The following is a 144,179-nucleotide window of genomic DNA, read 5'->3' as shown; positions in this document are numbered from 1 at the left end:
CTGTCTGTTCTATGATCTCTCAATTATTTTGGGGCTGGGCTCCCTCTGACAATATACCCAAGCAGCTTGAGTTTTCCTGCTTCCAGATTCTCCAGCAGAATATTCTCAAACTTCAAAATCTAACCTCATTTTTGAGGGGGAAAAAAATCATATGCTTTCCTTTAATGTTATTGGAAATTTCAAAACAAATAACATGATTAAAAAAGATCCAGCCAATACAAATGGTAATAGTAGAAGAAAGTGATGCTTTTGTCTCCAAAGACACATTTTAAAAATTGTCAGCTCATATGAACACTGCAGTTTTGATCTCTCCTACAGGAGACACAGACCGGAGCTCATCATGACCCTTAGACACCAGGTGCTGTTTTGTTTTCAAAGTCTGTAGTAAGGAAAAAAATAATGAAATACGTGTGGGTGAGAAATGAGGTCACAATAGGAATGTTTTCATGCTTTTTAAAGGAGAGAGATTTTACCTCCAAATGTTCAAAGTCATCATGTCAGTGAAGACTCTGTCATGATTAACAGGGATTATTGGCTCTCATTCCTCTGGGTCCACCTTCTGTATTTCTTGTTTTTGTTTTTCCTTTTAGAACCTTACAAGAGGCTATGAAAATTGGCCAACACATTTCAGAACATTCCCTACTAAGTTCCCAGATACTATCTCAGTGGACACATGACCAGTTTCCCAAGATGTAATTAAAGACAGTTTGACCATTTTGCAAACATGTAGCAAGAACTGTCTGTTAAAAAACTGGGCTAAAGACCACTGGCGCCCTTCTCTCCAGGCAGTTTGGTGTCTTACAGTTTCTGAATTTGCCACACTCGCCTCCAGGCATGAAATTCAGATTTAGCAGATTCGTTAGGTGGCAAGTAATTAGAAATCCAACTGAGAGGACAAAGGGGATTCTGTGGCTTCCATAATGGAAGTCCAGAGGTGCGCAGATTTTCCTGAGGGTTGATGTGGGAACTCCAGCTGTCTTCCTCTTGGAGAGACCATTTTGTCCTGAGTTCTGTTCCCCTTGTGGACTTGTAGAAGTCAAAGCCATCTTCTTCCTCCTTCACAGCCAGTAGGAGGCAGGGCGGGTCTGTCTGCAAATCCCTAAGAAGGTGGAGGGTCACGTGATTGGACAGTTTCCATCACAGTCTTGTCGCTGGACCCACGGTGTGACCAGGATGCTGTGCTGGTTAGCCGAAGCCCAGCCCCTGGGACTAGAGATGGTATCCCCAGCCCACCCCAACACTGGGCTTCCCCAGGACAGAGAGCGTGCACCCCAGTGAAATCTGTTGCCCCTAGAAAGAAGGAAAGGTCATCCACTGCCAGGACCTCCATCGTGGTTTTTGGAAGTTACCTTTGGCAGAAGCCTGAACTTCAGCATTTCTCCTTGGAGATGTTTTCTGGCAGATATGGACTATTAGGGGAAAAGGGAATTTCTTGGTAAACTCTGAAATGAGATTGTTCAACCATGTCACCTGGAAAATAGTTCCTGAATTCAGCCTAGATACACACTAGAAAGAAAGAAAGAAAGAAAGAAAGAAAGTGAGGTTGCTCAGTCGTGTTTGACCCTTTGCGACCCCATGGACTGTAGCCCACCAGGCTCCTCCGTCCACGGGATTTTCCAGGCAAGAATAATGGCGTAGGTTGCCATTTCCTTCTCCAGGAGATCTTCCTGACCCAGGGATTGAACCCAGGTCTCCCACATTGTAGGCAGACGCTTTACCGTCTGAGCCACCAGGAAAGTCCGCTAGATGATAGATCTAGACACACTAGATTCATGATCATTTTTTCTGTGAAATACTTTTTAAAAATTTATTTATTTTTGGCTGTGCTGTGTCCTTGTTGCTGAGCGGGCTTTTCTCTATTTGCGGCGAGCGCAGGCTGCTCTCGTTGCAGGCTGCTCTCGTTGCAGAGCACACGTCTAGGCACTCAGGCTTCAGCACTTGTGGCTCATGGACTCAGCAGTTGCGGCTCCCAGGCTCTAGAGCACAGATTTAATAGTTGTGGTGCACTGGGTTAATTGCTCCACGGTATGCGGGATCTTCCCAGATCAGGGATTAAACCTGTGTCTCCTGCATTGGCAGGCAGATTCTTTACCACTGAGCCACCAGGGAAGCCCTCTAAAAAATACTTTTCAAGAAATTTGTCTTTGAAATTTTTAGGTTGAAAAAATGTAAAAAGACAGTTTTAGCCATGATTTCTCAACATCCATGGCTTGGTTGGGGTGCTAAGTGTTTTAAAAAGGAGAAATTTATATTCAAACTTGCAGGCGTAGTTGTCAGATAGGACAAGATTTGCTGGAAGATATCATTTTAAGAAGTTCACAGTCATATGTTTTTACCCTTGTATTCCACACATAAGTCACCCGCCTCTCCATCAGGTAAAAATGTCTATTTCCCTTTGCCAATCATCAAACCTCAGTGGAGAACTTTGTGACTGGTATTCAGATCCTCATATAGAGCAAAGCAAATCATCAGGGGCAACCCTCAGATGCATAGCCTTTCATGTAATTGATTACCGTTAGTCGAGTTTTGCTTATCAATTCCAGGGCAGAATTTTGAAATGTAACCCTGGTAATATGTGATACAGAGCGTTCCAGAAATGAGTGATTTCCTTTGATTTTTGCTCTGTATCTGCAAAGCCCAGTATTTTGGGAGCACCACCAGGGCAGAACCTCACTGATGCTTTTTTGCTGTTTGAATCATTTACTTTGGAGAATTTTTACACAGCTTCAAAACTGTCATCAGCTTTCTTGATGATCTCTAAAACTACATTTATTTTCCAACAGTATCTTGAACTGTTGTGCCTAATCGAATTATTAAGCTCTTTTCCAACAGTATCTCAAGACATTATGCCTAACCAAATTATTAAGCTCAATTTCCTCAATTGATTTAAGCAATAGGGAAAAGAGGGTCATTAAATCAACATTTTGCAAAACGTGAAGTTTGATGTCCTAAGCTCATTCGCTAATGATTATTTGGTTGAAAAATTGGACTGGTACGAACAGCAATCTGAATTTTTTTCTTAGATTCTTCTCCAAAGGAAACGTGGGCGGCAGTCAGAATGCAAATTTTCACATGAGTTTCTTCACCATGAAAGGTGGCTCTGGTTGTTATTGTTGTTTTAATCTTAGTGATGGAAAAAGCTGAATCATGCAAAACCTTCTGTGCTTTGTCGATTCCCGATATTATATTCTAGTTCTGTCCAATCTTATGTGCAGCTGAAAGTTCTCCTTTGCAGGAAAAATAAATGGATAAACATAAATATCCTCTGAAAATATTTTGATTAAAATATCATCTAAATCAAGAATTTCTGTCATAATTACACAGTATTTCTGGAACTCCAATGTACTGGGAAAAAAAATACTCCACCCCTTTGCGTGAATCCATAGATGACAATAAACATTGGCAAAAAGTTTTGATGCCATCGTCAGTCACCCAAAGTTAAAAAGGAGAGTAAGCAAAAATGAAAGGTGTTGATGGAAATACCTGGTTCCCCACTTGTAGAGTGACGAGGGGTGTGGTGGTGGGTCCAGACCCCCAGGGAGGTCTGAAGTTTAGAATGCTGAGATCACCTTCAATTTCCGAGCACTGTGCCCTTGGCCTAAGTCCACCACATTAGATGTCTGCATTGCTGTCGTTCACTCGCTAAGTTGTGTCCGACTCTTTTTGACCCCGTGGACTGTAGCACGCCAGGCTCCTCTGTCCTCCACTATCTCCCAGAGTTTGCTCAAATTCATGTCCATTGTGTCCTTGGCCTAAGTCCACCACATTGAATGTCACCATGGCAAGATTTAAATAATCTTTCTGGATAGTAGTCTAATGTTGCCCACTCAAGTTCAAGGACAAGCACAAACTTAAACAGAAGACAGTCCCAGAGTCTCCTTTTTTTCTTTTTTTTCCATTTATTTTTATTAGTTGGAGGCTAATTACTTTACAATATTGTAGTGGTTTTTGCCATACATTGACATGAATCAGCCATGGATCTACATGTGTTCCCCATCCCGATCCCCCTCCCGCCTCCCTCCCCATCCCATCCCTCTGGGTCTTCCCAGCTCACCAGCCCTGAGCACTTGTCTCATGCATCCAACCTGGGCTGGTGATCTGTTTCACCCTTGATAGTATACTTGTTTCAATGCTGTTCTCTCAGAACATCCCACCCTCGCCTTCTCCCACAGAGTCCAGAAGTCTGTTCTGTACATCTGTGTCTTTTTTTCTGTTTTGCATATAGGGTTGTTGTTACCATCTTTCTAAATTCCATATATATGTGTTAGTATGCTGTAATGTTCTTTATCTTTCTGGCTTACTTCACTCTGTATAAGGGGCTCCAGCTTCATCCATCTCATTAGGACTGGTTCAAATGAATTCTTTTTAACGGCTGAGTAATATTCCATGGTGTATATGTACCACAGCTTCCTTATCCATTCATCTGCTGATGGGCATCTAGGTTGCTTCCATGTCCTGGCTATTATAAACAGTGCTGCGATGAACATTGGGGTGCACATGTCTCTTTCAGATCTGGTTTCCTTGGTGTGTATGCCCAGGAGTGGGATTGCTGGGTCATATGGCAGTTCTAATTCCAGTTTTTTAAGGAATCTCCACACTGTTCTCCACAGCGGCTGTACTAGTTTGCATTCCCAACAACAGTGTAGGAGGGTTCCCTTTTCTCCACACCCTCTCCAGCACTTATTGCTTGTAGACTTTTGGATAGCAGCCATCCTGACTGGCGTGTAATGGTACCTCATTGAGGTTTTGATTTGCATTTCTCTGATAATGAGTGATGTTGAGCATCTTTTCATGTGTTTGTTAGCCATCTGTATGTTTCTTTGGAGAAATGTCTGTTTAGATCTTTGGCCCATTTTTTGATTGGGTCATTTATTTTTCTGGAATTGAGCTGCATGAGTTGCTTGTATATTTTTGAGATTAATCCTTTGTCTGTTTCTTCATTTGCTATTATTTTCTCCCATTCTGAGGGCTGTCTTTTCACCTTACTTATAGTTTCCTTTGTTGTGCAAAAGCTTTTAAGTTTAATTAGGTCCCATTTGTTTATTTTTGCTTTTATTTCCAATATTCTGGGAGGTGGGTCATCCTTTTTTTCTTTATTCTAGAATCTACTTTCACACTTTATTACAGTATCTATAAAATCCAATGTTATTATCATTATTATTTTTTTTGCCACACCATGTGGCTTACAGAATCTTAGTTCCCTGACCAGGGATCGAACTCATGTCCCCTGCAGTGGAAGCACAGGGTTCTAACCACTGGATTGCCAGGGAATTAGTCAAGGAAAAAAAAGAGGAGGGGGCGGTACTTCCCAGGTGACACTAGTGGTAAAGAATCCACCTGCTAACGCAAGAGACACAAGAGAAGCAGGTTCCCTCCCTGGATGGGGACGATCCCCTGGAGAAGGAAATGGCAACCCGCTCCAGTATTCTTGCCTGGGAAATCCCATGGATGGCGGAGCCTGGCAGGTTACAGTCCACAGGGCCACAAAGAGCTGGGCACGACTGAGCGAATGAGCACACACACATTTTAAAAAATATATGCACACTTATATTTAAACAGCAAACTCACATAGTGTGAAGTAGGAAGCAGCAGAACAAATTAGATTTTATAACCCAGGTGAACAGAATACATTGTGTTAACACATGAGTTTCCTCTAAAGCCTTTCTTGCTTTATTTTCTGCCTATATGCACCATTCGGGGACTTATTTGTTCTCTGTAATTTGTATTATGCAATAAATATGTTTTTAATTTCCCAAATATAATATTAGATTAGACTGCTTAATATGTTTCACCAAGTTTCTCATACCTGCCAGCCCTTATTCTGACATTCTCTCCAACTCCCACTAAATACTTCCGAAGAAAGAGTCCTTGGGAATTAATTCCCTGGTGATCCAGTGGCTAGGACGCCACACTTCCAGTGCAGGGGGCCAGGTTCAATCCCTTACTGGGGCACTGAGATTCCAGAAGCCATGCAGTGTAGGCAAAAAAAAAAAAAAAAAGTCCTTAACATGGAAAGACGCAGCCAGGAATCTCAGAGAACCAAGAGTTATCTGGTGAATCTTGACTACTCTGATTTTTTTTAAATGGACCTAAAACCAAATTTTAAAGTAGCCAACCCTCAGGTTAGGAAGAGAGATGCGTATCAAAACACAATTTGTCAGATTTTTTTTTTGGTGTGGAGAATCATGTTTCCATTAAACAATACGTTACAAAGGGTGCCTCTCCAGTGTCCTATATACATGGGAATTGAATTATAATAGTCAAGGACTCAGGTAGATTAAAAGCAGGCTGTCCACAAGTTTGGATGCTAAGGGCAGGGAGCTTTAATGGAATATAGGAAAACCCTGTCTACCAACAGCACAACCTTCCAGGTTGTCTGATTCGAGTCTCTCATAGTCTGGGAGCTGTTTTCTATCTCAGTAGGTTGTAGGTTCCCCTGTTAATTTCTCAGAACTACTGTAACAAAGTGCTGCCAACTAAGTAGCTTAGAACAGAAATGGATTGTTTCAGAGCTCTGGAGGCTGGAAGTCAGCAATCAAGGCGTCAGCAGGTCCACACTCACTCTGAAGGCCCTGGGAGATCTCTCTCTGACTCCTGCAGAGTCTCACTCCAGCCACGCTTGCTGCTCCTTGGTTCTTAGATGCATCACTACAGTCTCCACATGAAGTTCTTCCTGGGCATCTGTGTCCAAACTTCTTCTGAGGACAGAAGTCAAATTGGATTCAGGGCTCACCCCCATCCAGGAGGACCTCATCTTAACTCGATTACATTGAAAAGATCTTTTTTTCCAAATAAGGGCCCGTTCACAGGGGCAGGGTGGAGGTGAATTTTTGGTGTATGCTTTTCAGCCAGGTACAGTAACTGAGAGCAATGCAAACGGCTAGTGTTTACAGACACGCAAGTCTGTCCTGTTCAGAGAGGTTCAAATGCCTTCTCTCCCTGCACCTGGAACAACCAGTGTTTCCTTCATTTGCACATTCATTTCAATAATCTTGATCTATAAGAGGATCAGCTCTTCAGTACCTCTTTTAAACAGGCATGTGTGCCTGTTTCGGTCATTTGTTGGGTAATATCTTTAACAAGCATTTAACTTAATATGTATGCAAACTCATGGTGTTATATTTTTTTAAAATTATTTTCCCCCTATTATCTGAAATGATTATTCTAATACATTGAACAAATCAAAGACAGTGCTGAATGTAATGCAATATGAAGAAGGAAATGGCAACCCACTCCAGTATTCTCGCCGGGAGAATCCCGTGGACAGAGGAGCCGGGCTACAGTCCATGGGGTTGCAAAGAGTCAGACACGACTGAGCGACTAAGCATAGCACATATATAGGGTTAGAGTCAGAGAAGTGGATTTGGCGCCTGGAAGGTTTCAAGGATGTAAAACTGCCTTGAGCCCAGGGAATATCCGTGGGTGCACCTTGGGTGGCTTTTCCATCTTCAGGGTTGGCAAGCAGTCCCTCTGGCAGGAAAGACTAGGCCTACCCCAGGAAGGGATTGTCAGCGAGTGGAGAAAGGTGCTAGGAGACCCGGTTGCCCCACTGAAAGCTGAGAGTAGGAAGTCACCGGGGCTTCCAGGTTTAATGGCGGGAGGGAGCTGGCAACTCCAGATCTGGCTCATGGTTGCAAAAGTGTGGAAGGTTCTGGAAGCTTTTCCATGTATTTCTGTGCTCCCACTCTGGGCCACACGGAGAGAAGGCAGGCAGGTTTGAGGTAACCATGTCCCACTGCACAGCTGTGCCCAGGTACGGAAGGGCAAGGTTGTGTTAAAGAGGGACCTACTTAAGGAAGGTGACACCACTTGCCACAGGTGCTGGGAGGTGGCCATGAGCTCCCTCGAGGTATAGGAAGGAAACTTTCTATTCTGTTACACAGCTCAGTTCAGTCGCTCAGTCGTGTCCGCCTCTTTGTGACCCCATGGACTGCAGCACGCAGTGATGGTGATGGCCTCCCTGCCCATCACCAACTCCTGGAGCTTCCTCAAACTCATGTCCATCACTTTGGTGATGCCATCCAACCGTCTTATCCTCTAAGTTAATCACTAAAGGGATGTTGCCTATAAGCTTATATTGTACACAATATAAGCAGGCCCATCTCTGGGAGCCCTGCCTCCCTGCTAATGAGCATTAACCTAAAATATCTTTGTTTAGCTCACAGGAAACATTCTGACTAAGCCCACTTGTGAATAACTACAGGGAGGAGGAAATTAACACATTCCCTCTGGAGGCTGACCAGAACCAGGAATGTTTGAGTTTACTCCAACCCCCACCCCTTTTAGCATAAAACAAGCCTGAATTCTAACTCAGGCAAGGTGATTCTTTGGGACACTAGTCCAACAACTGCTTGGAAGCTCTCTTACTTGCCCTCAAAACTCATCTGTTGATTTATTGGCCTGTGCTGCAGTGAGCACTACGAGCTTGGACTTGGTAACAGAGATAACTCAGGACAGGTCCACCTCAATTTTGTGGCACCTGATGGCACTGGAGGTTTGGAGGGTATGATGATGACATGAGCGTGTGCTCAGTCATGTCTGACTCCTTGAGACCCCATGGACTGCATCCTGCCAGGCTCCTCTGTCCAAGGGATTTTCCAGGCAACAATTCTGGATGGGTTGACATTTTCTTTTCCAGGGGATCTTCCCAATGCAGGGATCAAACTTGAGTCTCCTGCATCTCCTGCATTGGCAGGTGGGTTCTTTACTGCTGAGTCATCGGGGAAGACCATGACGATGACATTCCTGCCTAAAGTCTTTACCATCCTCTGCCACTTCAGTTTTCAGTCTTCCCAGATTGTACCTGGGTTTCAGGTGGCTGGTACTCTTGGTGAGTTCCACTCCGAGTCTCCAGTCCCTTCCTCCAGAATCTAGTACCACTGGAGTCTATTTGGAGCAGAGGAAGCCCACAGCTCACCCTTTAGGATAGTTAAACTGGAGGAACCATGTGCTTCTGTTCTGAAGAACAAAAGTAATGCCAACACTAACACATATATTCTTATTATATGCCAGGTGCTGTTTTAAGCATTTTACATAAATTAGCTCATTTAATCCTCATTAAGAAAACTATAAAGAAGGCACTATTGCTATTCTCATCTTTACAGACAGAGAAACTGAAGCATAAAGAGGTTAAACAGTAGCTTGAAGACTATTCTACTTGCCAAGGGACGCTCATTGTTTCCTTAGGTGGGGGGGTTCATAATATCCCCCCAACAAGACAAACAGTGTTTATTTCCAGTGGACCTGTTGAGGATGGGGAGCTGCTGGGCACAGTCTTCATCGTCAATGTCATTCTTTGGGTTAAAATGTGTGGTAACAGGTCAGAGGTGACCTGGCCTTGGGGAATTTGGGGTAAACAACAATATGAGTAGAATGAGAAATGACTAAGCTTCCAAGCCAAAGAGAAATGCCTGAACCATGAGTAGTACTAGAAACAGTCCTGAATTCCAGATCCCCAGAAGACCTGGAGCTGTGAGGGCCGCACCTCACCCCACTGAGTGGGGTGGAGACAGGAATTCCATTCTCAGCGGGAGGTAAGAGGCGGGGTGGGCTGTACCCCCTAAGGTTCCCAGGAGGCCTTCTGGGGGGGGGGGGCACCGACTCCAGTTACAAGGATTAAAGGAATTTCTGGGGTGGGGAGAGAGCTGGGACTCTGAGTTTATCCTTCCTTTCATAATAAACCTTTACTGAGGGCTAATAATAAGAATAGCAGTAGTAATGTACAGATATGAGAGTTGGACCATAAGGAAGGCTGAGTGCCAAAGAATCAATGCTTTCGAATTGTGGTGCTGGAGAAGACTCTTGAGAGTCCCTTGGACAGCAAGGAGATCCAACCAGTCCATCCTAAAGGAAATCAACCCTGAATGTTCATTGGAAGGACTGATGCTGAAATTCCAATAACTTTGGCTGTCTGAAGTGAAGAGACCTTGATGTTGGGAAAGATTGAAGGCAAAAGAAGGCGGCAGTAAAGAATGAGATGGTTAGACAGCATCACTGACTCAATAAACACAACTTTGAACAAACTCCGGAAGATAGTGGAGGACAGAGGAGCTTGGCAGGCTGCAGTCCCTAAGGTCAGACACGAGTCAGCGAGTTAGCGGCTGAACAACCACCACACAACAATAAGTGTACCCATCTCCTGCTGGTGGACATTTGCATTCTTCTTTCTTTCTTGCTTCCCACCTCCTTCTCCTCCTTCCTCTCTTTCCCACGAAGGAGAAAGCTTCTCTGAAGAGCCCAGTCTGTGCCTTATTGGACATCTGCACACATTTGTGCAGGCTACATACCCAGGAGTCGAATTCTGAGTCACAGGGTTGATTCTAAGTAGCATTTTGAATGCTGATGTACCAACCCTAAACTTAATCATCGCCATGAGCCCCCCGTGCAGAATGAACAACACCATGCTGGGGATACAGAGGTAAGACCCCAAACAGGTGTCCTGATGTTGGGGCTGGGGAGGCAAAGAGGGAGGGGTGGGGAGCACAAGTAATGCTAGGGAAGGCTGAGGGTGAGGAGGAGGATTGGGTCTCTGACTTGGGTTTCTGGGCAGGCCATGGTGTCATTAACCATAAGAAGGGCAGAAGGGGGAGCCAGTTTTGGGGAGAGGGGTATGAGTTCAGGATGGCCCAGGAAAAGTCCTGAGATGCCGAGGGACCTCGGGAGGTACCACTCAGAGCACAGAAGTCTGTGTGTGTTCATAAAGCTTAACTCAGGAGCCCCGTGTGGGAGAAAGCCAGAGGGAAGATGTGATTACCTGGAGAGGATGGATACAGAGCAAAGAGCCTTGGGCATCCCTGACCCTGGAGGGTCAGGGTGCCTGCTGAGACCAGGTAGGGGTCAAGGGCGAGAAAGTGGTGAGTGTCTAGAATGGCAAGAACCCAGAATGGACAGAGGATTGTTGAAGGACTCTAAGATCCATACCCAACTCAGGGTGGAGGCCACACCCACATTGGAAAGACTCCCTGGTGGGTGGTATTCAACAGCTGTGATGATGGTCTGGGCGAGGAGCGGGAGGCATGACCTCAAGGGAAAGATTAAATGGTTGTGGATGGCGGAAGGTCAGGGGTAGGATTTGGAGGCAGAGTCTGGTTCGAGAAGAGTTTGGGTGAGACCTCATAAAAGTGACCTGAGACCAGGAGAGAAGAAAGAGCAGGAATGATAGTGCAGTGCTGGGTGATCCAAGAAGGGGTTGGAGGGTTCTGGGGTCTGGTAAGACCTAGGAACCAGATCAAGGGAGGCAGTAAGAGATGGGGTAGGAATGAGACCGCCTGAGTGTCCACAGCTAGGACAAAACAAAGGCAGCCTTAGATTTATAGCAAGTGAGTTCCACCCGATGTGTAGAACTCTACAATCTCAACGTCAAGTTTTCGCAGCATTTTAACTTTACTCTCTAGTGTCTGCTCCAGCTGAGTGGCAAGTGTTCACACATAACCCTGTGGCAGAAACAGGGGAAGTATTGCCACTAGAAGCATTTGCAAGGGGACGATCCTGCTTCATTCGAGAGCTCTGAGGCTCAGACACACGATGCCTGGGGGCAGGGGGACACATCCCGATTTTCTGTTGTGTGGGTACAGTCCTATTTTCCCACTGGCAAGAGTCATCCCAGGGGTATTTCTGGTGGCTCAGTCGTAAAGAATCTGCCTGCCAATGCGGGAGACATGGGTTCAACCCCTGATCTAGGAAGATCCCACATGCCATGGAGCAACAAAGCCTGTGTGCCATGATGATTGAGCCTGTGCTCTAGAGCCCGGGAGCAACAACTTCTGAGCCAACATACCGAAAATACTGAAACCCGTGCACCCTACAGCCTGTGCTTCTCCACAAGCGAAGCCACTTCAATGAGACGCCCTTGCAGTGCAAAAAAGAGTGGCCCTGGCTCACCACAACTAGAGAAAAATCCAAGAGCAGCAGTGAAGACTTGGTGCAACCAAAAATAGACCATAACATTATATATATATGATTAAATATATGTAACAAATAAAATTATATATATAATATATATACAGAAAAAGGTCCATATAGTCAAAGCTATGGCTTTTCCAGTAGTCATGTATGGATGTGAGAGCTGGACCATAAAGAAAGCTGAGAGCCGAAGAACTGATGCTTTTGAACTGTGGTGCTGGAGGAGACTCTTGAGAGTCCCTTGAACTGCAAGGAGATCCAACCAGTCCATCCGAAAGGAGGTCAGTCCTGAATATTTATTGGAAGGACTGATGCCGAAGCTAAAACTCCAATCCTTTGGCCACCTGATGTGAAGAACTGACTCATTGGAAAAGACCCTGATGCTAGGAAAGTTGAAGGCAGGAAAAGAAGGGGACAACAGAGGATGAGATGGTTGGAAGGCATCACCAACTCAATGGACATGAGTTTGAGCAAGCTCCAGGAGTTGGTGATGGACAGGGAAGCCTGGCGTGCTGCAGTCCATGGGGTCGCAAAGAGTTGGATACAGCTGAGTGACTGAACTGAACTGATACATATATATAAGAGAGAGATCCCAGTTCATGTGGTGGTATTCAGTGGATGCCTCTTCCACAGTGTCCCGCTGAATACACCTGAGGTCTGGGGAGTCAGAGCCATAAAGATAGGAGGTGGAGAGGGGTCCCTGAGAGGACACCCAAGGCAAAGGGCCCAAAGGGGGCGGGTGTGGGGCACAAAGAAACAAAGCTCGGTGTGAGGTATTTAGGGAAAACATTTTGAAATATAGCTGAGGACCTTCCTGGTGGTCCAGTGGTTAGGACTCGCACTTCGAGTGTAGGGGACACGTGTTCAATTACTGGTTGGGGAACTGATATCCCACAGGGTACGTGGCAATGGCCAAAGATGAAAATAAAGAATAGAGGGATATAGTTCAGATATCTTTAAAAGGAGAGACTGAGACTCTCCGGCTGGAGAGCGATTTGATTCCATTCCCCTGATGATCTCATGAAAGGCAACCTGGGTTCAAGGCCTGGGGCTCGGAGAGTGAGTGCAGACTGACATGGTGAAGGGCAGAGAATCGTGGTCAGAGCTGCTGGGCTCTCTGGCCGCATGCTGCGGGGGGTGGGGTGTTCAGGGGACTGAGACTCCCCTCCCCAGTTCAGCACCAAAGCTCTTCTGGTTGAGACTGGAGGGTTTGGGGCAAGGGAGGTGCGGACAGCCAGAGTCCATCAGCCTATAAGATGCCAAGGACCCAGGTCCTCCTTAGTGACTCAGCAGCAGACACACACAAGCTGAGGCTCCACCGAGGTTGAAGGGAGTTGAAATACCAACTCTCTTCTATTCTTCCGGATCTAATGCCCACCCATTCAGTCAACTGGCAAAGCAGCCACTGTCTGTACCCCTGCATCGGGTTTGGGTCATAAAGACTCTGTTTGGGCGGCTCCCCTACAAGACAATATTCGTTGGGCTCTAGTGTCTGAATCGGAGACAGATTCTGTGGGGGAGTTGCCATGGTTTCCTGCTTCCGTTGTGCTTGGAGCATCAGGCCCCCGTGCCCCACCCTAGCTGGTCCCTCAGAGCCAGACCTCCACTACCCCACTCCCGGGACCCTGCCGTCACCACCAGGACATCCACACGCCCCAGGTGCACCAGCAAAGACAACAAGATTCCAGATCAACCCGGAGTTCCCTGCCTCCATCTGGGCCTTGTCGACTTTGACCTGATGATGGAGCTTGGAAGAACTTTGCCAAGTACCTTCTTCACTGATCTCCCGTGAGGAGAATGAGAACCTGATGAAGCTACAGAGCCAACAAGATCGCCAGATCTCCCTCGAGGAGGTCAAAAAACTGGGCCGTGATGCCTGGGAGAACAGGCTGAATCCACTGGTGGATTAGTCGCTCAGTCGCGTCCGACTCCTGCAACCCCATGGATTGTAGCCTGCCGGGTTCCTCTGTCCGTGGAATTTTCCAGGCAAGAATACTGGAGTGGGTTGCCATTTCCTTCTCCAGGGGATTGAACCCAGGTCTCCTGTGCTGCAGGTATTCTCCTGCATTGCAGGCAGATTCTTTACCAACTGAGCCATCAGGGAAGCTAGAATCCACTGGAGCCTGCTTTTTACATTGGGAAAGAAAACTGTAAACCAGTCATTACCAGAACTGCACGAACTGGCCACTGACAAAATGACTCCTATTTGGGTAACTTCACTGAGACACATGACCTGAATGAGCAGGTGAAATCCATCAAAGAACCGGGTGACCACCTCAGCCACTTGTGCAAGCATCCTGGCTCTGGCACAGCAGAGGGTCACTTGGACAAGTGCATCCTGGGAGACAGTGATGACAAGAGCTAACTAAGCCTTACTCTGGTTTCCCATAGACACGGGGTGACCTGGTCACCAAGGCAGTGCATGTGTTGTGGGGGTTACCTTTACCTTTTCTAGAAGTAGGAAAAAAACATCTACTTAAGTTCCTTCATTTACCTCATAAATAATTTGCTCCCCTGCCCCCATAAATAAATTCGAGAACTTTCTTGAGGTCCTGCTCTCTTTGTGATATTGTTCAACCTTTCAAGTCTGGGTCATCTACAGCCCCAGGGGCTGGTAGCTCTGTGACATTCACTTCATATGTCGTGGGCATATCAACAGGTAGAGGCACCGTACTGTCAAAAGCAGTTGCAAGCTTTCCAAGGCTATTCTATTGCTCCCATTCCACTGACACTTACATTCTTAAGAAATTCTGCAGACATGGAGAACAGATGTGTGAACACAGGGAGGGGAGGAGAGGGTGGGACGATGGAGAGAGTAACATGGAAACATACAAGTAACCAGATGCAAAATTAGATAGCCAGTGGGAATTTGCTGTCTGATGCAGGGAGCTCAATCCAGTGCTCTGTGACAACCTAGGGGGTGGGATGGGGTGGGAGATGGAAGGGAGGTTCAAAAGGGATGGGACATATGTATACCTATGGCTGATTCATGCTAGTATATGGCAGAAACCAACACAATATTGTAAAGTGATTATCCTCCAATGACAAACAATTAAAAAAAAAAAAGAAATTCTGTCAATGGACTTGCCCGGAGGTCCAGTGGCTAAAACTCTGAGTTCCCAACACAAAGGGCTCGAGCTCCATCCCTGGTCGGGGAACGAGATCCCACATGCCCCAACAGCGACAGCGAAAGACCCGGCATGCCTCAATGACAATCAAAGATCCAGTATGCCACAACTAAGACACAGCGCAGCCAAGTAAGTACCTAAAAAGAAAAAAGAAAGGAAATTCTGTCAGGGAGGATGTTTGTGAGGGCTGGGAGGGGAGGAGAGAGATCTGTGCTAAGAGAGAAGAAACCAGAAACCAGGTCCTTGTAAGCATCCTTGCAGTCTGGTGAGGGGGCCTCGGAGCCGACTGGTGCCGCAGGGACGGTGGGCGTGAGTCGCCAGGGGGAGGGGCCCGCGGAGGAGTCTGATAAAACGTGCAGATGGAGATGCTGCTTCCTCAGCAAAACCAGGTGACTGAGTAACTGCCGATGAGAGAGGGAAGAACAGAGCTGTGGGATTTTTAGCATCGTAAACTAGGGGGTTACTTTTGGTCCAAGAATAAAATGCCAAAATGTTGTGGTGAATTCTTGAGACAACCTATAGCCTGACAGCCAAAGAGTTAAAATGAGCCGATAAAAAGTTGTAACTGCCCACTCCTCCTCGTGTTGTAAGAGGGGGCGTGTGGTTCCCAGAAACTTTGTACCCGGGGTGTTTGGTCTTCGGAATTGATGAGCTGATTGCTTCCGGGTTTGGGTTGGATAATCTAGGTCGGGCAGGGTGGGAGGGTTGTCTTAGGTTTAGGAGCTAGAGAAAGCTGGGATCCAGATTGCTCAGCCATCGCTTTTCTTTATTCATTCGGGAACAGGAGGCGTGAACGGATGGGGACCCCACGGCTGGCACAGCTCACATTCCCACTTCCTTTCTGTCTTAGTTCCGAAACTCCTTCCTCAGTGGGACCTTCTCTAGCTCTCTCAACTCGAACTGTAACCCCTGGATCCTTCTCATTTCCTCTCCCATTTTAGTTTTTTCTCGGCCCGTAATACTATTTCCCATGCTATGCATTTCGTATACTTATGTTGCTATTCTACGTCTCCCCAGCAGAATGGAGGAACTCCAAAGGCAGGAGTTATGGACTGAAATGCGTCCCCCTAATGTTGAAGTCTTAACTTCCCTGTTCTCAGAATGTGCCCTGGTTTGAAAACTGGGCATTGACACATGTAACTAGTTAAGAAGGAAGGGGTCATTAGGGTGGGCCCTGACCCAGTATGACTGGTGTCCTTTAAAAAGGGGGGAGATTTAGATCCCAAAACGCACACAGATGGAAGCAGAGATGGGGTGATGCTTCTAGAAGCCAAGAGAATCAGAGGGCCAGCAAATCCACGGAAACCTGGGGAGAGCGCGGACCAGATCCTGTCTCACAGCCTCAGAAGAAACTAACCTTCTGACACCTTGATCTCAGACCTCTAGCCTACCGGACTGGGAGAGAACACATTCCTAGTGTTTAAGCCACCCGCTTCCTGGTGTTTTGTTACAGCAGTACTGTTAATAAACTAATATAGCAGGGAATTAATTTTTGCTTCAGTTTAAAAATATTTGTCCATATGATTCTCCCATCATGCACTGCATGTTCAGCCTAAATTCTTTCTGCCCTTAGCTTTGACCTCCTGGGCATGTTTTGACAGGAAACCTAGCCAGAGTTAGGCCAAGTGATAGGTATAAGCCATACTGAATGATTGACAGTACTAATTTTAAAATTCTGATTTAGTCTTTGCTTTGATTACGGGATTTATGCTTAGTTTGGGACAGTGACGGGGCCTGCAGGCCCTGCCCTAAGGACTCGTGGGTCCAGGCTCAGAGCCGTGTGTATCACCCCCCATTCCTCCTGATTGACAAGATGCACCTGTAGAGGCAGGACCACCAGCACTGGGTGAGACCTGAGTCTCCTTGGTGTGTGGCCCCAGCATCTGAGTGTGGGGGTTACATACGGCAAGATATTAATCTGGCTTTATAGAGAACCACTGATAGTCAGAAGTTGATACAGAATCCAGACATATCCCCAGGGTCCTATTGAGACAGGAAGGGAGCAGAGCACAACCTTTGAAAAAAAAAAATGGCATAGCCATTGGATATGACATAAACTGGTCCAAGACGGTGGTCAGTTTGACTTCCAAGAGACCCTGGGCCTTAGCATGTTGTTGCTGTTGTTCAGTCACTAAGTCTTGTCTGACTCTTTTTCAAGCTCAAGGACTGAAGCCCACCAGGTTCCTCTGTCCATGGGATTTTCCAGGCAAGAACTGGAGTGGGTTACCATTTCCTTCTCCAAGGGATCTTCCCAACCCAGGGATCAGACCCTCATCTCCTGCATTGCTAGAGGGTTCTTTAGCTCTGAGCCAGAGGGAAAGTCCTTTGAGCCTTAACACAGACTCACTGTAACACATCAGCAAGGTAAATGATGCACCCACAGGTGCCATGACAGTTCTGGAGGTGACCATAAAAGGCCAGAAAGTGGGCAGTGGTCCAGCTCCTGGAAATCCCCACCACTTGCCCCAACTAACTGGAATAACACCCTCACTTTTAGCCTATGAAATTATCAGCTTATAAAAACTAACAACCCCACACCCTGGGGTTGCTCTCACTTTCTGTCGATGGAATGTGTATCTCTCTAAATAAACTTGCTTTCACTTTACTATGGCTTGCTCTTGAATTCTTTCCTATGTGAAGTCAAGGATGCTCACTTGGTAGCCTGCCGCAGGGACTCACCCAAGGTCTGGGGTGTGACCATCTTGTTATATCTCATTTTTCTTTCCTGAAACACTGTGTCTTCCTACCTTTGATGATATGTTAGTTTTTAATTCTTGAAGGTCTCAAGACTTAGAAGCAGCAAGTTCAGGTTGCTACTCTGTACTTGATCTTGTCTAAATTCAGAAAGTCCCAAGAGATGGCAGAGGCTGGTTTAGGAAGCCAAGTCTTCTCCTCCTGGCTCAGAACAGAAAGCTTGCAATACAGGAGACATGGGTTTAATCCCTGAGTCGGGAAGATCCCTTGGTGAAGGAAATGGCAACCCACTCCAGTATTCTCATCTGGAAAATCCCATGGACAGAGGAGCCTGGTGGGCTACAGTCCATGGGGTCACAAGGAGTAGGACACAACTGAGCAACTTCACTTTCACTTTCAATCAAGATGGTGAGACATCCTCTTAGATGCTGAAGATTAAAAAACTAGTAATAAATTAAGTTCCTATGGTATAGCACAGGGAACTATATTCAATATCCTGTGATAAACCATAATGGAAAAGAATATGAAAAAGAACGTCTATATAGCAGAATCACTTTGTTGTACAGGAGAAATTAATATAATACTGTAAATCAACTACACCTCAAAAAAAAAAAAAAAAATAGTAAGACCTGGTCCTTGAATTTTGTGAATTCTCAGGTTATAAGAAGGAAGACAGTTTTGCAAAAAATTGTTGGAAAACAGTAATAGAAACTATTATAGGTGCATGAACAAAGGGGTGGTGATGGGGAAAAAATGGGTGTTTGCCCTGTTCCTAGGGTAGAAAGCCTGGGTGGGTCATGTAGTCTTCTGCTGAGTAGTTCCTTGCATAGCTTTTTATATCACACATGACTCCCTAAATTAACCTTAAAAATCCAACAACTTTTATTCAGATGAGGAGCCAAGGACTTTTGTCCTTGAAGTAAACATGGCTTCTCTAGTTATACCCTTTTATCTCTAATTCCCATCAAGAGCAGAAACAAGGCAGAAGAGTTGGCAGTGAGGAGCACACATGCACATACTTCTTCCAAATATTTACCCACAAGGGCAGAAATCCTCCCTGAAAGAAAATGAAGTTCTTAAATGGCTACACCAATCCCGATTAGAACAGGAGGGATCTCATCACTGTCCACTGAATGGAGTTAGGGCCAGAGGGCAGTTAATCTCTTTAATGAGGAGAGCCAGAAATACACAAGAGACTGTTCCTTATATCTCTAAGTAGGTCAGATGGATAATCTGGCCCAGTCATTCTGTAGATGGACTCCAGGACATGCTAAGTTACTTCTATTTGATTGCTGAAACCATGCAAATCAGATGGGACTTGAACCAAGGGCTGGGACTGGAACCTGGCCCAAACCCAGATTGGGACTTGAAGGTGCAGTCTTTCTGTTTGTTGTTGTTAAAATATTTTGTTTGCCTGTTTTATTTATTTGTCTGCATCAGGTCTTGTTTTGGCACAGGGGATCTTCATTGCATCATGCAGGATCTTTCATTGTGGGCCTTGGACTCTCTAGTTGTGATGTGTGGGCTTAGTTACCCTTCACTTCCCCGAACAGGAATCAAACCTATGGCCCCAGTAGTGGAAACACAAAGTCCTAACCACAGGACCACCAATGCATTCCCCAAGCTCAGGTTCTTGACGTCTTGTAGCAGAAATAATTCAGTGAGACACAAAGTGATAGGTAGGAACTGGATTTATTTAGAGAGATACACATTTCATAGACAGAATGCAGTTTACCTCAAAAGGCAAGATGGGCCTTGAGAGAAACACATCCCACAGAATGTGGACCATCTCAGAAGGTGAGAGGCCTGGACATTTTGGGTGGTTATAGTTTTTATGGGCTGAATACTTTCATAGGCGAAGGAGTGGGAGAATTATTCTAATTATTTCAGTGAAGGGTTGGCAGTTTTCAAGAAGTGGGATACCCCCAATTTTGGTCTTTTATGGTTGGCCTCTGACGAACTGTCATGGTGCTGGGCTTCCCTGGTGGCTCAGAGGGCAAAGCATTTGCCAGGAATGCAGGAGATCCAGGTTTGATCCCTGGGTCGGGTAGATCCCCTGGAGAAGGAAATGGCAACTCTGGTAGGCTAGAGTCCATGGGCTCACAAAGAGTTGGACACGACTAAGCAACTTCACTTTCACTTTTCACTTGACCATGCTGGTAGAGGTGTCATTTAGATGCTAATGCCAGGAAAATTCCAAGAACAGAGGAGCCTGGCCATGAGCACATAATAAGCGCATAGTGAGCATAAGGAGTGCATATTATAATGAGCACGTAACGCGGCTCACGGTCCACCGGAAGTTGAATCTTCCACCATCTTGGACCTCCTTGGTTCTAACCCAGTGTTTGTCGTGTCCTCACGGCTGTGTCTTTCTTCCAAAGGTTGTGCCCACCCTCCTTCTCTCCTGTTTCAGGTGCTGAAATAAAAGCACAGAATGCAAAATCTGCGAGTTAAGTTTTATCGAGACCTTACTGAGGATATAGTCTGGGAAACAGCCTCTCAGATAACTCCGAGGAACTGCTCTGAAAGAGGTACGGAGCGGAACAGGAAAGTGAAAGTGTTGGTCACTCAGTCATGTCTGACTCTGTGACCTCATAGACTGTAGCCTGCCAGGCTCCTCTGTCCATGGAATTCTCCAGACAGTACTGGAGTAGGTAGTCACTCCCTTCTCCAGAGGCTCTTCCTGACCCGGGGATCAAACTTGAGTTTCCTGCCCTGAAGGCAGATTATTTACGGTCTGCTGCTGCTGCGGGACCTATATATATATAATTTTCTGGAAAAAAAAAAACATGGAACCAAACGTCAAAAGACCACTGTGAATCACAAAGAACAGACACCTCAAATTAGAGAGTTCAGTGCTTTTCTCTGTATGGAAAGATGCAAGAATCTAGGATCATGGAAATTTTTCTTTAGATGTATATCTTAACCATCTAGGGGCAGACATTCAAAGCACAAAATATTTCCCTTTTTTTTTCCTCTTTCCATTCTGAATTCCCCTGTCAGTCGGTGACTGCAATGCCTTATGACTTGATCCTTGTAGAGCTGGAATGGCCAGCAACATTTTTTTTTTTTTTTCTTTACAGATACAGTAGGAAAATTCGGGAATATCCTTAATATCAAGACTAGGAGTTGGTCAAATACTGGTGTAACTCAGTCAAGATCTAGAACTATTATGATTGCAACTCAACAGTGGAAGAGATGTCATCAGAAGTCAGTTTGTCAGATAGCACAGTCTGCACTTTATCCCAAGGTGCACTGCCTTCCAAAGGAAAAAATGAAAGCATTTCTCATTCACCTCATGTGGGTAGTTCCCTGGGCAAATAGGGCAACACATTTTGAGCAGTCGGTGCTGCAGAGTAGTTTATATCATACGGCGAATGGATACTCTAACCTTCATAATAATGAAAGTCTACAGTTACTGTGTGCTAAACTTCAGACATATGAAATGCTTAAAATCATTCTGCTATTCGTTCTATTCTAGAGGGTGGGACCTTGGTTATTTGATGAGCAATGAACCCACCTGCCAACGTAGGAGACATAAGAGATGTGGGTTTGATCCCTGGGTTGGGAAGATCCCCTGGAGGAGTGCATGGCAACCCACTCCAGTATTCTTGCCTGGAGAATCCCATGGACAGAGGAGCCTGGTGGGCTGCAGTCCGTGGGGTTGCAAGGAGTCTGAAGTGACTGAAACACTTAGCACGCACACATACACGGGGAGGGTTCAGGTTGGCTCCGCCGCTAGGTCATCTCACTTTGCTTTCTAAACAAATTTTGTGGGGAGTGTGCCATCACAGGTGCATTCAGTTTTCAGTCTATAAATACACTGCTTGTAATTTTTTAAGACCTTCCTGTTATAGCTATTACAGTTAGGTGGCCACTTTGAGAAATATAACTAAAATAGTGAATCTTTTTTTTTTTTTTTTAAATAGCCCAAGGACAAATTATTCAACTGAATCAACCAGCTGTTTAATTGCCATACATATATAAAACTTAACTATCACAACATTGTCAATCAGCTATACCCCAATACAAAATAAAAAGCTCAAGGGAAAAAATAGAATATTAATATTAAAAAACTTAAACATCATCAATCAAAAGAATTGAATTGAGCTATTCCATTGAAACTTAACTGTCTTGGATCAAATACAGTCCTGGAAAATGTTACCTATTTAAGAGTTCTCCTGAGTGTGTTGGCAGTTTTGATAAGCTGCTTTCTCCTTCTTGCGTAGATTTTGTACATATAATGTTGACTTAAAATCCCCAAAGCCTAATTGTGTGTTCTTTCACAACACTGAGCATCTCTTGTCTTTGTGGTAAAAGGGCAGCATTTCTAAAAGGGAAAGCCAGTTTGGTTTGGAGTTGGATCCCTCACAAAAGGCTAGTTTTTATTTGGAGCTGGCCATTTCAGAAGTTTACCTTTAAAGGTTAAACCATGTAGTGATATTTGCAACCAAATTTCCAAGGAAGGAAAGGAGGAAGTGGTGAACTCTGAAGATAGAGCTTTACTTGGGTGGTGAAATACCCAGGGATGAGGACTTAGGGGTTGCCTACTCCTGGGGGTCCACTTCCCCACTCCAGGACCACAGCCGGGCAAGGCCCCTGCCCCAGCCCCGGGGACCCCCATCCCAGCCCTCTGGATACTCGGATATCACGCAGCTGGCCTGGGCTGAGAGGACAGGAGGGTTAGCAAACTCACCTCTCTGCCTGGGCAGAGGGGGAGGGTCACTTCAACTTGTAAAAATCCCCTGACTTCATTTAGCCTCTGGAAACACCAAAAACAGTGGTCAGTCTTGAAAGGTGGAAATTTCCAGTGGGGATTTATGTAAATATGGCTACTTAAAAAGAAAAAGCAAACTATGACCCGGGGTATTTTTGGCTTCAGAGAGAAAGCCCCGGACTACAGGAGGCTGGTGCGCCCAGGTTCACTTTTTGGCTCAAGGCTCGCTTGGGCGTCCACCTCTCCCGCAGCCCCTGTCCTCCCGACCTCGGGGATGCCAGGTTCCCGGTCAGCCCGGCGGACCCTGGAGGCCGCGGGGATCAGCACGGGCGGGTCGCACTGGAAGGCCAGGGGCCCGAGATGCAGAGGCCTAGGCAGTTGGAACCTCACTCAGGCCCCGCCAACCATCCCGGTGGTGTCTTTGACCGCGTTCCCCACTGTGGCCCTCAGCCTGCCCTCCCGGGCCTGGAATCTTCTAGTTTGTCCCCAGCGCCCGCGGTCGCCTGGTTTTGGTCACCTTTGCGCCCCGAGGGCCTCTCAGGCACTGGCAGCTGGTAGGCACGCTGTCAAGAGCGGTGGAAATTAAAGAAGGAAAGGAGGGTGAGGAGACAGAGGCGCTGTTTCATCCATGGTCTCCGCACCCGCCCCTGGATCTGAAGTGCTTTCTGTCCGAGAGGCGACGCCCCCCGACGGCCCCAACCCTCACGCCACATCTCCCCCATCCTTTTTCCATGAGGATTTGCCCCACGGTCCCACGGTGCGTCCTCCTCTAGGAGGTCAGAGGCTCCCCGCGGCGGGTCCTCACCCCCTGCGCTGGGACCGACGGGGCGGGGTGGGGGTGGGTAGGCCAGGCTCCAGCCTGGGGGGACCGGGGTGGGGTGGGGTTCGGGGGTGGGACCCGGGCCGCCTCTGCGGGCCGGCTCTCTGTTTGGCAAGCAGCCGCGAAGTCTGAGCCGGGGTGGTGGCTTCCGCCCGTGAATCCGTCTCGACTCCGCAGATAAACGGACCCTGGCCAGGGTGAGGGAGGGGGGAACCCTTCGGGCCTGGAGCCGCTCCTTCCCACCCAAATGTCACCCCCCTCCCCCCCATCGACTCCAGGACAGCGGCTCCGGGGCGCTCTTTGAGAAGCCATCTGAAAGTGACTGCTGGCCCGGGTCCTCTGCCGGGTCCCCCGCCCTGTCTCGGCCTGGGACGTCCCCGGGGCAGCCCGGAGCTCCCGATTCAGAGGGGCAGGGTCCCCAGCTGGACACCATCTCCCACGCTTCCACCAGTCCTTGGTGCCCAGGGCGGTCTTAACGCGGGAGCGAAGTTGGCCCCGGAGCCCAGACTCCCGGAAAAAAATGCACAAACAGGCTGGGTGTTTCAGACACTGAGAAACTACCCCCAACCCCCTCCTCACCCCGCCACCCCAGCCCGCAGGCCTGACGCCCGGGGCGGCACAGGGCCCAGGGATTTGGTGTTCCCGACGGCTCAGCTCGCTGCGTCCTCCGACCCCCACCTTCACTCTCATCCCGAGAGCAGGGGCGGGGCCGCCAGCCACGAGGGCGTTCGGGTTCTTTAGTAGTCGCTTCTGGTTCTCCCGCGTGCGCATTTCTCAGCTCCCGGGCACAGCAGCCGGCTGCACCGAACCCGCGGGGCCGAGGCGCCCCCTGCTTGACTCTTAACTTTTGCCAGGATCGCGCCGGGTTGGGGGGCTGCGCGGGACCCCGGGGCGCGCGCCTCCTCGGGCTCGGCCACCCCCGCCCGCTTCCCGCGCGGTCCCCGCCCGCGCCCGCCCGCCGCGCTCGGAAAGCCCCCGCGGCTCCTCCTACCCTCGAGGGGCTTTCTCCAGCCTCCGGTGACTCGACTCTTGCAGCGCGGCCGCCCGGCGCGCGTTTCCGCCGAGCTGGAGCGCGCAGAGCCCTCCTGCTTTTCTGGGGCTGCCGGGGACAAGGGGCGGTGACCTCAGTGCGCGCCCGGCGTCCCCGGCTTCCGGCCCGCTCCCCGGCCCCCCGGCCCGCGCCCCGGCCGCCGGCATGGTGCTGCTGGCCGGGCCCGGGCCGGAGGGCGGCGGGGCGCGCCGCGTGTCCCCAGAGCCACCGTCCCCACCCCGGGACGCGCAGGCCGGGGAGGACCCAGCTGACTACGAGGAGTACGAGGACTTCTCAAGTCTGCCCGACACCCGCAGCATCGCCTCGGACGACTCCTTCTACCCTTACGGAGACGAGGAGGAGTACAGCTCGGTGAGCGCGGAGAGCGCTCCGGATGCCGTTCCGGAGGGCGTCCCGGAGGCGGCCACCCTCCTGCGCGCCGCCTGCGCCAACGACGTGGGGCTGCTGAGGGCGCTGGTGCGGCGGGGGCCCAGCGCCGAGGAGGTGCAGGAGACCGATCGCAACGGCCGGGTAAGAGCGCGCCCGTGCGGGGTTCGGGGCCCCTCCGCCCTCCTCGGTCCCCGCCCGGCGGTGACTTTGCCGCGGCCGAGAGCGCCGCTTCCCGGCCCCATGGGCGCGCGGTGTGCGCGGCGCCCTGGGCGGCCTGCCCATCTCGGGCCGTAGGGAGCCGCACGATTGCTCCGAGGTCACGGCGCCGCGGGGACCGTCGCCAGACCCGCGTGCTCACCGCAGCCCCTTCTAGTTTCCCGCCCGCGGAGTCTTCCGATGCTCCCCTGGGGCCCGCCCTGGGATCTGAGTTGGGGCGCCTCGCGGGTCCCTTCACTCCGGGTCCACTCTGACGGTCAACCCTCCTTGCCTGCAGGGGAAACCCCTTCTGCAAAATGCCCCAGTCGCCCCCAGCGTCCCCAGGGTTCGGCCCTCTCGCTGCCCCTGCGCTTTGCCTTCCACTCCCTAGCGCGGATCGGCTTCTGCTCGCCTCCCGGGTTAGGAGTTGGCTCTGGGACCCCCTCCTTCCTCGCATCCCTCCCCCTGCCCATGCGCGGCCGTGCCCGGTGACCCACGCGGTGGCCGGCCGACGCGATCTCCGATTGGGCCATCCGCACGGTCACCGCGGAGAGCCGGGGGCCATCCCGCGCCCCCCTCCACCGGGCAGGTCCCCGGCGGGGAGCGCAGCCGGGCGGCAGGAGCACACCCGCAGGGCAGGCGGGCGTGGGGGTGGGGAGAAGCACGAGGGATCCACGAGTCATGACAAGATTCAGGGACGATGAGAAACACCGAGAAAAAAAAGAAAGAAAAGTTGGCTCGAGAAGGACTGGCTCTCGGAACGCAGCCCACCAAAGTCGCGGGAGGAGACAGACCGCAGTGTGAGTGCGGCGGCCGGTGCCCCCCCGCGGTGGCCGCGGTCTCCCTGGCTGTCACGGTTCCTGGGTCCCGCGGGACGGGCAGCCTCCGCCTGGCGCGCAGCCGGAGCGCAGGTGCCTTTGCTGGGGGGGATCCCACACTGATGGGAAGGATGTGCGTCTCCTTGGAAACCGGGGGAGTCGGGTGCCTTTGGTTTATCCCCGGGCGGGTTCGGGCGCGCGCGGGTGTTCCTCCCCTGCCTGTGATCTGGGCCGGGCTCAGGCAGACTGGAGCCCCTGCAGGTATGGTTGAACTTGACACCGCAGTTGAACTTTGGGAAGGCTCTCCGCTTGGTGTAATGTGTCAGGTGGTGCTGGCCCCTAGATCCCAAAGGCTCCTAGAGCTGGAGAGGGGCCCGCGTGGGCAGCATCACCCCGGTGACCCTGGGACACCTCCGGGGTGCCTGCACCCCAGCCCTCCCTCTGGCCGTCAGGCGGCCCGGGCTGACTGTGCAGCTCTGCTTTCGCTTTTACCAAGGTGACTTTTCACAGATGTTCACGGCAGACCTCAGTTTCCTGAAGCAGGTAACTGGGGGTTGCCTTGAAGGAAGCCCCAGAAGGGTCAGGAAGGGTCAGGAGTGGGGTGGATCTCTCCCCTGTTGGGGGCAGCTTTGGGGTCTCCTGGGGCCTAGGTTGCCCAGCCCCCACTCTGGGCTCCATTAGGCTCAGCTTGGTTGTGTTTCCTTTGGGGGCAAAAGATAAAAGTTGGAAAGCAGCTGTGCTGGGGACCGCTGAGGATAGTGTGAACCATCCCCAAGGGGCCTGCGTGTGTCGCGCTGAGTTTTGGGGCCTCTTGTGACAGCCTGGAGGGCTTCCCTGATAGCTCAGTTGGTAAAGAATCCGCCTGCAATGCGGGAGACCTGGGTTCGATCCCGGGATTGGGAGGATCCCCTGGAGAAGGGAAAGGCTACCCACTCCAGTATTCTGGCCTGGAGAATTCCACGGACTGTACAGTCCATTGGGTGACAAAGAGTTGGACACGACTCAGCAACTTTCACTGTGAAGGCCTCTCCCTCAGTGCAGAGTCAGGGGTGGCCAGCTCTGGCCTCTCAGCGCCTCTCTGCCTCAGTTTCTCTGCAGTGATGCGAGGCGGTCCACAGCTTCAATCTGCTGGGCTACTGAGCACTGGATCCCTAGTGCACAGCGCTAGGCTGTGTTTATTGTCTTGTCCTGTTTTTTGCTCACCTACCTTCTCCATGCTCGGAAGAGACATCCTCCAGGTTTTTTTTTTTTTTTTTCTTGAGGCCAGGCAAAGCTATTTTTCGTTGTGCTTTTCCCCTTGATTACAGAGTCTCCCTTCATTTTTCTGCTCTGAGCCTCCTCTCTGCTCCACACCACATCAGGATGGAGAAATGGCCCACAGCCCATCAATGACAAAGGCCCACAGCCCATCAAGCCCTTTTATCTTCTGATCAGAAGGAGCGGGTCCTGTGTTCTGGGCTTTGAGGGGGTGAGGCGAGAGCTTCTGTTCTTCCCGGTGGCTTCTTGATCCTGTTATCAAACAGCCTCTGTCTTTCTGAAGCACTTTGAAAGAATGAAGTGTCACAAGGACCAACACACGACCCTGTAGCAGATGGGGTAGTGAGTCACTGATGAGTGTTCACTGCAGACCTACTGTGTGCAAGGCATGAGTGGACGCTGCCGAGTCTCCTGAATCAAATGGTCTCTGCCTTGAGAGTCTTCACCTTTTAGTTGAGGAAGAACTCAGAGCAATAGTACCCAGTGCTTAGAGAGCAATAGTACCCAGTGTTTAGACAGTAATAGTACCCAGTGCTTAGAGAGCAATAGTACCCAGTGCTTAGACAGCAATAGTACCCAGTGCTTAGACAGCAATAGTACCCAGTGCTTAGACAGGATAGTACCCAGTGCTTAGACAGTAATAGTACCCAGTGCTTAGAGAGCAATAGTACCCAGTGCTTAGAGAGCAATAGTACCCAGTGCTTAGACAGGATAGTACCCAGTGCTTAGACAGTAATAGTACCCAGTGTTTAGAGAGTAATAGCATTCAGTGCTTAGACAGTAATAGTGCCCAGTACTCAGAGAGTAATAGTACCCAGTGCTTAGACAGGATAGTACCCAGTGCTTAGAGAGTAACAGTACCCAGTGCTTAGAGAGCAATAGTACCCAGTGCTTAGAGAGTGATAGTACCCAGTGCTTAGTGATAGCACCCAGTGCTTAGAGAGTGATAGTACCCAGTGCTTAGAGGGTAGTAGTGCCCAGTGCTTACAGCCAGAGGCAGGGCGTGAGAGGAGCTCTATAGAAGTGCAGAGCAGATGTCTTGGAAGCCAGGAGCTGAGGACAATCAGGGAAGCCCAGTGAAGGATGACTTTTGGAGGTGGTGGTGGGAGGACCTTCTAGGCAGGCAGATGGCACCAAGGCGGTGGTTGGTCACGGTGTGGGACGATGTGGTCGCTGAAGCCGGAGGGGCTCCCTGGGGCTAGCTGCTGAGGGCCCAGCCCGAAGCAGCTGGCTAAGAAATGGGAAGCTGGGAAATCTGGTTTCAGCATGCCCGTGTCCGGCCTTGGGGCTGTGATGTCCCTCCACACACAGCCACACAACTCAGCCACTCTCTGCCTTCAGCTTCAGGGCATCTCCTCAGGGAAGTCTTTCCTCCCATCTCCAGCCAAGTCAGCAGCTCCTGGAGCCAGGGAGGACGGTCCGGGTGTTCAGAGATGGAGGGCTGCAGCAGTAGGTAGGGTGGTCATTCGAGAGAACAGGTGATGTTCTAGCAAAGACTTAGAGAAGAGGGCTTCCTTGGTGGCTCAGTGGTCAGGAATCCACCTGCTGATGCAGGGGACATGGGCGGATCCTGCCCGGGAAGATTTCGTATGTCCCGGGGCAGTGAAGCTGGTGTGCCACAACGCTGAAGCCCGAGCACCCTAGAGCCTTGCTATGTAACACGAGGAGCCGCCTCAGTGAGAAGCCTGCGCTGCAAGTAGAGAAAGCCTGATCGTAGCCACGAAGACCCAGCACAGCCAAAAAAAACCCGAGTCACAACATTTAAAACGAAAAGATGCAGAGAAGAAAACTTGGGAAGGGCACTTCAGGAAGAGGGCACGGCAGGTGCAAAGGCCCTGAGGCAGGAGCTCTTTAGGTGCTGGTCTGTGATGAGTAGCAGTAAAAAGCTTATGGAAAGCCTGAGCGTTTTTGCTGGAGGAGAAGGGTGATTGCCTTAACTAGTAGACCACTTGGGCCTTCTGGGTGAGTCAGTGGTAAAGAATCCACCTGCTGATGCAGGAGCTGCTGGTTCCATCCCTGGACTGGGAAGATCCCCTGGAGAAGGAAGTGACTACCCACTCCAGCATTCTTGCCTGGGAAATCCCCCAGACAGAGGAGCCTGGCAGGCTATAGTCCATGGGGTCGCAAAGAGTCCGGATACGACTGAGTGTCCAGACAACAACAACTGAACTGCTCACAGGCTGCAGATAGCAGCTTCCCGGAAGAAAAATGTCTCTAAAGGCTTTTTAGGGGTTGTGTTTATTGAGCTGTCAGCCTCTGGTCCGTCAAGAAGAGAGTTTGCCGAGCTGAGAGAGGTTTCATTTTGCTGGAGTTAACTAAGGATCAGACTTGTTTTGTTTAAGACGATGTGTTCTGGGGACTTCCCTGGTGGTCCAGTGGTTAAGAGTCCAGGTTTCCAATGCAAGGAGTGAGGCTTCGATCCCTGGTCAGAGAACTAGATCCCCCATGCTACGCTGCATGGCCAAGAAAAAGAAAAAGGTCTGTCGTTTCCTGGCTCCTGAGATCCGTAGAATTTTGGACATGGCTCAGCAGAGTCTCCTTCTAAAATATTTATTGTTCTAAAAGGATTGCATAATTGAATATGCAACATGTAAATATTTGTCAAACAATCCTTCAGAAATATTCAGAGTGTGCTCTGCTGTCTCGTAGATTTATGCTTGTTTTGTTCCCGCTGACTCGGGGACAATTCTCCTTCTTAATTCTTCACTTCTCTCCCGAGGTAAGCTCCTGACAGCTCTGCAGAGAGGACTGAAACCAAAGGAAGTGTTTGTGCTGTGTTCACTGTTACAGAAGGGCGGTTTGAATGTCAGACAACTCTTGAACCAAATTAGGCCCAATTTTGCAACCTTGAAAATATTGTACTCCTTTCTTTCTTTTTTTTTTTTTTAAATAAACTTATTCTGGTCATGCCACGTGGCTTATCAGAACTTAGTTCTGTGGCCAGAGATTAAACCCAGGTCCTCAGCAGTGAAAGCAGAAGCCCTAACCATTGGACCACCAGGGAAGTCCCCCTCCTCTCTCGATGGGATTCTTCTCTTACATGTTTAAGTTCCAGGGCCTCTTGCTGAAATGTTTCAAAGACCCCTCCACCCATTTGCTCGATTGGCTCAGGAATGGCTGCAGTCACCATCTACAGTGAATTTTGGAGCCCAAGAAAATAAAGTCTCTAACTGTTTCCGTTGTTTCCCCATTTATTTGCCATGAAGTGATGGGACCAGATGCCATGATCTTAGTTTTTTTTAATGTTGAGTTTTAAGCCAGCTTTTTCACTCTCCTCTCTCATCTTAATCAAGAGACTCTTTAGTTCCTCTTCACTTTCTGCCATAAGAGCGGTGTCTTCTGCATAACTGAGGTTATTGATATTTCTCCCAGCAATCTTGATTCCAGCTTGTGCTTCCTCCAGCCTGGCATTTTTCATGAGGTACTCTGCATATAAGTTAAATAAGCAGGGTGACAATATACAGCTTTGACGTATTCCTTTCCCAAGTTGGAACCAGTCTGTTGTTGTTCGGTTGTAACTGTTACTTCTTGACCTGCATATAGATTTCTCAGGAAGCAGGTTAGGTGGTCTGGTATTCCCATCTCTTGAAGAATTTTCCAGTTTGTTTTGATCCACACAGTCAAATATTGGCATATTGACTATTGGCATAGTCAATAAAGCAGAAGTAGATGTTTTTCTGGAACTCTCTTGCTTTTTTGATGATCCAATGGATGTTGACAATTTGATCTCTGGTTCCTTTTCCTTTTCTAAATCCAGCTTGAACATCTGGAAGTTCTCTGTTCATGTACGGTTGAAGCCTGGCTTGGAGAATTTTGAGCATTACTTTGCTAGCATGTGAGATGAGTGCAATTGTGTGGTAGTTTGAACATTCTTTGGCATTGCCTTTCTTTGGGATTGGAATGAAAATTGACCTTTTCCAGTCCTGTGGCCACTGCTGAGTTTTCCAAATTTGCTGGCATATTGAGTGCAGCACTTTCACAGCATCATCTTTCAGGATATGAAATAGCTCAACTGGAATTCCATCACCTCCACTAGCTTTGTTCATAGTGATACTTCCTAAGGCCCACTTGACTTCACATTCCAGGATGTCCGGCTCTAGGTAAGTGATCACCCATCATGATTATCTGGGTCATGAAGATCTTTTTTGTATAGTTCTTCTGTGTATTCTTGCCACCTCTTCTTAATCTCTTCTGCTTCTTTTAGGTCCATACCATTTCTGTCCTTTATTGTGCTCATCTTTGTATGAAATGTTCCCTCAGTATCTTTAATTTTCTTGAAGAGATCTCTAGTCTTTCCCCATTCTATTGTTTTCCTCTACTCCTTTGCATTGATCACTGAGGAAGTGATTTTTTTTTTTTTAATGTTTATTTATTTGGCTGGGCTAGGTTTTAGTTGCAGCAAGTAGAATCATGTAGAATCTAGTTCCCTGACCAGGAATCCAACCTGCACTCCTTGCAGTGGAAGCACAGAGTCTAAACCACTAGACTGCCAAGGAAGTCCCCCATTTCTTTCATTTTCTGGTTAAAAAAGGACAGGACTTCCCTGACAGTCCAGTGCTTAAGACTTCATGCTTCCACTGTAGGGGGCAAGGGTTTGATCCTTGGTTGGGGAACTAAGATTTCACATACTGTGAGGCGTGGCAAAAAAAAAAAAAACACACACACACAAAAAAGGACATGATTTTTTAAAGAGTAATTTTCAGTTCACAGAAAAATTGAGGGGAAGGAACAGAGATTTCCCACATATCCTCTACTCTCCCGAGGCGCATCCTCCTGTCCCTAATGTCAACATCCCCCACCAGAGTGGTACATTTGCTGTGACTGATGAAGTCACACTGATACATCATAATCACCCAAACTTCATAGTTTACCTTAGGGCTCACCCTTGGTGCTAGACATTGTGTTGTTTCATTTCTGTGTCATGTTCAACTCTTTTGGGACCCCAAGGACTGGATGTAGCCCGCCAGGCTTCTCTGTCCATGGGATTTCCCAGGCAAGAATACTGGAGTGGGTTGCCATTCTGTGGGTTTGGACAAATGTGTAATGACTTGTATTCACCACTGTAGTGTCATAAAGTGTCTCTTGTGTTCTTCGTGTAAGTATATCGGTTTTCTATGGCCACGGCAATGCTGCATAACAAATAACTGAAACCTCACGGGCGTACACACCAGTCACATGTTGCTGAGGGTGGCCCAGCCCAGCCCATCTCAGCCGGGTTTGCTTTTAGCTGGGGGTTGGCTGCAGCCGGCGGGACGGGGGACGGTCTTGGCTGGGGTGGCTGGACCTTGCGCTGTGTGGTCTCTCCTCCTGCTGCAGGCTGGCCTGGCCTGTTCTCCGAGGCAGGGCAGAGTTGCCAGGGAGCAAGCAGAGTGAGAAAGGTTCAGAGTCCGTCCTGCTGAAGCAGGTTACAAAGCCAAGCCTGGATTTACCCTCTAAGTGTGAATCTGCTTTTGCTTGTAGAGGATGCTGTTCACTAACCCTCAGCATTTCTGTTTATTTAAAATTTTTCTTTATTGAGGAACATTTCAGATAGGTGCCCAAGTAGAACGTATCAAGAACCTCCCATGTCCTAACCATCCAGCCTCAGTGAGTATCAGCTCCTGAAGGCCTGTTGTAATTTTGATGGACAGAGTTATATTTAATGCTACTTTTGTGTGTGTGTGTAGGTTTCAGAAACCTAGGAGAAACATTATCAGGGGGTTTTGAAGCCGGGATGGATTTTAGAGGTTGGTGGTCCCTATCATTTTTTAGTAGAAGAAAGTGGGGCTCAGGGAAGAGGGCTTCTAGATATGTCAGGAGAGCTGGGTTCTAGAGTGACCCAGAAATTGTCCGTGGTCTGCCTTTTGACTCCCGTGAGCCTCTCCAAGGGGTTTCTGAGCCTCCCACCTTTGCCTCCTGGCTGCATTTGAGGAAGGGGCTACCCAGAAATTCTGTGGGGTGATTTTATATTGTTGATTTCTTTTCTATCCTATGTTTGTAAAGGAAGACTAAGACAGAGGTGTTATAAAAATCTAAAGCAGTAAGAGAGTTTAGGAATTCTTTTGGAATCTCATTTATTTGCCCAACCTTCATGTCAATATGATAAGTGAGCTATTATTTGAAACTATTTTGAATGACAACTTCTAGTAGATATGGTTACAGTATCGGGAAAACTTTACAGTATGGGGAAAGCTTTAAGTGTGATTTAACTAACTGTAAGTTACTAAAATTCAATTCCTCTGACCAGACCTTTAGGTCAGTAACTGATGGTTATAGGATTATTCAGATTTTCTCTTTCTTCCTGAATCCATTATGGTAATCTCTGTTTTTCTAGGAAGCTGTTCCATTTTTTTCTCCTAAGTTTTAAAGGTTAGTAGTATGAGCTTTTTACAGAATTCTCTTTTTAATCTCTACTATAGCATATTATATCTTGTGTTTTTGCATTTTTGCATTTGAGCTGTTTCTCTTTTGTGGTGTTGTTGCTTAGTCCCTCAGTCGCGTCTGACTTTATCTCGTCAAAAATATTTTATTGTCTTTTCAGAGAATCAACTTTTGTTCTGGATCTGTTTCCTTTTTCGCGATTTCATTAATTTCTGCTTTCCTTTTTATTATTTCCTTCCTTCAGGTTTATTCTACATATAACTTTCAAAGTATCACTTTCATTTTTCCCCGTAAGTTTTGATGTGTAACATTTTATTATTGTTACATTCTCATTTACATTAATGATTTCCTCTTTTTTTTGACCTAGCAGTTATTCAGAATGTTATTTAATTTTTCAAAATATATATTGTTAGGCTTTATATAAAATAACTTTGAAGCCTGATTCAGAGACTATGATCTGTGTGATACTTTGAAAATATTTGAGACTGACTTTATAGCCTATTGGGCCAGTAATTCTAAATCATAATGAAAGTCACTCAGTCGTGCCCGACTCTTTGCTACCTCATGGATGATGCAGGCCATGGAATTCTCCAGGCCAGAACACTGAAGTAGGTACCCTTTCCCTTCTCTAGGGGATCTTCCCAACCCAGGGATCGAATCCAGGTCTCCCACATTGCTGGCAGATTCTTTACCAGCTGAGCCACAAGGGAAGCCCAAGAATACTGGAGTGGGTAGCCTATCCCTTCTCCAGCGGATCTTCTAGACCCAGGAATTGAACCGGGGTCTCCTGCATTGCAGGTGGATTCTTTACCAACTGAGCTATCAGGGAAGCCCCAATTATCTAAATCACAACTATGTGATATTTTATAATTTCTCCAAATTAAGTCAAAATAATTCCATATGTAAAACAATATGTAATTTCCTTTACTTAAAAGAAATAAGGATGTAGAGAAGTTGTTAAACTATGTGAACAAAGGAAATATGTTTCATTCTAGATGGTTGGAAAGTAATTCTTTTAGACAGTTGGTAGAATAATGGTGTATGTATGGTGTCTCTGTGTCTTTATGAGTTCAGATTTTATGATGAAGTAGGATATTAAAAATCCTTGATGTCACTCAGTGTGTGTACAAAAAGAATAGAGACAATTTTCGGTGGTATTTCTGAATTTTGAAGACAGTTGAAGGTGGCATTTACTTATTTCTACTAAGTCAGAGACACGGAAATGAAGAGAGACGCGAAATCCAAAGTGACAGTTGGGTAGGTGGCAAAATTGGATTGGAGGGGTGGGATTTGAGAGCAATTTCAAAGTATCAGAAAAGCAGTGTACGCTTCCAAAGGCATATCAATGTCAGCTCTAAATGAGTTCAGATCCAGGGCAGGCATGTGATGGGGCAGGGGGAGAGCAAGGAATCAAGCATTTCCCTCTGGCGTCTGTTTCTGAGATGTAGCTGGCTCGTGGGCGAGAGGTCACATCTGGTGAGGGACATCCCAGTGGAGAGAGGTGTGGAGGTGAGGGGCCAGGGGAGAGGCAGGACCTCTGCTCAGGGCCGGTGCCTGCCGGTAAAGGGTGTCACATTTAGAGCAGCACGTTTGCTGGGACAGGGAAAGACACGTGAAAAATAAAGGGCTTCCCTGGAGGCTCAGTGGTAAGGAATCTGCCTGCCAGTGCAGGAGACACGGGTTCCATCCCTGATCTGGGGAGCTCCCACGTGCCTCGGGGCACCTAAGCCCGTGTGCCCCAAGGGCTGATCCTGTGTCCTGGAGCCCATGCTCTGTAGGAAGAGGGCAGCGAGAAGCCTGTGCCCCACAACTAGAGAGGAACCCCTGCTTGCTGCAGCTAGGGAAAAGCCCACGCAGCAGTGAAGACCCAGCACAGCCAAAGAAATGAATAAATAAATGAAGGAAGGAAGGAAGATGGAGAAATTAGGCTAAGTGAGAAAAAAAAAATCTCTAAGGATTATATGCCATGTGGTTCTACTTACGTAATCTTCTCGAAGTAATGCAGTTGTAGAGATGGAGAACTTCTCTTGGGCTTCCCTTGCGGCTCAGCTGGTAAAGAATCCGCCTGCAATGTGGGAGACGTAGGTTTGATCCCTGGGTGGGGAAGATGCCCTGGGGAAGAGAAAGGTTACCACCTCCAGTATTGTGGCCTGGAGAATTCCATGGACGTATAGTCCATGGGGTCGCACAGAGTTGGACACTGAGCGACTTTCACTTTCACTTTCAGAGATGGAGAACAGACTGGGGGTTGCTGGGTTAGGGCTCTGCAGGGAGGAGTGGACGGTACTCTGGCTGGGATAGGCCTGCTTCTCGATCATGGTGGTGGTTACCCGGAGCTGCACGAGGGTTACAATGGCAGAGAACCACACACACAGACACACAGACACAGACACAGACAGACAGACAGACACACACACACACACACACTGGGGACACCTGAACAAGCTCTGTGGAATGGAGCAATGCCCCTTTCATGATGCTCTTGCACTGTAATTATGTAAGATGTTGACACTGGGGAGGAAGGCTGCAGGGGTGGCTTCGTGTCAGTTGACCACTATTTCAAAATCAAAAATTTAGTAAAAATGAGGGAAGGCATGCATTACCTTTTACCTGCAGCCCTCTCACATGAATAGACTGGATTTTGGAAACTGAAGCAAGATCAGATGTGGTTAATATGGGGAGACGGGACTAATGGGAATATTGGGTGTTTGAACATTGCTACTCAAGTATGGTTCAGTGAGGTGATCGTCTAGGGTTTGTTCCCAAATGCAGGATCCAAGGCCCTCCCTAGATGTACAGAACCAGAGTCTGCACTCTTGGTGATGGGCATGTTAACTTGTGGGAAGAGCTATGAAACTTTATTCTGAGAGGAGAAAGCAAGTGTGGTGGCCAAAGATGGTTAGGTTAGCCTTAGGTTGGTCACATGACCCTAGACAAATCACAGGGTCTTCCCAGCCTCAGTTTCCTCTGGATGCCCATCTAGAAAAGGGTGTGCTTTTTATGAGACTCACAATAACCTCATGGACGTTCTAGGCAGAATGAATCAGTGACTTAGGCATAACAGTGGGTGCTCAGTGAGGGTGACTGTTATTTCTGTGGGTGAATTAACCTCAAGATGGGTTTCTAGTCCTGCAGCTTCAATTTCAGCCAAGGGAAAAGGTGGGAGCAAATTAAACATTTAGCCAAAGAGGAGCAGTCAAGTCAATAGTGTGTCTGTCACTTGGTAAGGGCCCTTTTGTAAATGTAAACGTTGGTTAAGAGCGTAGATCTCGGGTTATGTGTTCGTACCTTGAGGACAGTGGTGGCTGGGGCCATGGGTGCAGGCGAAGCAAGGTGGGAGGGGAGGGCAGGGGGCTGGGACCCCATCTCGGGAGCACCTTTGGCTGTGGGCGGTGGCGGTGGCGGCTTGGAGGAGAATGGGCAGAGTCCAACCTCGTTTCCTGTGAGTTCATGGTCTTGCAGCGCCCTGGGAGGGAGCCCGGGTACATCCTGGGACTCTCAGGGCCTGACCCAGTCGTGACATTCTGCTGTGAGCAAGCAGCTGCAGTGGATTCCTGAAGTCCCTTTCACTTCTGTTTCACCTCCCAGGCGTCCCCAAGGACCTGGCCCTGCCTGCTGTGAGCAGGAGGGTCAGGCTGCATCGCTTCCTTCTAGAACTTCCAGCCTTTGTATTTGGAAACACAATGGTTATGTGCTAAAAATAGCAGCGGTGACATAGCTGCCTGGATGGTTTTGTGGATCTGTGAGTCAGGCCTTCTTTCCTTCGTCATGGGAAATGAGTGGGTTTCTAGGAAATGAATTCTGTGTACGGTAGCACCGGGATGGTCCGACAGCTGGACCGGGGTGAGGAGTCCTGATATCACCTGGAGATGCTCTTGCCTGCTGACCGTCCTGTTTCAGAGGACCCAGTGCTTAGGGGAGCCTGTGCTTCCACAGTGAAAAGGGACATAGAGGACACCGTGGAACAGGGGAGGGAGTGACTCTGATGCATCTTGTCACCCACAGGTCCACCTCTGTTGATGGGTGCAGGGACAGGCCACCTCTGAGGTCCCCAGGCTCACCCTCCATGTGGGCTGATGGGTGGGAAGCACCCACTGGTGCTGAAGGGGGATCGGGTGTCTCTAGTCTGCCCAGAATTTCCTTGTGTTGGCATCAAAGTCCCACATCCTGGGAAACCCCTGTGCCCCTGGCCAACTGGAATGGCCAGTCATCCTGCCTAGGATGTGTGTATGTGTTGGGGCCACACACAAAGTGTCACCTCACAGAAGCTGAAAGGCCCACTGACCACAGAATTCCTCCTTCAGCAGAACCTGGAAAAGCTACTTGGGAGGAAAGCTATTGCATTAAGTTCTAGTTGGACCGCAAAGAAGGCTGAGTGCCAAAGAATTGATGGTTTCAGAGTGTGGCACTGGAGAAGATTCTTGAGAGTCCTTTGGACGGCAAGATCAAACCAGTCAATCCTTAAAGAAGTTGACCCTGAATATTCATTGGAAGGACTGATGCGGAAGCTGAAGCTCCAATACTTTGGCCACCTGATGTGAAGCGCTGACACATTGGAAAAGATCCTGATGCCGGGAAAGACTGAGGGCAGGAGGAGAAGGGGACGACAGAGGATGAGATGGTTTGGATGATATTGTCGACTCAATGAACATGAGTTTGAGTAAACTCCAGGAGGTGGTGAAGGACAGGGAAGCCTGGTGCACTGCAGTCCATGGGATCACAAAGGGTCAGACACAACTGAGCGACTGAACAACAACAGCAGTGTCTGGGCCACGTCCGCTGAGAGGGAAGCATCTGCCTGAATGTAGTCGCTTAGACCGGGTCCTTTGATCGCACGAGAGAGCTGTCAGCCGCGGGGGACACGGCATAGATGCATCTCCCTGGGAGGATTTTGGGAGACCAGAGAGCCCTTGATCTGGGAGGACCCATGGCAGGAGGGCCTGGAGTGGGGTTCCTCTCCACTACTATACCTGAAAAGTAGAATAAATGCATTTCTCTAAAAAATTCAGCTACTTAATCGCATAGACATATATACACCACCATGTGTAAAGTAGACAGTCGGTGAGAAGTTGCTGTGTAACCCAGGCAGCCCAGCCTGGTGCCCTGTGATGACCTAGAAGGGTGGGGTGGGGAGAGAGGGAGGCACAGGAGGGAGGAGGTACATGGATTATTATGGCTGATTTGCGCTGTCCTATGGCAGAAACCAACACAGCATTGTAAAGCCCTTCTCCTCCAATTAGAAAATAAAATTTAAAAAATTCAGCTACTTGTCATAAAATGCGCCAGGAAATCTCTGGTGGGTTTGTTTCAAACAGAAACAATGATTTTTAAATGTCTGGCGTAAACAAATCTAAATCCTTTGATTTGCTTAGAATGAGGTACAAGTACATGGGGGCCTTCCCTGGTGGCTCAGATGATAAAGAATCCGCCTGCAATGCCGGAGACCCGGGTTCAATCCCTGGGTCGGGAAGATCCCCTGGGGAAAGGAATGGCTGCCCACTCCAGGATTCTTGCCTGGAGAATTTCTTGGACAGAGGAGCCTGGCGGGGTACAGTCCAAGGGGTCGCAAAGAGTCGGACACGACTGAGCGACTTTCACTCACTCACTCACAAGTGCAGTGAGTTAGCCTACTTCATTTGCAAAAGGCAGTGACTCACAGTGATTCTACTAATAATATCGTTGGGCTCCAAAAGTACTTAAGGTACTGTTACCTTATTTCTTAAAGTTACATAAGGTTAATTGGGTTGAGGGGCCTTTGAAAAGAGCTGAAAACTCATCAACATTTTGTTTGCATCTGGCAAGTTCTGTCTATCAACCTGCAGATGGCTTGATTTCAACATGTTTCTTAAAAGAATATTTATTTTGTATATATTACTTATTTGGCTGCACTGCGTCTTAGCTGTGGCTCTCAGGCTGGTCATTGCAACATGCCAGATCTTTCGTTGCAGCGGGTGGGCGGGCTCTCTAGCTGTGGCGCGTGGGCTCCGTAGTTTCGCCTGGAGGGCTTGGTTGCCCTGTGGCGTGTGAGATCTTAGTTCCCCACCAGGGATCAAACTCGCGTCCCCTGCATTGCACGGTGGATTCTTAACCAGTGGGCCACCAGGGAAGTCCCTCGACATAAGTTTTGGCAAATATGTGCAGGCCCGTGCTTCCTTGTTAATGACGTGAGTACTTTAGAAGAGAGTCAAAGTAAGAAGAGAAGAGGGACTTCCCAGGTGGTACTAGAGAATCTGCCCACCACTGCAGGAGACATCAGAGATTTGGGTTCAATCCCCGAGTCAGGAAGATCCCCCGGAGGAGGGCATGGTAAACCACTCCAGTAGTCTTGCCTGGAGAATCCCATGGACATAGGAGCCTGAGGGGCTATAGTCCATGGGGTTGCAGAGTCGGACACGAGTGAGAGACTTAGCAGGCACCCAGGCAAGAAGAAAAGAGACCATTTCTCTCTGCAGAGAAGTGGATATTACTGAATGTTAGCTATTAAAATGTGTTTTCATCCATTTGGACTACTGTGACAGAACACCAGGCTGAGTGGCTTATAAAAATCAGATATTTAGTTTTCACAGCTCTGGAGGCTGGAAATTCAAGATCAGGGCCCTGCAGATTCAGTGTCTGATGAGGGGTCGATTCCTGGTTCACAGAGGGCCATCTTCTCTGAATCTTCACTTGACAGAGTCAGGGAGTCTGGGAAGGGGCCCTGTGGGGTCTCTTTATAAGAATGCTCATCCACCTTCATGATGCAATCCTCCAAAGGCCCCACCTCCTAGGACCATCACACCTGAGGGTTAGGATTTCAGTGTATGAATTTTGGGGGGACACAGACCTTTAATCTATAGCAAAACACATCAGTTGCTGAAAGGATATATATATGTATATTTAATGCATTTAAAGTGTCTTTCCACTTGCAGAAAAGGTACATAGTTTTTTTTTTTTTTTTAATATTTGTGGAAATATATGTGCAGGACTTTTACTCAAAAAATTCCAGAGTCTGTATGTGGACCATGGGATGGGTTTACATATAGAGAATCTCCCTCTCTAAAAATAGAGAATCCTGCTTTTCTGGCATTTTAAACAGAAGCTTAGATGCGTAAAATGAAACTGTTGAAAATTAAGTAGTCAGAAGATGCCTAGAAATAGAAAAAAAATTCTCAAAGGAAACTAAACCTTTGAAGTTCTACGTGATGGGAAATCCCCAAAATGCAAAATTAAAGGAAGTAATCTGAAAAGGAAAGTGAAGAAAATGTATTGTTTTTTTTTTTTTAAAAACAGTGTTGATATATAATTCACACACTATACAATTCACTCATTTAAAAGTTTACAATTCAGTGCTTTTTAGTATATTCACAGATGTGTACGGGCATCACCACAGTCCCCGTTAGAACATTCATCGCAGAAAGAAACCTTGTACCCGTCAGCTGTCCCCTTGTATTCTCCATCCCCTCCAACCCTAAGCAACTAGTATCTCCTTTCAAGATCTTAACTGTAAATTTCTGGTAAATTACGGTATATGGTAAGAAGTCACCTTTAAAAAAAAGTATGCAAAGCCTTAAGTTTTAGCCATGTCACAGTGAGCCTTGGGCAGAGCTGTCCTTGGGCAGAGCTCTGCTTGCATTTGCTGATCTGTCACTGAGGTCTTCAAAGTGTGGCTCCCGTCTGGCAGTGTCCGTGGGGACCTGGGAATTGGGAACTCTGGAGTGGGATCCCCACTGTGTTCACAGCCCTCCAGGGGGTTCTGATGCGAACTCTGGGTACCCCTTGTTGTTTAGTCACTCAGTCATGTCCAACTCTTTGTGGCCCCATGAACTACAGCACGCCAGGCTTCCCTGTCCTTCACTATCTCCTGGAGTTTGCTCAGACTCATGTCCATTGAGGTGATGATGCCATCCAACCACCTCATCTTTTTTTGCCACCTTCTCCTCCTGCCCTCAATCTTTCCAGCATCAGGGTTCTTTCCAATGAGTTGGCTCCTTGCATCAAGTGGCCAAAGTATTGGAGCTTCAGCTTTACCATCCAATGACTATTCAGGGTTGATTTCCTTTAGGACTGACTCGGTCTCCTTGCTGTCCAAGGGACTCTCAAGAGTCTTCTCCAGCATCACAGTTTGAAAGCATCAGTTCTTCAGGGCTCAGCCTTCTTTATGGTCCAACTCTCAGATCTGTATCTGACTACTGGGAAAAAACCATAGTTTTGACTACATGGACTTATGTGGGGATTCTCCAGGTAAGATTACTGGAGTGGGTTGCCATGCCCTCCTCCAAGGGGTCTTCCCAACCCAGGGATCGAACCCAGGTCTCCCGCATTGCAGGTGGGTTCTTTACCGTCTGAGCCCCAGGAAAGCCCTGGGTACCCTGGTGGACTGCATTTCCCTCTCCTTTAATGTCTCTGCCAATCTCTCTTGGAAGAGTCTGTGCTTGGGCATGGCCCCACTGGTCTGAAGAGAGGCTGGAGGTCCGCGTCCTCAGGCTTGTCTGGATTCCCCACCTTTTTTGCTCTTGCATCAGGGAATAATGGTTGTGTTGAGAGCAAGGCCAGGCTGGTTTTGTCCTTGACTGGGTCTCCGGGGCCGAGGACTTGGGAAGTGCTCAGTGAAGGCCGTGGGTGGCTTGTCACTGCCGTCCCTGCTGCGCTGAGAGATACCCCTTCTTGGGTGGACTTGGTCCCCACTTGCTCCTGGCTTGGCGGCTGTCCCTCACTGCCTCTCATGACCTTTCCCTCTGCTAGTTCTTTCCCTTCTTCTTGCAACATCTTTGGATCTCTCTGGTCCTAAAAATGAAAACACACACATGCACAAACTCCAAATCAAAGAAACCCATGACTGACTTGCCCGCAGGCACCCAAAATTGCTCTGCTTCCAAAAGCCAAGAGCATGTGGAGCTGGTGGGTACTTGCTCCGGTGACCGATGCTGTTCCTGCACCTTCTCTGGTTGCCCCCGCCGCTCAGTCTGCAGCTTCATTGATGGGCGTCGGAAAGCATCCTTTCCTGGGTTCTGGCTTCATGCTCTTAAGCTCTGATTTCTTCCCTCCCAACCCCCGCTTGGCCTAGGACAGGGCTGCCTGTGCCTCATGCTCCCCTTCCTACCACCAGCATTTTGGAATCAGAAACTGACATCCGTCCCCGGGGAGCTGGGGGGTGGGGTGCAGTGCTCATGTGGGAGCAGCCCACTGCATGATCTTGTCTGTGGCCTGACCTGGGATGACAGCATCCGGTCCCTGAGGCTGGGATCACACCCCCCAGTGCCACCTCCGGAGACTCCTGGGTCCCCTGCACACAGCCCACTTCCGGTCTCCCCCGAACCTTCTGGTTTCCACTTCTTTGCCTTGAGGCTCTTTTTAAGCAGCTTGTCTCTCTTTACTCCCCGGCTGTGGTTCTTTTTAAGTGTCAGCGTGGTTAGGCTATCGCACCTGGTTATTTAAGCACACTACTGCTGTTACAAGTATCTTGTGCACATGGTTAGCAGTCACCATCCGCTGGCTTGAACTCAGGATGACCGCTGACGATCTGGGTGGGTCTCGTCCAATCAGTTGAAAGCTTCAAGAGCAAAACCCGGGTTTCTGGGGAAGAAGAATTTCGGCCGTGAGACTGCAGCATCGGCTCCTGCCTGAGTTTCCAGCCTGGCAGCCCCCGCCATCATGTGAACCAGTTTCTTAAAATACATCTCTTTGTGTCTCTATCCCCATTTGGTTCTGTCTCTGCAGAAGCCATTCTTTGAGAATCTCACCTGCTGGCAGAAACACCCCCACTCCGCCCCCAGGCTGGTCTAGCTGATGCCAGCTCTCAGCCCACGACTGCTCTCCCAAAGTCAGCCTTGCAGTCAAGATCAGCTGCAGGGTTTCTCCCGCCAACCTCCCAGCATCTCGGACTTTCCGTGAACTCATCATGACCCCTCAGCCCCAACTTTTGGGCACTGTTTCTGTTGCCAAGCCTCTGTGGGGATATAACCGGTGTAGCCTCGGGGTTCTGTGCTTGAAAAGGTCCATGTTTGGGGTGCTGCTCTACTGTTGCTGTCCTGAAATTCTTAATGATTTTGAATCTGGGGCTCCTTATTTTCCCTTGGCGTCAGAACTGCAAATTACGTAGCTGACTCTGGTTGCCCCATGCTGCTGGCTGCTCGTATTTGCAATCCAGCAGTTGACCCAACTTTACTCATCTCTCATATATAGTCATGTTCTAAGCCTTGCACAGTCTCTGGTGACGGTGCCCCACTTTTCACTGGGGTCTCACTGCCTCTCCAATCTGGGGCTTTGAGACAGGTCACCTTAACAAGTGTGGTGCTTCCCCGTGGGTCTCCCCACCGCATCTCACCACTTTTCAGTCTGTTCTGCCACCACCGGATTTATTTTCATTTGTGTGGCTTGTGTTACAACAGCATCATCTTCAGAAGCTCTTTCTTGGACTTCTCAGGGGACACAGTGGATGGGAATCCGCCTGCCAATGCAGGGGACATGGGTTCAATCCCTGGTCCAGGAAGATTCCCCATGACGTGGGATAACTAAGCCCGGGAGCCACAGCTACTGAAGCCCCGTGCCTAGAGCCCCATGTTCTGCAGCAGGAGAAGCCCCCACAGTGAGAGGCCGACGCACTGCAACGAAGGTTACCAGAAGATTACTGTCTGTAACTAGAGAAAGCCTGTGTGTAGCAATGAGACCCAGTGTGATTAAAAAAAAAAAGGTTAAAAAATAAAGAAGCAGCAGCCCTTCCTTGAAGGTCCCTAGCAATACTTGATTTTCACTGTTTCCTTTTGTGTCACAGAAGCAGGTGACTTGCTGTCCCCAGAATCACGGCCAATCCTTATTCTCCCTCAGTTCAGTTCGGTCGCTCAGTCGTGTCCGACTCTTTGTGACCCCATGAACCACAGAACACCAGGCCTCCCTGTCCATCACCAACTCCCAGAGTTTACTCAGCCTCATGTCCATTGAGTCGGTGATGCTATCCAACCATCTCATCCTCTGTCGTCCCCTTCTCCTCCTGCCTTCAATCTTTCCCAGCATCAAGGTCTTTTCAAATGAGTCAGCTCTTTGCATCAGGTGACCAAAGCATTGGAGTTTCAGCTTCAGCATCAGTCCTTCCAATGAACACCCAGGACTGATCTCCTTTAGGATGGACTGGTTGGATCTCCTTGCAGTCCAAGGGACTCTCAAGACTCTTCTCCAACACCACAGCTCAAAAGCATCACTTCTTCAGTGCTCAGCTTTCTTTACAGTCCGACTCTCACATCCATACATGACCCCTGCATGTAGTCATGCAGTACTAGCCAGAGGTGTCAGACGAGACTAGGACAGACACATTCCTCTCACTATTGCAAGGCAGTCTCAGGTGTCCCCTTGTCCGAGAACTCTCACCCCCCTCGCTGGATGGCTTCTCTCTGACATCGGAATCTCATCACTATTTGCAATTCGTTTGAGACTCCTTTCTTTCTGCTGTGTTTTTTAATGACTGATTAATACTGTCTCTCTCTAAGCTTGATCAGTTCTGTGAGGGGAAGTCCTTAGCCTCATTCATTCAGCTTCTGTTCTCCTGAGTCAAGCAGAGTTTGTTGCACATAGTAGGTGGTTTGTATCTGCCTGTTGGATGAAGTTTGGCTACTGTGTCTTGCTGCCAGTTATAGAACCTTGATTTGAAAATACTTGAAAAATACAGTTTCAGGCCTCACACTTAAGTTATTAACCGTTTTGAGTTGATTCTTGTGGTTGGTGTAAGATAAGGGTCCAATTTCATTCTTTTGCAAGTGAACACGGTTCCCAGTACCATTAATTAAAGAGACTAACCTTTCTCCATTGTGTATTCTCCATTGGTGTCTTTGTCTAAAATTAGTTGACCATACATGGTTGGGCCTCCTTGGTAGCTCAACTGGTAAAGACTCTGCCTGCAATGCAAGAGACACCGATTCGATTCCTGGGTTGGGAAGATCCGCTAGAGAAGGGATGGGCTACCTACTCCAGTGTTCTTGGGCTTTCCTGGTGGCTCAGCTGGTAAAGAATCCGCCAGCAATGTGGGAGACCTGGGTTCGATACCTGGCTTGGGAAGATACCCTGGAGGAGGGAATGGCTACCCCCTCCAGTATTCTGGCCTGGAGAATTCCATGGATTGTATAGTCCATGGGGTCCCAAAGAGTCGGACACGACTGAGCGACTTTCACTTTCACACATGGTTGGGTTTATTTTGGGGCTCTCTATTCTGTTCCATTGATCTGTGTGTCTGTTTTTGTGCCAGTATTATACTGTTTTGATTACTATTGCTTTGTAATAGAATTTGAAATCAGGAAGTGTAATGCTTTCACCTTTGTCTTCTTTATCAAGATTGCATTGGCTGGTTGGGCTCTTTTGTGGTTCCATACAAATTTTAGGATTGTTTACTCTATTTCTATAAAAATATGCCATTAGAATTTTGATAGGGATTGTGTTGAATCTGGATGTCACTTTGGATAGCGTGGACATTTTAGCAACATTGATGCTCCTATATCTTTCCATTTAATTGTGTCTCCTTCAGTTTGTTTCACCAAAGTTTTATAGTTTTCAAGGTACAGATCTTCACCTCCTTGGTTAAATGTATTCCTATGTATTTTATTCTTTTTGATCCCATTGTAAATAGGATTGTTTTCTTGATTTCCTTTTTTGGATAGATCTTGGTTGATATAAAGAAATGTAATTGATTTTTGCAAGTAGATTTGTTTTTATCCTGCAACTTTACTGGACTTGTTTATTCTAACAATTGGTTTTGTTGTTGTTGTTGTTGGAGTCTTTAGGGCTTTCTTTATATAGGATCACGTTGCTGTTGTTGTTTAGTCATGTCCGACTCTTGTGTGACACCATGGACTGTAGCCCACCAGGCTCCTTTGTCCATGAGATTTCTCAGGAAAGAATACTAAAGTGGGTTACCATTTCCTTCTCCAGGGGCACTTCCTGACCCAGGAATCAAACCATTTGCAAACAGATAATTTTACTCGTTCCTTTCTTATTTGGATGCTTTTTATTTCTTTGTCTTGTCTGATACCTCTGGCGAGTACTTCCAGTAGTGTCTTGAATAGATATGGTGAGAGTGGTCATCCTTGCCTTGTATCAGAAGTTAGATGAAAGACTTTCAGTTTTACCCCATTGATTAAGATGTTAGCTATGGGCTTGTTATCATGGCCTTTATTGTATTGAGACTTCTCAACCTTGGCAGTACTGATGTTTGGGGATGCCTGATTCTTTGTTGTGGGAGCTGACCTGTGCATTGCAGGTTGGTGAGCAGCTGCCCTGGCCTCCACTTACTAGCAGACCTGTCCTGCCCCAGGGTGACGACCAAAAATGTCCGAAGACATTGCCAGATGTCCCTCTATAGGGACAGGGGGAAAAACTACTCCCTGCTTGAACGTTACTGAAACAGAGAATAAACGCACCAAAATTCTGTGAATTGCATGTAGACGTGAGTGCTTTTTATATGGGGAAATTCTTGAGGCTGTAGAAAGATCTAGAGTATTTGGCAAGCCTGATTGCTCTCTCCTCCCTCTTTTCAGTAAAAGTTTTGTCAGATGCTGTTTATTTTTTAAATTAAAAAAATTTTTTTCACTTAACAATTTTCATTTTATGAAATGTGTAAGCTAGAGAATTAATTCTGTATACATTTTTTCTTTTTTTCCAGTCGCACCATGCGGCTTGTGGGATCTTAGTTCCCTGACCAGGGATCGAACCTGGGTCCTTGGCCACAAAAGTCTGGAACCCTAACCACTGGCCCACCAGGGAATTTCCTGATTCCCTGTCAGGTGTTTTTTGGAGGGCTTTTTTTTTTTTTTTGTATTTTTTTTAAAGTTAAAGAATTTATATGGTGACTGCAGCCATGAAATTAAAACACGCTTGCTCCTTGGAAAAAAATTATGACCAACCTAGACAGCATGTTAAAAAGCAGAGACATTTCTTTGCCAATTAAGGTCCATCTAGGCAAAGCTTTGGTTTTTCCAGTGGTCATGTATGGATTGAGAGTTGGACTATAAAGAGAGCTGAGCGCCGAAGAATTTATGCTTTTGAAGTGTGGTGTTGGATAAGACTCTTGAGAGTCCCTTGCACTGCAAGGAGATCCAACCAGTCCATCCTAAAGGAAATCAGTCCTGAATATTCATTGGAAGGACTGATGCTGAAGCTGAATCTCCAGTACTTTGGTCACCTGATGCGAAGAACTGCCTCATTTGAAAAGACCCTGATGCTGGGAAAGATTGAAGGCAGGAGGAGAAGGGGATACAGAGGATGAGATGGTTGGATGGCATCACCGACTTGATGAACATGAGTCTGAGTAAACTCTGGGAGTTGGTGATGGACAGGGAGGCCTGGCGTGCTGCAGTCCATGGGGTCGCAAAGAGTCGGACGTGACTGAGCGACTGAACTGAACTGAACTGAAGTGACTTAGTAGGAGATTTGTTTTACCAGCTCTTCGGAGCGCTCCTATTCCATGAGAAAGAAACCTCCGAGTAGAATGCCCAGCGCTTGTAAACGCTTCTCAGTTTCTTATTTGGAGTGTTTGTTATTAGAATCTTGACATTTGACTTGTGTTTGCCTCTTTAAAAACACTTGTAATTGGACAAATTGTGCTTTTAAACATGTAATACGAGAAGGTTCTCCCCGGGAGGCATGACCCATCCACTCCATATCCACCGAGCCTGCCATTCACGATGAGGACTCCGTCTTTATCCCCCAGCCAGGAGGACCCTGGAGGCGGTGGAGATTTAATTGCTTATGAAGCATATGAGGAGCCAGAGATGGCCATTTCATACCTAGAGGACGGTGTGTGGCACATTCTACCAGGAAAACAAGCAGACGCTGGGCAGCAGTTCCTCCTTTAAAAAGAAACATCAGGGAAAAAAAACGCTAAATATTTGCACCCCAGGACACGTTTCTCTGGCGAAGATTCTCGTCCTAGATGACTCTCCCAGCTACACACCAATAGCCCTTTTTTTAACACACTTCCTTCTTATACTTGGATTTTCTCCCTCAATATTTCATGAGATTCTAAATCTTCTGGATGCAGTTCCCTTGTCCTCACTCTCCCATCTATCTCTGTGGTCTTCATGAATTCTTTTTGTTTATGGCATGGACCCTCAGGTGAATTTTCTTTTTTTACTGCAAGTATCAATAGTAAAACACAGTCACAGTGCCCTGCGGCGCGGCCCCCCCCCCCCCCCCATTCTTTTTCCCAGAGACCACAGATCCATTAAAAAAAAGAAAAAAGAAACATCAGGATAAAGTGTATGCCCAGCACTGGGCACTGTTCTAGGGAACTGAGCACCGAGTAAAGGGGGAAATTCCCATTCAGATGGCGCGCCCGTGCTTTTGGGCAGGAAGAGGGGGCTTCCCTTGTGGCTCAGTCGGTGAAGAATCTGCCTGCAGTGCAGGAGACCCGGGTTTAATTCCTGGGTCGGGAAGATCCCTGGAGAAGGAAATGGCAACCCACTCCAGTCTTCTTGCCTGGAGAATCCCCATGGACAGAGGAGCCTAGAGAGCTACAGTCCATGGGGTTGCAAGACCTGGACATGACTTAGCAACTAAACCATCACCACCAGGGGTAGACCAGGGTTACACAGCGTCGGGTGGATCCTCAGGAGAGAGCCTTTGAGTATAGACACTGTGAAACTGAAAATCTCTGGGCATGGGCATCTAGAGAAAGAGTGATCCAGGCAGACGGAGCAGCAGGATCAAAGGCTATGAGGTGGAGGGCCTGAAATGTTCTGGAACAGCCAGGAGGCCAGAGGGGCTAGAGCAGAATGAAGTGGTGCAGCGGGCAGGAGCAGAGATGAGAAGTGACCAGTGACCTCACTCAGACAGACTTGGGCAACATGTTAGAGGAGAAAAGGCTCGCTTCCACTCTGAGGTGTAAGTTTCAATAACATCTCCCTGAAACTGGTGCTCTTTCAGGACAGACTGTTTCAGGCTAGAGCTTTATAAGGACTGGTGGTGAGCTTGCCTTTTATATTATACTTAACTGGATTGATGCTTTTTCAATATTCATGTCCCCAGAACATCAAGTATTTCACAGATGCATATGGCATTTGCAACTACCTTCCTCAGACACTGTCCTTGATTGACAAATCCCTTTTTGGGCCTGCCATCCAGTATCCTTAAGCTTTGGCTTTTAGTTTTATTTTTCTATTATTTTTTTGGCCCAACGCAAGGCCTTCAGACTGACAGGCTTCTCAGTGTCAGAGCCTGGGCAGGAGTGCCGAGGCCCCAGAGAGTTACACGTCCTGGGGCTCTGTTTTCAAGGAACTGGATCAATGAGAAAGTGGTTTGGAAAGTTGTCCTACAGCTCAGCGCCACGCTGAGTAGTATAGTTGACCCTTGAACAATGCAGGGTTCGACCAGGGATCAAACCCGTAACCCCTGCATTGGAAGCTTGAGGTCTTAACCACTGGACCACCAGGGAAGTCTCAAGCTTTGGCTTTTTATTTTGTACTGTGGTATCACTGGTTATATATATTGGAGTATAGCTGAGTCTCTTGGACTGCAAGGAGATCCAACCAGTTAATCCTAAAGGAAATCAGTCCTGAGTATTCATTGGAAGGACTGATACTGGAGCTGAAACTCCAATACTTTGGCCACCTGATGCGAACTGACGCACTGGGAAAGACCCTGATGCTGGGAAAGACCGAAGGTGGGAGGAGAAGGGGATGACAGAGGATGAGATGGTTGGATGGCATCACTGACTCGATGGACATGAGTTTGAGCAAGCTCCAGGAGTTGGTGATGGACAGGGAAGCCTGGCGTGCTATAGTCCATAGGGTTGCAGAGTCAGACACGACTGAGCAACTGAACCGAACTGATAGCCAATGAACAAACAATGCTGTGATAGTTTCAGGCGAACAAGGCAGGGACTCGGCCGTACATACACGTGTATCCTTTCTCCCCCAAACCCCCCTGTCCTCCAGGCTGCAAGCTCTGGCTTCTCAGATCTCACTTTAGGTCTGGGTCATCATTTCCACTCCGCACAGGAAATCTGAGAATGTGACTATGTGAGTCTGTGGAGCACGAGGCTTCGCTCTTGTGAAAGGAAACCCCGAGAAAAACCCCTTAAACTAGAAAGCAGTTCCTGGGAGCTTGTGGCTTCCCCGGTCGGCCTGTGGCCTGGCTGCCCAGAGGCTGTCTGCCTGAGAGGTATGGTGGGCGCCCCCTCAGAAGGGGAGTTGCTGGGCCATGTGTTTGCTGAGTTTCCACCAGGGGTTGAGGGCTCAGATGCGTGCATCAAGCACAGAGATAGTTCTGGGGCCAGAAATACAGGCAGGCACCTCTGAGCACAGCGAACCCCTCCCACCTCCTTGCTCACCTGCATGGATCCTCCCTGATGCCTGCTCAATGTCAGGGCCTGGGCAGGAGTCCCGAGGCCAGGAGAGTTACATGTCCTTGGGCTCTGTCTTCAAGGAACCAGATCAATGAGAAAGTGGTTTGAAAAGGTTGTCCTTCGGCTCAGGGCCATGCTGAGTAGTACGTTGACCCTTGAACAATGTGGGTTTAGTGGCTCCACGCCCTGTGCCGTCAAAAATCCACATGCATCCGCCATCTCTGCCTCAAAAACAAAGGAATTGACAAGTGACTCACCCAAAGGCAAGAAGGTGAAACGGTTTGGACATTCTGGACTCAAACCCCAGCTGTTTTGCTTCCATATACTGTGATGTCTCATGGGACAGAAACTTTCCCCTCACGCTTACTTGATTTCAAGATCTGTAAAATGAAAATACATACTTTATGAACTGAATTTAGTACCTGTGTAAGTGGACCTGGGGCTTCACAGATGACTCAGGGGGAAATCCCATGGACAGAGGAGCCTGGCGGGCTACAGTCCACGAGGTCACAAAGAGCCGGACATGACTACACAACAACACAGGTCCAGAAAAGTGGACCTGTGCGGTTCAGACCCGTGGTGGTGTTGGGTTGGCTGTATTTCTTTTTTCCGTCTTGTGACAGTGGGAATCGTGCCGCTCTGCAGGAAGGAGAAAGAGCCAGGAGGTCTTTAGCTGGTTGGAAATCATTGTCTGAACCTGATACACTGTGAAAACACTGTGTGTATGGGACCCTGTAACCCAGTGTGTGTATGTGTGTGTGAAATGCTTTCTTATCTATATTTTCCATCCACTTCATCACAACATTAGACCAACTGAATGGTTCTCATTTTTTCATGCTAAGTTTTTTGGTATGCTCTCTTAATGTATAATTGAGGAAATTGCTATTGGTCTCCTGTCTGTAGTCAGCAGATTCAAACGGGGAAGGATTTTTTCAGTGCAAATGCGGGCCTTTTCCAATACATTTACATCTCTCGGCATTATTCTTTGCTTCTTGGCTTTCAGCAGCAGTATGTGCTTGGCTCAGAGGCTGGGAAAATCTTCTGCTTGCTGGATTTCCAGGGGCACTGAAGTTGGGGGTCCCAGAAGTTTTCACTGTGGCTGATGCTTCTGACACAAGTGATTTGTGAAGGCTTTTCGGGATAGAACTTGATTTTTCCCTGTGAATGATCACACTACCCTCTGTTAACATTTGATGCAATCTGTCCGTCTGTGTATCTCTAAAGTTGATTTATAAATACAGTTCTGGAACCTGCTTTTCTTTTCTTTTTTTTTTTATTTATGAGCATACTGGGAGTTGGTAATGGACAGGGAGGCCTGGCGTGCTGCAGTTCATGGGGTCGCAAAGAGTCGGACCTGACTGAGCAACTGAACTGAACTGATGAGCATACCCTGAGCTCAATCTTGAGTTTTCAAAACCCATTTCTGTATCCGTCATCGTTTTGTTAGTCATTTTTGGGTATTCTGGTTGTTTCTGAGATTTCACTGTATGAACAATGTCCTGACGAATGGATGTCTTAGTATATTTTCTATTGGCACTTGAAGCATTCCTTTTCAGATCAATCTTAGAAGGTATATTATTAGTTTTATGAGTATGAGCCTTTTAAAGGCCATCTTGCTTTCTAGGAAGATTGTACTAATTTCTCCTTCCACCCGCACGCTATAAAATTGCCTGCCTCTTTTGCTGAGTCCTCATCATAGAGCGCATTGATTAGCAAAAATGTTGAAATGCCTTATTGGTCTTTGCAACATTAAAAGTCATACACGCTTATAGTAAATAGTCAGATAACATAGATAGGTAGAATGTCAAATATGAAAATCACTGATCTAGAGAAATTAAATTTTTTGATATACCTTGAGTCATTTCTTATAATACATGTCATCTGCTTTTTTCCTTAGCAACTTATTGAGGCTATGTTTTTGTGTCTGCATATACACATCATTATTTTTCATTACTGCAAGATATCTTGTCTTTTGGATAGTTTTCATTTTTAGAAAACGCGTGACTTCCTTTTTTTTAGGGTTCGGCGTAAGAAGTGAGTCATAATTAGTCTTTGGTGCAGGATTCACAGTCAGTTTCAGTGAGTTCTGGCTCAGGCAGACACACAGGAGGGGAAAGTGAGAATGAAGATAAATACATTCAACTTTTACAAAAGCAGAAAGATTAGAACTATTTTACTTAAACACATTAAGAGGTGATTTCTAGTTTGTCACTTATGAGCAGTATAGCAGTCTGCATATACCTTTGCCGATTGATCCAATTATTTTTAAGGAAATGGTTGGGTCTTGAGTTTGGAACCACATGGGGGGTTCTGTTATTTTCACAAATACTCCTGCCTCTCCCTGGAGCGGGGTAGACTTCTTTCTCTGCGGCGTCTCACTTGGCTGTGCCTCTTGCTTTGGCAAATTCAGTGTGAGATCTGACTTGGGTAACTTTGGTCATGATGTTTAAGACCCAGCATATGACTTGCCGTACCTTCTCTTCCCTGTGATGAGACCCATAGCATTCCAAGCAGAGGGAGAACAACCGTGAAAGAGCCCACCTGCAATGGACATGTCGTGTGGGAAAGTAGACTTCTGTCACAAGCCTTTGAAATTTAGAGGCTGATTGTTACTGCCGTGCGACCTCCTTACCCTGACTGATTGGCTGTGACACGTGGTAACTGATCGCCTTTAGAAAAGTGAACCTGCTCGTGCTCATCAGAGAGTTACAAGAGTGCCTTTCTTCCATTTTGCCAAAGCTGGTTATGTTCACTCTTTTTAGTCTCTTCTAATTCATGGTCAGAAAATGATAACTCACTTTAGTATGTGTGTCTTTGATGACTACTGAGGTTAAAACATGTTTCCTGACATTTACATCTCTTTCTTTCACTTCTTTATATCCTTTGCTTTTTTTGTTGTTGTCAATCTGTCTTTTCTTCCTGAGTTCTAAGAACTTTAAAAATATGCTAAAAGTATTATTCTTTGTCTACCATATGTTCCACATTGCTTTTCCAGTTTGGGTTTATTTTCTAAATCTTACTTGGGGCTTGCAGAATTTTTTGAATTTATGGCTCGATATCTTTTGTCAGTTTGGGAAAATTCTCTGCCACAGTTGTGTCAAATATTGTTTTGTCCCATTCTCGTTTTCTCCTCCATTCTGTGACACCACATTCCAGTATACTAGAACTTTCTACCATGATCCATTTTTCCCCCTTATCTTTTCCATCCTTCCCACCCCACCCCCTGCCCCCGCTGTCTGGGCATTTCTGGTTAACTTATCTTCTAGTTCACTGACTCTCTCTTCGCTTTAATCTACTTCTTCGTTCCTTTTAAAATTCTTAGTTTTAGTTACTATATACTTTATTTCTAAAATTCTTTATTCTTCTTTACAGATTCTCTGCTAAAATTCTCCATTTATCATTATGTTCTGTTACATGTGAATTACAGCCTCATACCTTCAGTATCTACAGCTCTTAAGAGATGTTTCCTATTGTCTGCTCTTCTCTTGGTCCTTTTAACTGATATTTCTGGTAAGTTTTTTTAATGTTAGGTGCTGTAAATGAAAAATTGAAGTAGCTTTAGGTGGTGTCGTCTTTCTCCACAGAGGATTTAATTTGCTTCTGGCAGCTAGAGTGGAACAGATGATAATAGGCTACGTAGGTCTCTGTAAGGTCTGGTCTGTCTCTGGCATGCCTTTCTTGTGGGCCTAGCCCATCGGGCTTCCTAAGAGAACGTGGAATGTTCAACAGGCCTGTCACCCTTGAGAGGCCATGGACTCCAATGGTGTCTCCTTAATCCCTGAGACGGTGGTTTACTCTGCTTAACACCTTTGGTCATTGCTGCTGTTCTCCGCTTGTTTTCCAGTCTCTCAGCTTTTGTTGTTGTTTAGATGCTAAGTGGTGTCTGACCCTCTGCAACCCTATGGACTTGTAGCCCACCAGGTTCCTCTGTCCATGGGATTCTCCAGACAAGAATACTGGAGTGGGTTTCCATTTCCTTCCTCAGGTGATCTTTCCGAACCAGGGACCAAACCCACATCTCCTGCATTGGCAGGTGGATTCTTTACCACTGAGCCATCAGGGAAGCCTCTCTGCCTTTATGAATCAGCAAATACCATGATGGTTAAAGACATGAGAGCGGAAGGTTATCTCAGAGCTTTCACCTTCTTTCTGGGATGTCAGGCCCACAGGCCGCAGTTGTCTTGGAAGTCTGGTGCCTCCAGATAGATTAAAAAATTATTCCTTCTTACTCATTGTTTTCAGTGGGAGAATGGATCTGATCGAAGCAAGGTTTTCATGGCTGGAATGGAAAGTTCCTATCATTTGCCTTTTACTTTCTTTAGACTGTTTTGCTGAGAAGGAACAGATTTTTGTTTAGTCAGATTTCTCTTTTTCTTTATGGTTTCTGGCTTTGCCATCATGCTTCAAAATGCTTTTTTAAAGCAATTTTATAGAAATAGTTATCTAAATTTTCTCCCAGCGTTTTTATGGTTGTATATTATTTAATGACTCACTTTGGCATAAGACATGAGGTAAAGATCCAACCTTATCTTTTCCCATATGGCTAGGGCATTTGTCCAACACCATTAATTGAGTAATCCATCTTCTATGAATGTCTGAAATGCAATCTTTTTTGTTAAGTAAGTGGTGTCTCATTAATATTTTAATTTGCTAACTAGTGATTTTTTTAAAATTTTCTGTTCTTTATCCACTTAAAATACTGTACTTTTGGTATATTTATACTGATATTTAATACATTTGTGCTTTTCAGTTGCTCAGTGATGTCTGACTCATTGTGACCCCATGGACTATAGTCCACCAGGCTCCTCTGTCCATGGAATTTTTCAGGCAAGGATACTAGTTGAGTTCAGTTCAGTTCAGTCACTCAGTTGTGTCCGACTCTTTGTGACCCCCTGAATCGCAGCACGCCAGGCCTCCCTGTCCATCACCAACTCCCAGAGTTTATTCAAACTCATGTCCATCGAGTCGGTGATGCCATCCAACTACCTCATCCCCTGTCATCCCCTTTTCCTCCTGCCCCCAATCCTTCCCAGCATCAGGATCTTTTTCCAATGAGTCAACTCTTCACATGAGGTGGCCAAAGTACTGGAGTTTCAGCTTCAGCATCAGTCCTTCCAATGAACACCCAGGACTGATCTCCTTCAGGATGGACTGGTTGGATCTCCTTGCAGTCCAAGGGACTCTCAAGAGTCTTCTCTAACACCACAGTTCAAAGGCATCAATTTTTTGGTGCTCAGCTTTCTTCACTGTCCAACTCTCACATCCATACATGACCACTAGAAAAACCATAGCCTTGACTAGATGGACCTTTGTTGGCAAAGTAATGTCTCTGCTTTTAAATATGCTGTCTAGGTTGGTCATAACTTTCCTTCCAAGGAGTAAGTGTCTTTTAATTTCATGGCTGCAGGCACCATCTGCAGTGATTTTGGAGCCCCCCAAAATAAAGTCTGACACTGTTTCCACTGTTTCCCCATCTATTTGCCATGAAGTGATGGGACCAGATGCCATGATCTTAGTTTTCTGAATGTTAAGCTTTAAGCCAACTTTTTTACTCTCCTCCTTCACTTTCATCAAGAGGCTTTTTAGTTCCTCTTCACTTTCTGCCATAAGGGTGGTGTCATCTGCATATCTGAGGTTATTGATATTTCTCCCGGCAATCTTGATTCCAGCTTGTGCCTCTTCCAGCCAAGCATTTCTCATGATGTACTCTGCATATAAGTTAAATAAGCAGGGTGACAATATACAGCCTTGACGTACTCCTTTTCCTATTTGGAACCAGTCTGTTGTTCCATGTCCAGTTCTAACTGTTGCTTCCTGACCTGCATACAGGTTTCTCAAGAGACGGGTCAGATGGTCTGGTATTCCCATCTCTTTCAGAATTTTCCATAGTTTATTGTGATCCACACAGTCAAAGGCTTTTGTCACATAGTCAATAAAGCAGAAATAGGTGTTTTTCTGGAACTCTCTTGCTTTTTTGATGATCCAGCAGATGTTGGCAATTTGATCTCTGGTTCCTCTGCCTTTTCTAAAACCAGCTTGAACATCTGGAAGTTCATGGTTCATGTATTGCTGAAGCCTGGCTCGGAGAATTTTGAGCATCACTTTACTAGCGTGTGAGTTAAGTGCAATTGTGCGGTAGTTTGGACATTCTTTGGCATTGCCTTTCTTTGGGATTGGAATGAAAACTGACCTTTTCCAGTCCTGTGGCCACTGCTGAGTTTTCCAAATTTGCTGGCATATTGAGTACAACACTTTCACAGCATCATCTTTTAGGATTTGAAATAGCTCAACTGGAATTCCATCACCTCCACTAGCTTTGTTCATAGTGATGCTTCCTAAGGCCCATTTGACTTCACATTCCAGGATGTCTGGCTCTAGGTGAGTGATCACACCATCGTGATTATCTGGGTCGTGAAGATATTTTTTGTACAGTTCTTCTGTGTATTCTTGCCACCTCTTCTTAATATCTTCTGCTTCTGTTAGGTGCATACCATTTCTGTCTTTTATTGAGGCCACCTTTGCATGAAACGTGCAAGTTGCATTTCCTATTCCAGCAATCTTCCCGACCCAGGGATCAAGCTTGCATCTCTTGCATCTTCTGCATTGGCAGGTGGATTCTGTGCCATCTGGAAAGCCCCCATACTACACTTGAACTTAGCCAAAAGGCCAAGAAGTAATGTTTGTATGATTATTTAAATAATTCTGCATTAACTTTGGTTGCTATTTTAAAAGTTCCTTTTAATTTTGCTTATAATTTTTTCTGTAAATGAAAGTTGTTTTTGTGTACAATGAAACTTTTATCTTTTATTTGTTACTTTATTCATTGTTATGCTATTGAAACCTTTCCTGTCTCATGATCAGTTAATATTATAGGATATAAATGTGTATGTATATATTTATTTTTGCTCTTAATTTTTTAGTCCTTTTAATCTGTGTCTCGATATATGGAATGTGTGTGTTTTGTGCTTAATAATCAATTTTTTCAATGATGCTGGTTAAATAACCTATCCATTTTCCAGATTCTTCCTGAAATATACCTTGACCTTTGATGACAAGGATCTTATTTGGGGCCATCTGCTTAGTTTTTACCATTTAATATCCTTTGTGTTTCATTCTTAGTACTTTGCTCTCCTCTTCCCATTAAAAAAGCACTGAGCTATAACTGACATATAACACTATATTAATTTCAAGTGTACAAAATAAAGGCTAAATATTTTTATATATTATTATATATATTTTTATATATTTATATATATATTATTTTTATATATTATTTATTTTATATCTTTCTGTATCCCTGGGTTTCGAATCTTCAGATTTATTTCTATGGATCAAAAATATTTGGAAAAAAAAAATTCCAGAAAGTTCCTAAAAGCAAAACTTGACCTTGTTGCCAGGTGGCAACCATTTATATAGCATTTACATTGTGTTTGTAGCTATTTACATAGCATTTACATCGTGTTAGGTATTATAGGGAATCTAGAGATGATTTGAAGTGTAAGGATGATGTGTGTGGGCTATATGCAAACACTGTGTCATTTCATATAAGGGAATTGAGACTCTGCTGATTTCAGTATGTGTGGGTGTCTGGGAACTGATTCCCTGTGGATACCGACGGACGACTGTATTATGAAATGACCGCCACAGTAAGTCCAGCTAACATCCATCACCACACCTAAACACAATGCTTTTTTTTCCCCCCTTCTGATGATACAGTGTTTAAGATCTTCTCTCTCAACAACTTTCAAACAGAAAAAATCGAACATTGTTAGCTATAGTCACCATGCTGTACATTACATCTTCACAGTGCATCTATTTCTTAACTGGACGTTTGTGTCTTTTGATCTCCTTCCTCCTTTTTTCTGTTAAAGTCGCACACACGTACACAGTGGGAAAGAGGATCTTACAGATGCGCTTGTGTGAACAGCTGCGGCTGCTCATCCCAGACCCGTCCCACTTCCGTCTGCTTCCCAGACCCGATAACCATCCCCACTTCCGGTTCTTCTGGCGGCCACGCCCTGTTGATGGACAGCTTGCTCATAACAGGTGTTTTGTTAGACCCATTTGGGACAATACTATTGACTGCCTGCGGTTAAAGATGGAGGTTTTACTGACTCTCAGCTCTCTTTCTCTAGGGGCTTCTCTGGTGGCTCAGAGGTAGAGAATCCACCCGCCAATGCAGGAGACGTGGGTTCAATCTCTGGATTGGGAAGATCCCTGGAGAAGGAAATGCCAACCCACTCCAGTTGCCTTGGAAAATCCCATGGACAGAGAAGCCTGCTGCGCTACAGTCCATGGGGTCTCAAAAGAGTCAGCTACGACTGAGCAACTAAACAGCAACTCCTTTTTCCAATCACACACACACACACACACACACCCGTCAGCTTTTATATTTATGGTTCTAATGCCTTTGTGTGTTTGCAGCCCATTGATAGTGACGCTCTAAGCCTGGAAGGCCTGGGGCCCGTTCTTCCTGTGGCGGCCCCCACAGACATTTCCCCAGCAGAGCCCAGGGTGTGGCTGGACCCTTGTGGTTCTCCGCAGGACTGCAAGATATACCTCGGCAACCGCCGTCACAAAACTGAAAAAGCAAGTTGTATTACTTCCAGGACCTGTCGGGCACAGGCCTAGCCTGGGCCCAAATGGCAGGCCGGGGGCTGCAGATGGGGAGGCAGAGAGAGAGAAAGCCCACCTGGGGTTCTGCCTTTGTTGGCAGGGCAAGGGCCAGGCTTTCTCACATTCACTCTGTTTTTGGTGAATTTAAAACAAAAGAGTGGGAGTGAAAGTGTAGGAACGAAGGCGTCCATCCGGATAGATGGGCCGCTATCTAGGTCCCCTGAAGCTTTCTGAACAGAACATCATTGAGGGGCGGACTTCCGGCCTCTTTCGGTAGTTGACTCATTGGCTGTGTGTTTATCTGAGATGGATATCTCTGAAATATTAATACATGTCTCAGCAATCCTGGAGACCCAGGTTCGATCCCTGGGTTGAGAAGATCCCCTGGAGAAGGGAATGGCAACCCACTCCAGTATTCTTGCCTGGAGAATCCCGTGGACAGAGGAGCCTGGTGGGCTATATAGTCCATGGGGTCGTAAAGGGTCAGACACAACTGAGTGACTAACACGCACCTAGCAATCTAAAGCTTGATGTCAGGCACTCATGTTACAAACCAGGAAAGCTAGTGTGGACTTCTCTGGGGGTCCAGTGGTTAAGACTCCATGCTCCCAGTGCAGCGGGCACAGGTTCAAGCCCTGGTCAAGCTAACTGTCCGGAACCTACGCATGTATTTTATTTCAACCTTCCTCTTTTCCATCAGCTCTAGACAGTATTTCTGGACTTCTCCTTTAAGGAAGGTCATTCCTGACATTTCTGTGCCTCCTCTGCCCACACCGCCTCTCTGTGTCCTGACAAGATTAATAACATTTTTTCCCCTCTGACTATAATTATTCTTATGTATACCTTGACTTTATCTGTTGACTGAGTCTAATGGTTGGAGACAAGTAACATTTATCTTACTTAACATTATATAATGTAGCTCTTGTTAATTGAAGAATCTAGTGTGCTTAGACCACCTTTCCTTTTCTATGCAATAACCCATTTTAAAATGGCATATATTTACTCTATTTTTTTTATGCTATATTTCTTTTTGTAGAGCTCTGGCTATTAACCCATTATGTTCTTTTAAAAAAAAGGAAAGGCTGGTCTTAGCTATTATAGCTGCACTGCTGAAATTTGAGTATAGCAAAGGTCTTCCTTTTCTCTGGACGTCATTTGAGATATTAAAATTTTGCACATGGGAAACCTCTGGACCTTCCATTCAGTGTGGCCGTGAACCTACTGTCACTCTATTTTTATTTTTCAGTTATTCTTATATTATTATTTTTTGGCCGTGCCGCACAGCCTATGAGATTTTAGTTCGTTGACCAGGGATTGAACCCCGGCTCTTGTCAGTGAGAGCGCAGAGTCTTAATCACTGGGCCACTAAGGAATTTCCTAAAACTGCTTTAAAGAATAAAATCTATTGAAACAACAATGGCGATGAAACAGGGAACCAGAAACTTGGAATAGTGAGTGAACTGCAAGCTGGTGGGCTCCACTCAGAGCTCATGTTCTAGAGAACCATAAACTCGCTGTTGGTGTGGATTGATGCACTTTGATGGAGCCAGCGGCCCCGGTGGTGGGTTTTCTTCACATTCAGCCACTCTGAAGGAACAGCATTTGTATCATAGGGTTCTGTTTGCAGATTATTCTTTCTATTCGTTTCCATAACCAGCTGTTTTTTCCATTTATTAAAAGTTGAGGTTACCGGTAGCCGGAGGAATCAAAAAGCTAAGCAAATTACCAGGCATGTTGAGTATTTACTGCCCGGTCTGGTTGGATCTTATTTTTGCAAATGCACCAAACGATACTTGCCTCTGCCACAAAGGTGTCTCCAGTGCCCTTTCAGGCTGGGGACTGGGGCAGACACCCACCCTAGACTTTCTCCTGAGGGGAACCAGGAAGTTGCAGGAATGGACTTTCTCTGAGCCAAGAGAACATGGGAGTGTAGAGGGTGGAGGGGAATCACGTCAGGCCAGGAGGCAGGCGATCTTCTAGGGGTTCTACTGCCATGGCAGGTGGGTGAGGCTGGACCCCTGGGTGCCATCCTGAGCGGGAGAAGAGGAGGACGGTCAGCGGAGGAGAAGCTTGGAGGATGCAGGGCAAGTGTGGTGCTGGATCACTGATGTATTCGTTTCCTAGGGCTGTGGTCACAACTGCCACAAATCAGGTGCTTTAGACAGCCAAATCCATCCTCTCACAGATGCGAAGGCTAGAAATCCAGACTCGAGGTGACAGCAGGTTCGTGCATCCTCCGCTGACCCTAGGAGAGGATCCTTCCTGCCTCTCCCAGTCCCTGGTGGCCCTGGGCATTCTTGGCTGGTGGCTCCATCATTCCAACCTCTGCCCCGGTCTTCACATGGCCTCCCCTGCCATGCATCTGCCTCTCAAATCTCCAGGATGACCTCACCAGGATGACCTCGTGGTCAGTGGTTAGGACTTCACCTTCCAAAGCAGAGGCTGTGAGTTTGATCCTTGATTGGGGAGTTAAGATCCCATATACCTCCAGGCCAAAATACCAAAATAAAAAAAAGAAGAAGCAAGATTCTTGACCTAATTCCATCTGCAAAGACTCTGTTTCCTAATGAGATCACATCCACAGGCACCAGGGGTTAGGACTTGGGTATACCTTTTTTGGGGAGATATATCTTTTGAGGGGGACTCAGTGGGTAGGTGAGGAAGTGAGGTCGTGGCTCAGATGCCTGAGGGGAAGGAGACGTCTCAGAAGAGGGCTCTGGGGGGCAGGGTGTGCCAAGGGTGGGGGCGTCTTGACGATCCCCCCAGAGAGGAATGTGATGCTGCCTTCTGGGCTCATCCCCATGTCCCACCTGGATGTTTTGTCCCATTTGCTTCTCGCCGCCACCATCCAGATGATTATGACGCTGGAACTCTGCGCATCGTTCATTTTTTCCCTTCTTGCTGGACGGGTGGGCGTGAGGTTGGAACCGAGGGCGGAGATGGTGGAGGATGCCGGGGTGTGGAAGGTCCCGAGTTCTGATCCTTGGTACAAAGGTCACTGTACTCACTGACTCACGGGAGAGTCCAGGGTGACCCTGTTTTGCAGGTACCTGGGGAACATACTGGTTTTGGCATGCGTCAGGCCAACTGTTCCCAGGAAGAAAAAAAAAAACAAACCCAAAACAAGCCAACGAAACGACTCCACAGGAACTTCCCTGGTGGTCCAGCGGGTAAGAGTCTGCCTTGCAATGCAGGGGGTGTGGGTTCGATCCCTGGCCAGGGAACTAAGATCCCACATTTCTCAGGTCCACGAAACCTGTCCTGCAATGAAAGATCCTGCATAATGTAATGAAGATCCTGTGTGTCGTAACTAAGACCCACAGAGCCAAATAATAAATAAATATTAAAAAAACAACAAGCGGCTCCACATGCATCCATTCCCTTTGAAATTAACTAGACTTTGTATTCGATTCCCCGATCCTCTGATTCAAGTTGAATGTTTCGCATTGTGTCCCTGTGAGACTTCCTTTAATTGGCAGCAGATTTCTGGGTCTCGATTTGTTTACTGAGAGTCCTGGATGCTCTTGCTGTTTCTTTTCTTGGCAGATGACAGGTATTTTCTTAGGGCCCCGAGTCAGAAGCCAGCTCCCTCTCCCTTCATTCTCCCCGCCCCCCATACCTGTGGCCTCATCACTCTGGGCCTGGCTTCCCACGGCCTCAGTGGAGTCCCGTCTACCCCGGCCACTCAGAAAGAAAGGGCAAGTGTCACGTCGCTCAGTCCTGTCTGACTCTGTGACCCATGGACTGTAGCCCACCAGGCTCCTCCGTCCGTGGAATTCTCCAAGCAAGAATGCTGGAGCAGGTTGCCATTCCTTTCTCCAAGGCGACTCAGGAGGTGTCTCACCCCTGGTCCTGTTTTTCCTTCATCACACCCTTCCCAGCGCTATCAATGCCTTATGGCTTTTTAACCAGGCTTTATGGGAATAATTGTTTCTTAAGACATACTTTACTTACAGGAGAGCACGTAATAGATTCTTCTTGGGCAGCTGGATGATTTTTGACACATTCTTGCCCTTGTGCAATCATGCCCCCAGCTCTGGATAAATGAACCTTTGCATCACTGTGTAAGTTTCCTCTTATTCCCTCCTACCCAGGCCTGCCCTTCAGATTTCTATCACCATGGGCTAGTCTAACCAGCCTGGGGACGGCCGTGGAGTCAGTGTGTACTTCTTCCAGGTGAGACAGAAAGGCTTTGAGATCTACCCATGTTGTGTGCGGGCTTCCCCGGTGGTGCAGTGCTAAAGAACCCGCCTCCCAATGCAGGAGACGCAGGAGATGTGGGTTCAGTCCCTGGGTTGGGAAGATCCTGGAGAAGGAAATGGCAACTCACTCCAGAATTCTTGCCTGGAAAGTTCCATGGACAGAGGAGCCTGGCAGGCTACAGTCCATGAGGTCACAAAGAGTTGGACACAACTGAGCATGCACACACTCACACACACACACACACACACACACATGTATGGGTATCCCCAAGCTGCTTTCTTTTCTTGTTTTCATTTTCAACAGCTCTATTGAAGTATCATTCATAGTCCATATAATTTGTCCACTTAAGCTATAGAACTAAATTCTTTTTGCATATTCCATTATGAAAATTTTTAATGTGTAAAGAATATAACATAAAACCCCATTTTTAACAATTGTGACCAGCTTACAATTCAGTGGCATGAATTGCCTTCACGATCTTGTGCAATTGTCACTGCTAGCTGTTTCCAAGACTTGGTCATCACCCCAAGCAGAAACTCTGTAACCATGAGGCAATAACTCTGCATGCCCTCCTCCACCTGGTTCTAGTAGCCTCAAATCTACTTTCTGCTCTGTGAATTTACCTAATCTACATATTTCACACACACGGACTCATGCAACATTCACCCTTGCATGTCTGGCTCTTTTGACTTAGCACAATGTCTTTAAGGTTCACCATGTTGTAGCAGGTGTTAGAATCTCATCACTTGATTTAAAGGAATAGTAGTCTATTGGATGGATGGAGCACATTTTGTTTATTCATTCATCTGTTAATGGACTCTTGGGTTTTTTTTTTCTGACTTTTGGCTACCGTGAATAATACTGTTATAAACATGGGTGTACAGATATCTGTTTGAGTCCCTGCTTGAAGTCCCTTTGGCACATACCCAGGTGTGGATCATATGATAATTCTATGTTTAGCTTTCTGAGTAATAACCCAACTGTTTTCCATAGTGGCCGCACTATTTTACATTCCTATCAGCTGTGCCCAAGTGTTCTAGTTTCTCCATGGCCTTCCCTGTGGAGAAATTACACTTGGTGTTTTCTGCTTGTGATTGTTTTATTTTTATTTGTAACCACTCTAGTAGACTTCTAAGATGTAACCTTAGATGTGGGTAGTATGGGCTCTCATTGTGGTTCTGGCCATTTGTGTATCTTTGGCTAAGCTGTGCTTTATGACATACTGTTTGCACATGGAGAAATGCGTAACTCTTAAGGGTATGGGTCAATAAATTTTGACAGATGAATATAAGCATATAAATATCATCCAGATCAGTATATATGATGTTTCCATTAACTGAGAAATTTCTCCCATATAATCACCCCCTTCACTGTTTTTTTATCACCATAGATCAATTTTGTCTGTCCTTGGATTTCGTTAAATGGAATCAAATAGCATGTGCTTTTTTTGTGTCTGGCTTATTTCATATCATGTAGTGAGTTTGAGACCTATTGGTATTGTTGCCTGTATCAGAATTTAGTTTTGGTTGCTGAGTGGTGTTTCTAAGCTTGACTATAAGACAGTTTGCTTATCCAGTCTCTATCTCTGTTTTTATAACAACTTTTTATTTTATTTATTTATTTTGGATGCACCGTGTAGCTTGTGGAATCTTAGTTCCCTGACCAGGGATTGAACTCGTGCTCCTTGCATTGGGAGCATGGAGTCTTAACCACTGGATTGCCAGGAAGTCCCTGCTGAATGAATGTTTGGATTGTTTAAAGCTTTCTTGAACATTGGAGAGGGAAATGCAACCCACTCCAGTATTCTTGCCTGGAAAATCCCATGAACAGAGGACCCTAGCAGGCTACAGTCCATAGGGTCACAAATAGTCAGACATGACTTAGCAACCGAGCATGCAAACATTCTTGTACACCTCTTTGTGTGGACATAGACTTCATTTCTTTTGGGACTATGCCTATGAGTGGAATTGCTGGATCAGAAGGCAGATGTGTGGTGTGTTTTATTAGAAACTGCCAGTTTCCCCATATGGTTTTCCCATTCAACACTCCCACCTGCTGGGCACCCCATACCCTCACCAGCATCGGGTACTGTCAATCTTTTTAATTTTAGTCGTTTTGGTGGGTGTATGGTGGTAACTCAGTGGGGGTTTAATTTGCATTTCCCTGATGACTAATGATATCAAGAACCTTCATATTTAGAAAAGGTTACAATTTAAATTTTTGCGTTAAAAAAAAAAAAAAAAAACAAGTTACAAGACATTAATGAACACCTGGAGAACAGATATCCCTAAGCCCAGAATGTTCTGTTGAAGCTGTCCACCCTGACAGCTATGAGTCAGACAGACAGATGTCAGTTTCCATTACATCTTAAATCACAAAGGAGTTGCCAAGTCAGTTTTAAAAGGCGAGTGGGGAGGGCACAGATTTACCAAATATTTTGGAAATAAAAAGAAGAAAAGGAGGATGCGCTCCCCTTTTACCCCCACCCCCCAATTTGAGAGGCAGGATTTTAGAAGGAAAATCTGATCATGACACATCCTGCCTCAGACCGTGAGTGGTTCTTCGCTAGTGCTTCGGGCACAGTTCAGTTTCCTTGGGACTTGGTGAGCTGGCTTCTCCTCTGTGGGCAGCCCGGTGAATCTCCTTGTGAGTTTCCCGCTTCCCCACGAGCTATCAGCCCGCAACCTTTGCTCACCTGACACTTGGACCATCATCTCCATCCTCCCTAGGACCTCGGGGCCTCCCGTCTTTGTTTGGCTGACCAGCCCCAGCTGGGTGGGTGCCAGTCCCTCCCCGGGTCTGGAAGCGCTTCCCGTCTTCTCCCCTGGGGCTGGGCTGGTCTTCATTGTAGACTCTCTTGTCTCTTTCTCCAGACTGAATTTCCTAAGGGGGGCAGACTGTCTGATTCCAAAGTTACATCTTTGTCTTCTCAACACCACCCCGCCCAGGTACCCGTAGACGTTACTAGCTTGTTGGATGGTGACTAGTGCTCATGGTTGGGGGAGAGAGAGTTCTGGAAGCAGTGTGATCCTCCTCTCCTGGGAGCCTGCCTTCCATGGCACTTGTCCTATTTCATACACTGTAGGGCTAACCGTCAATGTATCAGGCAAATACAGATGGCAGAACCTTGCAATCTCACATTCTCTCTGTGGTCCCTCCGTCCTAGCCCAGGGATGCAATTTGCCAAGGGATGACTCCAGGTGAAGGATCAGAGAGCAGGTGGCAGACAACCAGTCAGGGGGTCATTTAAGGAAGTGCTGTTGGCACCTGTGCCAGGATTAGGTGAGAATTTGATACATGTATCATGGGAACTGAACATGACAAGAAAGTGGATGCACCTCCCAAAACCAGTCGGAATGAAAATTAACAGGGAAAGCAAGCTGAGCTCTGCTTTTGGGATCTGGGAAGAGAAGTCTGTATCGTAGACTCCCATGTATAGCGATAGCAACCATCCTTCTTCCGAGAGCCCCAGCCTGGGCCCCGGGGGCTTCACATTTTATGTCCTGTAGATCAACCATGGTCTTGTGAAATGCGGGTTCTGATCCACTAGGTCTGGGCCAGGGCCCAAGGATCTGTATTCCTAACAAGCTCCCAGGTGATGCTGCTGCCGCAGCTGGTCCAAGAACCCCCACTTTGAGTGGCCAGGGTCCACCCCGAACCAATCAGAACACAACAGGTAGATTGGGGGAATAATTATCCAGGTCGTTTATTCTTCATCAGTTGGATTGGACTGTCCTAATCCCAGGTGGTGCTAGTGGTAAAGAACCTGCCTGCCAACGCAGGAGACATAAGAGACGCAGGTTTGATCCCTGGGTTGGGAAGATCCCCTGGAGGAGTGCATGGCAACCCACTCCAGTATTCTTGCCTGGAGAATCCCATGGACAGAGGAGCCTGGCGTGCTGCAAGGGGTTGCAAAAGTCTGACACGGCTGAAATGACTTAGTACTTAGCACAAATTATATCACTTTCTATGTGACCCAAACCAGTGTTTGTGCATCACTAATATTTGTGAAAAAATGGCCTTGAAAAAAGTCGTAGAGTTTTATTATCACAAGTAGAACATGCCGTTGTCAGAGCTTACAGCAGACCGGCTGGAGTGAGAGACACTTAGCTGGGTAAGTTAAACATCAATAAGGGTTTCAATTCTTTGAGGCCAACATAATGGACAGTTTGAATTTCTTTCTTGAAACCTCATGGAGTGTTTTTGTAAGAAATTCATAAAGCTGATCCTAATCTACAGATCCTGAAAGGTCCAGTTGGTTTTTCCTGTATTGATTGCTTACTTGATGATAAAGTTATGTAAACTCTCCCCAACTCTTTCCAGAAAAGGAATAAGTAGCAGTTTCATCTCATTTGTACAGTTTGCTCCCGGTCTATGAATTTGCCACTGACTGTAAGGAGGAGATTGGGAAGCTTTATCAGAGCTGTTCTTCCTTAAAAATTTAAAATTTTCTGATTATTGCTGCTACTGCTGCTAAGTCACTTCAGTCGTGTCCGACTCTGTGTGATCCCATAGACGGCAGCCCACCAGGCTCCCCCGATTTCCTTCTCCAATGCATGAAAGTGAAAAGTGAAAGTGAAGTCGTTCAGTCAGGTCTGACTCTTAGTGACCCCATGGACCGCAGCCTAACAGGCTCCTCCATCCATGGGATTTTCCAAGCAAGAGTACTGGAGTGGGGTGCCATTGCCTTCTCCGTTCTGATTATTGCATAGAAGTAAATTCATGATAGGAAAACATGGGACTTTTTACTACAGAAAAGTATAAAGAAAAATAAGTCACCTGTATGTCACCATTCAGAATCAATCACTACTGAAATCTTGCTGCCACTTTTTTTGCATTACTGATACATAATTTTATAGACAAGTTTATTAAACATATATATTTTCATTTTATAGTATAATTTCAGCCTTTCCTTATAACTGAAATTAATCTTTATATAACCTCATTTTTATTGTTTGATCACATACAAGATTATGTAATAAAAATGTTCAACTTTTAAAAATTTCTAAAGGAAAAAGTTTTTAAAAAAAAGGGAAAAAGTAACATTGTTCTCATGCATTCTGAGAATGTAATGAGTTTTAAGCCCAAAAGGAGAAATATTCTTAGCTGTTTTGAGGCATTAATTGTATCTCTCTGTAACTGGCATAATATTTAGTAGCTCTCAATAGTTATTAACAAAATACTAGTACATTTTATTTAATTATATTTCTTTGTATAAGCATATGTTCAACCTGAATCTAAGGATCCAGTTCTCAGGATGAATTTGTTAACATATGTGTGGGCTTCAGAAGACTGTGATCGGATTTTGAAGTCTATCCTTAGGACTTGCTGGTGTTTGGATTACGTATCTAATGCTGCCTGACATTGTAACCGAAAGTAGGGTCCAGCTGCTCATCGCTCAAAGGCCAATAAAGAGGCCAAGTTGATGGAAGGGAAACGGATGTCTGTCCAAAGGTTGACTCCCCCTGCCCCCTCAACAGTCAGGGGGCTAGAGCTCTTATAGGCAGAGGGAGGGGCTCCATGCAGAAACAACACAGTCAGCTCTGACAGTCATCTTGAAATTGGTCCTTGGTGGTCTGACCAGCGTCAGGGTGATTGTTTCAGGTGCAGTTAATCTTCAGTTCCAGGCTCGGTTTGTTCCAGTTTCTTTGAGGCCAGTTCTCAGAACTGCGGCAGCTGATGTCATGGCTACGGCCTGGTCACCGTGTAGTTAACTTCTCCACCTGCTGGGGGTTCAGTATCTACGAGACAGCCCACAGGATACGGCTCAGAATATCATCTGTAGCCCTTGAGGAGGAAAGATCCTTGACTACGCTTAATGATCAAACTATTTTTATGTAGTCCCCTTTGCCTGTTTTTCTCCATTTCTGCCTATTCTCACTTCTCTGATTAAACTTGGCTAAAGTTCTTCCATAGACAAAAGGAATGCAGAGGGCATGAGAGACAGGGACCATAGGGTCCTTCTCTGCTTCAACATCACCCCCAGATACAGTGACTTGAAAAGATATTAGGGGCTTCCCTGATAGCTCGGTAAAGAATCCGCCTGCAATGCCAGAGACCTGGGTTCAATCCCTGCCTTGGGAAGATCCCCTGGAGGAGGGAAAGGCTACCCACTCCAGTATTCTGGTCTGGAGAATTCCATGGACTGTATAGTCCACGGGGTTGCAAAGAGTCGGACATGACTGAGCGACTTTCACTTAAAAAGATCATTAGCATTCATTTTCATTCACAGTTTCCGAGACTCAGGAGTTCAAGGGCAGCTTGACTGGGCAGTTTTGACCCAAGATCTCACATGAGGTTGCTGTCAGATGTTGGCTGGGGCTGTAAGATCTGAAGGCGTGAGTGGAGCTGGAGGGCTACAACCCGGGTGTGTGTTCAGATGCTGGGGCAGCCCACCCTGATGTGAGCGCTTTCTCATTGGGGAGGGCGGTTTCTGCTCCTTTTTGTCTTCCGTATTTTTGCTCTTTCTGTTCTCTTTAAAGATCTCTGATGAGCTTTGTACACCCATCATAAAAATTCCAAGCCTAACTTCAAATAGATTAAGTAAATAAATGGTGAGGAACATGTTATTATTGACAGTCGCTGCCTTCAGGTCAACTGTTTGCAGGTGTGGCTTTCCAACACTGAATGCTTGTAAGAAGACTCTGAAAACCAGTCATTACTGAGAAAATTAGACAAGCTTCTGGGGGATATAGCCTTTGGAATAGGAGTTGTTTTGCCAAAAGTTTTCACTTTCCTCTCAGGTTCGAAGGATTTGTTAACAAAATTAGCCACTCGTTGTATACCAATACTGCAAATATTTATTAGAGAATTATCTGGCATACTTTCAGTCTACTAACATCAAAAGAAAAGAGAACTAGAAAGAGCAGAGAATATATCACTAGATTTTGACCAACAGATCTGGGAAGTCCCGTGTCTCTGCACATCTGGAGTCCCGACTGGGAAAGGGTCCCAGGTAGCAGGTCTGCTCCATGGGTGAGACTTCAAAGATTGCAGTTTGGGGTTCCCGTTTATAATCCCAGGACAAATGCAAACTGATATCATCATCAGTCTGTGACTAAATTGCCAGCCTGGTTTTGTGTTAATGCCGTTTGTTTTGTCTTGTAAAACTCAGAATGTTACTAAGCCTGGGGCTTGGTTGGCCACGTCTTCTCCAGGGGCTCAACAATCTCAAGATTCCTCTCCCATCTTATCTAGGGTGCTGCAAGTCTCACACTCCCAGTAGGCAGTCACTCACAGTCACACACGGTCAGGGCAGTGTCCAGGAAGGTTAGAAGCAAGATCAGAGGCCTGCTCTGCCGTGTCTCTGAAGCCTAAGCAAGACTATTAATTTAATTTCCTTAATAGGCATATATAAACAAATTAAAAGTATTTGGAGTATTAAAAGTATCTGTATGTATGTATTTGGATATATATATATATATATATATATATACACACACACATATATATATGTGTGTGTATGTATGCATATGTGTGTGTGCTAAGTTGCTTCTGTCGTGTCTGACTCTTTGCAACCCCATGGACTGTAGCCCACCAGACTTCTCTGTCCGTGGGATTCTCCAGGAAAGAAGGGTGGGTTGTCATTCCCTCCTCCAGGGGATCTTCCGACCCAGGGATTGAACCTGGGTCTCCCGCATTGCAGGCAGATTCTTTACCGTTTGAGCCACCAGGGTGGCTTCCTATATATATTTTATATATATACATAAAATTGGATTTGAAAAAGAGACTATAGTTGAACAAAATAGTTTCCAAAAATCACTAATAATCTATGATTATAAATCCAAACAAGCAGTTTGCAGTGATAATAAATTTCACATTTTATGCAAAATTAGTCTATAGGGAAGTTGTTTTGAATTATAACAATCTTGAATTTATCCATTTCTAATCTGAAGATAGAGGCTTCCTTGGTAGCTCAGTTGTAAAAATCCACCTGCCAGTGCAGGAGACATGGGTTCAATCCCTGGGTCAGGAAGATCCCCTGGAGGAGGAAAAGGCAACCCACTCCAGTATTCTTGCCCGGAGAATCCCATGGACAGAGGAACCTGGCAGGCCCAGTCCATGGAGTTCCAAAGAGTCGGACGTGACTTAGCGATTAAACAAAAACAATAAATCTAAAGGTAAGTCCTGCTGCTGATAGAATTCTCCTGCTGTAAGTTTATATGTTTTGTCTGTAGTAATGTTTGTTTTATTTCTTTATTTAAAATAATTTATTAAGCATCTCTTTACTTAAAGCAGATGAGTGAAAATTAAGTATCACCTGTAACCTCACTGCCAATATCATTTTCTTTGTATAATGAGAAAGTGTGCGTGCCTCAGAAGGACATTGAAACAGATTTCAAATAAAAAATACAGCTTTGAAGGCGCCTCTTTCACAGTTTGTACTGAAGGTGACCAGTTAAATTTCTTATATCCTCTTTCAGAAAAGTAACAGATCTTTTACTAACAGTGTCATTGCAGGGCCATGCACATATTTTAGAAGCTCACCCAAAAAGAGGTTATGTCATACATAGTTGTCCTTGGTATCCAAGGGTTAATTGGTTCCAGGATGCTGCCTTCCTCATTACCAAAATCCAAGGATGCTCAAGTCCCTTAAATAAAATGATGTATTATTTGCTTATAACCAACACAATCCTCCTGCCGCTGCTGCTGCTGCTAAGTCGCTTCAGTCGTGTCCGACTCTGTGCGACCCCATAGACGGCAGCCCACCAGGCTCCCCCGTCCCTGGGATTCTCCAGGCAAGAACACTGGAGTGGGTTGCCATTTCCTTCTCCAATGCATGAAAAGTGAAAAGTGAAAGTGAAATCACTCAGTCGTGTCTGACTCTTCGTGACCCCATGGACTGCAGCCTACCAGGCTCCTCTGCCCATGGGATTTTCCAGGCAAGAGTGCTGGAGTGGGTTGCCATTGCCTTCTCCGCACAATCCTCCTATGAACTTTTAAATCATCTCTAGAGTATGTATAATGTCTAATTCAATGTAAATGCTATGTAAATAGTTGACAGAACATAGCTATTCAAGTTTTGCTTTTGGAGTTTTCCGGAATTTTTTTTCCCCAGGTATTTTCTATCTGAAGTTTGTTGAATCCAGGGAGGTGGAACCCGTGGATACATAGGGCCAATTGTTCACTGTTCCTACCTGTGGTTATTTTTTTTTTACTTACTGCTACCCTGTGAAGATCTTTCCACACCGGCACGTGCTTCTTTGCCATGTTCCTGTTGGGGTTGACAAGTTCTCCACAGTGTTCGTGTTTCACTAGCCAGTCATCTTCCATGTATATTTAGGTGATTTTCAGGTTTTTGCGGGTATAGATCTCTTGACATACTTTTGATGTCCCTAAAATGAATCCTTGCACTGGAATTCTTGGAACTGCTTTCGTTTTCTTTGCTTTTGGATGTTGCTTTCATATCTATATTATCCAGCCTCAGATCTGGCCGCACCAGCCTAGGGTGATACTTACCACACTAAAGGCAATTATCTTCTCTGAGGTCTTCTCAGGACCTTGAGTCATTTCCTTACTTAAAGGTGGAAGTAAGGTAAAAAGCCGGGAACTCATGACTGCGTGTCAGTGCTGCAGTTCAAAGTTGAGTCCTTGTCCTGGTGGGAGATTCTGACACATCTCAGGGGTGTTTCATTCATTCAGAAAGTGCTCATTCAGTGTCTCGTAGATACCAGGCTCTGGGGGGAAGTTAAAAAGCTCCATGGTGAGCTCTCCGTTTTGAGCTCACCTTCCAATAAGGAGTGGAGTGTGCGGGGAAGTCCAATGAGAGCGCCAGAAAATAGGTAGTTAAAGGGTTTGACCCAGGACGTGTAGGAGAATCCGATGAGTGACAGGTGGGTTGGGTGATGAGGGCTGGCGGGCCCGCAAAGACTCGAGGCAAGAAACTAGGGTAGGTGTAGTGGGTAGGCATAGTGACAAGGCATGGCCCCAGGGAGAACCCAACCACAGGCCTCAGTTCAGAAGTCCATGCTCAGGCACTAAATGGTATTCATGTGGTTGTGGTTTAGTCTCTAAGTTGTGTCCGAGTCTTATGACCCCATGGACAGTAGCCTGCCAGGCTCCTCTGTCCATGGGATTCTCCAGGCAAGAATACTGGAGCGGGTTGCCATTTCCTTCTCCAAAATGGTATTCATGGACCAGCGGCTTCCAGGCTAGTGGACTGGCCTTGTGTAAGATGTTTCTGGTAAATGTGGCATGACATTGTTGCCAAATTTTCATTTTTCATGCCAGGAAAAGAATTAAAAAGCTAATCATAAATTTCCTATCCCTGTTATTTTATAAAGGAACGTAAATTTTATGGCCAGTCAAGTACAATTCTTCCCAAGGAAAAAATAGATAGTAACTATTGACACGTTTATAGATATACATATCTCTATGTATAAGTCATGTTCTACTCTTTGCAACCCCATGGACTGCAATACACCAGGCTTCCCTGTCCTTCTCTATCTCCTGGAGTTTGCTCAAACTCATGTCCATTGAGTCGGTGATGCCATCCAGCCATCTCATCCTCTGCCGCCCTCTTATTTTGCCTTCAGACACTTATGTCTCATCAGCTACATTAACAAAAGCTGATATTTCATCATAATTGTTTGCAATTTCTGCCAGGAATCAACATGCCAGGGGACTTCCCTGGTGGTCCAGTGGCTAAGACTCTAGGTTCCCAATGCGAGGGGCCTGGGTTTGATCCCTGATCAGGGAACTAGATCCCATGTGTGTGTTTGTTATATTTATGTTTTAGTTTGCTCAGTGTTGGAATTTTTGCCACGGGGTTGATGGTAAGCCAGTGTGAACAGGTTGTCAGGGGCTGTGTCTGGTTCTGTTTGGTTCCCCAGTGTCAAGCTGGTCCCTGGCACAACTCAGCCCTCAGGAAGCGTTTGTTATAGGAGCTGTGCAAAGCCCCTGGGGTTCCTTCCTGTGAGCCGGCTGCTGAGAGTGCTGAGGCCACACCCTGCAGTGGGAAGACCCCTGGGACCTGCCCGCCGGCCAGTGGTCACCCGCATGCACCACCCCCCCTGCACCAGACCTGGACATGCCCTTTTCCCTCCCTCCAGACTTGTAACAGCGCTCCACAGAGACTAATCCAGCTCAAGTGCGTTTAAAGGGAAATGATGTCGGAGCATGTAAATTGCATGCAAATCTGAATGCCTGGGGAGACGAGAGGAAGCTTGCTGCCTGTGCTTCATGGTTGACTCCATTCAGCAACCCTGGCTCAGTCGGGAAGGGTTTGCCTTCCCAGAACCATTTCATAAAGAAGAATTTAAGACCTGCAGTGATGGGCTTCCCCATAAGCTCTGTGTGTGTGTGTGTGTGTGTGTGTGTGTGTGAGTGTATTCCCCACAAGACAGAGGGCACCCTTTCTCACAATCATTCCAGATTGTGCTCAATCACTAAGTCATGTCCTACTCTGTGACTCCATAAACTATAGCCCGCCAGGCTCTTCTGTCCGTGGGATTCTCCAGGCAAGAATACTGCAGTGGTTTGCCATTTCCTCCTCCAGGGGATCTTCCCGACCCAAGGACTGAACCTGCGTCTCCTGCACCTCTTGCCTTGGCTTTACCACGGAGCCATCTGGGAAGCCCCATTCCAGGTTAGGCCCATGTAAGGGATTCCTGCCTGTGGAGCTGACCTTATAGCCTCTTTATACCCATCATTTCTTTCTATAATATGTTGAAATAATGAGCTAATGTCATGGGAAATTAGAATTATTAAGCCCTTTATAAGATACCCCTTTCCTTTGGAATTTTGTTGGGAGAAGAGCTTAACAAGATGGTGAGAAGGTGTTTTCAAAAGACTCTCAGGAAGAAGAATGTAAGTCAGCCTTCTGCTTGCACTGATTTGTGTGTCTGCATCACTGAGCCAGGCTGAACCACAAAGCCAATCCCTCGTGGGGACCTTGTCTCTCTTACAACACTGTATTTGCTGTAACCAAGTAGTATAATTTATTTTCACCGTGGATCTCCACCTTCATCCCCCAGTGGAATATATTCTTTTCTTAGGCCCTGATATTAATTTGCATTGTCTTTCAAGTTAACGGAGGAAAACTTTGCTGCAGTTTTTTTAATGCTAGAAGGCCAGCCCAGCAGCTGTCTTATGATGTTTGTCTGACAGATTTTCAGGCTCACGGACAGTCTTTCTCTGAGATTATGGGCTTTACTGCCTACCTACCATCTGCCCCCTGACCTCATCAGCTATCCCAGCCGTAAACATGGCTCCAGGGACCTGGTAACAAGTCTCAGAGTGCAATGTCCTGTCACACGTATCAGCCAATGTGGGTTTTGTTTTTGTTTTGTGTGTGGTTTTGTTGTTGTTTTAGCTGCACCTCGTGGCTTACAGGATCTTAGTTCCCCAATCAGGGATCGAACCTGGGCCCCAGCAGTGAAAGCACCGACTCCTAATCACTGGACCGCCAGGGAAATCCTGCAAGTGTTTCATGAGATATATGACACCTAAGCCACATTGACAAAGTAATAGTTTTGATGAGAGTTATTTAAAGTCAGCAAGTTCAGGCTGTTGATTAAAAAAAAAAAATATTCACACCTGAAAGTTGAGAGTTGTGTTTTATTTGGTGGGAATTTATAGGACTTTAACCCTGGCAGAGAGCATCTCAAGAAACCCTGGGGGAGGAGCCAGGTTATATAGAAGTTTTGCAACAAAGGACAAAGTCTGAACATCAAAAGATTATTGTTAATTAAAGAAAACCAGATAACCTGAAGTAAGGAATTTAGTGCTTGTCTATGTATAGGAAGATGCAAGAGTCTGGGTCAACTGAGGTCATTCCTTTGACGGGCACCTCAGCTGTCTGGGGCCAGTGTCCTCGTGTTTTCACATCCTGAGTTTCCTCGGGGCTCACCATGGAGAGTGGCTGCAGTCTAATGGCTGCTAGATGGCAGGTATTCTTCCCTTGCTGAGTTCCCTCTGGGCTCACCAGCTTGCTATCCTTGGTGGCTGCAATCACTGGTGACCGTGCCATCCTTGTTTACTGATCTGGCAGGAAATATTCCAGTTCTTAAGGCAATGCTACTGTAATAGTGGCTGGGCTCCTTTCTTGTTGTTTACTCACTAGGTCTCCTCTGACTCTTTGTGACCCCATGGACTGTAGCCCACCAGGCTCCTCTGTCCATGGGGTTTTTCAGGCAAGAATACTGGAGTGGGTTGCCGTTTCCTTCTCCAGGGGATCTTTTGACTCAGGGATTGAACCTGTGTTTCCTGCATTGGCAGGCAGATTCTTTAACCACTGGTGCTACCATTGGAAGCCCTCACCAATGAATGTGATGGTGCAAAGTTCACATCCATTTGCCATCTAGAAAGAAACTGTTTACCAAAGTTCTAGTACTAGTTCATGTATTCAACAAGGATATATCAGCCTTGCTGTGTTCTTGGAGCCAGGGACCCGGCAGTGACCATCTTGGAATTAACTTTCTCATCATGTTGCTTAATCATAAATGAGATTATTGAAACAACACCCAACACATTTTACCTAACAAATTATGCCCACGATAGTGGTCATGCATGGTTGCCTTTTAGAAATATATCTTGAAGAGTCAACTCACTGGAAAGGATGCTGATGCTGGGAAAGATTGAAGGCAAAAGGAGAAGAGCGTGGCAGAGGAGGACATGTATTAGATAGCATCACTGACTCAATAGACACGAATTTCAGCAGACTCTGGAAGATAGTGAAGGACAGGGAAGCCTGGAGTGCTGCAGTCCATGGGGTCGCAAAGATTTGAACACGACTTAGTGGCTGAACAACAACAAACATCCTTAGAGGACCAGAATTCTGAAGTTCTTTCATAAGGTCACATAAACTTTCCCCTGCTCCTACTGGTGGTATTATGGAGAAAGGAATTTTATAGAAATAAATTTTCAATTAACTGAAGTTTTCTTTCTTGTGAACTTTAAAAAATTGCACTATGAATGTTTTCTTATAATTGGAAATGGGCAATGTCCCCTTTCTTCTGTATTATCAGGGGAATTACTCCGTTATTGTGCCATATGGCTGTGGGGTTTGCATGTGCATTTTGGTACCTCAGTCTCTCCCCTTGCTGTTTATGAGCTCCTGTTTCTCTTGCCCACTGCCCCCCTCCCCTCTTCACAGATGGTTCTCTCTCTCTTTTTTTAGTTGTTTACAGTTGTTGTGATAAAACTATTTCCTTATGAGACTGATTAATGTAAATACTGTGTTTGCTTTCTTGTTTTTCATTGTGAATTAAAATTGTGTAAGTTCCTCATGAATATGGCTTTGCTTTAGAGGATTCTAATTGTACCAGAGGGTTTTCCTGGTGGTTGAGTGGTAAAGAATCTGCCTGCCAGTGTGGGAGACATGGGTTCAGTCCCTGAATCACAAAGATCCCCTGGAGAAGGAAATGGCAACCTACTCCAGTATTCTTGCCTGGGAGATCTCCATGGACAGAGGAGCCTGGTAAGCATGGTGTCATCCATGGGGTGGCAGAGAGTCCAACTTGACTTAGCAACTGAACAATCAGTGACTAAACAACCGCAACAATTATACTGAAACAGAGCGAAAAGTGAAATGAGTTCTCTGAAATGTTCCACCCCCACCGACCTTGTATTCATCAGGGGTCTCCAGAGAGCTAGAACCAGTAGAGAGTGTGTGTATCTAGAGACACACATAGTTAGATGTATGCGCTTAGTCACTCAGTCATGTCTGACTCTTTGCGACCCTATGGACAAATTGTAACCTGCCAGACTCCTCTGTAGATAAATACACATGTGTTGATTTAGAGAGATATAGCCATATAGTTGGTGAGATTTATTCATAGCTGTCCATTTATGTCTGTATTTCTATATATGAAGGAGGGATAGAGAGATTTGTTTCAAGGAATTGGTTCACACAGTTATGGAAGCTTGGGTGAGCCAAAATCTGCAGGGTAACTAGCAGGCTGGAGACCCAGGGGAGAATTGTAGTTCAGGTTCAAAGGCAGTCTGCTAGCAGAATTCCTTTTTGCTTGGGAGAAATCAGTCTTTTTCTATTTAGGCCTTCAACTGATTGGATGAGGCCCACCCACATCATGGAGGTTCAGTTCAGTTCAGTTCAGTTCAGTCACGTCCAACTCTGCGACCTCATGGACTGCAGCACGCCAGGCGTCCCTGTCCATCACCAACTCCCAGAGTTTACTCAGACTCATGTCCATTGCGTCTGTGATGCCATCCAACCATCTCACTCTCTGTCGTCCCATTCTCCTCCCACCTTCAATCTTTCCCAGCATCAGGGTCTTTTCCAGTGAGTCAGTTCTTTGCATCAGGTGGCCAAAGTATTGGTGTTTCAGCTTCAGCATGAGTCCGTCCAATGAATATTCAGGACTGATTTCCTTTAGGGTGGACTGGTTGGATCTCCTTGCTGTCCAAGGGACTCTCAAGAGTCTTCTCCATTCAGCACCTACTGATTTAAATGTTAATTTCATCCAAAAAATGCTTTCACAGAAATATTTAGAATAATGTTTGACGAAATATCTGAGTACACATAAAATTAACACTCTTCCATTCCCCTTTTATCTTGGTGTAATCCTTCTAAGTGTTTTGTGTCCATTTTCGTGTGTGTGTGCGTGTGTGTGTATTAAGAGGCTTAACACATTTAGAGGATGATCCTCTTCTCTCTGTCCCCCTTAGTCTGTTAATATAATAAATGATGTTGTTAGAAAGTGTTAGACACTGAGTCGTGTCAAATTTGCAACCCCGTGGACTGCAGCCCTCCAAGCTCTTCTGTCCATGGGATTCTCCAGGCCAGAATACTGGAGTGAGTTGCCATGCCCTCCTCCAGGGGATCTTCCCAACACAGGGATCAAACCCAGGTCACCTGCATTGCAGACGGGTTCCTTACCATCTGAGCCACCCAAGGAAGCTAGTGTTATACATCTTTTTTTTTTTAAGTTTTTTTTTTTTTTTATGTGGACCATTAAAAAAAATCTTTATTGAATTTGTTAAAATTTTGCTTCTGTTTTATGTTTTGGTTTTTTGTCTGTGAGGCATGGGGGATCTTAGCTCCCCCATCAGGGATTGAACTGGCATTCTGTCCATTGGAAGGTAAAGTCTTAACCACTGGACTGCCAGGGAAGTACCTATATCATCCCTTCTTCCTGCAAGAAATGGGGTTTTGGTTTGTTTGTCTTTGTTTTTTGATGTACAAATGCATACAGTTTTTAAGCAAAAACAGTTGACATTTTTGTTGTTGTTGCTCAGTCTTTCTCACTGTATGTGGGCTTTGGAAACTAGGGCTGTACTTTGAGGACCTAGAGTTTCTAGCTGATCTCCGTATGGGGGCTTCTACTTGTAGGTAGCTTACCTTTTTTTTTTTTTTACTCTAATAATATATTTTATTCTCATAAATGCTTTGCTTGTAATTAAAAAAATAAACTATCTGTGGCTTCAGAGAACCATGTGCCAAGTGGGCTTCTGTCGATTCAGCGGGGGGACAGTACTTTCCTTTTCAACAAGTCTTTTGTTGAATGGTCTTGGGAAGCCATGGTCAGAGGTCGCCAAAGACTGTACCTCCCATCATGGCTTCCTGTCAGGGGTACCAAGATGCTCCAGATGAAACAGAGTTTGCGTGTGTGTGTTAGCTGATCAGTCGTATCTGACTGTTTGGGACCCCATGCACTGCAGCTCGCCAGGCTCCTCTGTCCATGGAATTCTCCAGGCAAGAATACTGGAGTAGGTAGCGATTCTATTCTCTAGGGGATGTTCCCAACCCAGGGACTGAACCCGGGTCTCCTGCATTGCAGGCAGATTCTTTACCATCTGAGCTACCAGGGAAGCCCCCAAGAGAGTTTATGTTGTAGCTAAACACTAGTTTTAAAAATGCAAATGTCAGATATTTGGGACAGATTCCCAGAAAATAGGAGATAAGGGTAATGATTTTTTTGTTGTTGTTGTTGCTTTGGGTTTATTTTAAAATAATTTTATTTATTTTTGACTGTGCTGAGTCTTCCTTGCTGTGCAGGCTTTTTTCTAGTTGTGGTGAGTGGGGGCTACTCTCCAGTTGTGGTTCGCAGGCTTCTCACTGCAGTGACTTGTTGCAAAGCCCGGGCTCTAGCGCCCACAGGCTTCAGCAGTTGCCCACCTGGGCTCCAGAGCACGGGCCTGATAGCTGTGGTGCAGGAGCTTAGTTGCTCCGTGGTGAGTGGGATCTTCCCGGACCAGGGATCGAACCTGTGTCTCCTGCATTGGCAGGCGGATTCTTTACCACTGAGCCACCAGGGAAGCCCCAGGTAATGAATTTAGTGGTCGTGGAAGTTTCTGTGGAGACTAGAGCTACTATTTCTGTGTTCAACACCATTCTATCCTGAGCCCTTATATTTCGTCATCTATTTTTTTCTAATAATCTTCACTTCTGACCTAAGGTTATGCTAAGAGTTCCAAGGCCATTCTCAGGAGGGGCCTATGTACATTTGAGGAAGGCTTAACTTAAGGACTGGAATGGTTGTGATTCTAGAAAAGACCCTTTTTGTTGGGGGTAGAGGAGTGGAGGTGAGGATGATTCGAAAGAATCAGGAACTTCAGGAACCCTGGGTAGCATTTCTCTGTTCATTACTTGCCAAAGGGAATTCTTCCTTTTAATCTGGAATTCTTTTTTTTTTTTTTTTTTCCCTTTTGATCACACCACCACATGGCTTCCGGGATCTTAGTTCCCAAACTAGGGATTGAACCTGAGCCCTCCGTAGTGAAAGTGTGGCTTCTTAATCACTGGACCGCCAGAGAATTCTCCGAATCTTACCTAAGCATTGGATGGCAGGATTGGTGAAGGCATATGTCCTTTAAGATGTTTCTGAAGGACAGGTTTGCAATATATGTTTAAAAAAACTTTCAAAATAACTCTTTCCTTTAATCCATAAATACTACTTCTAAGAATGTCTCTTGAGGAAAATAAATGATATGCACACAGCCTCAGCTCTAGGAATTTTCATGGCAGGTTTGACTCATAATAGAGAAAAATGGGAAACAATCTCAAGAGTCCAAGAGCAGAAATCCATTAAATGACTAAGATTCTGCCATATGTATAATGCCCCACAGCCGCTGGAAATGTTGACACACAAGTACTTTTGTTACCGTGTATTTCTGACAAACATACAGTAGATAGTTTTGGGTTTTGGTTTACAATTTTTTTTTTTTTAAGTACGTGTGTGATTGTGTGTCTGGACTGAAAACTTTTTTTTTTCTAATCTATACTTTTGAATTTCTTTCTGTGGTAAGTCTGAGCTTCTTATGGAATTATATAAAAAGGAAATGGCTGTATTTTGTACAACATGTCATATTTGTAAGTCAGGAGGAGACTGTAGCATATTTGAGAAATACTGTCATCCAAAGAAGTTCAAGGGGATCTCACGTCTTCTGGACCATTTGTGCAGCAGTGAGTCGACAGGTTAGCTGGTGGAATGGAGGTGTTAGTAGCAGTGAACTCTGGTTATCAGAGACACAGAAAGCTTGTAAGTTAGAGCCTGGCTGAGCTGACTCCATGCTCCTTTCTCCTTTAAATTAAATTATTGTGAAACATTTCATCCTATAGATAGAATGACCTGTTTCAAAGAATGCACAAGCAAGAAAGAATGAAATAGTCTTTACTACAGTCACAGAATTATACAGCTCATTTGGCTACATTGTCAGCATTAAAGAATCAGTAGTATTCTTCAAAACTTCAAAAATTGTAATGCTTGACATTTAGTATAGTATATTGGGAGAGCAACTTGGAACCTTATTGAAATAAGCAGGGGGGTTGCTCACGTCCTCTCCTCATTCCATGAAAAATTACATTCTTATTAAAAATCTGGTACAAACAGCAATTACTGAAGCCGAGGGCCCTACAGCCCGTGCTCCACAACAAGAGAAGCCACTGCAGTGCCCAGCCTGAGCTGCGCAACTAGAGAGGAGTCCCCGCCCACCGCCACTAGAGATGAGTCCCCGCCCACCGCCACTAGAGAGGAGAGGAGGCCCCGCCCACTGGAACTAGTGAGGAGTCCCCGCCCACCACCACTGGCTAGGAGTCCCCACCCACCGCCGGTAGAGAGGAGTCCCCGCCCACCGCCACTGGAGAGGAGTCCCCGCCCATCGCCACTGAAGAGGCGAGCAGTCCCCGCCCACCGGAACTAGTGAGGAGTCCCCGCCCACCGCCACTAGAGATGAGTCCCCGCCCACCGCCACTAGAGAGGAGAGGAGGCCCCGCCCACTGGAACTAGTGAGGAGTCCCCGCCCACCACCACTGGCTAGGAGTCCCCACCCACCGCCAGTAGAGAGGAGTCCCCGCCCACTGCCATTGGAGAGGAGTCCCCACCCACCGCCACTAGAGAGGAGTCCCCGCCCACCGCCACTGGAGAGGAGTCCCCGCCCACCGCCACTAGTGAGGAGTCCCCGCCCACCGCCGCTGGAGAGGATTCCCCGCCCACCACCACTGGAGAGGAGAGGAGTCCCCGCCCACTGGAACTAGAGAGGAGTCCCCGCCCACCGCCACTAGAGATGAGTCCCCGCCCACCGCCACTAGAGAGGAGAGGAGGCCCCGCCCACTGGAACTAGTGAGGAGTCCCCGCCCACCACCACTAGAGATGAGTCCCCGCCCACCGCCACTAGAGAGGAGAGGAGGCCCCGCCCACTGGAACTAGTGAGGAGTCCCCGCCCACCACCACTGGCTAGGAGTCCCCACCCACCGCCGGTAGAGAGGAGTCCCCGCCCACCGCCACTAGAGAAAACCTGTGTGCCTCAGCAAAGACCCAGTGTAGCAAAAAAAAAAAAAAAAATCTGGTAAAAAGAGAGCTGGGCCAGCGTGGGGTTGCCCTAAACTTCAGCTTTGCATCCCCAAGCGCTGGCGGGTGCAGCTGGCAAGGCTCAGTCACCTGCTCATTCACCCCTGAATTCTAACTCGGGTTTATTTTAGGATCTCATTGAATCCTTTGTTGCAAAGTGTCTTGATCACCTCCGGCCACTGTAAGGAAACATCATAAAATAGGTCTTTGTGACCCCATGGACTACACCATCCATGAAATTCTCCAGGCCAGAATATTGGAGTGGGTAGACTTTCCTTTCTCCAGGGGATCTTCCCAGCCCAGGGATCGAACCCAGGTCTCCCGCACTGCGAGTGGATTCCTTACCAGCTGAGCCACAAGGGAAGCCCAACAACAGGAAGCTTAACAACAGGAATTTATTTCTCGGGGTTCTGGAGGCTAGAAATCTGTGGTCAGGGTGCCGGCACGTGGGGCTCTTTGTCCTGCTTCCTGGTGCATAGTGACCACCTGCATCTTCGTCTGTCCAGCATCTGGAGTCCCTTGTGGGGTCTTTTTTCTCATGCCAAGCATGTGGGTTTTTTTGGACACCAAATCCTTGTTGTTTTTTCTACACTAATTCTCCAGTTCTCCAACCCCAGCAGGGTGTCCAACAGTTCAATTCTAACACTGTCTAGAGTCAGTGGGGACCCCGTGGGTTCAGGGCTCAGTCCCATAAGGCCACCCCCACCTCAGATGCCAGTCTCAGGAATCAGGGGCCACCTTCTGACGGACTGGCTATAAATCCGGGGGTTCCCAGAGCCCTTCCTCAGGTTCCGTAATTTGTGAGAACGACTCACAGAACTTGAGAAAGTGCTTTCAGTCCCACTGCTCAGTCGTGTCTGACTCTGTGCGACCCCTTGGGCTGCAGCCCACCAGCCTCCTCTGTCCATGAGATTTCCCAGGCTAGAATACTGCAGTGGGTTGCCATGTCTTCCTCCAGGGGACCTTCCTGACCTAGGGATCAAACCTGATTCTCTTGCATCAGCAGGTGGATTCGTTACCACTGAGCCACCAGGGAAGCCCCTTAAGTCCTATTACTGCTTTACTATAAAGGCTGCAACTCAGGAACAGACGGACAGATGGAAGGAAAGCACCAGAGGTGGGGGGAGGGTTGTGGGACTTCCCTACCCTCTCCAGGAGCTCCACCTCCCAGCCCCACAATGTGTTCACCAGTGCTGAAGCTCTCTGCACCCTGTTGTTTCAGATGTTACGGGGGTTTCATTAAGTAGGCATGATCTGTACAGCTGTTGAATCATTAGTGATTGGTCTCAGTTTTCAATCCTTCTCTTCTCCACCCCAGAGGTAGGAGTAGGGGTGTAGGGGGAGCAGTGGAACTAACAGTTCAGCCCTTCTAAGCTTTCTAGAAAGCAACTCCAACCTGAAACCACCTGGCACCCGCCCCCACCGTGAGTCATCGATTAGCATACAAAAACTGGATTCCTAGGGCCTTAGGAGCTGTGTGTGTGGCGGAGGGGAATGGGAACGCCACACTCCCAACCCTCCACTCTTCAGTCAGTCAGCTCAGTCGCTCAGTCGTGTCTGACTCTTTGCAACAGCATGGGCTGCAGCACGCCAGGCCTCCCTGTCCATCACCAAGTCCCAGAGTTTACTCAAATTCATGTCCGTTGAGTCAGTGATGCCTTCCAACCATCTCATCCTCTGTTGTCCCCTTCTCCTCCCGCTTTCAATCTTTCCCAGCGTCAGGAGCTTTTCAAATGAGTCAGTTCTTCACATCAGGTGGCCAAAGGATTGGAGTTTCAGCTTCAGCATCAGTCCTTCCAATGAATAGTCAGGACTGATTTCTTTTAGGATGCACTGGTTGGATCTCTGTTGTTTGGATCTCTGTTGGATCTTCCTGTTGTTATCAATAGGGATTTATTTCTCATGGTTCTGAAGGCTAGAACCAACACCATAGTTCAAAGGCATCACTTCTTCGGTGCTCAACTTTCTTTATAGTCCAACTCTCGCATCCATACATGACTACTGGAAAAACCATAGCTTTGACCAGATGGACCTCTGTTGGCAAAGTAATGTCTCTGCTTTTTAATATGCTGTCTAGGTTGGTCATAGCTTTTCTTCCAGAGAGCAAGCGTCTTTGAATTTCATGGCTGCAGTCACCATCTGCAGTGATTGTGAAGCCCAAGAAAATAAAAATCTGCCACTGTTTCTACTGTTTCCCCATCTATTTGCCATGAACTGATGGGACCGGATGCCATGATCTTAGTTTTCTGAATGTTGAGCTTTAAGCCAACTTTTTCACTCTCCTCTTTCACTTTCATCAAGAGGCTCTTTAGTTCTTCGCTTTCTGCCATAAGGGTGGTGTCATCTGCATATCTGAGGTTATTGATATTTCTCCCGGCAATCTTGATCCCAGCTGTACTTCATCCAGCCCAGCATTTCTCAGGATGTACTCTGCATATAAGTTAAATAAGCAGGGTGACAATATACAGCCTTGACGTACTCCTTTTCCTATTTGGAACCAGTCTGTTGTTCCATGTCCAGTTATAACTGTTGCTTCTTGACCTGCATACAGATTTCTCAGGAGGCAGGTCAGGTGGTCTGGTATTCCTATCTCTTTAAGAATTTCCCAGTTTGTTGTGATCCACACAGTCAAAGGCTTTGGCGTAGCCAATAAAGCAGAAGTAGATGTTTTTCTGGAACTCTCAGCAAAACATCTACTTGGGTAGAAAACTCTCTGCTGTTTTATCAGAATTAATGCAGATAATTGACAGTGGACTGCCTCAACCACTCTCCATCTCACTCAGGGCAAACTCTAGTGTTGCCCTGGCCGCTGAGACCACCTGTGGTCAGCAGCCTGCAGGCTGGTCCCTGGGTGGCCAGACCTGGCCCTCTGCCCACACCTTCCCCCTCCACGTCCCCTTGGCGTCTTCTTCCACCTCCTCTGTCCATACCCCGTGTCCCGCGTCAGGTGAACCCACCCCCGCACCGGGTACTGAGACGCGTGGACCCTGGGCTCACCACCTCCCTCACCCGAGGAGTCTACTTTATAACACATTCACGTCTTAGGTCTGTAGCGGATGCCTTTTCCTCTGGTTAGAATGGAATGCAGATTATAGATATCTGGCAACTCTGCAAGGAAGTAAGAGACTTCCGTTTGGCAGGCAACCCCGGCTTCCAGAACTGGATGAGGACTAAATCTCTGTCGAGGTGGGATCGTGGTAAAGGTGGGAAATAGTTAAATGCAAGACATTTTATAAATAAATAAATATCTAAGCATAATGAGAGCCAGTTTTCTCATTGTTGATAAAGGGAATTGCATTCATAGCCAGAAAGAAAAACTAGAAAGAACCCAGTGAGGTTGGATTAAAATTAGTTGTTGATGTGAATTCATAGTTTTCAAGATGTATAACTAAAGATAGAAATAAATGTAGATGTAAAAACAAACAACAACAACAACAAAGAATGGAATGCAAATGCCCCAAGGGCAGGGTCTGTGTTACCCCGAAGTGTCTGGGCACAGCGCTCTGAACACCCGTGAGACCGGACCATGGCCGGCTGCTGTAGCTGGATGCTGAGACTTGGAACTGGGTCCTTGACCTCTCCACCCCCCGCTCGTCCCGCCCATGGGGATGCTGGCTGGGTGTGCGGTGATGATGCTTTCTCTGCCTTTCTGACCCACTTCCCTCTTCATTTCTAGACCGGCCTTATTGTCGCCTGCTACCACGGCTTTGTGGATACCGTGGTGGTCTTAGCAGAGTGTCCCCACGTTGACGTCAACTGGCAGGACAGCGAAGGGAACACGGCCCTCATCACGGCAGCCCAGGCAGGTAAGACCCAGCTTCCCGTTCCCTCCCCAGAGCCCACGAGCTCGGACCAGGGCCCCCAGGCTGTGGGGCGCCTGCACTAGACCTCAGCTCCTGAGATGGGTGTCGGAAGTCTGTCACTGATCAGAGGTCATGCTTTACTGATGAGAAGGACAAGGAAAGGGTTGAGGGTGGGTGCATTCTGTTTGTGCATTTGGGACAGCATGTTGCTGAGCCCACGCCCGTACTGCTGTCTGCAGGACAGGACAGTCAGTCCAGAGACAAGGGGTTGGGGCAAGGAATAGTGACTTTATTCAAAAAGCCAGAAGACCGAGGAGATGGTGGACTAGGGCCCCCAAAGAACCATCTTACCTGAGTTAGAATTCAGGCTTCATTTTCACTGAAAGGGGAGAGGGGGTGTGTGGCTGGTCGCTTACAAACTTCTTGGTGCTAGAATCCTTTGTTCTTATGATTGTCTGAGCAGGTCTGGTCACGGGGTTCCTGTAAACCTCCACCAGGACAATTTTCATTTTCTGCTCTGCCACCTTTAATCTGTATATGAATGGAAACGTGTTACACTTTTAAAGGTCAGAGCCTGGAGAATGGGCTGTCCTGTGCGGTTCAGGCTGTAGGCAGCATTGTCTTACAAAAGGTGGAGATCCAGCATGACTGAGCACAGGCCTCGGAGCACAAGGGTTGCAGCAAAAGGAATAGATCCATATGGAGTCAGGTCTGTTCTCTGTTACCAGTGCAGTTTACCCACGGGTGCAGGACTCAGTGTGGGGCGGAATTAGCTCTGCAACTGCCCGAAACCTCTGAACGTGAAACTGTAGTAGACACCCAGCTTCCACGTCAGCTCTCCTAGAGCCCAGCACCCCACCAGTGCTTGGAGACCCAGGGTCCGAAAGATGCTGCTGAACTCAGGAGTGGAAGAGACCTTAGTGACTGTTAATGTATAAAATGTGGACGCATTTAGGAGGTAACTTTGCACTTGGCCTGGAGATGTAGAGAAAAACTAGGGGCTTCTTGCCGAGAGGCTGTCAGTGTGACAAGGCGGGGCTGTTAGTGAGAGCACCTTGTAAAAGGCAAGCATCCTTCCTGCCCAGGATTTTCATCTCCAGAGGTGATCCTTACAAGCGCGTTGCCAAGCACACCGTGCACAGCTCTCTGATTTTGGAATTGGACTCGGACATTCCTGGTGGCTCAGATGGTAGAGAATCTGCCTGCACTGCAGGAGATCCGGGTTCGATCCCTGGATGGGGAAGATCCCTTGGAGGAGGGCATGGCAACCCACTCCAGAATTCTTGCCTGGAGAATCCCCATGGACAGAGGAGCCTGGCAGGCTACAGTCCATGGGGTCACAAAGTGTCCCACAGGACTGAGCAACTTAAAGCTAAATTTGTGAGAGGAACAGGAAACTATGCTTGTTCCTTCAGACCCATGCTTTATTTGTAACTGTAGCATTAACTGGGTTTGTAATTGACCGCTTTCAGAATTCTTGGCTTTCAAAATTCTATCTATTGCATCACTCGGGTTCTCAGCTTCCAGCAGAGAAAGTGCTTCAGGCTGAGTTAAGAAGAAAGGGAGTTTGTCTATGAAAGGAATGTGGGCCACTGTTTAGTGTTGCTGAGAGCTGTTGAGAACTGGAGTCAGGGCAGGGAAGCTGCAGAAAACGCCCCGGACCGGACTGCATGTTGATTCTGGAAAGGGAACTTCTGTGGGGGCCACCCGAGGGGGAAACCTTCTTATCCCTCCCTGCATCACCGACTCCTGTGTCTAAGCCTGCCTGAATGGCTGATCTCGGAGCTTGGGGGAAGCAGAGACTCAGCGTCCTGCCATTTCATCCTTTTAACAGGAAGTCGTCTCTGCAAACCTGCTTTTCAATCGAGACGCCTAAGGTGGAAAACCCCCCAGAGTCAGCAAGGTGTTGCGGCTGGGCTCACACCTGTCCGCCTTGTCGGGAGTCAGGGTGTGAAGCCTTCCCTCATACGGAGGCACTCCAGATTCTGAAAGTCCAGGTGCAAAAGAGTAAAAGGATTTTGTGAGAAGCATTCAGTGATGGAGGCCTCATCTCTCGTTAACCTCCCACTGACCAAGGACCAAGGCAGGGACTGGGGTAGTGAAGTGAAGGGCATTTCTGCCCTTGAGTAATTGTCCAGCTAAATGGCCATCTGATGGGGCTCTGATGGAAGGTGTGTCCAGAGATTTGGGGTGAGAACACCCCATCTAGCCTGATGCTTTGGGACTGGGGTCATGGAGGAGGGGGCCTGTGCTGGGCACTGCAGAGGTCAGAGGCTGGCAGTGCCTGTTCAGACACCATAAAGCCTGGGGACCCAGAGGGAGCTGGCTCGTCTTAGGAAGGGCCGAGGACTGCATGCCTCTAGGATGGGAGAAGAAGTGGCCCCATGAGGAAGCAGGATCAGGTGATCAAGGGTCTAGATCCAAGGTGAGGAGATGCACTTGAGTGGCATGAGGCTGGGTGGGTGGTGACAGGGTTGAGATGACCCTGGTGGACATGGAGTCCTTGTCACAGAGCAGAGAAGAAACACAGGCCGTGTGGCAGAAAGGTCAGGTCCCAGTGGTTGAGTTGGTGGGTCACAGGAGGAGAGGTGGATCTGGGCTGGCTTTCAGCCCTTCTGGACGGTGGGTGATGCCAACTCAAAGAGGTGTGCATGAAAGGGTAAGTCATGAGGGGACATACGAAAGGAGAAACATCATCTCCACTTGGGCCCCAGGCCCTTGAAATGCTGAGCCATCTAGGTAAGCAGTCTCCACGGCCAGTGGAGAGTGTGGAGTGCCAGACTTCAGTTCCCACTGCGATACAGATGGGTTGCCAGGTATTTCTGGGCAGTGGAGCCATGGCATGGACTGGAGTCTCATCCTGGAGTATGGGAACGAACAGGAAGAAGAGGTTACTTAGTGATTTGCAAGAGTTCTTTGTATGTGTAGGGGTATTAGTGGTGCCTATGGTATCAATACCCAAGAGGTACTTTCTGAATTCTTGCCTATTTGAAAATATTTTTATTTTGTACTCACACAGAAAAAAAAAACAACTTGCCATTTTCCTGTTAAAAAAAAAAAAAGAACCATGTTGCAGAGGAGCAATCTGAGTCCAGCCTGATTTTTGCCTTTGTGACACCCTGATATGTCTTAGACTGTGACGATGCCTGGCCCGCATCCTTGACAGTGCACAGAACCCAACCAATTGCCACCAACAAAAAAAACCTGAAAACAGTCATACCGTGTATTTCCATTCCTTCTCTGTTTGACTCATGTTAGGCATATTTTTATTTTTGGGAACACTTTCCCGTTTCCTCTTTGAACACTGCATCAGCCTTGTTTCTTTCTTCCTGGGGTTCCCTCTTAGGTGTAGGTTAGATCCTCCTCTCAACACTCTGTCATCATTGTTTTTTCTTTTCTCTTCTTTAAGATCTTTGGAAATGCTTCACATGACTTCGTTAGTTAGTTTTAATACTATTCATTGGGCTGTTGTTGTTTAGTTGTTCAGCTGTGTCCAGGTTCTTTGCAATCCCATGGATGGCAGCACACCAGGCTTCCCCGTCCTTCACGATCTCCCAGAGTTTGCTCAAACTCATGTAGTTTTTTTCTTCATGAGCATACTAATGTCTTAGTCCATTTGGGCTGCTAGTAACAAAAATACCATACATTAGGAGCTTAAACAGCAGAAATTTATTTCTCACAGTTTTGTAGGCTGGAAGTCCAGGGTCAAGGTGCTGGGCCACTTGGTTCCTGGGGAGGCCTCTCTTCCTGGCTTGCACGTGGCATCTTCCTGCTGTGTCCTCAAACGGCAGAGAGAAGAGATCCAGGGGACTCGTGTCTCCTTGTGTAAGGACACCAGTCCTGTTGGATCAGGGCCCCACCCATATGACTTCATTTAACCTTAAGTTCCCTCCATCCCCAAGTACAGACACAGTGGGGACTGGGGTTTCAACATAGGAATTTGGAGGAATACAAAGTTCGACTATCTTTACCCAGGGCTTCTGCTTCCCTGACTGGTTTATTTAAGTCAAAGATGACATGGCTAGTGGGAAGCTGCTGGATAACACAGGGAACTCAGCTCGGTGCTCTGTGATGATGACCTCGAGGGGTGGGATGGGGGCTTGTGAGAGGGAGGCTTAAGAGGGAGGGGATATATGTATACATAGAGTTGATTCACTGTCATACAGTGGAAGCTAACACGACATTGTAAAGCCATTATCCTCCAATAAAAAAATAATGAATTAAAGAAATGATGGCATAGGTCCTTTCAAGGTTAGACAGAGGTCCAGCAACGAGAGAAGAAGAGGGCTCCGTGTGTTTTCCAGGCTCTGGGTCTGGGCCTGGGGCCCAGAGAGAACCCCGGGAAGGCTGGGGTCGGTCACCCCAGCTGCTCCCCGCCCTGGGCTGCAGGCGTGGGGTGGGGCAGCAGCCTGGTTGACTGTCTCCCGCCCCCTGCCTGGTGTCATCTCTGCAGCCAGCAGGAGCTGGGCGTGGGAGCACCATGGGCTTGGCTCGTGTGCCTGGGGGTTGGAAACAGCATCAGTGGGTTTCCATGCATCTCTGAAGCCCCTCTTTCTCTCTGGGGACTCTGGTGGAGCACCCCCCGAGGTCTCATACCTATAAATTACAGGTCAAATACCTGTAATGCCCTGTCCTTCCCTGCAACCTGCTTCTGTCTCCACTGCATTAGATAGAAATTCCTTCCAGGAATTCTGGCCAGTGGATGGTGTCTTTCTGCGGTTTCTAGTACAGATAAGTCTTCGGCCCATTAGGTCATGAGTGGGAAGTGGGGACAGGGAACAGGCTTCTGTGTTCATGGACTTCCTGCTCTGCCCTCAAGAGAGCTGGTGGTCCCTGGTGGATCCTCCCCTCCAGAAAACGTTAGACTGCAGAGCAGCTGGTGGGATGCAGATGGCTGGGGTGTGTTGAAGTGTGCGGGTGCCAGTGGTGGGGGTGTGGTGAGGGGTTGGGGCTATGACCCAGACTGGTTCATGCCGGAGGAGGCTGGCAATGTGGCGGCTCTCCTGGTTGCTTTCTCCACGCAGCCCTGCCGATGTTCTGATAAGCTGATTGTAAAATATAGTAGATAATGTTTGGAAAATAAAACACACAAGCAATTAAAGTTAAGGGTGAAAATTGCTTAGCTCCTCACTCCCAGTTCTTTCCGTTTTTACTTTCTGGAGGAAACCATTGTTAACGATTGGACATGTCGGTGGATTCTGTTTATCTTCTTTTAGAAACAAAACGTAATGTATTTCCTCTTTTTCCTGGCTTCCACAGCCCTTGACCTACTTATTTTTATGAACATGATTTGTTCATGCTCTGTATGGACTGCCCTCCCCCTTGCACGGTGTCCACTCCTTCCACTGGGGCCCTGACCCCTGAGACACCCACCCAGGCCTGCAGGGAGCCTCCTGGCTCTGCCCACCAAGGTCTGGCACCGAATTATTTGGGAGCGGGGAAGGGTGGAGTGTGGTTTTGTGCTGTTCAGTTCAATCACTCAGTCGTGTCCGGCTCTTTGCGACCCCATGGACGGCAGCACGCCAGGCTTTTCTGTCCATCACCAACTCCTGGAGCTTGCTCAAACTCATGTCCATTGAGTTGGTCATGCCAACCAACCATCTCATCCTCTGTCATGCTGTGCTTTAAAGAAAACAGTGTTTCCTTCTTTATCGTAATTGCCTCCATGTGAGGCCGTGAGTTTTCCTTAATATGTTGATACAACTCGGGATGATGACTTGCTGCCCTCCTCCCTGAGAGTATCATGACCTCAGAACACAGAGCCTGGTTGTCAGCCTTAAGCTTGTTACTGAACCAAACTTGGGTCCGCTTGCCAGCACACAGTAAAGCCAACCTCCTGACCCTGGGTTGTGGTGAAGGAAAGGGCAGCGTTTATTGCCGGCGTCAAGTGAGGAATCCAGGCAGCTAGTGCTCCAAAGGCTGCAACTCCCCGAAAGGCTTTCATGTTTTTAAAGACAGGATGAGGAAGAGGGGTTGTCAGATGTCTGATCAGCTCATGGACATTCTGCTGATTGGTTGGTGGTGAGAAAACTGGAAGTCAACCTCATCAACCTCTAGTTCCAAGCGGTCTGGGGTCTCGTGCTTATGGGCAGCACACAGTTAACTTCTTCTACCTGGCGGGAGTTTCAGTATCTGCAAAACAGCTCAGAGGACGTGGTTCAGAATATTACCTGTGGCCCTTGGGAAGGAACTGAAGGTCCTTGACTTTGTTTAATGGCTAAACTATTACTCATTTGTTTTGCTTGACTGTTCTCCTTTATTTCTGCATTTTCTCACTACTCTGATTAAATTTATTCTTTGGAACTTGAGGAAGGCCTAGGAGGCTAATGTGTTTTTTTGTACAAACAAGAGGCAGACAGAGGACGTGGTGGGGTGTGTGTGTGTATGTCTGTCCTGAGAAGGCCCCGGAGGATCGTGCTCAGTTACAAGCTGAATCATCATAACCCACGCATGGATAATCTGTATTTTAACCCAGATGGCTGCAGCCAGTCCCCAGGGCTTTGGATTGTGTAGGTCTGGGACTTCCCAGGTGGCTCCATGGTAAAGAATCCACCTGCCAATGCAATCTCTGGGTCGGGAAATTCCCTGGAGTAGAAAATGGCAACCCACTCCAGGATTCTTGCCTGGGAAATCCCGTGGACAGAGGAGTCTGGTGAGCTGTAGTTCGTGGGGTCACAAAGAGTCAGAAACGACTCAGTAAACGACAACAGCAAGGTCTGGGGTGAGACTCGCCCTGTGTGTTGCAGTGAGTTCCCAGGTGAGGCTGGTGCTTCTGGTCTGGGGACCTCACTTGGAGAACTGGAGTGTTACAGGTTCCCATACAGAATGGTGGCCCAGGCGCCTGTCAGCGGGCCTCCGAGCTGGGGCTGGAGTGGTTCACGGAGCCGGGTGAGATGTTATCACAGGGACACAGCCATCGCTAGATCGCAGCGAGGATAAAGGACAGCAGCTGAGCGTCTGTTCATGACTTTCATGTACTGATATTTTAACCAAAGAGGCTATTTGCAATTTTAGTGGATAGAATCAAATGATGCCCCATTTTATCCAGTTCCATAACTAGCTTTATTTATTTGATGATATCTTACTACCAAAAAACATATAGTAATAAGTGCTTACAGTGAAAAATCACTTCGGAAGTATTATTTTAAAAAATCATTAGAGATTTCCCCAGGACTTCCCTAGTGGTCTGGTGACTAAGACTCTGCACTCTAAGTACAAGGGGGTCTGGGTTCAATCCCCGATCAGGGAACTGGATCCCACATGCGGCAACTAAGACCTGGTCCAGCCAAATAAATAAAATAAATATTTTGAAAAACTGTTTAAAAAAATAAAAGCATTGTCCCTTTTCTCCCTCCCCAGCTTTCTCATTGTCTGGCCACATTCCAGCGGGTTACTTTTCCAGAACTCAGTCTCTCTCCTTTTCAAACACAAAGCGTGTGCAGGCACCGTTTATTTACATGGATGGGTCTGTGGAGACTTGATTTTAATTGTCTGCACTCAGTAGATCTAGGAGATCTTTCTGCATGGACCAGTGCACCCTGAGTGATGGTGTGTTCACGGCCGTGTCCCTGGCGTCCAGTAACTGAGAAAGTCAGTCAACTGTGGCTCATCTTTCCATACAAGATCTTCTTTTAAAACAAGTATTTATCCAGCAGTCACCTTATGTCCAATGGCTGTGTTACGTGCTGGCTCTACAGGGGCGGGCAAGGGCACACACAACCCCATCTCCTGAATTTAAAGTCTTGGGCTTGAGGGTTTCTGAATTAGCCGGTTACAGACGACGTAGGAGTGTTCAGCCGTTCGTGTCGGGGTCGGGGGTGGTGGGACGGGAGGGGGGCAGTTTGGGGGGGCGGGGGGCGTACCTGCCAACATCCTGGTGGAACAGGAGAGCAGGAGGTGCGCTCAGAGGCTAAATCGAGGAATGGGTAAGGGGACTGCGAGTGGGTGGGGACGGAGCTCAGAGGAGGGTCCTGGGGGGAGAGAGGGGGAGGGCTGCCCCCATGGAAGGCGGGCGGGGACCAGAGGCGCATCCCCTCGGCACCTTCCACAGGGCCCCTGCTAAGTCACACCTGAGAGTTCAGGGCTAAGGGACCCGGCAGGTGTGGTTTGTGGAGGTCAGAGCAGGGCAGAGAAGGAAAGAGAAGAAACATGCGCACAGATTCTTAGAACTCCATCGCTTCATCAAAGGACCGGCGCGTTTTCAGCGTGTACATTTACGGAGCCCCGGCCAAGTGGTTTTCTGCTGCTGCTGTTGTTGGCTGTGCCACAGGGCCTCTGGGATCTTCGTTCCCCGACCAGGGGCTGAACAGGCGCCCCTGGCCGTGGAAGTGCGGAGTCTTCACCACTGGACCACCAGGGGAGGCCCTGCCAAGTGGCTTTTAAGGAAAAGTTGTACCAATTTCGATTTCCCAGCATGTTCCCCAGGACTGAGAATGCGTCAGCGCAAACGGACTTTGTTTACTGTTTGCAGCTGTGTGTGTGTGTGTTAGTGCTCAGTCGTGGCCGACTCTTTGCGACCCCAGGGACTGCAGTCCTCCAGGCTCCTCTGTCCAGGGGATTCTCCAGGCAAGAATACAGCAGTGGGTGGCCATTTCCTTCTCCAGGGGATCTTCCCGTCCCAGGGATCGAACCCAGGTCTCTGGCGTTGCAGATGGAGTCTTTACCATCTGAGGCACCAGGTGCAGTTGTGTTTCTGTGATTTTTATTGGCACCTCGGATCTGCTCTGGTGCTTTTGGGGGCAGTCTCCTGAGTGTCCAACGAAACACGCTTCCATGATGAGGAAACAGTCTTCTCTTGCAACATGACCTGTCTGAAGGCAACAGTTGGGGGTGAGGGGTGGTTGCTTCATTTTGTGGCATCGTGTTGTCAGGACCTGGGCCCGGCTTCTCAAAAATTCTTGACCTTTTCCCTCTGGTCCCAAGATGGCCTGGCAGCTCCAAGCAGTGTGGCTTCACGTTACAGCGTCGGACGCTTCCGGAAGGAGCAAGTCCCGGTCCGTGTTCTGTTCCCTGAGACGGGAGAGCATTTCCAGAAGCCTCCAGCACAGCTTTGGCTTGCCTCACAGCTGTCAGGCTTGCCTCACACGCCCGGCCCAGGCCAAACCAGTCACTGGCCAGGGCGGTGCAGTGACCCCAGTTGACTTGGTCTGGTCAGCGTTGGCCCCCGCCGAATCTGTGTGGTTAAAGAAGGCTGGGAAGTGACCACACGTTTGTATTATTTGCTATCACAGCTGTGTATCTCGGCTGAGAGTCAGGAGTCCTGCCTCGGAGTGTAAATTAGGAGGCAAATGCCTGATATGCCTGTCTCGTGTTCTCTTCAAAGCCTAACTTTCTCAGGTTCTTCTGCAGAATCAGGATACAGCTGAGGGACTTCCCTGGTGGTCTAGTGGTTAAGACGTCGCCTTCCAATGCAAAGGATGGGGGTTCAATCCCTAGTCAGGGAGCTTAGATCCCATATGCATTGTGTCTGTGGTCAAAAAACCAAAACAGAAGCAGTATTATAACAAATTCAATAAAAGCTTTTTTAATGGTCTACATTAAAAAAAAATGTAAAAAAATGATACAACCGAACCTGAATTAGGCTTTTTCTATGGAGAGAATGTATGAAAATAAAGCCTCCACGAATCCCTAAATATCACTTAGTAATTTTAACCTCTACCAGACTTGCCCTAACAAAAGTATAAAGTGAGATAATGGAAGGAATGAATTACATCCTGGGGGGTGGCTTTGTTTATTGTTCAGTCACTCGATCTCGTCCAACTCTTTGTGACCCCATGGACTGCAGCACACCAGGCTTCCCTATCCTCCACTATCTCCAGAAGTTTGCTCAAACTCATGTCCATCGAGTCAGTGATCCCATCCCACCATCTCATTCTCTGTCATCCCCTTCTCCTCCTGCCTTAAATCTTTCTAAAACATCAGGGTCTTTTCCACTGAGTCAGCTCTTTGCATCAGGTGGCCAAAGTATTGGATGGATTTAGGTGTTTCCTTTTCCTGTTTTGTGTTCCCCTTTAACAGAACGGCAGAAGTAAGATGAAATCAGAAAACACAGGGGTCTTTCTGAACTGGTGATAATATCAAGTTGGTTCAGCACACAGCGTCTGGTGCATCCTTGAAGCCTGTTATTCATTGAACATATCTTTCAAGTTCAGTAGGAAATGCACTGAGAGCCAGTCTGGCATTATTTTTTAACTTATTTATTTGTTATTTTTGCCTGTGCCGGGTCTTCATTGCAATGTGCTGACTTTTCTCTAGTTGCAGTGAGTGGGGACTACTTTCTAGTTGTGGTAAGCAGGCTTCTCATTGCAGTCACGTCTCTTGTGGAATACAGGCTCTAGGGCTCCTGGGCTTCAGTAGTTGTGGTTCCCAGGCTTTAGAGTGTGGTCTAAATAGTTGTGGTGCATGGGCTTGGTTGCTCCAGGGCATGTGGGATCTTCTTGGACCAGGGATCGAACCTATGTCTCCTGCATTGACAGGTGGATTCTTTACCATTGAGTCAATGGCAACCCACTCCAGTATCCTTGCCTGGAAAGTCCCATGGACAGAGGAGCCGGCAGGCTACAGTCCATGGCGTTGCAAAGAGTCAGACACAGCTGAGCAGCTAACCCCAAAGAAGCCCTCCATGACATTCTTCATGTCACTTGCTGCTGGAGACAGGAGGCTTCAGGCAGCGGCCAGGAGGCTCAGGCTGCCTGTGTGTGTTCTGACTTGTGAACTGGATTTGGGGAGGGTCCCACTTTCGAGGAGAATGTATGACTTGGCCTGAGCCAGGGATAAATGCCTCTTCATTGTATTTATCTTATTTTATTATCACTACACCCGATCATGATTTGAGTCTGACTTCATTGTGATTTTTATGGATTTTTGAAGTGTTTTGCTTTTACTCGGTTTCTGTTTAAAATAAATTAGGGCTTGGCACGTCTCTCAGGTTTCCTAGCACTGCCTTGCCTTTTCCAGTAAACTCCAGTTTTCTGAGCCTTTCTGACCGAGCGCAGCAGAGCCACCTCCTTTGAAACTGCTGGTCCTGCTCTCCAGTTAGAGAGGATGGCCCTGCTCCTCAGTTAGAGAGGATGGCCTGTGTGTGCTCCCCAGATAGAGAGGATGGCCTGTGTGCGCTTCCCACTGCTGCCCCCACGTGCAGCCCCCCCACCCCATTTCTGGATGGGAACAAAGAACCTGTCCTCTTCATTGGTGCTGCTGGAACGTGATATTTCCAATCAACAGTTCCCTCTACTGGCCTCATTTGGGAAATCCCATTCTGAGTACCTGCTGTCAGAGCAATCAAGTCTGTGTATGCGCGTGCTGGGTCACGTCCAACTCTTTGTGACCTTTTGGACTGTAACCCGCTAGGCTCCTCTGTCCCTGGGATTTTTCAGACAAGAATACTGGAGTGGATTGCCGTTAGACAACCCTAATTCAGTATCATTTTCCCATTTTTAGAGCAGCATGGGTTTATTGTCTGTTTTCTTTCCTTGAATGAAAGCATAAACAAGACTTTTAGCTCATAATTGGTACCAGTTACATGTTGAATGAGTCAAAAATTATTAATTGTGATGGCCACGTGATCTTGATAATGTGTTTTTATGACTTGTGCTTAGTCAGTCATGTCTGACTCTTTGTGACCCCATGGATTGCAGCCCACCAGGCTTCTCTGTCCATGGGATTCTCCAGGCAAGAATACTGGAGTGGGTTGCCATTCCCTTCTCCAGGGGATCTTCCTAACCCAGGGATTGAACCCAGGTCTCCTACACTGCAGGCAGATTCTTTACGGACAGAGCCACCAAGGACATGAAAATTAGCAACTTTTTTGATCATGTGAACTTCTTTCAAGGGAGCAGTAGGAATCCTTCAGCTCTTTTATTTACTAAATATTTACCAAGCGTGCTGTCCGTTGGAAGTTTTGGACTTGTGATCAGGGTCATGAGGGTTATGGTGGCTGTGGGAATCCATGGCCACATGGAAATGCGACCCATGAGGCATCATGGTGTAGGTGCCTGATTCAGTCTTGGGGGACGAGGGCAGAGCTTCCATTGGAAGGGGTAGCCCGTCGGGTAGCTGGGTAAAAAGCAAAGGAAGAACATGTCTGGCAGGGGGACTGCAAAGACCAGTAGGCCCACGGGTGAATGAGAAGAGAGCTGTGGTCTTACCTGACAGCTCAGGGGTAAAGAATCCGCCTGCCAATGCAGGGGACTTGGGTCAGATCCCAGGTCGGGGAAGACCCCACATGCTGCAGGGTGACTAAGTCCGAGCACCACAACTACTGAGCCTGTGCTCTAGAGCCCAGGAGCCGCAATGAGGGAAGCCACCGGAATGAGCAACTCGGGCACTGTGGCTGGAGAGTAGCTCCTGCCTGCTGCAACCGGAGAGGAGCCCGAGCAGCAGTGAGGACCCAGCACAGCCAAATACATAAACAAATTACCATTTTAAAAAAGTGAGAGTTGTGTGATTACAGAGTCCATGGCTGCAAGAGCTGAGGATGAAGAGGGGATACAGGGAAGGAAAAATAACCTTCTCTCTACCCTACTGGATTCCCAAGTGAGACCCTTGTAATAAAAGACTAACAAGAGAGAACCAGACATCTATAAACACATGCACCTCATGTGTGAGTGGGGGACACCCAGCTAAAGATGAGTAACTCAAGCAGGTGGCTCAGAACTCTGGCTTATATGTCATCTTCCATAAAGATGGAAGATGGAAATGTATGCCATCTATATATATTTATGGAGAAATGACAGGACAAAAGAAAGCCGTTTTTGAATAATGTCTCATTACAAAGAAGAAAAACCATACCCCTTTTTGGGTATGTGAATGACATGATGGATGTTAACTACACTTACTGTGGTAATATTTCACTATATATGGAAGTCAAATCATTATGCTGTACCCCTTAATTCAACACAGTGCTAGATATTAATTATATCTCAATAAAACCTTGGAAAATATAAGAATAAAATAAGAAAATGTATGTCCTGCTTTTAGGCAAATGGGGGAGGACAGGGAGCTTTTCTTGTATCTGCTTCTTCTCTGTTGTCTTTGGCTCAAAATAATTCTTATGCCACAGGTGCATGTTTTGGGTGGCATATTCTGCTACCTTTCAGAGAGCAGGGCTAGATAGAAAGAAGCCAGCTGGTTAAAGAGTCAAGAATTTATCTAAAGAGTAGAAAGCATGAGAGGGTTTAAGTAGTAGTTGTGTTGACCGGAAGAGTTTCTTGCTGATGGCGTAGAAAATGGAGCATAAATGGGACAAGTTCAGTTAGGAGAGGAATGGACCCCAGGAAGGATATGGTGGTGGCTCTCATCCAGGTTAGAAGTGGGGATGGGGAAACACGGACAGATGTTTAAGGGGTGGCTTTGGCAGAATTCCTCCATACTTGGATGTTGATGGGATAGGGGAGGGCTGAAGAGAAAGCCCAGACTTCTGGCTTGGGCACTTTGGTGGGTGATTGGTGATGTTCATCATTGACGAAGAATGTGGATGGGAGAAGTAGGTTTGGAAGAAACATGTTTTGAGTTTTATATGTTGAGTTTGATTTGTTGGTGGAATGCTCAAGATGAAATATCCAGTAGACAAATACTTAGGTAAGAAACTCAGGAAAAGAGATTAGCTAGAGATAAGTGATCTGAAAGTTTTAGGATGATGGCTTGATCCGTGAGGGTGGATAGGATCACTGAGGGAGGGTGTACAGGATGAGAAGAAGGCTTAGTCATGCATCTGAGGAACAGTGGCATTTCAGAAAGCAGAAAACAAAAGAATTCACAAAGAAAATTGAGGGGTGGCCAGAGAGCTAGGAAGAAAATCAGAAGGGTGAGCTCTCAGGACATTTGCAGAAAGTGTTAGATGGAGCAGACAAGTGGTTAATGCTATGGAAATGTCTAGTAAGGTGGGAACTGACTCATAACTGTTGGATTTTTGGTACAAGACAGTCATCGGGGAATGATGAAAGATGGTTTCAGGAGAATTGGTGGGGGTGTGAGTAGCAATAGTGAGAGTAGGTGACTAGAATTCAGACTAAAAAGATGTCAGATGATTGGCAGATGACTGGAATGCAAAGACAGGGCCACAGGGATTATTGTTGATCATTGCAATGGATTGGATGTTTATGTCCCCCCTCCAAATTCATGTGTTGAATCCTAATCTCCAAGGGATGGTAATAGGAGATGGGGCTTTAGGGAGATAATTAGGTCATGAGGCGGGGGGTATCCCTCATGAATAGAATTAGTGCTCCATAAAAGAGACCCCAGAGAGCTCTCTTACCCCTTCTGCCATGTGAGAACACAACAGGACAGCTATCTGTGAACCAGGAAGTGGGCTCTCGCCAGCCACTGGAAGTGGGTTCTCACCAGACAGAAACTGCTGGGACTTTGACCTTGAACTTCCCAGCCTCCAGCACTGTGGAAAAAAAAAAAAAAAATTCTTGTTTAATGGCAGTTTGTTACAGCAGCTCGAATGGACTAAGACAGTCATGTGTATTTTAAGATAGGAGACCCCTGAGCACATGTACCAGCTTACTGCTGCATGACAGCCCCCAACTCTAGTTTGACATGTGTTTATAGTTGATGCATCTGTGGATGGGCTGGGAGCCGGCTGATCTAGACTGCCTTTGCTCACGTATCTGTGAGCGAACTGCACCCGTCCGCCTGGGCCGCTCTGCTCCATGCGTTTCTCATCCTCTTCCTGGAACCATCATGTCCGCTTGGGCATGTTCTCCTTGGGTAGATCGTCCCACCAGTGTGTGTGGCCAGTATGGGCCCAGTATGGCCCCGTGTGGCCCAGTATGGACCAATGTTGTTGTTGTTGTTTTTTTGACTGCACTGGGTGTTAACTTCTATGCTCAGGCTTTGTCTGCTTGTGGTGTGAGGGCTTCTCATTGTGTTGGCGTCTCTTGTTGTAAAGCATAGGGTGTGAGGGCCTCAGTAATTGTAACGCACAGGCATAGTTGCCCCATGGTGTGTGGGATCTTCCCGGACCAGGGATGGAACCCCTGTCCTCTGCATTGGCAGGAGGATTCTTAACCAGTGGACCACCAGGGAAGTCCCAGTGTTCTTAACTGAAGAACGCTGAAGCCACATAGCAAAAGGCGAAAAATTTAAGCCATTATACAGTCTGGTGGGAATGAATTTGAAAGGTGGGAGAGGTTGAAAAGAAAGAGGAAGTAGTTTGTAGCATGAATATATTCCCCAGCAGTAGATGGGGAGTGTCTTTAAAGCGCTGGAGGGGTAGGCGAGATTGGCATTTCAATAGGAGAAGAATCCTCTCCTCATTTCTAGGAGGGATGTGGGGAAGTGTGGGGGGTGGTGGGGGGAAAGGAGAGGGAGTTCCCTTCTGTGGTTTCAGTTCCCTCTATGAAGTAAGAGGTGCAGAAGGGTTTCCTGTAAGGCAGGTGACTTAAGAGTGGGAAAGTTTAGGGCTTTCCTGATGGCTCAGGGGTAAAGAATCCGCCTGCCAATGCAGGAGACACGGGTTTGATCCCTGGTCGGGGAAGATCCCGCATGCGGTGGAGCAGCTAAACCTGTGCACTGCAAACTATTGCGCCTGTGCTCTGGAGCCAGGGAATCACAGCCCCTGCCACAACTACTGAAGCCCTTGCATTCTAGAGCCTGCACTCCACAACAAGAAAAACCGCCTCAAAGAGAAGCCCACACACCACAACTAGTGAGCAGCCCCAGCTCACTACAACTAGAGAAAAGCCTGGGTGGCAACAGGCCCAGCAAAAAATAAATAATTAAGAAAAAAATAAAAGAGAGTGGGAAAGTTTAAAATTCCCCACTTGGGGCTTGGGGGATCATCACTCAATGGAAATCAAGGGTAGACATGATGCTTCTAAGAATGTATAGGTATTAACCTTTTCTCTTTAAAACCTTGGCAATGATCCAAAGGGAGCTTTTCTTCCACAACATAGATAGATGGATAGGAAGGCAGGCTTGGCCACCATGGACTTTTCCACTCCCATGTACTCTCAGAGAAAACGCCATTGGCCAACTAAACAACAACAACAGCGATATCCAAAGTAGAGTCAGAACCTTGGGGCTGGGGTGGCCCCAGGAGTCACCTTTGGTTTTTCTCTTTCTGTTATTTGGCTCAGCCCAACAGTCACCAAGATGTGTCCATTCACTTCCTTCCGAGTCAACATCTCCTTTCCACGCTCCTGCCCTGCTGGGGTCCAGCCACCATCTTCTCTGTCCATTGCACGCCCACCCACGAGCCCCCTGCGCCCCCCTCCACTGGTGAGACTTGTGTATGGCGTGGATGGGATCCACACCTAGCAGCCAGACGAGAGTCACTATCCCTACCTTGCAGTCTATTGAGTGGCCCTTGCCTAGACTTCCCTTTCGTAAGATAAACTTTTGATTTTAGAATAGTTCAGACTTACAGAAAAACTACAAAGATTCTGCAGAGATTTCAGTACACCCCACACCTGGTTACCCCTGTAGTAGAATCTTACACTATTACGACATGTTGAACAAAATAAACAAACCCACATTGATGCATTTTTTGTTATTAACTCAAGTCCATTTCTTAAAATTCAGACTTCCTCGTTTTCCCCCCAATGTCCCTTTTCTGTTCCAAGATCCTGGCTAGGGTCCCAGGTGACGTTTCGTTGTCATGTCCCCTCAGGCTCCTCTTGGCTGGACAGTTTCTCAGACTTCACGACCTTGACAGTCTGGGGAGTGCTTGTTTAGTGGTCTGCAGTGTGTGTGCTAAGTGTGCTAAGTCACTTCAGTCATGCCTGACTCTCTGCGACCCCACAGACTGTAGCCCGCCAGGTTCCTCTGTCCATGGGATTTCCCAGGCAAGAATACTGGAGTGGGTAGTAGTCTGTAGTGGGTCCCTCAATTTGTGTGTCTGTTGTTTTTTCCATGATTAGAGTGGAGTTTCGGTTTTTTTTAAAGGAGGACCACAGAGGACATTGCCGTTCTTATGACGTCCTATGAAGGGTTTTATTTTTTTTTTAAGTGTTCAATGACACCAGTTACAGATGGTCAGGCCGATTTTGTTCAGAATCATTGGACAGGTGTCAGGACCATCGCAATGGGCAAGTGGGAATTTATAGCCAAGGAGCAGAAGAATGGTGGGGGAGGGGTCTGTGGATGGAAAATTACTAAGACGGAACATCAGAGAGATTCTGGCCAAACCAACCTAGCAAGATCCTCGATGAAGATGGGTCGGGGTGATTGGATATCCCCTGCGGGGTGGTGGAGGATGAAGAACAGATCAGACACTAGAGTTGGGCAGGGGTGAGTTAACTAGAGTTCAACTGACTTATTAGCTGGGTTCTTGCTAAAGTGAGACTTTGCGAGGAAGGGCACAGATGCACCTGGGAGGAGGTTCAGGAGCCTGACTGAAGTTTGATCAGCAGAGAATCTTTGTCCGTGCACGCTCTGGACATGACCGTTGACCCTGATCACCTGGCTGAGGTCGTGTTGGCCAGACGTCTCTCTTGTAAGATTACCACCCCCACCACTATCTCCACAGTCTACTCTTTGGAGTGGGGTCTGTGCACAACCCACAAGTGAAGGAGTGGGATCTACTGTGTGACCTCCTTGGGAGTGGAGTACGTGCATCAGTTATTTGAAATTTTTCTGCCCTGAGATTTGTCTATTAGGCACTGTTTATACATACTTTGGAGAAGGCAATGGCACCCCACTCCAGTACTCTTGCTTGGAAAATCCCATGGACGGAGGAGCCTGGTAGGCTGCAGTCCATGAGGTCGCTAGGAGTCGGACACGACTGAGCGACTTCACTTTCACTTTTCACTTTCATGCACTGGAGAAGGCAATGGCAACCCACTCCAGTGTTCTTGCCTGGAGAATCCCAGGGACGGGGAGCCTGATGGGCTGCTGTTTATGGGGTCACACAGAGTCGGACACGACTGAAGTGACTTAGCAGCAGCAGCATACATACTTAGTCTTCTGTCATTTTCACCATTGTGAGGTTGATATTATCTCTGGTTTTTCAGATGTAGAAACAGATTCAGTGAGCCTCCCAAGGTCATCCAGATTTTAAATGGCAGGCTGCGAGCTTGAACTTGGGTGTTCTCAGAGCTAGCTCTCTTAAGTACTCAGTTTTCTGTCTGCTTGGCCACTTAGTGACCCCACTGAAGCTGTGTCATCAAGAATTAACTTATTCCTTGGGTCACTTATGCCCTGCTTTTAGGCAGGGTAAGGCTCATGGGGTCCATGGGAGGGGGTATTCTTGAGCTGTGTGTGGTCAGCCCACTTGTTAAGTCCATTCTGAGGACTTCAGGGACCAAATCCTATTCCATATGGCCCATGGTGACTAGGCTAAAACTAGATTTTAATGTGAGACACATTCTGTTTTATAAGGAAGTTCAGTTCAGTTGCTCAGTCATATCCAACTCTTTGTGACCCCAAGGACTGCAGCATGCCAGGCCTCCCTGTCCATCACCAACTCCTGGAGCTTTCTCAAATTCATGTCCATCGAGTCGGTGATGCCATCCAACCATCTTATCCTCTGTCATCCCCTTCTCCTCCTGCCTTCAATCTTTACCAGCATCAGGGTCTTTTCCAAAGGAGTCAGTTCTTCACATCACATGGCCAAAGTATTGGAGTTTCAGCTTCAGCATCAGTCCTTCCAATGAACATTCAAGACTGATCTCCTTTAGGGTGGACTGGTTGGATCTCCTTGCTGTGCTCTATTTAGTTATCTATCATCTATCCATCAACCTATCTATCATCTACCTATCTACTTACCTACCTTTCATCTGTCCGTCTACCTGTATCTATCTGTGATCTACCTATATCTATCATCTATCCATATACCTGCTACCTACCTGTCTCTCTACTTGTGTGTGTGTGTGTTTTAGTCACCCAGTTGTGTTTGACTCTTTGCAACCCCATGGACTATAGCCCTTTTCATACTGTTCATGCCGAGGAATTGATGCTTTTGAACTGTGGTGTTGCAGAAGACTCTTGAGAGTCCTTTGGACTGCAAGGAGATCCAACCAGTCCATCCTAAAGGAAATCAGTCCTGAATATTCATTAGAAGGACTGATGTTGAAGCTGAAACTCCAATACTTTGGCCACCTGATGCGAACAGCTGACTCACTGAAAAAGACTCTGATGCTGGGAAAGATTGAAGGTGGGAGGAGAAGGGGATGACAGAGGATGAGATGGTTGGATGGCATCACTGACTCGATGGACATGAGTTTGAGTAAACTCTGGGAGTTGGTGATGGACAGGGAGGCCTGGCATGCTGCAGTCCATGGGGTCTCAAAGAGTTGGACATGACTGAGCGACTGAACTGAACTGAACTGGACTGTAGCCCAGTAGGCTCCTCTTCCCAAGGGATTCTCCAGGTAAGAATACTGGAGTGGGTTGCCGTTCCCTTCCCCAATCTCTCCACTTATTTATCATCTATCATCTATCTATCTACCTCCCTATCATCTATCATCGATCCATCTGTCATCTACCATCTACCTACCTATCTACCTGTCATCTGCCTGCATATCTATTCATTAACTAACTGTCATCTATCCATCTACCTACCCATCTATGATCCATTCATCAATCTATGTACCTCCCTGTCAGTCTGTCTGACTTCTGTCTGTCTATCGTCTATTGCTTACCTAGCTATCATCTGTCCCTCTATCTATCTACTTACTTATCATCTATCTATCTACCTATCATTTGTCATCTTTGTTACTCAAAGAGAAAGCTCCTTTTGGTTAATTGTCATCTTAAAGAAGGTTAACATCTATTCATTCTCAGCAGCATCAGGTCCATCCTCTGTTTCAGCTGAGTGAGATTGTCAGTGCGATGAGAGGTATTGTTCTGTCATCCTGAGGAAGCCAGTGGGACCTGGGAGTGATTTCATGGGTCATGACAGCTTGAATCCGAGTTGTCAGAATGCGTGGGTTTTTCTGATCTCTACATAACAAGCAGGACAGATCTATGTGATGAACCGTTTGCTTTGTGGATCCTAGGTGTTCCTTCTCCCTGCCTGCTCAGAGTGTTTCGGATATGTCAGTGCAAAGGACATCCTGCTGAAAGTGTGGCCGACATGCTCCTTCACATTTTTTTTTTTTTAAAAATGGCTCTAAACAAATTGCAATTTGTTTCACTATGACCCTGGCTAAATCGAACTGACAGGTGCTGCAAAGCGCTTAGCTGGACGACAAATGCAACTGAGATCAAAAGACCCCCTCCTCCTGCCCCCGCCCTGACAGTTTGCCCCAGTTAAGCTGCGTTGGGGATCTGACAGCCAGCATCCTTCCTGGGTGGCGGGGTGGGGTTCTGTAAACAGCGGAGAGTCACAAAGTGTCAGCCTCTGGTTGGAACCTGTGAGTCACGGATCAGAAAGGTCCCACCCATCTGTTTCTGGCTTGTTAACCCAGTGACAGGACCGGGTTAGTCAGCGCTCATCTCAGAAAGTCAGCGATGTTTCACCTTTTCATGTGTGCGATGCGGTCAGGAGGCGGGCTGAGGTCTGCCCCGGGGAGGACCACACTGCCTCTGCTCGTGTCCACACCCTGGTTTCTGCCGCTTGTTCGTTTTTCACCCGGAGGCTGATGAGAAGGAGGTACTATCGCTTGGCCAGCAGCCTGCAGCGTCTGGTGCCGTTTGAGGAAGGAAACCGAGTCCCACCTGCACGTCTGTCTCGATCGGGGTGTGACAGGGAGGATGGGGCTCCCACGTGGGAGGACTTGGTTACTGAGGGGTGGGCATGTATTGGCAGGGCCGGGGCGAAGCCCAGGTGATGCCAATGCGGCGGGAGAGGGGGCTTCTGCCTGCCACTGCGCTGGGGGCCTGTGTTCGCTCAGCCTCCCGGCCTGCAGGGCGTGTGTGTGTGTGTGTGTGTGTGTGTGTGTGTCTCAGGAAGCACCTTGTGCCTCGTGGCTGCCGTCTTCCAGGGAGGTCTTACCTCCTCTGCCATATCCCTGATCTCACACAGTGCCCTTCCTGGTACCAGCCAGGGAAGGAGCCTCAGGGTTCCCGGCCTCTCCGAGGTACAGAAGCCTCCCTGTGGAGAGCTGGAGGGAAAGCAGAAAGTCCAGTTCCGTGTCCACCTGGCCCCACACCTGCCCTGACGTGGGGGGTGGGGCGTGGTTTCTGAGGGACCTGCACTGGGTGGGGATGAAGGGGGTTTCAGAGCTGAATCCTCAGGGTGGAGGGATGGAGACTGGGGACTTCCCTGGTGGTCCCGTGGTGAGGAATCTGCCTGCCAGTGCAGGGGACGTGGGTTCCATCTCTGCTCGGGGAAGGTCTCACATGCCGAGGGGCAACTCAGCCTGTGCCCTGCCACTCCTGAGCCCTGGAGCCTGGAAGCCACTGCAGTGAGAAGTCCAACACCGCAACTAGAGAGCACTCTCCGCTCACGGCAACTAGATAAAGCCCCCATGCATGAACAAATACCCAAAGCAGCACCCCCCCGCCAAAAAAAGGATGGAGACTGGTACCCAGGCCCTCGTGCAGACTGCCTGCACTCCCGAGCTGTGTTAACCATCATGATTAGGGCCAGGATGCAGATGGCAAGCAAGAGGGGCTGGGGGTGCAGGGATCAGGGCGAAGGGGAGCAGCAAGGGAAGCCGTCCTCCACCTTGGTCCTGAAATCGTGACATCTGAGCCTCTGGGACAGTGGTTCTCAACAGGGCTGATTTTGCCCCTGGCGATACTTGGTGAGGTCCAGAGACACTTGCGGTTGTCATGCCTGGGAGGGAGGAAGGTGTGGTAGCTACAGTGTCTAGTGGGTGGAGTTCAAGGAGGCGGCCCACCATCCTACAGGGCACGGGACAGCCCCACACAGAGTTACCTGGCCCAGGTGTCAGCGATGCCACGGTGGGGACCTTGGTCTAGGGACTCAACCGTCCGGGGCGTGGGGAGGGTGGCGTGCCATGTCACTTGAGGACCTAAGAAGTGTGGCCAGCAGGCTTCGGACAGCACAGGCATTTGACCCCAGAGACTCTTCGTGTGTCGTCTGAGGATCTTTCTCTGGATGCTCCCAGGAGCATCCTGGGAACACGGCTTCTCACATGATGTTCTCCTTATTCACTGCTGCCAAAGAGTGTGTGGGCTTTTTGTGAATCCTCTGGGAATGAGCAGAAAATCCGGCCTGCTTTTTGGAAGTACAGGGCAATGAAGGGGAGAAATTTATATTCTGATATGAATATTCTTACCTGCTTGGGTTAATGGATGAGGGTCTGGGTAGCAGTACTCCCTGTGTTCCCTGTGGGTGTGTGTGTGTGTGTGTGTGTGTGAGAGAGAGAGAGAGAGAGAGAGAGAGAGGACCTTCTGAGCCATGCCAGGGTGGCCGTGCGCACTAACACGTCCTGTTGCTACGGTGATGAGATGCAGACCGTCTATTCCCTGAGGCTCTGGAATTCTGGGAAATGGCTCCGAGCTTCCTGTTCTGTTTTGCGTCGCCCTCACCTGCTGGGAACAGACAGCATCTGCGTGGGACCAGCTCAGGTGTGCTCTCGCCACCCCCGCAGCCTCCTTCCCCCCCATATGCCCTCCTTAACGGGTTGCCAGGACAGCTGGGCCTCAAGCGGGTTGGCAGAAGTGAACATGAGTGGACCAGAGGCAGCAGCGCTGTAGCCCAGGCAGGGTCCTCTGTCGCCTCGTATCCTGGACTCCTGAGAATTTTTTCCCGTGGCCTGGGAGGCAAACACACACACTGCCCACGCTCCCAAAGATGGTCCAGTCCTGCAGGCAGACGCTGCCCCGTTTCCCTCTGTAGGAAGCCCTTCTGGGATGCCCGCTCTTTGTGGAGGGTGGTCCATCCACGTGTGCGTTTCTCTTTGCAGGGCACATCACCATCACCAACTACTTGTTGAACTATTTTCCCGGTCTCGACCTTGAAAGGAGGAACGCGTTCGGGTTCACGGCCCTCATGAAAGCTGCCATGCAGGGCCGGACGGAGTGCATCCGAGCCCTGATGCTAGCAGGTACGTCCCCACCTGCCTTCTGTGGTCGCAGGGCCCCAGGCAGTGCTGAGTGTGCTCCTTGAAGAATACGTGTTGGGACTTCCCTGCTGGTCCACTGGCTAAGACTCCACACTCCCAAAGCAGGGGGCGAGGGTTCCATCCCGGGTCAGGGAGCTAGATCCCACACGCCGCATCTAAGAGTTCACATACCACAACTAAAAAGATCCCGCCCATTGCAGTGAAGATTGAAGATCTTTTCCCCCTCATTCTAAAAGAGAATCAGTGCCCATCAATAGAGCACAGCCTCCTTGAGTTGCTCTGACAATTAAGTGAGAAAACGTTTGTGAAGCCCACACCCAGGGTAGGGCGCAGAGAGAGCGTCTTAACATCTCAGTCAGTGGGAGATGCTGTTGTCGCTGTTACTTGTTTTCATCATCTTATTTTGGTTTTGTTCTTGGCACTGGCTTCAGCCGATCTCGCTGGATCCTACGAGCTCCTGGAGAGAAGGCATGCCCTCCCATCTCAGTGCCTTGTGTGTGCATGTGCGAAGTCTCTCAGTTGTGTCCGACTCTTTGCCACCCCTGGACTGTAGCCCTCCAGTCTCCTCTGTCCATGGGATTCTCCAGGCAAGAATACTGGAGTGGGTTGCCATTTCCTCCTCCAGGGGATCTTCCCAACCTAGGGATCGAACCCATGTCTCTTACATCTCCCGCATTGGCAAGCAGATTCTTTACCACTAGTGATACCTGGAAGACCCTCGCCTTGTGATTAGATGGGAGTTAGAGGATTCCCAACCTACTTTGGATTTTTATTTTTTCTCCTGCTTTACTTAACTGGAGTGTTTTAGGAGATGCTGTAAGAAAAATAAATTCTGTAATCAAAGACAGGCTTCCAAGATGAAGGACTTTTTTGCAACTAAAAACGATCTTAATTGAAATTAATTTCATTGATTGTGCTTTTAACTCAATGACAGTTTCATTTTTTTTTTTTTTAAAAAGAGCGATGGGCTTCCCTAGTAATTCAGCAGGAAAGACTCTGCCTGCCAGTGCGGGAGACTTGAATTTAATCTTTGGGTTGGAAGATCCCCTGGAGGAGGAAGTGACAACCCACTCCAGTATTCTTGCCTAGAAAATCCCAGGGACAGAGGGACTCTGTCCATAGGGTCAGAAGGAGTCAGACACAACTTAGCAATTAAACAACAGCAATCAGTTTCCATGAGGTTTATCAAGAACGTTGGGGAGGGATAGTCCCTCCTAATTAAATGGTGATTATGATGCCTTTGTGTTTGGTGGGGGGTGGGGGGCACTTCCTCTGCTTTTACTACTTCTGGATCTAGTTATAATTAAGTGTAGCCATTTACTTTTACCACCAAAAACTTACCCTGTTGATCCAGGCATTTTCCCCAGTGAATTAATTTGAATTACAAACCCTCTTGCTTTTAGATCAATTGCCTCCTAATCACTCCAGACCATGAATGGGATTTCCTGTCATTCTTTTTTCCTGGGTCTGGTGTATGTTTCAGGCAGTTACAGGATCTCAGAACCATTTTTCAGATCTCAGGAGAGATGGGCCTCCTTAAGACAGTGTATTCAATGCTAATATGTTTTCCCCCTTTTCCTCTGTTATTTGGTTAACAAATTTGGCATTTGGTTTCATATACTTTCCCTTTCCTGTTCCCACACAAGTAATCACAACCCCATGAGACCAGAATAATCCCTCACGAGTACAAACCTCTAGGGCCCGCATCCCTGAACTGAACGTGGTCAGAACAGAAAGACCCATAAAACCAACTGGACCCTGGTGTCCAATTCCAGCTCCTCTGTTCAGCCTCCTTACACCCAAGGCCAATCACCTCCTGCTCCAGGCCTGTTTCTTCTGTAATATTCATTCAGTGGACATCAATAGTTGCTACAGATGGTCATGATGGGGATTGAATGAGTTCACACATGATGTGGATGGTTGCCTGGAATGGAGGAAGCCATCAGTAATGGCTGAAAAAGTGAAAAATGTGAAACTGTTAGTTGCTCAGTCATGTCCTATTCTTTGTGACCACATGCACTGCATCCCAGGCTCCTCTGTCCATGGAATTCTCCAGGCAAGAATACTGGAGTGGGTTGCCATTCCCTTCTCCAGGGATCTTCCTGACTCAGGGATCAAACCCAGGTCTCCTGCATTGCAGGTGGATTCTTTACCATCTGAGCCACGAGGGAAGGTTATTACTGTTATTGCTGATTTTATTATTTTTTAAAAATTTTAATCATGTATTTATTTTTGGCTGCGCTGGGTCTTTGTTGCTGCACATGGGTTTTCTTTGTGGCGAGTGGGGGCTACTTTCCCTTGCAGTTCGAGGGCTTCTCATTGAGGTCGCGTCTCTCCTTGTGGAACGCGGGCTCCAGGGCACGCAGGCTTCACTAGTTACAGCTCTCGGGCTCTAGAGCACAGGCTCAGTGGTTGTGGTGCTCGGATTTAGTTGCTCCGGCATGTGGGATCTTCCCTGACCAGGGATCAAGCCCTTGGCAGGCAGCTTCTCCTCACTGTAACACCAGGGAAGTCGGTTATTAGTGACTGTGTGTGTTTAATATGATTTGTTAAATGAAAAACCATGGTATACTTTTCCCTTTGAAAATATCCGTATGATGAGATACTTAACTTTCTTATGGAGGGTAATGAGCGTGTAACTCGGGTTTCTTAATCCTGGTCCTGTCGACACTGGGGCCAGGTGATTCTTCAGGGTTGGGCTGTCCTGTGAATTGCAGGCTGTTTAGCAGCACCCCTGGCCCCTGCTGGCTAGGTGACTGTGGCACCTCTCGGTTTTGACAACCAAAAATATCTCCGGACATTGCCAAACGTCCCCTATTGCGAAAGTCGACCGTTGTTGAAAGCCACTGATACGATGTAAATGGGAAACAATGGGGAGAGGGAAGAGAGAATCTGACACCTTTTTCAGGAAGCTCTTGACTGCCCTCTAAGGCTTTTGTTGTTTAACTTTAGAATATTTTCATTTTCTGCTGTTGCCACTAAGTTAGCTTCTGCTTTTCCCCAGGCAAGTGGGTTACATTTTTCTCTTACAGTAGATGTGTGTGTGTGTTTGTTTTAGAAGAGAAAACAATACTTGATTGAATGTCTTTTCTGAATTTGGTACATAGCAATAAGGATACTTGTTGAGACAATGTAAACAATTGGCATGAATATTTTAAAGTCTTCTTATTTCCATTTGAATTTATTGAGAAAAACTAAAGGCTGTAAAGATCCTAAGATCTGAGTATTGCTTTTGGGTTGATGTTTACGTACAGCTAAGAGCAAAGTACAGAATCAGGTCATCCTGTGATCATTTTAAAAGCAAAAGGCATTTTGCAGTACTATGTAATAATGGTTAGGATAAAATTGTGGATCTCATTCGCATTTTTTTGGGTGCAGTATTCTTCTGAACCTGAGTGTCTTTCTGAATCTGGGTTGAATTTCATTATATTTAATAAGAATTATTTCCTTTTAGAAATGATGAGTCATTGAATTGAATGCCACCTCTAAACTGTTTAGATTTTCCAATAGTTCATAACCTATGAATACCTATGAGCTTTTATCTTACCTTGTCAGGCAGAACAAGGTAATGTCAGAATTACCAAAACTTAGGCTTTTAATAAAAATATCACCAGGTTCTAAAAAGCTGATCTGTTCGCTCTTTCATTTTTGGCTTCCTAAGGAGAACTGTCAGCTCTGCTGATATCACGGCGGGGTTGGGGCTGGGTGGTGCTGACTGCAGAACCTTGTTAATTCAGTGGAATATTAATGCTCCAAAGTGACGGATCTATTTAATAAGTGGCTCTGAGAACCGTACGGAGGATGTGATTATCTCTGAAGAGAAGCAGAACCCGGCAGAGGTTGGCAGGTTCCAGACTTGCTTAAGTGAGCTGGCTTTCACATCTGACGTGTTTCATTGCTGCAGCACTTGGGGAGCAAACACAAGCAAACAAAAGCCTCGAGTTTCCCTGTGATCGTGGGGAACAAAACAGACAGAAAGGAAGGCAGAGGAGGCTCGTTTAATGAGCAGAGAGCAGAGGCATTACTGCTAATGATCACATCCTCATCCTTGTTGTAGGCAAGCCCTGACTGTGTGTTTCCGGAAAGCCGAAGGATACGATGTTCCCAGAGAGGTTTCTTTCTGCTTGTAGAGGAAAACATGAATTTCCCATAATTAAGTTGGAATAGTTTCAAGTTATTAAGCAGAAGAAGAGCTAAAAATCGGGGATTTTATATCACCAAGGGCATGGTCTCAGCGTGGGCACCCATGAAAGCCAGTCATGAGACAGGACACGGAGCTACTTGTTCTCGAAAGTGAGACCAGGGGCAAATGCTTGTTGAGAAAGTCACCCCAGGAAGCCAGGCAGGGATAAGGAAGCCAGACTGGGAAGACTGGAAGAGGAAGCCATGTGAGTTACTGGGTGGGCACCTGGGAATCAGCACTGCCGAGACCTCTCAGACTGAAGAGCCTGGGGGTGGGGTGGTACCCCTGCCTTTAAGGGCTCTTCCCGATGACCCTGCCTTCTGATTTATCATATGGATTATACCCCAAGATATCATATTGATTAATATATTGACTATATCATATTCATATTGAATAGCATATCATGTTGAATATCACATAGAATATCATATCATATTGAATATATATTGACTATACCCCAAGATGATATATTGATTATATATTGAATATATGATATTCATATTGAATAGCATATCATGTTGAATATCACATAGAATATCATATCATATTGAATATATCATATTGATTACACCCCAAGTGCCCGAGATACAGGCCGGAGGTGGCCCAGGAGGAGGCCTATAAGGGTTGGTCCACAGTGAGCTTGTGTGACCGTCACCGCCAGAAAACCGCAATTCCCTCAGTTCTTGTCCTCTTGACGAAAAAGAATTCAATCGAGAGACATGAAGCAGTTTTAAGGAGCAAGAGTTTTACCGAGCAAAGCAAAGGTATGCGCCTGAGAGAGAGAAGCGAAACCAGACAGCGCCCCACGACGACGGGCAGCGTTTCTTCTGCAGGGTGGAAAATCCCGCCTTACGTGCCGCGTCATTTGACGACAGGTTGATTGGCAGCTGTAGGTGGTGTAACTTCCTCCTTGCCCGCAGGCGCTTAGTCACAAGCACCCGAGTGAAACGCCAGGGCCTTGGGGGAGCGCAAACACGCAGTGCTGATTTATTACAACTGCGGCATGGTGACCCCAGGGTCACCACCAGTCACCTTTTCGGTCTCGGCGCGCCTGCGCCGGCCTGTGCTGGTGGTTTCATCTCGTTTTGTTCTGGTAAGGCTGGAAACTTCGCGGTCCTTGGCCACAAAAGGGGAAGCTCTCTGGGTGTGTTGTAATCACCTTTGTCTAGGTGGGGAGGGAAAGAAGACCCCCCCCACCCCATCCAGGATGGAGCATGGACCCGTCCATGTCTAACATGAGCAGAATGTTGGTGGGGGTAACCTGGAGTGGGGCCTTCATTTGAAGGGTAGGTTGCTTGGGGATAGGCTTCCTGGGGTGGCTCAGATGGTAAAGAACGCACCTGAAGTGCAGGAGACCCAGGTTCGAACCCGGGGTGGGGAAGATCCTCTGAAGGAGGGCGTGTGACCCTCTCCTGTATTCTTGCCTGGAGAATCCCATGGACAGAGGAACCTGTTGACAGTCCATGGGGTTGTACAGAGTCTACAGTCCATAGGGTTACACAGAGTCAGACATGACTCAAGTGACTTAGCACATCACGTGGGTTGGGGCCTTACAGAGACATAGGAAAGGAAGTGATGCGTCCTGGGCTCTGCCTGCCTCCTGCTGGTCCCATGGACCCGGCCTTGACTCTTGGGGGAAAGGGTGCTAAGAATGAGCAACAGAAGGTAGACTGTCTTCCTTTAGTCCCTTTTAGGAGGTTTGCCTCTTCCAATAACAGAAATCCTGACTTGACAGTTGATTAAATAAAGCAAGCAGCTGTTTGTCTGACCTCACTGGAAGTCACCGTGCAGAGCTGGCCCTGACTCCCTGAGAACATCACAGACCCGGGTTTCTTCCTCTGTCCTTTTGTTGACTCAGCACTGCCCCCACACCCTCCACCCTCCCTGCCTTCCAGTGTGTTAACTGGTCACCTCATGAAGAGCTCGGATGCTCACCGGAGCTCCGGGGCTCGGATCCGTGTCTCGGGCAGGAAGCAGCATCACTGACAATGTGGCCCCTTTTTCTAAACTTAATCAATGTGTTTATTTATGGCTGTACTGGGTCTTTGTTACTATGTGTGGGCTTTCTCTAGCTGCAGCGAGCGAGGACTACTCTAGAGTTGAGGTGTGCGGGCTTCGCATCGCTGGGGCTTCTCTTGCTGCAGAGTGTGGGCTCTGGTGGGGCACGTGGGCGTCGGCAGTCGTAGCTCTAGAACAAGGGCTCAGTAGGCTCCGTGCCCAGGGCGTAGTTGCCCCTCTGTGTGGGATCTTAGTTCCCGGACCGGGGATTGAACCTGTGACTCCTGCATTGGCAGGCGGATTCTTAACCACTGGACCACCAGGGGAGTCCCAAGTGTCCCTTTGATCAGGGATGCAGCAGCCTTCTCCTTGGGGCTCACTGCCCGGTTATAAGGGAGACTGGGAAAATGGAAAACAAGATGGCAGGGCACAGAGGTCAGCACTGTGATCCTCAGTGGGGTGGAGCTGTAGGTGGCTCCTCGGGGGACAGGTTCGGCTCTCACAACTGGTGGAGTGCTACTGGCCTCTAGTGGACAGAGACCAGGGATGCTGTCTAAAGTCCTGCCAGCACAGGAGAGCCTCCACCACGTAGTCATCTGGCCCAAGCATCAGTGTGGTTGCTGTTCAGTTCCTCAGTCGTGTCCGACTCTCTGCGACCCCGTGGACTGCAGCACGCCAGGCTTCCCTGTCCTTCACCATCTCCTGATTGCTCAGACTCATGGCCCTTGAGTCAGTGACGCCATCCAACCGTCTCATCCTGTCACCCCCTTCTCCTCCTGCCTTCAGTCTTTCCCAGCATCAGGGTCTTTTCCAGTGAGTTGGCTCTTCACATCAGGTGGCCAAAGGATTGGAGTTTCAGCTTCAGCCTCAGTCCTTCGAATGAATATTCAGGACTGACTTCCTTTTGGAAGGACTGGTGTGATCTCCTTGCAGCCCAAGGGCCTCTCAGTCTTCTCAAACACCACAGTTCAAATAGTTCCAAAGTTTTGAAACTCAAGGTTAGACCAGTGATGAGGGACTGCCTAGTACTGAGTAGTTGCTACCTTGAATAAAATAGAGGATCCTGTATAGACAACTCACAGCACTCAAATTGGTAGCAAATGAACTAATTGTCCGGAGCTCAGCTCTTGTCTGCACTGCTGAAGCCCTGGGCAAAACAACAGGGGCTGGGGGTGAGGATACCAAGAGTCTCCTGGGCAGGAGACTGGTACACTGGCCTTTCAGAACTACTCCATACTCTCTGAGAGGTATATGCGTAAAATGCTAATCATCAGTACTTGTCTGTCATGATTTAACGACTGTGTCCAGGCCTTTAATATTACCCTGAATCACAGTGATTTCTTAAGGAAGTGGATCCCCCATTTGTAGCATGACTCAAGACTCTTGGGCAGCATTAGAATCAGAATGGCCTTTGTTCTTTCAAGTGTTTGTATTTTCCAAGATGATTTTGGAGAGGAAGAGACACACTCAACTTTTGACAGCTGTTCCTTTAGTTTTCCATTAGCATTTGAAAAATGTCTCTTTCAGGCCGTGTTCATTAAGATTTTAATTTTGCAGTTTGCTCCTTTTCAAGTGACATGCAATTAATTAAGGCTTAATGTGTCATCTATTTTTTGCAATGACGTTTTTACTGCCCCCTTTTCATTTGAGTCAGTTTATAAATTGTACTCTAGCTAATGAGTTCCATCCTGATTTCCAGTTTCAAATAATTATCACTCTTCTAATATGGTGATTCTTTAATGTGTCACAGCATTAAGAGTGTTACTGGGCAAACTCAGGTGAGCTGGGTCTGCCTGGGCCGGGGGGCCAGGGGGGCTGCAGGACAAGGGAGCCACTGAGACCCCTACTCCTTCTCAGGACTTATTCACCAGCCTTCGCGTGTCAGACACCGCAGTCTGTGTGGGACGTACATGCAGAAGCCTCTTCCAAGCCTGGTCCCCGCGGGGCTTGCAGGCTAGATAACTGCCCTATTTCACCACGTTGTTTTGCCAGTGGAAATATGACTAAGGGAACTTGAAATCCTGAATGATTTTTTAACTGCATATGCGGCTGAGATTGGACCAAGATTAACTGAACAGCAATTCCTTATTAATTTCTCTTTTACTGAAACTTACAAACATTTCATCAAGTTGCACTGAAGATTAACTTTGCAGTATTAGGAGGGGCAGTGGGTGGTATGGGGAGATTTGTGAATGCAGTGACTTGTGTAAGGGAGACTGTGAAGATGTAGGAGGCACATTTCTCCAGAAAGACAGAACAGGTGGGAGATATATATTAAGAGAATTATTTTAGGGAGGTTTTTTTTCTAGTAGTCATGTATGGATGTGAGAGTTGGACCATAAAGAAGGCTGAGTACCGAAGAATTGATGCTTTGAAACTGTGGTGCTAGAGAAGACTCTTGAGAGTCCCTTGGACTGCAAGGAGATCAAACCCATCAATCCTAAAAGAAATCAACCCTGAATAGTCATTGGAAGGACTGATGCTGAAGCTGAAGCTCTAATCCTTTGGCCACCTGATGTGAAGAGCCAACTCATTGGAAAAGACCCTGATGCTGGGGAAGATTGAGACAGGAGAAGGGGATGACCGAGGACGAGATGGTTGGATGACATCACTGACTCAATGGACATGCATTTGAGCAAACTCCGGGAGATAGTGAAGGACAGGGAAGCCTGGCGTGCTGCAGACCATGGAGCTGCAGTGTTGGACACGACTGAGTGACTGAACAACAACCATCATTTTAGAGAAATTGGCATTGGTAAGCCTGGAACCTGTAGAACAGGCCAGGATCCTGGAGACTTAGGCAGGAATGGATGCTGTGGTCTGAAGGCTGAATTCTTTCTTCTCCTGAAAACATCAGCTTTTGTTCTAAGGTCTTCAGCTAGTTGGACGAGGCTCACCCACATCCCGGGCACTAATCTCTTTGACATAAAGTCAGGTGACCGTGGATGCTGATTGCATGTACAAATACTTTCACAGTGCACTTAGATTACTGTGGATTAAATCCCTGAACACCAGACCTGGGCTCTGTTGACAAAGAAAGTTCACAGAGGAGGAGGCCTCCCTGCAGGGTAGGGGCACGTGCAGACTGTTGAGGGTCAGGACCCAGGTCTGGACACTTCTCTCTTATCAGCTTCGAGTCCTCAGGCATATGCCTTCAGGGACCATGACTACCATCCATTGTAACAGACATTTATTAAATGCATGCCTCCCACCAACCAGAAAGATGTGTTAAGGAAGCAAAAACAACTAAGATGTGCCTCTGTCCTGGAAGCCCACCGTCTGGTAAAGACGACAGACCCTAGACCAGCTAACCTGAAGCACCAAAAGTGAAGAACCACACACTTCCTGTGAAAATAAGAATCATAACCTCTAGGAATGAGATCTTGGAGGAAAAGGAGAGTTGATAAATAGGACAGCAAATGCTTTGCTAGTGACAGTTACTGGTAGTATTTTTAGAACATTCTAGTAGCATCCGCCAGGTATTACAAACCACCTGTCTCTCCATTGCCAGAAATTCTTGAAGTCTTATTTCTAGAAAAAAAAATTCCACAATTTAGGTGCTGAGTTTAGGCAGTTTTATTTATAGGAAAGAGGGGCTTTCCAGGTGGTGCTAGGGGTAAAGAATCCACATGCCAAGGCAGGAGACCCAGGTTTGATCCCTGGCTCCGGAAGATCCCCTGGAGAAGGTAATGACAACCCACTCCAGTATTTGCCTGGAGAATCCCATGGACAGAGGAGGCTGGCAGGCTACGGTCCATGGGGTCACAAAGAGTCGGACACGACTGAGTGACTAAGCGCAGCACAAACCATGACGTTGAGCACTGCAAGGTGGGTTGTGTTATAAGAGTAAACGCAGGAGGTCACAGTCAGGTGTGGGTTCATCCAGGCGGCCCAGCTCCAAGGTAGAGTCAGTTGTCTCTGTCTTCTGTTGTCTTTTGTTTTCTGCCTGTGGAAGGGAAAAGGTCTGCTTGCACCCACCCATTCCTATTTCCTCTTTCTGGTTTTCAGGGGCGGATGTCCACGCCAGGGACTCCCGCCGGGGAATGTCCTCCCAGGAGTGGGCTGCCTACACTGGACGGTTTGAAGCGGTTCGGGTCATCCAGAGGCTACTGGAGCGACCCTGCCCCGAGCAGTTTGGGGAAAAGTACAAGCCAGAGCTGCCACTGGGCCCGGAAGCGGGCCAGAAGCCCGCGGGCTCCAAGAGCTGCCTGCAGAAGCTCACGGATTTTGTCCGGTCCACGCTGACCTCCCGCTCGCGCCAAGGCCTGGAGGACGGGGGAGCCCTGGACCACATGGTCAAGATGACCACGAGCCTCTACAGCCCCGCCGTGGCCATCGTCTGCCAGACCGTGTGCCCCGAGAGCCCCCCCTGTGTGGGCAAAAGGCGGCTGGCGGTGCAGGAAATCCTGGGGTCGCGCGGGGACCCGGACACGCAAGCCCAGGAGAGGGGCAAGGGGGAGAGCCCCGAGCCGCAATCCCAGACCTCCCAGGCCGTGGGGGTCTCCAAAGAGGAGGCCCCCCGAGCCGGCCTCGCGTCTTCGCAGCCGCCGGCTGCCCCCCGGAGGGCCAGCCTCCTGCCCCTGCAGCTGTTGCGGCGGAGCAGCGTGAGACCCGGCGTGGCCATCCCCAAGGTGCGCGTGAGCAAGGCGCCCGCGCCCACCTTCCAGCCCGAGCGGGCGGCCCGGGGCAGCGCCAAGGACAGCAGCCACCTGCAGCTGCCCAAGTGGCGGTACAAGGAGGCCAAGGAGGAGAAGCGGAAGGCGGAGGAGGCGGAGAAGCAGCGGCTGGCCGCGGCGCAGAAGGAAAAGCGGACGTCATCCTGGAGGAAAAGGACGTGAGGCGGGGTGTGTCCGGCGCGCGGGGGTGAGGCCGCACGCAGAGCCCGCCGGCCGGGGATGCGAAGCTGCCCTGAGCCCCGGGGGAGGTGGCGGGGACGCTGGGTGCGGTCCTCCCTGCAAGTGTGCGCCCGCGCCCCCCGCCCTTGCCCTTTACGCACAGCACAGCCCGGGCGCACAGGCTCCCCGGGGCCCAGAAAACGTTTCTGTTTGTTCAGGCTGCACCCAAGAGTGAACTGGGCCGAGCCCTAATTGAATCGCCTAAAACCAGTTCCCCCAGCAGTCAGTCCTCCTAGTGGGCATTCTACCTAAAACTCGACCACTGAGCCACCAGGAAAGCCCCCGTTAGAACCTCAGTGAAGAAATATTTAAGACCAGTTTATCCAAAGGACATTTTCTGTATAGTTTTGTATTTTTCAGTTATGATCCAGCTTACAGCACTTGACCAGTGATAGGGCTCTTTGTAAATATTTATGACGGTCTTAATGCATTTGTCTGAAGACCCTTTGTTTAAAATACGGTTTCTAGCAATAATTATTTGTGATATGTCTATGATTTCATATAGAATTTGTGGCATTCTCCTCCTGTGGGCCCCCTTTTGCTTTTTTTTTTTATTGGGGGCTTTGCCTTTCCATCTCCTTGGGGGTGCTCATAAGCACCACACGTCCTTAATTGGATTAAGTGATGTTGAAGATTTCTATTGGATAAAGGCATTTGCTGCTTTACCACAAAATGATCAAGTAAGACAGAGGAGTCAAATTTCCTTTAATTTCTGAAGCTCTCTTGTCCATCCAGTGGTAAAAATGAAGAAAACCAATTGTCAAAGTATGAGACTGTATAGAGGAGTGTGTATTTATTGCTAGAACTAAGCTCATTTTAAGCAAGCGGTTTTAGATAATCTGCATATAAAGTCTTGAACATACTCAAAAATAGAAAAAAAAGTGTTCAAGAAAATGGGGGCAACTCTAATAAATTATTACTAGAAATACAAAATTAAGTTATGTGCTCTTAGACAATTGAATTCAAATATCCTTAAGATGTAAAAAGAGATGCTAAAAGCATAGAGTTCTGCAAACTACTGACATGGGTGGGCCATACATTTTTTGAGAAATAGGGATTAGAGCTGAATATCAAGCAAACATATTTTTGGCAAATTCTTCTGGAGTGAGCTGGGTTGCTTCCTCCTCCCGACTCAATTCCAAGAGATCCCTGGTGTGGAATTTTATTTTTCCTTTGATGATGGCCCCTCATGTTCAGTTCATCCTCATGCAGACTTTGTAGACTTTCCAAGATTCGGGAACTTTGGCAGCGCACAGGTGTGGTTTGCCTGAGCTCTCTGTGGGAATTTTCTGCCCATAGTTTTATCTCCAAAAAGCTGAGAAATACTAATGAATGTCTGGCTATCTGGGTTGCAGAGTATCTCTCACATATGCACTACCAACAGCACTTTATTTAAATATTATCCTGCGTATAAGCCATCGATTTAAACCATTACAGACCAATGGAAAGCTGTTTATTCTATCTCTGGATTCACAGGGGAAATCGTGCTCCCTGGCCACGTGGCGACAAGCACCCACCCATCTCATGATGTGGGCGGCATGGCACTGGCCTCTCCCTCCTCTTTCCCCCCCGCCCCCCACCATCAGACATCGAGCATCTTACACTCATCTCTCCAAAAAACTCAATGAACAGACCATCAGGCTGCACCCAGGCTAATGGGAGGCAGATGTGACGATAATACAGCTTTTAAAGTCAGATTTTAATGAATTCCTCCCTCGTTCCAGAAGGGCCCAGGAAGAATGGCCCATAGGTCTGGACCCGCTTTGAGCATCACTGATGTGGTAGGCTGTGGGTCACCCTTGAGCTTGAGAGTTGGGCTTGGCCAAGTGCCCTTGGATGAGATGAGCGCTGGTCCCCAAGGTGGAGAGAAACACGTCTCGTCTCCCTGATGGTCCAGTCCACACCCTGCATTGAGATCATGTTTTGTGTTGATATGTTTTGGTTGCTTTGAATGATTGCCTGCACTTTTCTCCCCAAGGGCTCACCTCTCCCTCTCCTCAAGTGTCAATCAGGGATAGGGTCACTGATGGGCAGTGTCCCCCGCCCCCCAGCTCTGTCACCACATATGTTCCCTGATGGCCCTTTTGCCTCCTTTTCCCCTCACTTTTTCTTTTTCTTTTTTTTTGTTTTCTGCCTATCTTCTGCTCCAGATTTAGCTAAAATGCCTTGATCATCCCTGGCACCACTACTTAGAGGTCTAAAAAGAAAACCATGGAGTCATGAGAGATCAACAGTGTCCCTGATGACTTACCACATCATGCCCTCCAGACACTCAAGAGTGAATGGACGGCAGATTTCACCCGCTGCTTCTGTGCAGAGTTCCGCCCCATCCACCACCACCTTTTTGTATAGGGAGGGAGATTTAGCTTGCTCTCACGACAGATGGGGCTTCCCTGGTGGCTCAGCTGGTAAAGAATCCGCCTGCAATGCGGGAGACCTGGGTTCGATCCCTGGGTTGGGATGATTCCCCTGGAGAAGGGAAAGGCTACCCACTCCAGTATTCTGGCCTGGAGAATTCCATGGACCGCATAGTCCATGGGGTCGCAAAGAGTCGGACACAACTGAGTGACTTGCAGTTTCACCTGACAGATGAGAGCGCCGCCCTGCTGTTCAGAGGATCCGCTGTCTGCTTTGCACTCCTGATGTTTATTACCTGTAAATAGTGAATTTCAACTTGACAGGTACCTTCTCAGGGATTTATATATAAATAGAGTTAGGGCGAAAGGTGAGCTATATTTTAACACTTTTTAGCATCTGAGTGAGTTGTTATCACACTAGACAGAAGAAATATTTCTAAGATAATATCAGTGCTGCTTTTTTTCCCAGGGCAATGCCTGGGAAATCACCCCTCCTGTTGAGACTTCTTGATTCTTAGAAACTCGGGACTCTGGCGGCTGAAATAGCTTTGGAGTGGACGTGAAATCACTTCACAGGGCCTCTCAGTTGCCTCTCGTGGAAGTGAACCCTTGTATTAAGGAAAAAGAAAAAAATTCAACCTCTATGTACGAAGAGGTGGCTGTGACAACACAGATGGGCCACCCATCGATTTTACCTCTAGAACTGGTTCCTCCCCATCTGATACCTGCGTGTGTGGTGTGAGAAGGACGGTGTTTTCTCTCTGCTCCCGTGAACCACATGTTCTACAGTCAGCCCCGTGCCGGGCTCACTGCCGGGAGAGGGGAGGGAAAAGCTGGAATGACCACAGTGTTCAGAGGCCTTCCGTGTCTTCAGCTACACCCAAGGAATGCAACACACAGCATTATGAACCTTCGTGACTTTTTCCTGCAGCGCCTCCCCACGGGCTCCTGGCAGCACCAGAAGCCTCAGAAACACGCTTGAAAACTGCACTAGGTCGTCATCTCAACTTCCGGCCCTCCTGCGACTTGCTCCTTCTGCGGTGGAGGGTGGAGTTTGTGACATCAGTTGGAAAGTGGGATCTGTGGGTGCAGGGAGGGGATGGGCCAGTCCGAGCTGCCTCTGCCCACTTCCTTCCGGGCCGTCAGTGGCCAGCCAGGTCTCTGGAAAGTCCACTGAGTGGAGATGAGGCTCTGAAACTGAATCCCACGAGATCACAGTCCTGAATTGGATGCAGAGCCCGCGGTCTCCGGGAGGAGTCACGGGCACCCAGTTACTATGAAGAGAAGCACCCCTGAGGGATGGATGAAGGAGCCAAGACTAAGAAGAAGGGCTGATCTGTGTCCCACAGCCTCTGGCAGGGGCACTGTTTTCCTGCCTGATCCACACTACATTAAGACAGAAGACCATCTTTGCATCGTTCACCCGAGCTTGCTCTGCGAAATGAGCCCTACTCCCAGGTTCACCTGGGACCCCTTGCTGTTTCATCTTCCCTCCTGATATCTGATACGATGCAGGTCTTCCCTGCAGTGTTGAGATTAATCAGGAGCTATTGTAAGCTGCTGGTTGCAATCTGTCTTTTATCAAATGAAGTGCTGGCCCTTTTTCTTTCAAGTATTTGGGGACATTCTAACAGGCCGCCCATGCTCACGAGCCCCGTGGGAAACTGTTTAGATTCTGCCCTTGGCTGTGGGTGCCCGGCTCGTGGTGATCCGTCTGTTCTGTGTCTGTTCCTCGCTGTTCCGGACAGCAGGCTCACACCGAGCCCCTTTTCAGCCTGGCCTGGGGGACCACATATTCTTGGGAAGGAAAGCAGAGACGATCCATCAGGAGCGATTGAACAACAAAGTCCCATTCACCTCCACAACTGGCATTGATACATAAATTGATACATAATCGGGATCACGGTGGGGTGGGGGCTGGGGGCTGTTGCCATAAAGAACTTGTAACAAAACAGCTCTTCCTGAAACCTTGATTGCCCTGCCTGCTCCAGCATGGAGAATTTGTTGCAAACGTCTGGGCAACTCCTATGTCAGCGGCTCAGGGATGTGCCTTTGAATTCATGTTTTTTCATTAACATTTAAAATCAGCAGCTAAAAAAAATTCCACTGGAAGTTTTTTTTTTGTTTTTTTGTTTTTTTTTTTTTAAGAAATAGAAAAACAAAATCACCCCACCTCCCCAAACCACCACGACCTGGTTTGATTTAGCTCATTTTTGAGGAAGTCAGTTGAATGAGAAGGCTGCTGTTCAATCTCTCCTTCCCCTGACCCAGCCTGAAATAAGGCTCATGTGAAAGGCAAGCCCTGCAGTGGTCTGACAGCTCTCAGCTGCAAGTGGAGGCGTGTGATGTGATGTGAGCACGCGTGCATGTGCGCGCGCACACACACACACACACACACACACACACACACACACACGAAGGAGTTTGGGTTTTGTGCTCACAAAGGGGACTGCCACTACAGCTCCCAGGGAATGTCAGCTATGACCTGGTGTATTTGAGGATGAGACAGCCCAGGACCCCCACCGGGATCCCTCCAGTGTGTCCTCACCCAGGTGTCCTTGTTGAAAGATGGTGTTGGCTGGGCGGCTCCTGGACGAGGGTGTGTCGTGGGGCCTGGGTCCTCTCTGCTTTTGGCTGCGTCCCCGGCGTGGAGTGGCGGAATCCGGAGGGGATTCTTGCGGGGGAGCTCCACCAGGCATTCAGCCCGGGGTCGCAGATAGTTCGGTACCAGGCTCCGTACCCCACGGAGGCACTGAGAACCCCCCGTCTTTCCGAGTGTTGAGATGCTCTAATCAATCACCGCTCATGCAGTTTGGTTTTTGAGAGAATCACTTCATGATAATGGGACATCTTTCTCCTGTTTTTGAAGAAAACGTGGATGAGAAATTAAATGAACCCAGGCAGGCCCAGCAGTGGCCTGTGTTGATATGATGAGATTTTGGGGAGGTTGCATGAAGCACTTTAACACCAGTTTCTGAGCAGACATTCTGGAAGCTGGTTTGGAACCTCACGGTTCTGTCAAAACTGGATGAAAACCAGGAAAGGATGCTAGAAACCTGGCAATGTTACCAGCAACCCCATGAGCCTTTGGGACATCCCAAGGAATTTGAGTAATAGACCCCATTGAAACAAACAGGCAAGGCAAATCTCACTGGAATCCTTTTCATTCAAACCCTCGTTCTGCCTGGCCCATGCTGGGTATCTGACGATATGTGTCTTTAACAAGGATGACGAAGAATTGCGTGCAGTCTGCACAGGGGCCAGGTTTCAGGTTATGTCACGTTGGTATAAGCTTTGCTTTATGAATGTAAAACTATTTTCATTGTCATTTCTAAAACTCCTGTAGGTTTCTGGATATTGTAAAAATGTTGAATAAGGATATGACAGTGTAAATTTCATAGCGTTTTATTTTGAGGTGAGAGTTTTGTTACGTTATAAAAGATATTTTCCTATTTAGACCTCAGGGCTATTTGGGGACCTACAAATAACGGTGACCCCAGCCATTTCAATTCTTGATATCCAAAAGGTTAATCATCTTTAAGTTAGATGGGATATATTTTTCGGCAGAAAGAATGTGTCTTTCCCTGTCACCTCCTAACAAACTCTGTATCTAAAGTTTAAAACGTATAACAAGGTGTGGTCATGTAAAACTGTGGCTACAGAATTAAAAATCACTTGTGAAATAAACAGTCTCATGGTACAATAGTGTGCTATTGGGATAAACCTAAGTGTGTATAAATTAGAAAATGGTACAATGATACCAGTATTTTTAATGTGACTCATTTTGATCAAAGTAGATGTGCACTTCCTTCATCTGACATACTTATTTTTCACATTGTATCTCAAAGGTAAGATTTTTAAGTTCATTAGATGAGCTGTCTGTGAATACCTCTGCACATGTTAAAATAATCTCTTTGCATCCTACCTCTTCTCAGAAGTGCCCACTGGTAGGGAGGCATCCTTCAGCCATGTTCCTGTGTATTTATTTACATGTCTTCTATGATGCTGGGTAAGATTGAGGGCAGGAGGGGAAGGGGGAGACAGAGGATGAGATGGTTAAATAGCATCACCGACTGAAAGGACATGAATTTGAGCAAACTCCAGGAGATAGTGAAGGACAGGGAAGCCTGGTGTGCTGCCGTCCACGGGGTCGCAAAGAGTAAAACATGTGCTAGCAACTGAACAACAACTATATAGAAACAGAAATGTAGTTTCATTTTTATATGTGTTCTTTGACTTAAGTGGTGCAGCATAAACGCATTTTAGTTTCTTTTCTTTACCCACAACACATCCTTGGACAGCTTTTTAAAGAATTAAACAATTAATTTCATTTTCTTTTAACAGCTAAAGAAAGTAATACACAAAAACAAGAGAAATCCACCAAATACAATAAAGGATGAAAAATGACTCATGCTCCCTCAGGGCAGTCCCTCAGACACGTGTGCATCTTTCTAGAAATACATTTATATGTGTGTTTATTTATTAGTTGATTTATAGTGTTGCTTTAGTTTCAGGTATACAACAAAGTGATTCAGATATATATATATATATATATATATATATATGTGTGTGTGTGTGTGTGTGTGTGTATAAAATTTATATATAAGTATATATTGCTGTTATTGTTCAGTTGCTAGGTCATGTCTGACTGCAACCCTACAGACTGCCAGGCTTCCCTGTCCTTGAGAGTTTGTCCCTCTCCCTGAGAGTTTGCTCAAGCTCAAGTCCATCGAGAGTGATGCTATCTAACCATCTCATCCTCTCCTCCCGCCTTCAATCTTTCCCAGCCTCAGGGTCTTTTCTGGTGAGTCAGCTCTTCACATCAGGTGGCCAAAGTATTGGAGCGTCAGCTTCAGCATCAGTCCTTCCAATGAATATTCAGGGTTGATTTCCTTTGGGATTGACTGGTTGGGTCTCCTTGCAGTCCAAGGATTTTCAATATACAAAGGACCCTCCTCATTAGGAAATCTGTGAGCTGACATGAAAAGTGAGAGAGATGGTCTTTATTCTCCCCACTGAACCTGGTGACGGAACCTTCTTCCAGCACCATGAGGCTCCAGGGAGAGGGGTTGTGGGGTGGTGACTGCGGGAATGAGGAGGGGTGAGAGATGGTCATAAGGCAAGGTATTCCTGGGATGTTCTTCTGGTCCACTTGCCAGGCCCCAGGACCAGTGCCTCTGCTCTGGGCAGTCCTGTGGTCAAGAAGTCACACCCCTCGAGTACCCAAGGGCTTCTGCATGCAGCTCTTCATGTGGTCACTGGCTCCCAGCAGGTTGCTCCTGCTGTCTCCCATAATGATGACCAGGCTGGTTTCCAGCCAAGGACATGAAAGGTGACCCGGAAACCCCCCAGTCTGCTGACAAAACACTTTGATATGCAGATGGCTCAGGTAAATTGTCAGCTCGCCCACAGCTCCCCATCCCCTGCGGGACCACTGTCCCTGTGGCCGGCCACCCTGCTGACCTCTCATCATCTGCCTGTTCATCCTGCCCAAGCTCATCGCTGCTCTCACTTAAAAACCCCAAAACCGAACAAGATGTTGATGCATTTTTTTTGGATAAAAAAATTATAAGTATATAAATGAAACTCAAATTCGCCCTGCTATTTCTGAAGAGTTCTTTAAAACACAAAACCACGAAGTCATGTAGCTGCAAGGATATTGTGTCAGCGTTTCATGGTTTGGAAAAAGAAGCTTTAATAGGACCAAGAACTGAGTGAAGATGAACCAGGAGGGCTCCTCTCTGGGCCACCAGAGATAAGAGGGTTAGGAGGGTTTGGTTGTGGTGGGGAGGTTGCCACCCTATTGTGAAGAAGGCTGCCAAATGTCCACACTCCCTGGGCAGAGGAGTCCCCGAGTCATCCCACGGTCCCCCCACTTCTTGACCCTGGGGTTGGAGGGACAGGTTTTTACCTTCTAACCTGAGTGATGGTTGAAAGCTGCAGTCTGGCCATCCTTCCTGACCAAACCCCATTGCAATGGGTCTCCCTTGTTTGATGCATATGATGTCCTTTGTGAGGTGAGAGGTCAGAGGTTGGGGGTCAGAAAAGCAAAAACCCCTGCCTTCTCCCTCCCACTGCTGAGCACATACTGGGCCTGTCCTGAGAGCCCCAGTCTGTGTTTCTCTGACTCTACGCACACTTGTTTCCATGGTGGCTCAGGCAGTAACGAATCTGCCTGCAATGCAGGAGACCTGGATTCCATCCCTGGACCAGGAAGATTCCCCTGGAGAAGGGCATGGAAGCCCACTCTAGCATTCTTGCCTGGAGAATCCTGTGGACAGAGGAGCCCAGTGGGCTGCAGTCCACGGGGTCACAAAGAGTTGGATACCACTGAGTGACTAACACTTTCACTCACTTTTCCTTTTCGCATACTCCTAGTCCTAGTATCAGGCCAGTTGGCTCTTGTGATATCTGGGAAACTCTTGCATTCTCCTGGAGCCGGCAGATGGATGTCTGTAGTTACATAAAGCAATGATGCTCCAAAGGCCAGGGTTCCTGGGGCCACCAGCATCAGCATAACTTGGAAAACTGTCAGAAAGACTGCTGCACCTGGGTTATTCTCCTGTGATTTCTGTAACAGGTTTTCTGGATGGCTTTAAGAAAGCGGAAATGTATCCCCTAGTAGTTCCAGAGGGCAGAAGATCAAAATCTCCCATGCCCGTCCCCTGCAAAGGCTCCAGGGGTGGGTGCTTCCTTGCCTCTTCCAGCCCCTTGTGGTTGCCAGCAATCCTTGGCCTCCCTTGGCTTGTGGCAGCCTCCATCACCACATGGTGGCTTCCTTCTGTGTGTCTGTGTCCACATTTCCCCCTTTTTGTAAGGCTACTAGTCATTGGATTAGCACCCACTCACCCTAAGCAAGCGTGGCCTCATTGTAACTTAAGGACACATGCAAAGACCCTATTTCTAAATAAGGGTGCATTCACAGGGACTTGAGTTTGAGCTAACTCCGGGAGGTGGTGAAGGACAAGGAAGCCCAGCATGCTGCAGTCTCTGGGGTCGCAGAGTTGGACACGACTTAGTGACTGAACAGCAACAGGACATGGGCTTGGGGTAAGCCTTTTGGGGGGCACAGTTCAATCTGAAGCACCACCCCAGTGGATATGTCAGAGATGCTGAAAGCCTGGGCATTCATCCTCCCTGACATCCTCAGCACCCTGCTGGGGGCTTTCTCAACACGCACACTCACTCTCTGCCCCACCTCTCTGACCGCTGGGGTCATGTTATGGCCATCCTCTGCCCCCCAACAGCCCCCAGTTACCCCTGAAGGCTAGAAGCAGGTTCCATCCTGAGAACCATTCTCTGCATCCCTGCCTGGGCATCTCAACAGCCCCTGGCTTTAAATGCCAGCTAGGGGCTGCTGATCTTTAGCTGGGACCTTGACTGCCACCTCTAGCCCAGTGGCCCACAGCCCACAGTTCAAAACCAGCCATTACCTGTTTCTGCAAGTGTGGTTGTACTGAAGCCCAGCCTGCTCACTCAGTGACACGTCGTCCACGGAAGTTTTTATTCTCCAGGGGCACAGTGGACCAGCTGTGACACTGGCCATGTGCCCACAAAACCTCAAGTTTTGACTTTCTGAAAGCCTGCCGACTCCTGCTTGAGCATCAGTCCAGGTGGTGGGTGTTTCCATCTGGGTGTGGAGTCGCCACTGAAGACCTAATGGGCCCAGACAATTTTTTTTTTTTTCTTTCTTAAAAATGGAGACATGATCGACATGAAACATTATATTGCTTTCAGGTGTACAACGTAATGCTTCACTGTTTGTCATTGTTTTTCAGTTGCTCAGTCGTGTCTGACTCTTTGCAACCCCATGGACTGCAGCATGCCAGACTTTCCTGTCCATCCCCTACTCCCAGAGCCTACTCAAACTCATGTCCATTGAGTCAGTGATGCCATTCAACCATCTCATCCTCTGCCGCCCTGTTCTCCTGCCATCAATCTTTCCCTGCATCAGGGTTTTTGCAAAACAATCACTACCATATCGAGTTCACATTCATCACTACATACAGTTATCATGTTGTTTCCTTGGGATGAGAATTTTTTTCAGATTTACTGCCTTAGCAACTTTCAAATATGCAATACAGTATTATTAACCATAGTCACCGAGCTGTCCATTACATCCCATGAGTTATGAGACTTACTATTTTACAGCTGGAAGTTTGTATCATTGGACCCCCTTCTATTTCATTCACCCTCCACGTCCTGCCTCTGGCAACCCCCAGTCCCTTCTCTGTATCTTATGAATTAAGTTTTTTTTTTTTTTTTTTAAGATTCGTCATTTAAGTGAGAATATATATTTTTCTCTGTCTGACTTACTTCATTTAGCATAAAAGGTCAGACTCCCAGGTGAGTGATTAGAGCTCTGAACTCTGACCCTTCTCCTGCCCCATCTCCACACTCACCCACTCAGTTCCCATTGGCTCTGAAAGGTCCTTGATTTTACAGAGGCCACATCCATGACCCAATAAGCCTTTCTATCTGGAGACTAAATGTCTGGTGACCGCTGAAAAGTGAAATTGTTAGTTGCTCAGTCATGTCTGACTCTTTGCAACCCCTATGGACCGTAGCCCTCCAGGCTTCTCTGTCTGTGGAATTCTCCAGGCAAGAATAGTGATGAGCAGGACCTGGAGGAAGCTGGAAACACCTGGGGCAGCCAGTCACCCCTCACGTCATCTGCCCAGGCATCGAGGAACAGACATGCCACTGGGGGCTTCAGCAGAGGGGCTGGGGTGGGTGGCAGCCAGTGCCTCTTGGGACCTTGCTGATTAAGACCCTATGGATGGCGGTGCTGGAGTTTAACTAGAAAGATATGTGATGAATGAGAAAACCAGCTACATCAGCTCTGTAGAAACAGCAACATGGAAAATACTCTGCGTCATTAGACACAGCCTGGCTCTCCTCCCAGAAAAGCATACGGGGAAGAAGATGCTTGGCTTGCTTAATTAAACCAAACAGAGACAGGGAGGTCCTAAGCTGTGTGGGGAAAGGTCTTTGGAAACAGACAGGGGTCTGGTCCTGGCTTTGCTGCATGTTCTCTGTGATGCAGGCAGGACAGTCATTTTCCTACAGAACAACAGGTCCCCGTGTGAATGCTCCACACCCTGCCTGGTACTGCTGGGCAGAGGGGTGCTGGGCGCCACTCTGAGCACAGACTCTGTGCTGGTGACCTTGACTGACAGTCCTCAGGCATTCTCCATCTCTTCTCAACCTCTATTCCTGATCAGGAATGTCTCAGCACCCCAGTGACTCTCCACAAAAGGTAGATCAACGTAATAAGGCCTGTGGTGGGGATAAGGTGAGACAGGGGTTTTCAAGGCCTTCTGGTTGCTCATATCCTCCCCAGAGAGAATCAGGCCAGAGCCCTTCAGCTCAGACCCTATGTAAGCCCCAGTTCTGGTGAGCTGCCCTGGACCAAGAAGGTGGAAAGGTGACCCAACTCCTAGTCGCCAGGGCCACACTGCACTCATAGCCTTTGTGGTTCAGTTGCTTAGTCATGTCTGATCCTTTGTGACCCCATGGACTGAAGCATATCAGACTTCCCTGTCTTTCACTGTCTCCCAGAGTTTGCTCAAACTCATGTCCATTGAGTCGGTGATGCCATCCAGCCATCTCATCTGCTGTCATGCCCCTTCTCCTCCTGCCCTCAATCTTTCCCAGCATCAGGGGCTTTTTAAATGAGTTCTCTTCACAACATGTGGCCAAAGTATTGGAGCTTCAGCTTCAGCATCAGCCCTTCCAATGAACACCCAGGACTGATTTCCTTTAGGATGGACTGGTTGGATCTCCTTGCAGTCCAAGGGACTCTCAAGAGTCTTCTCCAACACTGCAGTTCAAAAGCATCAATTCTTCGGTGCCCAGCCTTCTTTATCATCCAACTCTCACATCCATACATGACTACTGGAAAAACCATAGCCTTCACAAGACGGACCTTTGTTGGCAAAGTAATGTCTCTGCTTTATAGTACACTAAGTTAGTCATAACTTTTCTTCCAAGGAGCAAGTGTCTTAATTTCATGGCTGCAGTCACCATCTGCAGTGATTTTGGAGCTCAAGAAAATAGTCTGTCACTGTTTCCATTGTTTGCCCATCTATTTTCCATGAAGTGATGGGACCGGATGCCATGATCTTAGTTTTTTGAATGCTGTTTTTTTTAATTAATTAATTTATTTTAATTGGAGGCTAATTACTTTACAGTATTGTAGTGGTTTTTGCCATACATTGACATAAATCAGCCACGGGTGTACATGTGTCCCCCATCCTGAAACCCCTCCCCATCCCATCCCTCAGGCTCATCCCAGTGCACCAGCCCTGAGCGCCCTGTCTTATGCATCAAACCTGGACTGGCAATCTGTTTCACATATGGTAATATACATGTTTTAAGGCTATTCTCTGAAATCATCCCACCCTCATCTCCCACAGAGTCCAAAAGTCTGTTCTTTACATCTGTGTCTCTTTTGCTTTCTCCCATATAGGGTCATCATTATCATCTTTCTAAATTCCATATGTATCCATTAATATACTGTATTGGTGTTTTTCTTTCTGACTTACTTTACGCTGTATAATAGGCTCCAGTTTCATCTACCTCATTAGAACTGATTCAAATGCATTCTTTTTAATAGCTGAGTAATATTCCATTGTGTATATGCTGAGTTTTAAGCCAGCTTTTTCACTCTCCTCTTTCACCTTCATCAAGAGGCTCTTTAGTTCCTCTTTACTTTCTGCCCTTAGAGTGATGTCATCTGCATATCTAGGTATTGCTATTTCTCCCGGCAGTCTTGATTCCAGCTTGTGCTTCAGCCAGCCTGGCATTTCACATCATGTACTTTCTATACTGGGCTTCACAGGTGGCACTAGTGGTAAAGAACCTGGCTGCCAATGCAGGAAATGTAAGAGATGTGGGTTTGCTCCCTGGGTCAGGAAGATCCCCTGAAAGAGGGCATGACAACCCACTCCAATTTTCTTGCCGGAGAATCCCCATGGACAGAGGAGCCTGGCAGATTTCAGTCCATAGAGTGGCACAGAGTTGGACACAACTGAAGTGACTTAACACACACTCTGCTTGTAAGTTAAGTAAGCAGGGTCACAGTACAGCCTTGATGTACTCCTTTCCCAATTTTGATCCCCAGTTTGTCATTCCATGTCCGGTTCTAACTGTTGCTTCTTGACCTGCATACACGTTTCTCAGGAGGTCTACTGAACTCTATGATCTCGGTTTGGCTTCATTGCTGAGATGTCTGCAGTGCCCAGAGCAGTGTTCCATACCATCTGGGTCACCATCTTTCCAGTGATGATGAAAAGGAAGAAGGATACTTCCTGACGATAAGTGATGCCTTTCTCCCCAGAGCCTGGCTAGGAGGTCCATCCTCAGGCCTCTGGGAGGAGAATTTAGTGCTGGGTTTTCATGCAGCAAAAGTGAGACTAGTCTTTCAAGAGTTATTCCCTTTCACAATCTGGTCCAAAGAAGACCTTCAGGAGGAATGGGTTTCAAACTTCTCCTAGGGTTATCCATCCTGAGAGCATGACTAAGCATCTCTGAGATGCCAGTCAGGGTTTGACAAGCAGAGGACCTTACTGTTCCTCCAACTCTGGGGGCCGAACTGCATGGTCAGAGTGTGGGGACAGCAATGAGATGGTGGAGGATGGATTGTGTAGAAACGACAGTGCAGTGTTCTGCTCTTTAAAGACTGGTGGTGGAGAGCATAGAACTTGTTGTCAGATGGATCTTAGCTTTGCCACCTACTGGTTGTGTAAATTAAGTACATTTTGCCACACTGTGTCGTAAGTTTCCTCATCTGTACTACAGCAATAATAATATCATCTACCAAACAGTTGCTATGAGTACCTGGTACATAGTAAGTGTTTATTAAGGGGAAGAGAGGGACGATAATGATGGTGATGATAGTGATGGTGACAATGATAATTTAGGCTCAGAATCTCTTCCTGTGGGTAATCTGTCTACTTGGATGCTTTTCTGATTTATGAAAAATAGTAACTTTGGTTTAGCTTATATAGTTTAAACAAAGTGTTAATAAATACCCATTTATCATGTCTTCTTATGATCAGTTTAATTGTCCCTGAAGAAAATACTTGTTTATTGAACTAAAACCAGTTTTCATTCTTAGATATTGAAGTTTTGTGCCTGCAAAATAAAAATCTTTGATTTTGCTGTTGTTTCCTAGGAAAGCTTTTCTTCTGGAGGTCTTTTTGATACGTTAAGATCCTCTATGAGGATAATTAAATAATTTAACATGAAAGTGAAAGTGAAGTTGCTCAGTCGTGTTGGACTCTTTGTGACCCCATGGACTGTAGCCTATCAGGCTCCTCTGTCCATGAGATTTTCCAGGCAAGAATACCAGAGTGGTTTGCCATTTCCTCCTCCAGGAGATCTTCCCAACCCAGGGATTGAACCCAGGTCTCTGGCATTGTAGGCTGACACTTTACCATCTGAGCCACCAGGGAAGTCCAATTTAACATATGAGGGTAAAAAAAAAGTAAGTATTAAGCCAGAAAAAGCTTTAGCTGTGAAACCAAAACAAAAAGGACATGAGGGACTTTTTTTAGTTGTTTTAACTGGCATGATGGGCTTAGCATCAGCCTGGGATTTAAACATACATGATGTGGCATTCTATGTAATTTGAGGGGGTTCCCTTATTATGCTTTATGGAAACCTGACTATGGTTGCTCAAACATGTTTACTAGATTTTGTTTATGGGTTTTTTTTCCCCTCTTTTTTGGTTATTGTTTTCATTCAGAGATCCTTTCTACTACTAAAATCTGCCCGCTTATGTCCACTTTGTGTGTGGCTGACAGGTGGCACTTGTCCAGATGTGGGTTTCTCACACTGGTCCCATCAGGTGAGGATGGGTGTTCTCCCACAGTGCACTGGTTTCCGATCTGCGAGTAGATTGAGACGATCTGGGAACCACTAACACCGTAGTAGGCTTTCTGGTTCCAGTGTGATATACGGGGTGCTTGTGAATTTCGGTGAAGGACACTGAGATGAATCTTCCCCTGACTGAAAGTGCCGCCCACTTACACTGAGTGACCGGTGTACTTCCTCATGGCTTCCAGGGCAGTGATGGCTCCCTGACAAACGGTGCTTCTTGGAAGCGACTGAACCTGAGAGTTTCTAGCCAACTGACATATAAAGGTGTCAGCATCCTTAGCACCCAAGGGAGAGAATTTGGTGATAAAGCGTGTGACTTTTGCAAACTTTTGTTGCATCTCATGCGATGACGTTTGTTTTTTCTTTACCTACCTTGTGACTCTGGTATTCTAGGTACCTGGTGCGGCTAGAAGTAGAACAAAGTCACTGAGCGCTCTCAGAACCAAAGGAGGGCCAGGATGGCGGCACTGCAGGTCTAGGGTCTAGGTGGTGTGGAGTCCTGGCCTAGGATCTAGGTGGCGGTAAGCTCCAAGGGAAAAAAATGGCCACGCTCCCGAGCGCAAGCCTTAGTCCTTATTTCGTCTGTGAGAGAATCAGGGAGGGGGGGAGGCGCTGCGGAGGGGTGGAGGTGGACTATGCTAGGAGACGAGGACACAGGATGAGGACAAAGACGTGAGCTGACGCGAGGTTTGCCTTCACGAGGGTCTCCCCTCACCCACATCAGCCTCGGCCGCTCGCTTGACAGAGGCGCTCGGTTTCCTCTTCCGCTTCCGCCTTCCCCTCCGCCGCTTGTACAGATAACTCTGAGGTGAATTAGCTTGAGACACACACGATCTATTTTGGAAAACAGGCTGCAATTGTTTGGAGAGAAGTTTCTAGACCTCCTTTTGAGTCTATTAAATCAGCCGAGCCAAGAGCCTGCGCTTTTGTCCCACCCGTCCTGAGGGAGAGTGCAGGGGAAGCCAACCAGAGACCATGATCTCCACTCTTCTTCGTATCGGTGACTGAGAAAACAGCCATTACACTGTCGAGCAAGGAAAAAGCTTGCTTTATCTAGAATTTTCCATTGCACCCAGGAGTGAATCTGCATCATAGCAATTTGATATCTTTTGCTCCAGGGACTGAAAAGCATACAAGCTTGAGTTACTTCAGCTGCTTCCACAAAACGTGCTCTGTCTCTGACACACATGTAACTTTTTTTTTCCCCTCATGATTCCAGGATGAGGGGAATTTGCCTTTTATTGTTTAATTGTATTACTATAAGAACAGATCACCGACTCAATGGACATGAGTTTGTGCAAACTCCGGGAGATGGTGAAGGACAGGGAGGTCTGGCTGCTGCTGTCCATGGGGTCGCTAAGAGTTGGACATGACTTAGCAACTGAAAAACAACAAGAACACAACAAATAGCGTTCCCTAGCCTCCATATTGGTGATCTTTGGTCTGGATACTCTGTCTCAGGGGCTGTCCTGAATGCTGAAGGACTTTTATAAGCATCCCTGTCCTGTACTCACAAGATTCAGCTGCTAGCTTCCCCCTTTCCTCTCCAATCCCCTGTTGTGACAACCAAGTATGTCCTCAGACACCACCCAGTGTTCTCTGGGGCTGACACTGCCCACTCCCTCCTTGAAAACTACTGCCCTTGAGATAATGAAGATCCTTACTAATACTCTAAAGCCTTCGATACATCTCTGTTCAAAGAAAGACCCAAGCGGGTTTCTGTTTAATTTGCACAGAAGCTGAGTCCTTGTGCTACAAAATGTTGAACTCTCTTTTAGGTGACACTCACCAGCACAGAATGACAATGCTGAAATGTAATCAGAAAGCTCACTCAGGGCTTCTGGGTAGAGTCCTAAATCTTCTCCAGACTATAACAGGTCATTATATCAGATCATGTGGGGTCTTTTCCAGTTGACAAATTGGATTTTTTTTAAAGCATGGCAGTTGGATTTATAATAATATTTAAGATTAAGTGGGAAGATGAGGGAAAAATTATTTTCTCTTGTCATGCATTCCCTTAATTGAATTTTAGAATGTCTGTTTGGAAGAGCAAGTTCAATGTTAGATAGAAGGTCAGGAGTATGCCATATGGTCAAAGTAAAAACAGATCCGTGATGCTCTAAGAATTCCAAGAAAAATGAACTACACTGAACTCTTGTGATGGTCTATTTTATGTGTCAACTTGACTGGGCCACAGTGCCTAGATATTTGGTCAAATATTAGGCTGGATGTTTCTATGAGGGTATTTTTGGTTGAGATTCACATTTAAACCAATGGACTCCTGAGTGAAGCAGGTTACGTTTCATAATGTGTGTGGGCTTGGATAGAACTCAAGATTGTCCTCCCCAGAGAAGAGAGAATTATCCTAGCAGAATGCTTTTGGACTTGAATTGTGTTGGCTCTTCTCTGGGTCTCCAGCCTGCTGGCCCACCCTGAAGATTTTGGACTCATGAACCTCCACACGGGACTTCCCAGGTGGCTCAGTGGTAAACAATTCATCTGACAATTCAGGAGACATGCATTCAATCCCTGGGTCGAGAAGATCCCCTGGAGAAGGAAATGGAAACCCCCTCCAGTATTCTTGCTTGGAGAATCCCATGGACAGAAGAGCCTGATGGGCTACAGTCCATGGGGTCACAAAGAGTTGGAGATGACTGAGCAACTGAGCACTCAGTGAGCATTGGCCTCCATAGTCACATGAGCCAATTCCTTAAATCTCTTTTTCTATCCATCTGTTGTGCTGCAGTCCATGGGGTTGCAAAGAGCTGGACACGACTGAGCGACTGAACTGAACTGAATGGATCCATCTATCTATCATCTATTTCTTTATGTCTACTCTATCTATCCTCCATCATCTACATATTTATTTGTATCTATTCTATTTATCAATCTATCATGTACCTATTTCTTTATATCTATTCTACCTACCCATGTACCATCTATGTATTTATTTATATCTGTTCTTCCTGTCTATCGTCTATCTGTCGTCTATCTGTCATCTATCTGTCACCTGTCTTCTGCTGGGTCTGTTTCCCTGGAGAACCTCAGCTAATACAACAATTGAGGCTATTTCAAGTACTCAAAACTTCCTGGTTAACTGCCACCACCCACTCACTCCCTCTCCGTTCTTCAGGAGCATATGGCTATAGATATCTCCTGGGAAGGTTACGAAATGCCTGTCTTTTTTTTGTTTTGTTTTCATTTTTACACTGCAGAGGCAGCAGGATGTCAACTCTTGGGGAAGAAAAGTTTACTTTGGGGTTTGTAGAGGGAAGCATTTAACCAGCACAGCAGCTGTGAAGTTAGAAAAAGCTGCAGGATTGCAGAAGAACCCCACAGGCTGCTGAGGTAGGAGGCAGATGTTTAAAAAAGAATTCATTAATTAAAAACACTTTGGGTCTGGCGGTATCTCCCACCCTGCAGGCTCTCCCTTGAGTCCTGCCCTTTCTCAGGGTGCCTGAGCCTGGTGCCCGCTGGGGTCAAGGTGGCCCCTCCCTGCCACATGGGCTGTGGTACCTACAACCTTGCTCCTGAGTACACGCAGGCTGCCGGCTTGGGGAAGAGCCAGGACTGGGTCTGGGGGCAGGATGGTTCCAGGCTGGTGTGCACTGGTGCACACTTGAGTCAGCATTCGGCAGTGTAACCTCCGAGCAGGTTCAAAACGCTCATCTCAGAGCCCGGTTGCCTTCGCACCTGCTCTTCAGCTCCCTCCTGGCATTGGCTTTAATTGGACAGACTCTCACGATGTCTCTGGTCTTGCATCATCAATTAACAACCTCCACAGTAATGATGATAAATGAACATAGACGGCATGCTCACACAGCCCCATCAGGGAGGTTCTGGAGGCTTCCTCTTGCTGGTGATGAAGCTGAGCCCAGAGAAGAAAACCCAGCTGCCCAGTGGGGGGAGGAGGGACATGGACTCTGAGGGCGCACCTTCCCTCTGGGACTGCGTCGGTGGGGCTGACCCTGACCCTGGTTTGAGGATGCAGCTGAGCGTCCTCTGAAGCAGACAGGCATCAATGCCACAGACATGGACCTGAGGACCAACCCAAGTTCCTTTCTCTGGCCCCAGACAGGAACTCTCCCAGGGCTTCTCATTCCTTTAGGAGGGCACGTGCCAAAAAGTGAACTGGTCTCCCCAGGTTGGGCCAGGCAGCAGACGCCCAGCAGGGACTTGGTGCGAGGATGTCTGTTTCTTGGTGCCCCGGGTGGGTCTCAGGCTCCAGCGACGGCAGCTGGGAAAACTGGAGGCACTGGAAAATGGCATGTTCCTCTCCGGCGCCTCCCAGGGCTGGACTCCTTCCAGTAACACTTGTTAAGTTACAAGCACATTTCTTGCTGAAACCATTCAAAGGCTGAGCTTTGTACCAGGGTGACATGGGCCCCAACAGAGACCGGGGCATAGCATGCAGGAGCCGGGGCAGAAGGCAGCCTGGTTGACCTCGGGGTCACATGGGATCCCCAGGGGGTCCTTTGGTTCCCAAGGTGCCCATCCCTGCTCCTCGGGTCTCACGGCTCCTCCTGTCTCCTCTGTGTTTCCTCGCTGTTGCTCCTGCACACCATCTAGAGTGGCACTGAGCCAACCATCTCCTTCTGGAATCTTCTCTCCCTGCTAACCCACCATCTCAGCATTGCACAGTTCCAGCATGCTGTCCATGTTGGAAACCCTGTTCCACCGAAACTGGTTTCCCTATTAACCAGGGGGTTAATGCCCGCAATTTTCTTTTCATCTCTACAAAACTCTGTGTACACAGTGGCCCAATTGGACAGGTGAAGGACTGAGATCCAGAGATGCTGATTGAGAAACTTCTTACCCCAACAGGGGCCAGGTTGGAACCAGGCAGGTGTGAGCCTGCCCCAATGCAAAGCCCACCACCCTAAGCCTTTTCTCGAGCCCCCCATCGAAAGTGAAAGTCACTCAGTCATCTAACTGTGACCCCATGGGAACATTCCAGGCCAGAATACTGGAGTGGGTAGCCTTTCCCTTCTCCAGGGCATTTTCCCAACCCAGGGATCGAACCCAGGTCTCTGGCATTGCAGGCAGATTCCTTACCAGCTGAGCCACCAGGGAAGCCCCCTATTCATCACCTTACACTTACTGGTATGTCGGCTCTGACTGGTACCTTCCTTACGGATCCCGAAAGGAGTGTAAGAGTCCATGGGTCTATCCTAGTCACAGACACACATGCAAGCATCCTCTCAGGTGATTTTGTTTTTTAAATTAATTTTTTTGGAGCATAGTCACTTTACAATGTTGCATTAGTTTCTCCTGTACGGCAAAGTGAATCAGCCCCACACATATCCACACATCCCCTCTTTCTCGGATTTTCTTCCCTTTTAGGTCACCGCAGAGCTCTGAGTGGACAGAGGAGGCTGAAGGGCCGCAGTCCATGGGGTCGCAGAGAGTTGGACACGACTGAGCGACTGACGCACACAGAGCCCTGAAGTCCCCGGCACCTTACAGTGAAGTTCTCATTAGTTATGCTTTCTACACAGAATCAGTGTTGTACACATGTCAATCCCAACCTCCCAATTACTCCCACCCCAACTCCTTTCCCCTCCTTGGTGGCCATGTATTTGTCTGTCTGTATATTTCTGTTTTGCAAATAAGACCCATCTATACCATTTTTCTTCCCTGGTGGCTCAGATGGTAAAGTGTCTGCCTATAACGCGGGAGACCCAGGTTTGATCCCTGGGTTGGGAAGATCCACTGGAGAAGGAAATGGCAACCCACTGCAGTACTCTTGCCTGGAAAATCCCATGGACGGAGGAGCCTGGTAGGCTACTGCCCACAGGGTCGCAAAGAGTCGGACACGACTGAGCGACTTCACCTTCACCTTGTTTTTCTCTTTCTGACTTACCTCACTCTGCGTGACAGCCTCTAGGCCCATCCTCAGTTGATTTCAGAACATTTCCATCACCTCAGAAAGGAGCCCTGTTTCCTTAAGTTCTCACCCCCTGTATCCTGCCTGCCCCCCAACCCCCAGCCCTGTGCAGTCACTGTCTCTAGATGTCTCCCTATTGTGGACACTTCATGTAAATAGAATCCTATAGTACATGGTCTTTTGTGGCTGGCTTCTTTCACTGAGCATAATATTCTCAAGGTTCACTCATATTGTCCCATAGATCAGTATTGCATTAGTTTGCATGGCCAAATAATGGAATGATATTTACAATGGAGTAATATTCCATTTGTGTGTATGTGTGTGTATATAACATTTTATGTATTCACTCCTCAGTTGATGGACCTATTTGGGTTGTTTCTACCTTTTGGCTATTATATATAATGCTACCCTAAACATCTGTGTACAAATTCTTGCAAAGACATGTGTTTTCATTTATTTGGGGGTATATACAGAGGAATAGACATGCTGGGTCACACAGTAACTGTTTAATTGTTTGAGGAACTGCCAGCCTGTTTTCCTAAGTGGCCGCACCGTTTTTCATTCTCTGAGTCACTGTGCATGGGTTTAATTTCCCCACATCTTTATCAAGGCTTATTATTTGGACTTTTGATCCCTGCCATCTCTGTGGGTGTGAATGGGTCTCTCACTGTCTCGATTTGCATCTCTCTGGTGACTTGATCTCGAGCATTTTTCGGGTGCCTATTGGCCATTTGTGTATCTTCCCTGGACAAGTGTTGGCTAACGGTGGCTTTTGACCCTGGGTAGTGAGCTTCAGTCTCAGTCTTCCCATCTGTGAAATGGGCTGACCACTGCCCGTGGATCACTCTTACAGAACATAGGATATGTGCTATTGGGACTTAGTGACTTTGACCTGAGGATGCCGGCAGCAGAGAGCTGTGATCTCAGGAGCTACTAGAACTGGGGGTGAATGCCCCCCCCCCCCACCATGGCCTGGGTGACTTATCCCTTGGCACTTCTGCCCTGCTCTCTTTCGGGTCCCCCAACACACAGGCTTTGGCTACTCTATGACCAGCAACACTGTAACAATCTGTAGTGGGCAAAACTTTCTCACAGTAAAGCTCAGGAAACCAAATGACCAGATGAACAGCTATTCCAACAGTGTGAGCTGGGAGCAGGGTTTCCGGCTTTTCATCATGTGGCTGAGGTCCTGAATTGAATAGTGTCCCCCCGAGAAGATAGATAGTTCAGGTCCTGAGTCCCAGGGTGCATGAACACAACCTTATTTGGAATTAGGGTTCTTGCAGATCTGATTTGTTGAGGTGAGGTCATCTAGGTGGGCTTCTCTGATGGCTCAGATGATAAGGAATCTGTCTGCAATGCAGGAGACCTGGGTCCAACCCCTGGGTTGGGAAGATCCCCTGGAGATGGAAATGGCAACCCACCCCAGTATTCTTGCCTGGAGAATCCCATGGACAGACGAGCCTGGCAGGCTACAGCCCACGGAGTGGCAAAGAGTAGGACACGACTAAAAGACTAATGCTTCCAGTTTTCACACTGGATGGGGGAGGCTCTGGTCCAGTGACTGCCATCCTTAGAAGAAGAGGGAAGTCTGGACACGGACATGCAGGAAGGTGTCCACGTTAACAACAGAAGCAGAGACTTGGTTTGAGTTGCAACAAGTCAATGATCACTAGGCACTGCCAGCAGCCGCCGGAAGCGGAAGAGGCCAAGAATTATCGCCCCTGGAGCTTTTGGAGGAAGGCGGCCCTGCCCACACCTTCACTGCAAATTTCTAGGCTCCAGGACCAAGAAGTCACGCATTTCCACTGTTTTCAGCCACCCAGTTTGGGGTACTTTGTTATGGTGGTGACTAACAAATGCAGGTGATGATGATGTTCGTGACGATGTGGAACGCCCTGGAGGCAATTCTGCCCCACGTTTGTTATGTGGTTGGTATTTCTGTTTGTGTGTGTGTTAGTGACTCAGTCGTGTCCGACTCTTTGTGATCCTGTGGACTGTAGCCCGCCAGGCTCCTCTGTCCATAGGATTCTCCAGGCAAGAATACTGGAGTGGGTGGCCATGCCCTCC

At 47.5% G+C, this 144,179-nt stretch overlaps 1 protein-coding gene across 1 annotated transcript; it reads left to right on the top strand.

Moving 5' to 3' along the window:
* The first annotated feature begins 24,455 nt into the window (after positions 1-24,455).
* ANKRD33B (ankyrin repeat domain 33B) lies at positions 24,456-125,480 on the top strand. Its single transcript, XM_061129328.1, has 4 exons — positions 24,456-24,821; positions 86,856-86,985; positions 109,746-109,886; positions 120,094-125,480. The coding sequence occupies exons 1-4, from the start codon at positions 24,456-24,458 to the stop codon at positions 120,921-120,923; spliced, it is 1,467 nt and encodes a 488-aa protein (XP_060985311.1). The 3' UTR covers positions 120,924-125,480.
* Positions 125,481-144,179: the final 18,699 nt, after the last annotated feature.

This window comes from Dama dama, chromosome 25 (genome assembly GCF_033118175.1).
Source record: "Dama dama isolate Ldn47 chromosome 25, ASM3311817v1, whole genome shotgun sequence".
In the NCBI taxonomy this organism is placed as follows: domain Eukaryota; kingdom Metazoa; phylum Chordata; class Mammalia; order Artiodactyla; family Cervidae; genus Dama; species Dama dama.
Note: the sequence above shows the minus strand (reverse complement) of the source record. Positions and strands in the feature narration are given on the sequence as shown.

Coding starts and splice junctions, on each gene's coding strand:
- ANKRD33B (XM_061129328.1), top strand. CDS start 24,456: ATGGTGCTGCTGGCCGGGCCCGGGCCGGAGGGCGGCGGGGCGCGCCGC. Junction 24,822..86,855: donor AGACCGATCGCAACGGCCGG/GTAAGAGCGCGC, acceptor CTTCATTTCTAG/ACCGGCCTTATTGTCGCCTG. Junction 86,986..109,745: donor CATCACGGCAGCCCAGGCAG/GTAAGACCCAGC, acceptor TTCTCTTTGCAG/GGCACATCACCATCACCAAC.